Source organism: Fistularia commersonii, chromosome 1, assembly GCF_037954325.1.
Source record: "Fistularia commersonii isolate RoL2024-O1a breed Wild chromosome 1, RoL_Fcom_v1.0, whole genome shotgun sequence".
Lineage (NCBI taxonomy): Eukaryota > Metazoa > Chordata > Actinopteri > Syngnathiformes > Fistulariidae > Fistularia > Fistularia commersonii.
This window is the reverse complement of record NC_141284.1, coordinates 3268699-3384018: the sequence shown is the minus strand read 5'-3', so window position 1 is coordinate 3384018 and position 115320 is coordinate 3268699. Positions and strand designations below refer to the sequence as shown.

At 45.3% G+C, this 115320-nt stretch overlaps 7 protein-coding genes and 1 long non-coding RNA gene across 14 annotated transcripts; 5 read left to right on the top strand and 3 right to left on the bottom strand.

The window, feature by feature from the left end:
• Positions 1–17671: 17671 nt before the first annotated feature.
• On the bottom strand, positions 17672–24026 carry sirt5 (sirtuin 5). Its single transcript, XM_086144496.1, has 9 exons — positions 23889–24026; positions 22312–22420; positions 22104–22237; positions 21457–21686; positions 20043–20126; positions 19804–19857; positions 19440–19563; positions 18787–18902; positions 17672–18179 (listed from the first exon to the last, which is right to left on the bottom strand). The coding sequence occupies exons 1-9, from the start codon at positions 23901–23903 to the stop codon at positions 18107–18109; spliced, it is 939 nt and encodes a 312-aa protein (XP_086000622.1). The 5' UTR covers positions 23904–24026; the 3' UTR covers positions 17672–18106.
• Positions 24027–24868: 842 nt separating this feature from the next.
• phactr1 (phosphatase and actin regulator 1) lies at positions 24869–45184 on the top strand. 3 transcript variants are annotated; one of them, XM_086144469.1, is made up of 13 exons: positions 24871–25103; positions 36739–36903; positions 37316–37396; positions 37780–37893; positions 37966–38166; positions 39430–39694; positions 40709–40935; positions 41019–41175; positions 41928–41983; positions 42147–42208; positions 42465–42605; positions 42709–42785; positions 43928–45184. In XM_086144469.1, exons 1-13 carry the CDS (start codon positions 24986–24988, stop codon positions 43941–43943), a joined length of 1680 nt encoding a protein of 559 aa, XP_086000595.1. In that variant the 5' UTR covers positions 24871–24985; the 3' UTR covers positions 43944–45184. The 3 variants fall into 3 exon arrangements, with proteins under 3 accessions (XP_086000605.1, XP_086000595.1, XP_086000588.1); XM_086144462.1 differs by lacking the exon at positions 24871–25103 and adding an exon at positions 34545–34778; XM_086144479.1 differs by lacking the exons at positions 42709–42785; positions 43928–45184 and having other exon boundaries at positions 24869–25103; positions 42365–42495.
• tbc1d7 (TBC1 domain family, member 7) lies at positions 43485–49109 on the bottom strand. The gene is made up of 8 exons (XM_086144490.1): positions 49021–49109; positions 48037–48177; positions 47736–47816; positions 47452–47642; positions 47067–47204; positions 46513–46658; positions 46014–46143; positions 43485–45936 (listed from the first exon to the last, which is right to left on the bottom strand). Exons 2-8 carry the CDS (start codon positions 48146–48148, stop codon positions 45850–45852), a joined length of 885 nt encoding a protein of 294 aa, XP_086000616.1. The 5' UTR covers positions 48149–48177; positions 49021–49109; the 3' UTR covers positions 43485–45849.
• Positions 49110–49864: 755 nt separating this feature from the next.
• On the top strand, positions 49865–53095 carry c1h8orf82 (chromosome 1 C8orf82 homolog). 3 transcript variants are annotated; one of them, XM_086144428.1, is made up of 4 exons: positions 49865–49906; positions 50030–50196; positions 50335–50383; positions 51215–52763. In XM_086144428.1, the coding sequence occupies exons 2-4, from the start codon at positions 50032–50034 to the stop codon at positions 51679–51681; spliced, it is 681 nt and encodes a 226-aa protein (XP_086000554.1). In that variant the 5' UTR covers positions 49865–49906; positions 50030–50031; the 3' UTR covers positions 51682–52763. The 3 variants fall into 3 exon arrangements, 2 of the variants coding, with proteins under 2 accessions (XP_086000554.1, XP_086000562.1); XR_015105970.1 differs by adding an exon at positions 52959–53095 and having other exon boundaries at positions 49873–50196; positions 51215–51754; XM_086144436.1 differs by having other exon boundaries at positions 49873–49893.
• naprt (nicotinate phosphoribosyltransferase) lies at positions 52967–62469 on the top strand. Its single transcript, XM_086144413.1, has 13 exons — positions 52967–53348; positions 55257–55384; positions 55468–55550; positions 56738–56868; positions 56947–57062; positions 57432–57628; positions 57700–57840; positions 60061–60145; positions 60799–60879; positions 60978–61080; positions 61532–61689; positions 61781–61888; positions 61970–62469. Exons 1-13 carry the CDS (start codon positions 53102–53104, stop codon positions 62054–62056), a joined length of 1665 nt encoding a protein of 554 aa, XP_086000539.1. The 5' UTR covers positions 52967–53101; the 3' UTR covers positions 62057–62469.
• A 328-nt stretch (positions 62470–62797) lies between these two features.
• On the bottom strand, positions 62798–65669 carry LOC147237128 (uncharacterized). 2 transcript variants are annotated; one of them, XR_015105973.1, is made up of 3 exons: positions 65537–65669; positions 65056–65222; positions 62798–63620 (listed from the first exon to the last, which is right to left on the bottom strand). It is a non-coding gene; the product is annotated as an uncharacterized LOC147237128 (long non-coding RNA). The 2 variants fall into 2 exon arrangements; XR_015105972.1 differs by lacking the exon at positions 65537–65669 and having other exon boundaries at positions 65056–65525.
• Positions 65670–65754: 85 nt separating this feature from the next.
• On the top strand, positions 65755–93330 carry LOC147237127 (1-phosphatidylinositol 4,5-bisphosphate phosphodiesterase gamma-1-like). Of its 2 annotated transcripts, XM_086144391.1 has the most exons (31): positions 65755–66385; positions 77331–77480; positions 77568–77661; positions 79643–79690; positions 80827–80911; positions 81135–81215; positions 82127–82161; positions 82975–83047; positions 83222–83317; positions 83405–83523; positions 83629–83714; positions 83788–83908; positions 84006–84174; positions 84682–84801; positions 84896–85003; positions 85224–85408; positions 85490–85690; positions 85776–85895; positions 85965–86148; positions 86381–86458; positions 86530–86633; positions 87364–87460; positions 87532–87598; positions 87676–87842; positions 87928–88024; positions 88113–88337; positions 89077–89337; positions 89428–89589; positions 90119–90207; positions 90736–90920; positions 91002–93330. In XM_086144391.1, the coding sequence occupies exons 1-31, from the start codon at positions 66211–66213 to the stop codon at positions 91060–91062; spliced, it is 3843 nt and encodes a 1280-aa protein (XP_086000517.1). In that variant the 5' UTR covers positions 65755–66210; the 3' UTR covers positions 91063–93330. The 2 variants fall into 2 exon arrangements, with proteins under 2 accessions (XP_086000517.1, XP_086000525.1); XM_086144399.1 differs by lacking the exons at positions 65755–66385; positions 77331–77480; positions 77568–77661; positions 79643–79690 and adding an exon at positions 79733–80007.
• A 1140-nt stretch (positions 93331–94470) lies between these two features.
• LOC147237126 (alanine aminotransferase 2-like) lies at positions 94471–97656 on the top strand. The gene is made up of 12 exons (XM_086165877.1): positions 94471–94499; positions 94564–94594; positions 94677–94766; positions 94838–94946; positions 95019–95152; positions 95244–95487; positions 95574–95653; positions 95733–95869; positions 96348–96522; positions 96607–96762; positions 97194–97306; positions 97385–97656. Exons 1-12 carry the CDS (start codon positions 94471–94473, stop codon positions 97503–97505), a joined length of 1419 nt encoding a protein of 472 aa, XP_086022003.1. The 3' UTR covers positions 97506–97656.
• Positions 97657–115320: the final 17664 nt, after the last annotated feature.

The window sequence follows — 115320 nt, the reverse complement described above, 5'->3', positions numbered from 1 at the left end:
CTTTTGTTTTCCTAATCTTGATTTGTCAGTGAGAAATATATATATGTATATATATATATATATATATATATATATATATATATATATATATATAGCGTAAAGAAAAATATATCGACTGAGTATTTCAGCACAGGACAGAACCACTGCGTCACAAGCGGGGGGGGCTACCCTGTAAGGTGTGTGTTTTCTCTTTGTGGTGTGTGTGTGTGTGTGTGTGTGTGTGTGTGTGTGAGGGAAAGAGAGCGGCAGAGAGTCAAACCCCACCAGAAAACCGAAATGAAGCCTTGTTAAGAAAGCTAGCATGATCCAAATCTTCATTGTTTATATCATCATATTAACAGCCCCCCCGTTCAGGTGATTATGGTACAGTCCTTCACTGACCGCTGCACACAGGTCAAATCACTTCACCCAGAAAAGTAGTTCTGTCCGAATTTAATTAGAAAACGACAACTTCTCGTAACTTTTTCATTTTTTATCCCTCCATGCATGAGTGCATTTCCTGTAAATATGATTGTTTCTGAGTTGCTGGAACGACCTTTGACAGAAGCGGGCTAACAGTTTCCATAGCCTGCCATTCATTGTGCTAAGCTAATTTGCCGCTTGCCCTGTGAAAAGGCTTCTACTCATCTGATGGCCGGTGAAAACTTTGGCCAAAAATTGGTGCTTAGTTTGCCGGGATTTTCCCATCAAATGCCGATGTTGCATCTCTCCTCTGACCAAAAAAACGTTTGTTTGCTTAATCCCCTCGCCGTTTTCCGTCTTGACGACTCAATTCAGACAAATCTGTCCCCCGGCGCCGCGGCTAAATACCCGGTTGGCACATAAAAACCGAGGACAATTTTACCATCTCGCGTCCCTCCAGGCTCGTTCTGCGTGCCTCGCCGTTTTTACCGGTGAAACCGAAGTGAAACGAAGGCCGCCGGTGCCGATCCATCACCTCAGGTAAGCGACGGCAGCACATTTTAGGTTTTTATTACACACACTCACATACATTACCCTGCACCCCCTCCCTGCCTGGATGCCTGAAAGACCACCACCATCCATCCACCCATTCGCCCCACCTCCCTCAGTTTCCATGGCAACAGAGGCGGCGAAGGCTGTGACTGATATGCTGCCGAGGTGTTTCCCCACTCTGACACCGCCGGGCTCCCGTTCTTTTGTTCCCCCCCTCCTGGCTTAACCACTCGACGTGCAAACATGTTTGTTTGTTTTGTTTTTTTTTTCCCACGTCTTGCTCACTGACATTTTGTCCGAACGAAGACTCTGACACAAAGGTGAGCCCGGCCTAACACACACACACATACACACACACAGCAGCGACTTCACACATCTGTGATAATAAACTTTTGAAAATGTCAGGGCCAAGTCTGGCGCCCCTCCCCACAAAATAGGTGATCCTGTAACCTCCTTGCAGTTGGCAGGGAAACACAGGGATGGAGTTGAAAAAAAATGCAAATAAATAAATACATTGTTTTTTTGTTTTTTTTTGTTTTTTAGAAAAGCCTGATTACTGCCATTCACACAAACACAATTAGTGCAGAAGGGGGGGGGGGGGAAGGAAAAAAAAAATGAATAAAAAGAATAAAAGCGCAGGCTCTCCAACATGAATGGTGATGTTCACACAGCCTCTTGAACCTGCATAAAATCGACCCGGCGGCTGGGAAATGAGCCGAGATGAATTATCCATCTTCACATGTGGAAAATGAGCTAAAGCAGGGGAGATGAATCTATTTACAAAAAAAAAAGTATATTTTTTTCAATTAACCCCTTTGCCTCCGCTTGATCTGTGTAATTTTATGAATCATATTGATTTTTTTACTCTCCTTTGCCCATTAACTACAATAGAGTTCAACACAATTGAATTAAATAGATATAAAGGGATTAAAATAAAAGGTGTGTGACCTGACGGTTAAAACATTTTTCTAAAAGCCATAATTCACAAGAAATAAAATAGAGGCTAATCGATGCTACTTGAGCTATCAAGCCTCTCTAATGACTTTTTAAGTCCCACAACAGCAGGGAGGTCGGACGTGCACTCAGAAAAAATAAAAAACAAGATGAGACACAAAGCAAGCGTTGAGCAGTATGTTAAAATGGTTGTGCGTGCGCGCGTCTGTGTGTGTGTGTGCGTGCATGCGTGCATGTGTGTGTGTGTGGGAGTGTTATTGAGAGATATTTTTAATTCTGTGTGTCAGCTCCTCTCATCTCCCTCAGCAAGAGACGTCGGAAGAAAGCTGAAACACACTTCCAGTGCATCTATCATTTAGATACATACACACACACATACACACACGCACGCACGCACGTGTGTGCATGCACGTGTACACACACACACACACACACACACTGACACAACCATAGGAACAAATAAAGTTTGAAAAGTCTTTCATTATGGCACCAGTAGTAAGTTTTGAAAGTTTTTTTTTTTCTGGCTGCCAGATTGTTTGTGTGTGAGTGTGTGTGTGTGTTTGTGCGTGCATGTTGATGAATTTCCGTCCAACTGCTTGTGAGAGAATTTTGTATGATTAGTCGATCACTGCAGCCCCGAGGAATTGAGCAAGTTGCATTTGGAATGACGAAGGAGCCGTGAATGTGCACTGCTACGCTTTTATTTTGAAGTGCCTCTGTTTCTTTTTTGTCCATCTTACTGTTTTATTTTTGAAAAGACTTTTCCAGGGGGCTTTTGTTTTGCTTTGTGTTTCCTGTGACCTCCTTCTGTCCTTTTCTGCAGATTTACATTCGTCCGAATTCCTGTTTTGTTACTTTCTCCCATTGGTTGTACTTCCTGTGTCCGCTCTGCTCTCGTCCAATCAGAGTCCTCCATGCTGTAATGTCCGCACACATCTGTTGTGTTTTTAGTTCTTTGTTAAGAATTATAAAAAAAAATTTGATTAAATGTCGCAAACGTTTGGATTTGGTGGGCGGAGCTTCGGGAGGAAGTAGGTGACGACCCACTTCCTCATTCAGCCTTTGTGGTTCGTGATTGGTTGAGCACAAAAGCATTAGCGAAGTGGCTACATAGAGGCGTGGCTTTTTAGTTGCCAGGTTACGCTGCCCCCCCCTGCTGGCCCGGCATGCACACTGCAGCCTTTTCAAAAGTTTTCTGGGTGCTTCTTCTTCCACTTCGACAAGAAATCTAAATCTAAAACAAAAACTCCAGGTCATACTTAAATCACCCGTCCGGGGCAGCGAGAAACATTAGCGCGCTGAACATCCCCTCTGGGCTGCCGTGATGAAATCATGACCATCTTGGGTTTGGTTTGACGGCGGTGGAAGCGAGGGAAGGAGAAGAAAAAAAAAAAGGAAAAAATAAAAAGCAGGCTTTGAATTCTCCCGACACCCTTAAGCCACTCTGACACAATAATACTCTCGGCGATAATAATTCTCCGCGGAGTCGTCGACCTAATGACTTCTCCGCTGCTTTTAGAGGCGCCCGGACGTCACCGCGGGATTAGGGTCATCCTGGTGGGATACAGCGCAGGATTTCTCTTAAGTAAAAGGTAAATGGATTTCGCCGCCGCTCTGCGCCACGTTCCGCAGGCAGGGGCATCGGCGCCGCCGGGCCACCTTCGCCTCCCTTATTGGTCTCCAAGAAACCACCATCTTCTACGTCATGGTCGTCCTCTTCCTGAGAGGCGGGGCTTAAGCCGGGACGGGTCAGCCGTCAATCAACGGGCAACATTTTACAAACGGCGAGGTTATATTTACTTGTCAATAAAAATAGCACAAAGTCAAAAGGGGACGGAGTCAATGCCAGATGATTCTGGAGGCGGAGTTTAACACGGATCAGTCACCTGTCAATCATCCAACCCCTTCACACTCATTTAAGAGTTTTCAGTGAAACCATGAAGGAGAACATGTAGAGAACTTTTGCAGGGGAACGTGGAGAGAGCCTTTGCTGGACAACATGGTGAGAACAACAAGAGCAGCCCATGCAGGAGCTGGTAGAACACGGGGAAATACCCCATTAACTATTGCTGGATCCGAACCTGGATATTTCATCGTGGTGCTGCAGGAAAAATCCCAACATGAGTAATCTGAACCTAATCCGACTCTGGATTCCTGATGTTCCACTGAACCCTGACTGACATCTCTGCTTCCGGATGGTCAAATCGCTAAAACGCTATGTTTTGTTCTTCCTTTTTTCCTCCGGCTCTATTATGCATCGCTTCCAGCTGAGGGAGCAGTGAGGCGTCGGCGTGCCCAATGGCGAGTCTCTCAGTGAGACGCCCCCCTCTTTCGTCTGGGGGTCGGCTTCACCATCAACCTGACACATCAAATATTCAGCGGCAGGTCAGTGACTCTCTGAAACCACTCACACCGGAGATGGGTGGGATGGGAGGGGTAATTACAAATAATCAACAGGATTTGTGTGTGTGTGTGTGTTGCACAGGCAGCTTCTTGTCCCCCGGCAGATGATGGTCCCACATGGCAAATATTGAAGCGGAGGCTGTGAATTATTGGGTTTGATCAATGTTTGCAGATCAGTGCTCTCGGTGAAAGGAGGCGGAGCCTAAGGCCCCGCCGGCGAGCTCAATTCGCACTCCTGTCCCTTCATCAACGCATGGTAGCAACCTCGTAGCTTCTCCCGAGGGGGCGCGGCTTGATCTGCTGCCGCGCCCCTCCAGGCGCCCACCGTTGTAATTTCATTTCTGCAATTAGCACGTAGCTGTTAGCGTCGCCTCTGTCCACCCGGTGGAGACAGAAGGCCGCACGTGTGGAGTTGGTATCCGTCCCAGGTTTGTGTTACTGTCGCACAAAGCTAACTGGAAAATGCTACAGGTGGTCCGTGCACAGATATGACAATGCAAAGGTAAATTTTATTTAATTACAACGATGGTTATGAATTTTTACTGGAATTTGAGTTCTGGGGTATCGGATTTCTGTCATAGTCACATCCCTGCAGGAAACAGAGGACACGGCCCTGTCCAAACACTGGGTTCTGGCTCACTCACACACACACACAAACACTGGTAGCGCAGCTGCTAGCACCACATTTGATTATGTTATTGACACCGGGCAAGAAACACAAGTGGAAGCGTGTCTTGTTTGTAAACACACACACACACACACACACACACACACACACACACACACACACACACACACCGCAGAGGTTGAGGCTGCATCTTCACACATTAAACTACTTAAGCGTCCCCCCAGCTCCGTCCACAGATCAGCTAACAGGGTTGGGGGCGGGGGCGTTCTTGTGCACGGATGTGTTAAGCATGGCGATTTTTTTCACAGCTCCTACCCCCCCAACTCCCCGCCGCCGCCGCCGCCGCCGCCCCCAGACCCCTCCAGGGGTCCTGAGCTACAACTGATGATTAGCATTTACATAATGAATTAAATGTTAGCTGCCGCCTTAAACTGCTGCCTCTCAGCTGTGGGGACAAGTTGACCTCCACAGGAACAAATGTGTGTGTGGTGTGTGTGTGTGTGTGTGTGTGTGTGTGTGTGTGTGTAGGGGGGGTTCCAGGCACCAAATTTCTGTTTGAAATCTGTACCATGTCCAGAACATAAAGCTATTCCCCAGCAGCAGCCATATTGAGTCTCTCATGTTTGTTGTTGTCTGTTCAAAATAATGCTGTAGGCTAATGCTAACATTATACATCTTTGTAAAAGTATTTGTTTGTCAGCCTGGTGCGGCTCTCTAAAATTTTATTCGAGTTTACTTTAGGAAACTTTCGTTTAGCTTTTTATTGTACTTTTAAATTTGAAGATTACGAGATTTGAAGACAACATTAAAATAAAACCGGTTTCATTTGTTTCATCAATCAAAATACATGGCGTAACTGATGATGTGTGACACCCGCCCAGCTTTGGAGCAAATATCACATTAACCAAGTAAAATTAATACTTCAATTGGCTGCTTAATTTGCAAAATATATATTTTGCAGTGTCCAGTGAAATGATCTTTTTTTTTCTTTCTTTTTTAGTAACCTTTCACCCAGAGCCTTTTTTTTTCAGACTTTAAACGTTTTGTTGCACGCAGAACTAGAATTTCATTTTTTCTGTAGCAGAAAATTAGAATATTGTGATAAAGTTCTTTATCTTCTGTAATGCAATTAAAAAAAAAAAAAACTTTTTCATGATAATCTAACATGTTGAGATAGGATTTTTGAGTTTTCTTAGGATGTAAGCCATGATCAGAAATATTAAAACAATAAAAGGCTTGCAACATTTCAGTTGATTTGTAATGAATCCAGAATGTATGACATTTTTGTTTTTGTAATGGCATTACAGAAGATAAAGAACTTAATCACAATATTCTAATTTTCTGAGACAGTCCTGTAGATACAAATGGCTCTTTGGGTGCTGAAGATTACCAACCCCTGGTCTAAACTCCAATTATATACCCTATTATATTGATAACATACTAAAAAAAGCACTCTATACTATACACCGCACCACCACTTTTTTTACTTATATCATCTATTCACAAAGACATTCTATATAGCATACTGTACTCTATTACACTCCACTGTAGTCTTATAATATAAAAAGGCACAGCATCGTGCCTTCATTTATCCACTTTGCTATGTAACCTTTACTCCCGGTGGCCCTGAGGTCAGGATAAGCTGTATTGATAATAAAACGCAAAGAAACAGAAAAATAGACGTCCTCTAATAGACGTACAGAGCGGCCAATCTGACATCTAAACCTTTTCTGCCACATGGGTCACAACGCATGCACATACAACGCCGCTAAGCGCTGCAAAACTCTCGCAAGCGAGCGAGGTTACCTGGTTATCCTTTTATTTATTTCTCCTATACTTAAGCAAGGGTAAGAAGCCAAAAATGTCTATGAGGAAGAGTTTTTTTTTCTTTTACTATGTCATTCTCAAAGTGCATCCGCCTCATCTGCCAGTCTACCATCGCTATAATGAAAAAAAGGAAAATGTGGAGCGACATTTTCAGACTGTTTTTAAAAACTACGACACACACTTCCCTCAGAAAAGCGAGCCGACGAGGAGAAGGAACTAAAATTGCAATTGTCCACTTATATATGGGTGTCAACCTTTTCCCCACGAACCAAGATCCCCAAGATTATGAGGTCCAAATCCTGTTCTACCATGACTGATGATCCTTTGGAAGCGTGTTTGAGGCTCGCTAGTAGTAGCTTCTAGCCTGACTGGACTCCATTCAATGCAAGTCATCAGAGAATTCATGCAGTAATGCAAGGTACACAGACATATATTGCACATTTAAAAAAAAATCTCAATATATCTATAAATACATGTATATCTTGCATTTTTATAGTAGGCCGATCATTTTGACTTGGACATTTTATAAGTTGCTTGCATTCTGAAAAAGCGTGTGCACCGTTTACTCTAAATGATACTCTATGTGCTCAACTGACACCCTTATTTTTTTAAATCAGCAAAACAAACAAAAGCTAAACTGTGAATTTTCCTGCTCTCACAGTTCCACACCGTGACACACACACACGATCTTCTTGAAAACGCTGTCCCTTCTTCCTCTCCATCGCAATCTGCCCATCGATGACACGCAGACAGCCCCTGCCCGACCGCCTGGATCACACACACACACACTCGGATCTGCTTGTCACCTCGCATATCCTTTTGTCTGTCTTGCTCTCTTTCCTCATAATCTCTCTATCCACCCCCCTCCGACCCAACATCCCTCCTCCAGCCTCTATGTGAGCATGCTAGTCAATAGAGATTTCCCGCTTTTAATTCTTGGGGCTGGAGAAGCGAGGGCGGACCGGGAGGGCACTAAATCTGGAGGGGTGGGGGGGTGGGGGGGTTCTCAATGTAAACAGTGGCACGGAGAGCAGCTTAAAGGGGGCTATAAATAGAGCGATAGAGTGAGAGTGGGAGCAAGACAGAAAGAGAGAGTGAGAAAGCTTTGCTTACGGAAAAAAAAAAAAAAAAAAAATTGCTCCCGACAGTCAGGGATTAGTGCTTCCCTGGAGGATTTTCACTCCAAAAGCCCAATCTGGGGCGATTGGGAAGAGCACCAACCTCAGTCATCTTAATTCAGTTAAACCCTGCCCAACACACACACACACACGCACACACACACATGGAAAAGGTGCAGCAACACAATGTGTGTGTGAAAATGTGGACAGGTCGGAATGGAGATGCGTGTTTTTGGCTGGCCCTGTGTTGAAAAAACACACACACACAAAAGGTGCAGCAACACAATGTGTGTCTGTGTGTGTGTGATGCGTGGACAGGTCAGAATGGAGATGCGTGTTTTTGGCTGGCCCTGTGTTGAACACACACACAACAAACACACACAGACACACACACACACACGGAAAAAGTGCAGCAGCACAATGTGTGTCTGTGTGTGTGTGTGATGCGTGGACAGGTCAGAATGGAGATGCGTGTTTTTGGCTGGCCCTGTGTTGAACACACACACAAACACATACACACACGGAAAAAGTGCAGCAGCACAATGTGTGTCTGTGTGTGTGTGATGCGTGGACCGGTCAGAATGGAGATGCGTGTTTTTGGCTGGCCCTGTGTTGAACACACACACAAACACACACACACGCACACACACACACCAGTGTGAGCCTCATTACCAGCAGATTACTAAGCACCTGATCCTGCTAAGCTTGTTAAACAGAACTATTGTGCAGAACGCACACACACACACACACACACACACACACACACACACACACACACACACGAGCAAAATTGAAGTGCTAAGAATAACTACAAAACAAAGTCACGGAAACATCGTCACTGATGCAGGCTGACACACACACACACACACACACATACATACATACATACACACAGATGCCTTTCATTGAAAACCCACCATCATATTTGATTATGTATGAATTATGTAATGACGTCACCCCCCCCCTTTGGGACACGCCCCCTCCGCCAGACTCCGCTCTTCCTCTTCAAGGATATTTGACGTCACTTGTCACATCCTTTCCACGGCGTCGCCTCCGAGCTACAGGAGGCGCCGCCGAGCCCGTCTGCCTGACTCCAAGCGCATTTGAGAAGCTCCAGATTGAGTGCGATAAAAAGATAAAAACAAAAATCCTGGTCATCAGTTAGTCAATCCAGAAAATTGCCATTTATTTTTTATTATTACCTAACTACTTTCTGTTTTTTTTGGCAGATGGCGTCTCCATCCGTGCAGGATGCTAACATTGTTAGCACGCCCGGTTCTTATTGAGTTCACCAAAAATGGTTTCAACTCAAAAAAAAAAAAAAAAAAAAAAGAGTTGCCTCCTCGAACAATCAGAGCTTCCCTAATTTCCGGATTATTGAGCGCACCTGAATATAAGCCGCACCGGCTAAAAACAAACAAATAAATATATGTGTAGATATACAGGCTGCACATGTCTTTAAGCCACAGGTGTCCACATTGTAACATGAGATATTTACACAGAATTCTTTTTTTTTTAATTTTTAACTAGGCCAGAATTGAACGGCCTCAGAATTTCATGGTAATTTCATCGGCCCGATGTGACGAGGCGAAAGGTTTTAGCGGCGTGAAGCTCGTTAGCCCCCCAAATATCCATAAATTAGCCGCATCGTTGTTTAAGCCGCGGTGTTTAAAAAAGTAGCGTCTGAAAGTCCGGAAATTACAGTAGCTAAACCCGGGGTGGTCGTCACGTCACCGCCGGCCAGGAATCGGACGTGATGGCGATGTGTGTGTGATACACGTCGGCGCGGCTGGCAAGACCCCTGTGCTGTTCGGCAGAGCGTGAGAAATGATGTTTGAGTCGAATGTGTGTGTGTGTGTGTGTGTGTAGAAGAGCTGTGGGCTCCTTTCTGCAGAGACCACACAACCCAGTTCCCACAGCAACACATTAGCACTGAACTCTAGCACGGCCAGTAAACAACATCTGTGTGTGTTTTCACTCACCAAACGTGTGTCTTCGGAAAACTTATATAATAAGGAGAGAGGGTTTTTTTTTATTCCCGAGGGTGTATCGGCGGTCCTTCGGGGGATAGAAGTGGAGAACGGGGGCGAGGAGCCTTAAAAAAAATCTTTTTGTCACTTTTCAAAGAATGCCAAACGACATTATAAGTGGCTTCTTTCTGGATCTAATGGAAAATCCAGGTTATTTTTAAAACCGTAGCACTGTTTCCCCATCTTGAATCATTGATAGTAACACGGCACTGTGACCGTGCACGTATGTCGGGGTTTATTGCCGTTTTCGGCCAAAAGTTTTGCCTCAGGTCCTTCACTCCATCTGCTGTAAGACCGTACCACAACACAAATACATATCTTTTTTTTTTAAATGTAGCAAAATGCTGTGCAATTTTAAACTTTTTTTTTTTTGTCTTTATCTACCAGCTACTCTTTTCCAACACCTTACATGCAGGACTGCACGTGTAACTACGGCTATTTAATCTGCACTCATCCTTGCACCTGCACTTTGTGAGATACACTCAGATATCTTATTTTAGTGCCAACACTGCTCATATTTATAATTATGTTTACACTATCAATATTTCAATAAATGTACTGCGGACAGCAAAGTAAGAATTTCACTGTACAAGGAAACACGTTTCTACACTGTGCATGTGACAATACACCCTAAAAAAAAAACCTGGAAACATCCACCGCCAGGTAACGTCCGATGGATTTTATTCATTTGTCTGGTTTACCTTTTCACACTCCACAAAAGTTGCTCTTTTGTCCCCCACGAATGGCGTCCCCACTAGCATAACAACCCCCCTTGACCTAGTTTCTGCCAATCAACTCATACATTTACATAACAAGCCACCATAACCCAGACCCGCCCGGAATCCTGGCAGTTATACGGGGAAACTCCCCGCAGGTCATTAAAAGTGAAGAAGACTCTTAGATGAGTATCTTCCGAGCCCAGTTGCCATGACGAGAAGATTTCGACAAGAATTCACCATGACCTGAATGACTGAGAACCTCCACACACGTCTTTACCCAGCACTCATCTCTGCAATATTTATGTTTTATTTATACATTCTGCACTTGTTTCACTTTAAGTACCCTCATATCCTACTGTACATGCAATTTCTCTCATGAATATTTTTATTTCTTTTTATATTCTAACTAGGCTTCTGTCTCATTTCTATATATATCCTTTATTTGCATATTCTTTCTATGATTACTATTTGCATGTTTTTCTCCCCTTAAAGCTGCCATGACTATTGAATTTCCCCATCATAGGATCAGTAAATTATCATCTTAAAGTTCCTCGTCGGTTTATAGAATTGGCGTTGTGTGTACTCATTTAGGGGGCGGAGCCTATCCCTGCAGGTGTTGGGGCCGGAGGCGGGGTTTAACCCCAAGCGGGACATCTGTCAATCACAGCGTCATGTATATGGACACCTGACTATTTCAACAGAAGGAGAACACACACACACACACATACACACACACACACACACACACACACGGAACAGCCAGGCAGACACTGGGAGAACGTGGGGAACTCATGCACACACAGACACGGACACAAAAAAGCTAGGAGAACATGCATGTGTGCGCGCGCGCACACACACACACACACACACACACACACACACACACACACACACAACCCAGATAGGAACCAGGAAAACACACACACAGACAGCACTCGCAGGAACCAGGAGAGCAAGAGGAACTCTCTCACTCTCACTCATTCACACACACACACACACACACACACACACACACACACACACACACACACACACACACACACACACCATGCAGCAACAAGGAGAATACAGACACACACGACACACACACACACATAGAAACCAAGCAGAAACCAGGAAAACAGATGCATACACAGAGAGAACCCAAGCAGGAACCAGGGTAACTCACACACGCGCAAGTACACACACACACACACACACACACACACACACACACACACACACACACACACACACACACACACACACACACAAACACAATGCAGGTAGAGAACCCAGGTAGGCGTGGGATTAGAACCAAGAACCTTTATGCAGCGAAGGGAGGGCACCGACCAAGCGTGTTACACATAATGATACTGCACCGTAAAGTACAACAATACTTTGAAGAATGCACACACACACACACACACACACACACACACGCACACGCACACACACTCTCTCCAAGATGAAGAGGCACCAATTTTTTTAACAAGTAAACAAATAAACAAGCCAGCAAGGACAATTTTCAAAGCTATTTCGGAGAAGCGTCCTTAGCAATAGCATTAGCGCATGCTAGACAATGCTAACAGTGACTGGAAATACAGACTCCGCGTGCTTGGGATTACTCTGTGCGTCCACAGGGAACATGATGTCCTCAAATGAGGACATGGGGTGTCAGGTCATAGGTCATGTGTGTTGTGTTAGCACGAATGCTAACATCAGTCTTCATTGCAGAGAATGAAATTACAGTCATGCCCGGAAAGGAAAAAAAAACAGTAAGGTGATTTTCTTCGAGGACATCCGTCAACTTTTCTTTTCCGGCAGTTCGCACTCACGTCGAGAGAAATACGAGAAACACACATTTTCTCTCACGCACTCACTCTTTTATTTCCTCCGGCTAAAAGTTTCAGCTTCTTTCCTCGAGATGGAACACAGGAACAAGTTTTTTTGCGAATTAAAAATCGATAGCAGAGAGAGTCGCGGGCTTCATCGGATGGACCGGCCGAGGCGTCCGCGGCCCGAGTTAATTCGCTCTCGCAGTTCCCCGAAGGAATGAATAAAATATGGCGCTCCGGTTTGAGAGGAATCGGCGAGAGATTCAACTAATTGGAATTTCTGTTGGACGAGCGAACGAGACGAGGTAAGTGGAGCTATCTGCCCAGATCTCCGATCCCCCACAGAGCCCACTTCCTGTGGTGCCGCTGCACCAACATGGCCGCCCGTTGACACCATGACATTGATGGAGATATTTACCCTAACCTCCCGTCGCCGGCCTCGTCTCCGATCTCATCCGGCGCCGTCTCGGGAAGGAAGTCGGACCGGGTTTCCGACGGTGACGGTGACTGATGGACGGGAGGACGGGGGTGGTCATCGTCGTCTGACACTTGATCTCAAGACTGAAAGGTGAACATTCAGAGACACATTCAGTGTCTGTATTCTAGGAAAAAAAAGAAAATAGAAAAATTGGAGCGGGGAGTACCAAATTAGCAGTTGCATTTTGCCCTCTAGGGGGCGCCAGTGAGTATATCTCTACCCAGCTGACGAGCCTGGGAAGCAGAGATAAAGGAAAAATATGACTTGATTTTGTTTTGTTTTTTTTTTAAAAAAGGAATGGTAGCAGGGAGCATTTAATAATGGCATCCCCTGCACGCATCTCAAAAATCAGGAATTGAAAGGGCTAACAGAGAGGCCGTGTGTTGTCCACAAACCAGAAAATGCTGACTGACACTGGGCTACATGCTAACATGCTAACTGTCCCTCACTGTCTTTTTTCTATCCCGTGTTTTGAAAAAGCAAACAACAGACGCTTTGCTTCTGTCGAGAAACAGAGGGGAAGTGTGCAAGTCAGGCGTTACTATGGTAACTGAACTTCTGTAACTTAAAAAGAACATTATATATATATATCTGTACGAAAAGGAAATGGAGCAGCTCCTAAATGAAACAATGTGCCTGACAGACAAACTGAGGGCTGAATCTCAAGGTATTTTAATCCTGCTTAAATACTCCAGCATGTACCTTGATAGTATTTGAGTCAATGCAGAAAGTACCACAGTGGTACAACACGTACTGCAGGTCTGCAGTATGTATAGTGGTGACGTGCAGTCAGGGGAGGCAGGGGAGGCTGTGCCTCACTTGTCAATCTTGGAGAATAAAATGGTTATATATAAGGTTTTTCTCATTTAACTTCACCGGTTTTAGATTGTTTTTTTTTTAATTCAAAATTGCTGGATTTTCACATTATCTGCTCAAATACTAAGAAGAGACATGAGACCGGTGAGGCTGCGGACCGTTGAGCCTCAACCTAGATTGCGCAATGACGGCTTGCCAACATGCTCTGCACTAAGACCGTATGGCTATATCTCTGTTTGTCCCTAATATCATGTTTAAACACTTTTGCTATATGAACTACATTTCCAACGTACAGTGTTTTTTGTCAACAATCGAATATGTTACTACTTTCATGGGCGTAGGGATCATAAAACGGGTGCAAAGAGCCACGAAGTGAGGCACACAGTCCTCCTGCTTCATGGTAGGCGTGCCTCACCAGCCATGAGCCTCACCACACCTCACTGATGTATGGCATGGATATAAGAAGTACTACAGAGGTGAAGTACTACTTGGGTGATATTACAAGAACTACAGAAGGCACCATTGTAAAATGAAAAGTTCTGCAGGAAGTCCCGGGGGCATACCAGAAGTACTACAGTATGTATCATGGTAATCTGAGTGGCCCTGCATTATGTACTATGGGAAACTGAGAGGTACTGCAGTATTTACAATCCCAATAAGCTGTAGTATAATCTGAGAGGTACTGTACTATGTGCGATGTTATTAGAAATACTGTGACACGTACAATGGCGATTTAAGAGATACCGCAGTTTGTACGTGGTGATATGAGAAACCCTGCACCACATACCGTGGCACATGGTCACAAGCGAACCGCAGTAGCGGATGTTCTTCCTGAGGCAGTTTAAAAAGTTCAACCTGCCAAAGACAATGATGGTGCACTTCTACACCTCCATCAGAGTCTATCCTCACCTCCTCCATCACCATCTGGTACACCGCCGCCGCCGCCAGAGACAAGGGCGGACTGCAGTGTATCACCCGCTTTGCAGAGAGGGGGATTGGCCGCAATCTACCTTCTCTACAGGACCTGTACACCCTGTACACCAGGACCTGCAGGCATGCAGGCAAGATCCTGGGTGACCCCTCTCGCCAAGGACATAGACTTTTCAAACCACTCCCCCTCTGGCAGGAGGTTCAAGGATTCAAGACTTTTACTGAAATTTAGAGATAAAAACTGACACAAACCCACCTTAAAAGGCAGGACACAACACAACAATAGCGTCATCTCTGTTTTAGATGATATAAGACAGCGTGCCTCTTCACTATACGCCCCATTGAACACTGTCCCAACCCCTCTATTGCACTACTTTGCACATCTTGCCATTTTGCACAACCAACCACAATCGCCCTGAGTTCCCTTTTGATTTATTTCATGCCAGTTACATGTTGTCTGTTTAGCATCATTAACCAAAGCGAGTTGTGAAATTACTGTGCAGGCAGCGGTTACCACAGCATGAAGGACCGTGGTTGGATTCCAACAAGTTGGACCTTTCAGTGTGGAGTTTGCATGTTCTCCCCGTGTCTGCTTGGGTTTCCTTCCACAGTTCGAAAACATGCAGCAGGTTGATCGGAAAAAAGTGCCGAGTGAGTGAATGGTTGTCCGTTTGTATATGTTAACCCTGCGATTGACTGGCGTCTCAACCGATGCCCTGAATGCAAGATAAGTGGCAGACGATGGCTGGATGTAAAATTACTTACAAAGCGATTCTGGAAATCTGAGCACTGCTGCTTCATGTGTGATAGAAGTACTGCAGAATGTACCGCAGTAATCTGAAGGGTACCGCTGTATGTGCGATGCTCCAGGGAGCGGAGATCAAGAAGTTGGAGGATTTCAAGTACTCGGGGTCAACAGTCCAGAATGTGGAAAGAAACAGACTGGAATGGGTGGAGAAAAGTGTCAGGGGTACCATGAGATAGAAGACGACCAGCCAGAATGAAAGGTGGATAAGACAGCGATGCTGTATGGGCGGGAAACCATGACAGTGGCCAAAAGAGGTCGCAGAGATGAAGATGTTTTTTTGTTCTCTTTGGGAGTCACGAGGACGGGAAGGGAAAAGCCCAAAGGAAAAGACGAAGACTCCAGTATGTATAATGTTAATAGAAGAAACACCGCACAATGACAAATGATTAAAAACATGCTTTTGAATTGTTTCTCTTTGACTTTGGGGGTGCAACAGGTGGGTGGAAGGTGGGGGAGTGGGGTCGCCCCGCTCTGTTGACCCCGGGTGTTCGGGATTATCCTGACATACTCCCCAGGAGGGCGCAGGATGAAGGTTACACCCCGACCTACGTGCACGCCACCACCTCCACCCCCCCCCCCCCCCCGTGCCGCTTCCTCCTCCCGGCTGACAGGCCATGCCGGGCAGCGCGGCTTCCAGATTGGTGTGAAATCGCCACCTAACAGGCGGGAAATTGGCTCTGTTATTTTTGGAGCCGAGTCACGGGGGAACCGGCGGACCGTCATCCTCCCTCTAATGAGCAGGTGATTGAGGCGTAGCTGGGGGACGGCGGCGGCGGCGGCGGTGACGGCGTGGGAGGGGAGATGAAGATGGCGTCTCGCGGAAGCTGAGCGGATGAGGGTGCAGGGACGAGGGAAGGGGTGATGCAAGAGTCGGCCGGTGGAGAGCAAAGGCAGGAAGGGGTGGAGCGGGGGGGGGGGGGGGGGGGCAGAAACCTCCATCAATTTAGAGCCGGATTAATAACCTCTCCTGACCCACCACCCAAAACACACACACACACACACACACACATTCCAGCAAATAACCATGCAGGGGGCGGGGGGAAGAACTCATATGAGCCTCCGCAGTGTGTATGCTGCCATGATGAAAGTCGGGCAGGGCATGTGTGTGTGTGTGTGTGTGTGTGTGTGTGTGTGTGTGTGTGGGTGGGGAGGGTTGGGATTAGAAGGCCAGGCAGCCAAGTGTCAAGCGCAATCTCATCTTTGACCGAAGCAGAACAAAGACTCCGAGGGAGGATCTATACGCCGGAGAGAATGTCCAGTTCAGTGCACGGACTTGGAACGGGGGGGGGGGGGGTTCCTTCGAGAAGAGCATATATTTATATCATACACACACACACACACCCCAATACCCAGCCGTTGTAAGTGGAACTGACTCATGGCCACTGGCAGGCTTCCCACACGGCCTTCATCACACTCCATGCATTCAGACACTGGAGTCTCTCTCTCACACACACACACACACACACACACTGACACACACACACACACACATTTCTCAAACACAGATAATACTGAAAGGACTGACTTCTTCTAATCCCCCATCCTTTATCCAGGATGTTGGAAAACAGAGCAGCTCGACACTGCCCCCTACTGGCAGAGAATTACAGTGTTGTTTTTTTTTAACTGAAGCAGTTTTGTTTGCCACTGTTGTCTGATGCACACGCGCACACACACAGCTGGCCAACACTATCAAACTGCAAGTCACTTTCCTTTAGTTTACCTCAGATCAACACATATCAGAATTTTCAAGGTGCCTAAAATCTTGAGTGTGTGTGTGTGTGTGTGTGTGTGTGTGTGTGTGCTTGCCAATCAATGAGTTTCTTGAACAGACTTGTCATGTTAGGCATAATCCCACTTACTTGAAATTATCCTCAACACCTCCACCAGCTTTTGATTTCCCAGATATCTGTATAGGAACGGGTCCCACAGATGGGGGCTGATTCCATCTTGCGCGTTGGCCAACTTGTTGGCCATCAGGTGGCTTCAGGAGTCTCACACACACACACACACACACTCGAGGTTTGGGCCCGACTGGTCTTTGGAAAATGGCCGAACACCATTGCACTTTGAAAAACCCCAGAGCCGATAGGTGGAGGTTTCCAGGCAATAACGGATTGGAGAAAGGCTTTGTGGGCGGGGCCTGCTGGCTTCAAAAACCAAAACAGAGATGGCCGCACAACAGCATGTCGGGATACGTTTTTTTTAATATAATAAACAGATTTCTTTAGAATTCTTTATTTTTACATCAACAGTAGTTCTTAGGTTGCATTCTCCAATCCTTAGGGTTGCGTTGCCCCTCTTTTGCATGAATTTCAAACGATTATCAAATTCAGGCGAATGACGGGGGTGTGCAAAGTTACAGATAGAAAGAAACGGCCGAGGCGGCCGGCTGGGATTCGTCACATAGATTCACGAGGAGGACGTCACAATGCAACAGTGTAAACACGGAGTAAATTGGGCTTCTTCATTGTTCGCCTTCACAATATTTTTCCCTTAACGAGTTGGACGAGGGCGCGTCATTTCATTGACCCCTTTGACCCCTTTAGTTCTTAGTGTTTTACCCCACTCCCTAACCATCACCATGGAGGTTGTCCAGCGCCAGGACAGTCTGGGCGTGCACGGTGTCACTCGGGCTCAGTGTCATGGCGGCAGAGGGCGGGGGGCAGCGTGGTTCCACAGGGGCCGTGGAAGTGGAACCTAGGGACAAACGCAAAGAGAGCGGACTGAACCAATGCTGTGGCAGGGATTCACAAAGTCAGATCTGCTGAGGAATCAAATAATAATAATAATAACAAAAATAATAATAATAATAATCATCATCACCATCATCATCATCACCAGAGAAATTTTGTTACCGGGGGCCAATTGGAGGATAGCATATCATTCTAGAACAGATCCAATGACTATAAATATCTAAAAATAAATATATGGCATATAGGTCGGTTAAAAATAATATATAAAATAAACATTGATAAAACAAAATAAATATATAAAATTAAGGCAGATAAAACTAAAATGAAAATAAGGTAAAAATAAAATAAAGTGAAGAATAAGGGGTGATGATAATTATAATTATAATAATGATAAAATCAAATGTGCCTCCTCACAGCTCTGAAAGGTGTTTAATTCTTTTTTTTTTATATCATGGATTTGTCCAAACGTCTTTGTTTCTTAAAAATTAATTGATCCTGATTTTCAGACAATTTCTTGATGAAAAATGGCTGGTTAAAAGGCTTTAAGTTTCAGTGTGTTTTATCATTCCTACGAGTGTGAGCTCAGCATAGCTGCGGCCCACGACACGCACCTGAACTGCATGGTAGCCGGCGTGTTCTCCATGTTGAACTCGGCCACCGGCACGCCTCGGGCCGCCACCTGGGGGGCAAACATGGCCGCCGGATACACCACGGAGGAGGTGCCCACCTGCAAGGACGGATTTCGACACGGCGTTCGGTCAGGAGTCGCTCACACTGCGCGTCCAGATCACAGATTGTTAAGGCTGGAGGCGGGGCTTAGGCTGCACGGCTGGCTGTCAATCACAGGGCGTCGTATGGAGACGTCCAACCATTCACACTTAAAGACAATTTAGTCGTCAATGACCCTACTGATTGATTTTGGACTGTGTGAGGAAGACAGAGTCAAAGGGTTTTTTAATGATTCACGTCTAAGATGTGTCCGATTGCGATTTTCTGTAAAAAAAATAATAAAATCCATAACGCGACCGCACAGTTTGACTATAATCAATATGTGATCAATAAACTGTTCTTCATAAAGTGTCCCGGGGTTGCAGAGGTTGGTTAATTATCAGGCCGAGAATCAATTTGGCAGCTGTTAAAGCTGTTGACACCCTTTTCACATTTGACCTCTGTCATATGCGCGCGCCCACGCGCACACACACACACACACACACACACACACACACACACACACACACACACACACACACACACACGTGCTTACCACGAGGCAGAGGTCACAGCTGTCCAGAACTTCCTCCGCGTAGGTGAGAATATCGGAGTCCAGAGTTTCTCCAAACCAAACCACAGCAGGTCTGAGGAGGCCGTGACAGTCGCCCTGCTCGCACCTGCAACACACACACACACACACACATGCACACACACACACACACACACACACACACACACACACACACACACACACACACACACAGATGAAAATAACAGACAGTTTGTTTTCCTACAAATACTCCGCTCATGTCTGCCAGACTGCCTGTTTTAGGTGAATTTTGTGTGTGTGTGTGTGTGTGTGTGTGTGTGTGTGTGTGTGTGTGTGTGTGTGTGTGTGTGTGTGTGTGTGTTCCTACCTGGGCAGGTCCTGGATCGGGATCTGGGCGTCATGCGTGTCGGGGTCAGGAGCTCTGAAGGGGAAAGTTCCATCAGCACGTCAAGGCCCCGTTAACTAACCCCACATCCACGTCGTTGGAGACGCTGACCGATAAGGTTATTGATCAATGAACTGTTTCCGTATTGATCGGCGTCTGACCCGGAGTCGGTGGCACTGTCAGCTGACTGATTTCAGCCGCTGCGGCGGGTTGACACTCACCCTTTGCCTCCCAGGGCGGCGCAGATGGGACTCTTGTAATTGGCAGCTTCGTGGCCACAACTCATGCAGCGTGTTCTGAACAGACTTCCTGGTTAAAAAAAAAGAAAGAGAGAAAAGAGGTGGTCAATTAGTTACTAGGAATTAGTGACTAGAGATACGGATGAGGGCCAGAGTACCTCCTCCGCATCTAAACAAAAGTTTACAAGTACTTGTGACAACATACACATTTTTTTTTTTGCTCAAACTTAAATAATTTCTTGCTGATTTTATTGCAGTGTCCTTCTTACTAGTAAGACATTTCCTACTACAATACCAATGTTATACATAAATATATCATTTTGGTGATTTTTTTTCAAGTGAAACTCAAAAAGAATTCATTTTCCTCAATGTCAAAAGGTGACAGGTCATCTGTGGTGTTTTTTCGTTGCCTTACCAAATAGAAAATAAGTAAATAGCTCTCTCTTTGAAAAATGAAAAATCAGGGAAAAAAGATTAATGTCCTAATCAGTTAATATTGGGATGGTATACAAAGAAAAATAAGCTCTTATTTATAGGATTTGGCTGCTTTTAAAAGTAAAAGTTGCTGATTTTGTTGTACCTATAAACCTTTAGTTGCAATTTTTTTTGGAAATGTATTTATTTTTGGGGGGCATTTGTTTCTTGAATATTTAGTTCATTAACTATCATTATGAACTGAGCTAAAGGTTACTTCCTACTTATTTGTGTGTGTTTTTTTTATTCTACATGAGCCATTTCCTTTCACGACACTATCTGCTCACTCACTGTGGCAGATAGAAGGTCAGGCGACTTAAATAAATGTACAACCTCTACTTTCTTTACCAAATTGAGACACGAAATTACGAAATATATATATATCATCATGTTTTTATTTCATACACCTGAGGATGAGAGCACCTCCTCCAAGTTAACATTTTCTTGTGACAACATATACATTCTTTCTGCTCAATTTAGATAATTTCTTGCTAATTTTACTACTGTGTCTTGGTGACTAATAAGACACATCCTGCTATAATATCCATATTATATATACATATATCATATTGAAGATTTTTTTAAGTGAAGCACATAAAATCTTTATTTTCTTAGTGGCATAAGGTGACAGTGGTATTTCCTAATGATTGTACCAACACTGAAGTTGTCTGCCCGATATAGAAAATAAGTGATTAGCACACTTTACAAAAAAAAAAAAAAAATCAGGGAGAAAGATTATTGTCCTGCTTTAGACTATAAATGCGACATCTTTTAAACATCTAAATGAAATCATTAAAATATAGTTGGTATGTCATTTTTGGAGGATTGGGGGGGGGGTTGAGGAGGAACACATGGGAAGAACCTGGTCGACGACCGGAACAGAACCTCCAAAATAGATCGAGAGGCGAGAACATAAAGATACTCGCCGTGGATTTCCAGGACGTGCTTGGACCCGGCGCGGCGGTGCAGCTCGTCGATGTTCTGCGTGATGACGGTGACCTTCCTCCCCTGTTTGGCCAGCCGCTCCTCGCACTCGGCGATGGCCACGTGGGCCAGGTTGGGGCTCTTGGTCAGCATGACCTCACGGCGGTAGTGGTAAAACTCCCAGACGCGGGACGGGTTTCTTGAAAAAGCCTCCGGGGTAGCGAGTTCCTGACGGGGCGAATGGATATAACATGTTACCATGACAACATACTCTTCCAAGGTAACAGAATTATGCTATTTGGATGCAATTTTTTGGATGCAGAATTATGCCATTAGTTCCTAAAATGCTTATTTTAGAAAGCCAACTTAACATTCTAGCATTAGAATAATTATTTTTATTTTCCAAAAACGAATTAAGCCATTTTTCCAAGGAATCAGTTGATGATCTCAGGTCAGACAGTGTTTCTTTCTAATTCTGGGTTAATATCTGCTCACCTGGAGATAATTTATTCCTTTTTCTAGCTCCTTTGCACCACTTTCAGCAATCTACTTCTAATATTTTTTGAAAAAAAAAAAATCAATCACATCTGCCAAAGTAAAGAAACAAAAAGCGCATTTATCAAAATACATTAAGCAAGTATTTACCTGTGCCTGCCATTTTCTCCAGAAGCCACCTGCTCCCCTGAAGGTGGGCACGCCGCTCTCGGCGCTCACCCCGGCCCCGGTGACGATGGCCACGTTTCTGGCTTTGGCGAAAATCTCCCTGAAGGCCGCCAGGTCTGCACACAGGGTCGGGGTCAGCAGGTGGGCCGGCGGGATCCGCCGGCGACGAGGAAAGGGAAAGAGTGTGTACCTGAACTGGGTCGGGCCATGGTTGGACTGTCCCACGACCTCCTCAGGCAGGCACAGAGGTGGGAGTTTACCGAGCTTCGGCTGGTAAACAGGCGCAGAATCATTGGTGACTGGGGAGGAGAGCGAAAACTACTCACTGGATTATAACAACCGGCATCCCATCTCGCTAACATGGGTCACTAACAGCTTGAAACAAAACCATGAAAGAGACGTAAACACAAATTACATTACCATGTTTTATATTAGCAAGACTTATATACACTCTATCTTAGCTGATGCGTATAATTTTAACATTGATTTTTTTTTTAAGATCAGTTCATGTCAGGAATTAATTCAATAAAAGTCAAGCCCTTGTTTATAGATTTTCGACTGCCTTTAAAAATGAAAGGTGATGTTTTTGTTGTACCTATAAAACTTTGGTTGCAAAATGTTTTTTGCAACTAAATTTATCTATTTTTGGGGAAGCATTTTCTAGAAAAAAAATCCTTTCTTTTGAATTGTTAGTTTATTAACTATCATTTTGAACTGACCAAAAGGTTACTTCCTGCTTATGTGTGTATGTTTTTTTTTATTCTACATGAGTCATTTCTTATCAGGACACTATCTGCCCACTCACTGGCAGAAGATCAGGTTACTTAAATAAATGTACAAGCTCTACTTTTTTTTACCAAATTGAGACACATACCAAATTACTTAACATGTGTATATCATTTTTTATTTTATACAGATTAGAACGAGAGCACCTTCTCTGTATCTAAACAAAACATTACACTTTTTTGTGACAACACACATTTTTTTTGCCTAATTTAAGGTAATTTCTTGCTAATTTTACTGCAGTGTCTTTGTTACTAATAAGACGCATCCTGCTATAATATGTATATTGTTGACATAAGATCAGGTTACTAAAATACATGTACAAGCTCTACTGTTTTGAGCAAATCGAGACATATATGAAATTATGCAACATACATAAAATGCCATGTTTTTATTTTGAATATTTTTAAGATTTGTAGATTGTGTGTGTGTGTGTGTGTGTGTGTATACACGCTATAATTGCTTGCCTATATTAGTGCCAGATATTGGGGCCTCGTTCCATTTAGCTTGGTCAGTTCCTGGTCAAGTGTATTTATGCTAACTAAAATATCAGAAACACTAAATGGAACTGGATCCATAGGTGCGTTAGTTCACGGCCTGGACTGAAAAGGGTTTTTAATATATCAATGTAGAGCTGGATAGAAATGTTATTTGAAAATGGTGCTTTTATTCACAGTGTTTGAGCTACAAAACTTAAGCTAATTACATATGGTTAACTTTCCCCTCCTGGAGGTCGCATCCTAAATCTTCGGAGGTTAGTGGAGTGAATAAATTAGACTATAAAATCACCATTGTGGTGTCTATAGTGATAAAAACGTTGTCGTAACGTTAGAAGACATCATTTCTTTAAAAAATATTTTTTTCTGGTGGGGAGCAGACAAGGAAGTACACAACGCCCTCCCTCTCGGCCTAGCTACGGCGCAGCCTGTTAGCGCAGCCTGTTAGCACGCCAAGCTAGCAGCACGGAAGGCTCAGGCTGGTTACCAGGGTAACGAACATCCGGCGGATGTATCCGCGGTTACACGGCGGTCTGGCGGTTCAAGCCGACGGCAGCGCGACCAACGTGGACGGAGTCGGTGCTCGCTAACGTTCAATACCTGAACCGGATCCTAGACCGTCAGCTGCCGGAAGCCATGAACCCGGAACAGTCGTTGCTGTTTTGGCGTCCGCCGGAGCGGCAGCAGCCTATCAAGAGTGGCGGCGAGGTAAATAAACCCGTTGTTATTAAACGGGCGGCCTGTAGGGGGCGCTATTGCTCCGCGGCCGGGCTTTCAGAGCGTGATGCTGCGGGGCTCTCCTGAAGCTATGGGTGAGGCTACAAGCAGCCACAGATCGGACACCCGTGGGCACAAAAACGACAAAATTGACCCATAAATAGGCAAGAAGTGGCCTACAATGAAGAAGTAAGGACCAAAAAAAAGTAATATAATTGCATTGAAAATCAGCAGGGATGAGCAGAAAATATGGCATTGGTTTACCATGGATGTTGCGATGTATGACATGAAAAATAGAGAAATGTGTGCATATGTTTTTTTCGTCGATTAACACTTAAAAATCCTGCAAATATTTTTACTGTGGGTAGAAGAAGTACATTTTGAATGCATCTAACATCGTTATTTTTCGCACTATTCATTTATGCAAGGATATTTTTGGAGTTCAATTAGAGTAACGTAAGGCAACACTGAAAAAGCTTGTCTGCACAATTTAGTCCTTCTATTTGTCATTTTTGCATTAGACATTTGCACGAAATCAGCAGGAAAAGTTGTAAAAAAACGGCAAAAATGCAAAACTTGATGATTTACTGTCAATTACAATGGATTTATGACCAATATCAGTGAAAAAAAGACAGTGAAGAGGCGATGGTTGCTCCCCTGCACGGAGAGGAAACAGATCTTCATCCTCCTCTCTCTCTCTCCTCCCTCCCATCAGCATGACAATCCCCCCTCTCTTCTTCTTCCCCCTCCTCCCTCCCACACCGTCTGCCCAGGCGGGTGCACGAGTGGCTGCTGCTGCTGCCGCTGCGGCGCCGAGTGTCTCGCAGTCACGCCGGTCGCCTGTGGACGCTGCCCGGCTGGCCGAAGATGGCGGCGGCGGCCCCGGAGGAGGAGGAGGTCGACCGCAGGCCGATCCGCAGGGTCCGGTCCAAGAGCGACACGCCGTACATCAACGAGGCGCGGATCTCCCTGCACCTGGAGACAGGTGAGGCTTGCGGTAGCTTTCAACGCTCCTGCGGGTGACAGCTCGCGCACGCGCATCACGCACGCACACACACACACACACACACACACACACCGGCGTGTCGGTATCCACGGCGCTCCGCCGGTTGCGCCTTGCGTGACGGCACCGTTACTCACACACGTGACGGTGGGTTTGTTCTTCTTCCACCCCCCACCCCCCCCCCTTTTTTTTCATTTTGTGACATTGCGTGCGGTGCGTGTGCGGGACGGGCTCCCGCCGTGGATTCTTGGGGAGAAATGGCGTGGAAGGCGAGTCTCCTCCGCACAGAGCCGCCCGGCGGATATATAACTTAACTGTTTCCTTTGTTGCCATGGTCACGATGCTGCGCCGCTACAAATCCGAGACGCGCCGCTGCGTCTTTAGCACGCATTATTTGCGCATTTTTTCGTTTTTTTTTTTTTTTTTTTTTTTTTCGGGAGGGGAAGGAGGGCATCCATGTTAACCCCCACCCCCCGCCCCTTTCCCCAGAGAGGCCCAGCTTTAATAACACATCAGCAGCGCGGAGCTGTCCGCGGCCCCTCCGGTGCTGAAGCAGTCTCCAAGCAGGGGAGGTGGATTCCTCCACCGCCGTCCAGCCGTATATACATCTAAAGAAGGTGGCTTTCTGCAGCTTGTTTCTTTTAATAAGCCCCTCAGTAGCTTATACAGACACCTGACGTGGCAAATCCTCATCACATGGTACCTACAGCCCCTCAGACAGATGCCAACTCTGGAAGAATCTTAACCCTCCACCACCACCCTGCCAGCGTTTATCCAGCACCCCTTAAAAAAATCCAGTTTCTCAAATAAAATGGATGATGTATATCTTGCTGTCCATCTTGGTCTTAAGAAGGGAAACCCCTCCGTGAGTCTCCACGGGACCTGGACTGTAACTCTTAGGAACACGCCTGCTTCATCCCGCTCAGACCTTTATGACTCATGTTGTACGGACCCACATACTCATAATCCTTGTCAGCTGCCCTCTCGCCGGCCCCCCGACAATCTTCCTCTCCATTTTGTAAAAACGGCGGCGGCGATGCCGGGGACAGCGGCACCTCCTCGTAGATTAAGCAGAGCCCCTTTTTCCAATGTGACTTGAAGCTTTGTGTCGGGCTTTTCCATCAAGCATGGAGAGGAGGACGATGAGGAATGTGTGTGTGTGTGTGTGTGTGTGTGTGTGTGTGTGTGGAGGGGGGTGTTGCTAACAGTGTTGCTACCGGCTATTAGCTGAAAACAAAGCAGCTGCATGACGCTGGCATCACCCAGCACTCAGAGGGCACTGCCAATGTTTCCCGCTCTGTGGTGGCTTTTTTTGGATCCTTCTCCTTCCTGTGAAATTGACTGGGTTTAATCTCGTTTTATATTTTTCCTGTCACCAGCAAAACCATCTGCACACCTACTCCCTCCGTGCACATTCACGTCCCGTCTGTGTGTTTAGCTGTTGTTGTTTTGCATAAATCCAGCCCACTCCTCTCTTTGATGTGTGTCACCAGTATCAGCGCCGTTGCCAGCAGGTGTGTGTGTGTGTATGTTTTGCAAACAGGAGTTGATCAGTGTGTAAGGATGCACTGCAGCAAAATTGCAGTTTGAAGGGAAAAAAGTGAGGCCATCTGCATCGTGGAAGCTGAAAAAATGTGTTAAAATCAGGTCTGTAAAATGTGGAGCACTCCAGTACACAAGGGGGCGCTGGAGGTTTTGTGTAAATTGTGTCTTATTTTGTGAAAACATGTTGAAAAAAATACAATGTGGTCCAATCTAAGGCCTGGGGCTGCACCCTCAGGGTTTGGGCCTCATAAATAAAGCTGATTTTACTCTGGCCGGGAATTACTCTGAAAAATGAGTTTCAGCCAATGAGTAAATCTGTAAAAAAAAAAAAAAAAAAAAAACAGTATTATTCGGAAAAACAAGGCTCATTTTTCTGGATGTGATCATTTAATTCATAGAAAGGAGACAAAAGGTTGCATGGTGAAGACAGAAGATCTCAGTTGTCTTTATCTCGATTCCTCGCTCGCCGTCACTTCCTGTTCAGAAGCCGTCACTGCGTCACACAAGGCTGGAAGACGTAGCTTTGTTTTACTGCAGTTCAGCAACTTCTTCCCATCATGAGACTTTTCCTTCTGTGTCCGTCGTTTGCCATTACTATCGTACAGTATTTGCATACATATCAGCCATTTGTACTATTTGTGCTATTTTACCTTCTCTTAAATGTTTATTTTTGAATATAGGCCAATTCTAAGCGTGGGTAAGCGCGTACAATACGTACTCAATCACAACTCCTTTGCCAGTGCATTCCGCGCGAATTTTAATATTAGCGTAAAGCCCGTCGTTAACAGAGTACAGTGTTCAGTGAGGATCACCTGCACTGTCTTTTTTTAGGTATTTTTCTTGCAAATTCTTTATTAATTTTAAGCTCACCGCTTGTTTATTCCCAAGAGCCGGTTCACTGATTTTTAAAAGTGACAAACTCCATTAACGTGCTACTGTGATTTTTGACAACAAAATTAAGAATGGGGCAGTTTAAATATCACAGACAGTGCTTGTTAAAGCCCAATCATTCAGTGGTAACCAGATTTAAAATCTTTTTTTGATTTTATCCTGCCTTTACTACCATGTTTGTTTTTCTGCTTCTATTTACAGCAGCCTTTTTAGGAGTCAACACTTAACATGTGTTGTTTATTTATCAATAATACACAATGAAGTTTCTTTAAACAGTCACAGCACCGGATACTTTGTTTTTTTTTGGGTCATGTTTTCCATAATTCTTCAAATAATTTGCTCATTTTTTTGCAAACTCTCAGGGGAAATCCTTTAAGTGAATAAGAAACAAACGCAGGTTCGGAAAGCTAACAAGGACTTTTCATGAAACGTAGCAAGATACCTCAGAAGTTAGTAGCGATAAAAATATTTTCAAAAATCAGGAAATTTGGGAGAAAGAAAATTCTAAAAACTGCCAAAGAAAACATTTCTTCTCAATTCTATTTATAATCCAAGCCTCTTACACTCTCTGAAAACTCCTCATTTTATAATCGTATTATATCACGGACTGTAGTTTTCAAACTTCATTCCTTTCGGAAAGGCTTTTTATTTCGGGCTTCCTTCGTTCCTCCCAGTAAAACAAACCGTCCTCTTCTTCAGCAGCACAAATCCAGGTCAGCCAGATTGGACGTGGTCCATCTACCCAAAGAGCCAGACGTGAATGAGGACTGAGACAGAGGAAGTGTGTGTGTGTGTGTGTGTGGGGGTGAGTGTGTATTGAGACGTCGTCTCGCTCAGGGACGAGGAGGGTTATGTCTGGCTGGTGGGAACGCCGTCTCAGACCACGTCCCATGCTAATCAACATGCCCCAAGCGCAGAGATGGGACTTCGTTATTTATTTTCTATCAGAAACTGTGATGCACGCCATCAAACACATCATTTTCTAATAAGTGATTCATTATTTATGACTTGGTGGCGCTGCGGCGGCGGTTGTTTACAAAACGCTGAGAAAATACCGCGAGGAAACCGGTGACCGCGCGGCCTCTTTCGAGATAAGACATGAACACCAGAATTAGGAGGAAGTGGCGAAGAGGTGTGAAATTGTTAGGAGATGGTATTTTTAACATTTTTGTGCATTTTTGTGCACCGGCAGCCGCTGAGTCACCGCAGCGGGTGATGAGTTGCTTGGGTTTTTATTTTTCTCGGAGTGACGTTTCAGAGCTGGCTCTCCGAAGCTTTAAAACATAAACTGATAAATCAAATCATCTTAAGTAATGATGAATTCAAGAGCCGAAATGGCAAAAAATTAGTTAGTTTGTGTTAGTAACCCAACTAGTGCTATTGGTCTTATGTGTTGTTGATCTGACTGATATTTGAGCAGTGTTGATTCCGATATGTGATGGTCTTCGATGGTTTGGAACGACCTCAGGAAGACGCTGGTTCAGCGTGAGAAAGACTTCATGCAGATGTTTTTGCATCCAGCTGTTTGTTGGACGCTGCATTCTGGTTGGTCGATAACCTTAAAACAACCCAGCGTCGAGGTCAGCTGGTCACCAGGGTCTGAATCAGACATCTGGACAGCAAAATCACAACCTACTGCTGGGAACAGAGAGACGTCAAGCCAATCAGATCTTTGATCGACAAGTTATTGATCATATACTGATATGGGTTTAAACACTTGGCTGAACCGCAGACAAATGTTCTTGAACTTTGGTTTTTTTTTCCAGCTGTTTGATTATTGCCTGCTGCACCTGATCAAACTGATACCCTCTATTATTCAGTGTGATTGTGACGGAGTGGTGTCTCCAAGCGGTCGCCATGCCAACAATCCCAGGTGTGTGTTGTGTGAGTGTCAGGGTGTCTGATTCTCGACCTGTGGATTCTACCCTCCATCTTTACTGCAGGCATGTAGTGCCAGAGGTGGAGCAGGGAATTTATAACACACATCATATTTTCATATTATTTTACTTTTGGCCCCCGGTGACTCTTCAAAATACAGTTTTTTACTTTCCAAAAATTGCCTGAAAAATAAAAATTAAACATTTTTTTTTTTAGATCATCAGAGCTATCAAGGAGTTATTTAAATACAGTTGTAGAAAATGAGAAGATAAGATTTACCAAGAAAATGAGAAAAAAAAAATGACAAAATTGTCAACAAAAAAACTACATGATGTAAAATTTGAAATAAAATCACTGAGACAACAGGCCAGTATTCCTGATATTTATTGATTGATATGGAAAAGTGTCTCCAGGCTCTGAACCCCCCAACACACACACACAAACACACACATACACACACACACACACGACAGGCTTGTTTACAGGGCCCACATATGATTCATGCAAGGGTTTTGTAAACACAAGAAGGTCCAGAGAGACATCATCAACAACACATCGCACGCTTTGTTTAACTGTGTGTGCGTGTGCGCGCGTGCGCACACGTGTGTGTTCGTGTGTTATCGATTAAGGCCACCTTTCAAAACAGATGAGCCATGCACTGCCGCCAGAGAGAGCAGGACTACTTATATTCCTGTGACACACCGACTCTCGCCTTCACACGTTTGCAGGGACGCAGAAACACACACACACACACACACACACATGTGCACACAAAGACACGCACGCACAGAATCGCGCTCCCACAGGCTCTGCTGTCGTGTCACTTTGCATTAATCCAGCACACAGCGGGTCTGGTTGGTGGAGTGTGAGGGGTCTGAGCAGCTCAAGAGATGTAAATAAAACTGTTTGATGGAGAGGAAAAAAAAACACTGAACTTTTCGTTCGCTACCTGCAACTCTGACAGACGTCTGCTGTCTGTCCTTGTCAAGTCACATGGAGAAACGGGACAATAACAAAAAAAAACAATAGGCAAACAGCTGAAAGCTTCACAGCATCAAAATTGAAAATAGAAAGATTTAATATAGTTATTTTTCCCCACTGAAATTATTAGCAAAGAAAAAACAGGAAGCGAGACAAATGAAATATTGCCGTGGTTGGACTGAAAAATAAATCAATAAATTAAATTGACGGGGTCAATGACAACTGATTCCAAGTAAGAAATGTTTTGAATATAAACAGAAAGGGGATAATTAAATTAAAAAAGTGAAAAATAGAAAACCGAATGTTGGATGTTTTAGTTGTGTTGCCAAAATATTAAAAAAGAAAAATTACGATATTAAAATTAAGATATCATCTCCAAAAATTTTCAAAAAAATGTTTCGAAAAAATAAATCTGAAAAAAACTTACAACAAAAGATCGATATAATGTTTCCCTGGAATCAAAAATAAAGATGAGCATTTCGGAGAAAATTAGGTACAAACTAAAAAAAAAAAAAAAAACAGGATTATGTATTTCAATAATCCAGCCTGTTCTTTTACAACTGTGCAGTCTCAAACCCGGGAGGTGACAGGTGGAGAAGCAGAGGCTGTCGAGGAAGAGGAGTCGTCTCCAGGCCCGGGGCGGCCGGAGGTATGTCTCCTCCTGGGTGACCAAGCCAGGCGTTCACTTTACAGACTAAATCTCTAAGAGCGTCTTTCTAGGGGCCCGAATTAGCAGCGGCACCCTTGAGGACAGAGGATGATTAATGCTCATAGCCTGATAAGAGGAGGTGACGGCGCGGTGACGAGACTAACAGGGTCACGGGTCCCGGGGGGGGTTTGGAGGAGGGAGGTCATTATATAAACAATGTTGTAAACCAACATGGACGCCGTACCCTAAAGTGACTGACAGAAACATAAGAATCTTCCTCAGCTGTAAAAACAGAAAAAAACAAAAACTGAACATGAAATCAAGCTAATTGTGACCCTCTGGGACACTTGGGGATGCTGTAGGGGGGTTGATCGGGGGAAAACGCCTGTGGATTTTCTCAGTCATCCAGCTCATGGTCAATTCTTGTCAAAATCCTCTTATCGTAGCAACTTGAATGATTTTCGTCCCTTGAAGGTGTTTCACCTCTCATCTGAGAAGCTTCTTCGGTTTTAATGGACATAAGGACCAAGGTTGGGGGGCCGGTCTATATAACGATGGCTGGTTATGCAAATGACGCGTTGTTGTGTAGAAACTAGGTCGATGTCGTTAGGTGGGAACAAAGGTACACCCTCTGGGGGACAAATCTGGATTGAAATTTGGAGAGTTGGAGCTAAAATTGTCAGAACGAAAGAAAGATACACCTTTATTGTCACATTCAGTTATACATAGAGCACAACATCAACAAAATTTGACCACTGCATTTAACCCGTGGGTGAACCATGAGCAGAAGGCAGCTGAGGAGCAGAGCAGTCAAGGGTTCAATGTCTCGCTCAACAACACTTTGACTGGCTAGGAAGAGGGCAGGAATCGAACCAGGAACAAGAGCCCTATCGGATCACATGGACTGAGGCTCAGTTGGTCCGTTGGGCCTTTCCAGGTGGTTTGAAGGGTGCGATCAGGCTCGGTCTGTGTAAACTAATCTGTCTAGGGATGGATCCCAATACGGCATTGCATGTAGGGGAGAAGTTGTGCCTATGACCCCTCCCTCTGTTCAGAGATGGTTTTTCCGTGTTGACAAAAAATGGCGTCTCTCTCGAGCCACCTGTCTTCTTCAGCTAGAATGCTGACATTTTTGTATCCAAAGGAGTGGCCCTTGTCCTTCAGGTGTAGATGGACTGCGGAGTCCTGTCCTGAAATGTTGGCTTTCCTGTGTTAGAAGTTGTTGTGTATCTCTAGTGGAGACGTCATCAAAATCTTCAGTGCAAGTGACAGCAGCATCATTTGCCTACGGGTATTGTGAGGTTTGAATTGTCTTGGTATTCGGTGTCTATTGAGAACCCTTCTGAGTTTTTCCGAATTGCAGCAACATACAGCAACATATGTTTATCCTCCTCCTGGGTCTGGTGGTTTCAGATTTGGCAAAGCTCTATTAAAGGCTGTTGAAGTTCTGATAACACCAAGCCTGATCAGTATGCGTTAGTTTCAGGTAAATCTTGATTTTCAGGCTTCTGTCCTGTTGAATATGAACGCAACAGCCCAAGAAAGGGAGTTCGTGATCCGTGACATCTTTCCTAGTGAAACCTTGGCAAACTCCTCACAGTCCAGAACAGAAGAAACCTCTCGGATAAGGGGTGTTGTTATCAAGCAAAGAAAATCAATTCCAGCGATAAGAAGATTTTGACATGAATTGGGGGTAAATCTTCCTTTACTGGGAGGTTGGGCTTCCTCCTGATTCTTCTCCTGGACTTGTACACCATTCCTGGCTTTTGTTCAGGTGCCCTTTTCCCATTTCTTGCCAGCTTGAAGCTGATATTCAACAGACTTCTCGCCCTCCTGTGGTCAATACCATCAGGAGACGGCTCATTTCGGAGTCGTTTTTATCCTAAAACATTTTCCCCACTTGTCCTCAGGTGACCTCTCCCCTGTTTGTAGGAAGTTTTTGGATGATTTTGGGGTAGTTTCTTGCTCAAGTTTATCTTCAAGGTAGTTTCTCTTGAATCATTCAGTCCTATTTATATGTATTCTTAACTTCAACCTGATTCTTTTAAATTCTATTTCTCATTAATTTCTTCTGATTCCTCTCATTTTTAGCTGCAGTGAAGTAGATAATGAGGTCAATTCTTATTTTGGGGGAGGAGTTTCTGGCAGCATTCTTCAAAGTGTATTTGAAGTACATTCTACTTATTTTTTTTCATATATTTTCCTCCATACCCCTTTCTGTTTTTCAAATGTTTCAACTCATTTCAAAAGATAATTCTGAAAAGCGTCTGGTGTTCTGATACTTCGTGACTCATCGTTTCCGTCAGTCAGACAGGAGAAGGATGGCTTGCGTGCGCGCGCACACACACACACACACACACACACACACACACACACTCCAGTGTAGGCTGTCAGTAATTAGGAGATCAGAGACTCTGTCTCACACCTTTTTTTTTCACCAGATTCATGCATTTCGACTACATTTCTTCCAAACCGGGTCCCCCTATTGGCAATCACTTGTAACTGCAGACGATGACCTTCACTGGCCTCCAGGTAGCAACAGGAGGTGAAAATTGAAAATTATAATGTTAGAAAATTATATGTAAACAAGTGAATATATACAGATTAACAAATAATTTGATTTAATATAAATATATATTCATAAAGAGATACAATTCAAACACTGTTGGAAAATCAATGTAAGCAAATAAAAAAACAAAACAAATTAAAAAAAATGAAAATGAATGAATGAAAGCATGTTTAGAATAATTATGTCATAAGATCCTAACAAATTTCAAAATTTGATGATGATGACTTTTCTTAATGTGAAAATTATATATATTATTCATCTTTATTAATATAAAAAAGAATTGACCGCATTTTTACAAACTATTTTTGATTATAAATTGTGTAGTGATCTTATTTTCTTTCCAATTTTAAGAACATCGGCTCTTTTTATTATGATTTTATATATAACAAAAAACAATAATAAACACACCGTTGCCACGTCCTCTCATCCCACTGTCAGATGTCCCTATTCGGTCATTCGAGTTCTAAATCTCCCGGCGCTTGAAGCTGATTGGCTCCAGTTACTCCCCACCTTCCGTGAAAGCGTGTCACAATTGGTCGACTCTGATGGGTGGGCGGGGCCTCGTCAAGACCTCGCCGGAACATGTGAAGTGATACCGGAAAAAGGGGATCGTTATTTTCAAAATAAAATGTAAAAGAACTGAAATTTTAAAGACACTGGCTGTGATACGGGCTAAAAGGGAGGGATTATTAGAGTTACTAGAAAGGATTTTTTTTAATTCCAGATGAAAAAAAAAATGCTACCAGGTTAAAGTGAAACATCCAAACACAGTTTGTGGCTGTGGCTCCGTTTCCATAAAGCTAATTTTCCACAGAGCTTTTATTTTGAAGGCGTTTACCGGATGTGGATGTGAAATCCTGCCGGAGCTGCTCAGAGGGCAGAAGGTCCGAACCCCCGCGGTCCTGCCAGAGCATGGCGGGCAGCAGAGGCGACGTGTTGCGTTCAGGGTCCGGATCGGGACCCGCTACCCGGCCTGTTCCGTCCGCGGAACGGGAACCGAGGAAGCGGAGGAGAGCGTTCCGCCTGGCCGGAGCGAATCCCCCCGCCAATAACAACAACAATACTCCAATCGGGCTCCGTTGCCCGCTCGGGAAGGAGACCAAGCACGTCTGCAGCGACTGCCGTGGAGCCGCGCCTCCGGACGGTGAGACCAGCCGCTCCCCTCCCCGGGCTCCGGGTGTTATTTACCGCAAGAAGTTGGTGGTGCGTTTATGTCCCCCGCAATCTGATCGGTTCCTGAGTGCGTCTGCCCCGGTTAAAGGGTCAATGGATCAGAACCAGGCCGGGGGAAGGGGGCTTTATTAGGGGCTAGATTTCCCGGGAGACACCGTACCCAAGCCCGCATGTTGTTTATTATTTATATAGTATTTCTCCTTTTTTTCCCACCCATAATTTGGTTATTTTCTGCTTTTTTGCAGGAAATGTAAGAAAAAATGTTTTTTTTTCACATCTAAAGTTCACTCTTGTGTGTTTTCATCCAATTTATTTGTAGTGTGTGTGTGTGTGTGTGTGTGTGTGTGTGTGTGTGTGTGTGTGTGTGTGTGTGCTTGCACTAAGATTTCCAGATAATTCAACCAAAATGCAGTTAGTTGTTTCTTGGCAACATCACATCTTATGCTGTGGCCCTGATGGGTTTAGTGTGTGTGTGTATGCAAGTGTGTGTGTGTGTGTGTGTGTGAAACTGAAAGAATGTCACCCTGCAGTGTGAATCTCAGCCCCCCTGACTCGCTCCTGGGGGACCCAGAGGTGTAGGGGAGGCGTTGTCTGTGACTTATTGATTACTGATCAAACACACAACCTGATCTGTCTGCGTCCCATAAAACCTACCAGGAATTGTTTCATTTATGAATCATACGATTTATTTTTTTTTTGGGGGGGGGGGGGGGGGGGGGCTTTTTCCACATCAGTGGTCATGACAACCCCCCCCCCCCCCAAAAAAAAAGGCAGTAAATTAATCAGGAATATCCAATTCACTGCAGATAAAGGTGTGATTGATCCGGAGATCCCTATGCAGTGTGACTGTTGCTGCTGCTCGCTGCCGTCCATGTGATGCCAGCGTGTTTATTTTAGCTCCTGTTTTTTTTTTTTTAACAAGTTTGTTTGTTTTATAACATCTGCCCTAAGAGCCCGTCAGAGTCTGATGCTACCAGAGAAGAAGGAAGCGTTGCCAGAGAGAAATCCACAAGGAAATGATCTTGAAAAACAAAAACAGGGGAAAAAATGGTTGAGGATTATGCAGAGCTTTCTCCAAATTTCCCTTAAAAAACAAATTAGAGTTTCAGAGATGGTAAACAAGTTGAACCGGAAGTGACCTGTGTTTCTTCCAGAGCGAAGATGGAATTGGGAAATAAATGACCCGGCAATTGAAAGTGAAGTTACTCTTAAATAACCAATACGATGATGTACAGCATATAACGTTTGTAGGCGGAGACCTGGTGTGTGTTCAGTGATCGAGGTCAGAGGTCAATTTGACGGACATTCTGGCTCAATGGTGCATTTGTCGGATGAGGTCCGTGTTGTTGCTGTATCAGCGTTGGTGTGTAAATGTGTGTGTGTGTGTGTGTGTGTGTGCGTGTGTGTCTTGGACTGGAACACAGTGTTTCAGACGCGGAATGACCTCAGGTGACCCCGGCCCTGCTTTGACGTCTCTTGGTATCACAGCAAACCTGGAAAACTTGAAAGAAAACCATTAAAATCCCCGTTATCATTTACTTTAAACCAACTACTATTTAAGTTTTATTTTCATGTTGTTTCTTGTTGGTTTTTTTTTCTCCAAATTTCTGAAGTTGATAAATCCCTGCTCTCACACCTTTGGCCTCAAAAAGCACTAGCCACTGGATTACATTGACACACACACACACACACACTTAACGGCCGCTGGTTTAAAGTTTTTTCCACCTAAATGTAGTTAATTTCTTTGCGACATCACATTTTATTATGCTAGCCTGATGCATTTGTGTGTGTGTATGTGTGTGTGTGAGCCGGGAAATGAACCGCCAACCTGTTCCATTATACCGGTGCTGTTCTACCAACTGAGCCACCACCATCTATAATAAATCATCTGATTAGCTGGTGATAATTAGCTGGTGTTGCTGTTTTTTTAGCGGAGGAAGTGGAGCGGTTGGCAGCCATGCGTTCCGATTCGCTGGTGCCTGGGACGCACACGCCGCCCATCCGGCGGCGGAGCAAGTTCGCCACCTTGGGTCGTCTCTTCAAACCCTGGAAATGGAGGAAGAAGAAGAGTGAGAAGTTCAAGCAGACCTCGGCGGGTGAGGCTCGAAACGCGGGAAATAACACGGTATAACTTCCGTTATATCGGATTATTAAACCATTAAGTCTCATGGAGAATCCAAGAGTTGACAACAGCGCCCCCTAGTGGCCTTTAATTTCAGCTAACTCCATGATGCCTAGCTTCACTTTGCCTTCACTCGTGGGTTCCTCTGGAAAACAAAACAGCATTTGATGCGACAGATGAAGATGTAACAGATACTGATGGCATTTACAGATTATCTATCGCCGCGAGGGTTAACTCCAAACCGATAGGTCGTGGATTATTCTTCCAGGAATGCGAGAACAACGCGATTGAGATCAGCCTGCAACCAACAGTCGAGTCACAAGATTATTACCGTGCGGGATAACACTTTGTGTGTGTGTGTGTTTGTGTGTGTGTGTCTTCCTCAGTGCTGGAGAGGAAGATGTCAATGCGGCAGAGCAGAGAGGAGCTTATCAAGAAGGGTGTGTTGAAGGAGGTGTATGAGAAGGGTGAGTATCCCTCTCTGCGTTTAGACAGATCCCTTTTTTTTTTAATTTTCTTGAGTTTGTGTCATTTCTCACCATTTTGCGATCACTTCCTGTTTTCCTTTTTGCTTTCTTTGCTTTTTTTTTTATAAAATGTTTTGCACTTTTTAAAGAACATCTGGATCCTCCCTTCATCAATATCCTCATGTCTGTTTCGTTTCCCCGCTAACAAGCTAGGCTAATAACGTTGCTCATTAGCTTAGCTAATATTCAGGTGATTTCCTGTAAAACTGAAGATTCTTGCAGTCTGAACTTTTATTTTAAATTGATTTCTAGCTTGTTTTACGTCAGATTATATTGATTTTAAGATGACGTTTTTTTGTTTTTTTTACTCTTATGCCGTGCAGACGGCGCCCCTCCGTCGCTGCGGGAGGAGTCCAGGAGCGAGAACGGACGGCCTCTGGTGACAGAGTGCGACGGAGCCGAGATGATGGAGGGAGCGACGGCGACGCCAGCGCTCGGTAGGCGTCGCGTCCTCGCCACCATCTTTCCATCGCCTCCTCGCGGGCTTCTCATCATCCTCCCCTCCGCAGGCTCGCTGGAGTTTCACCTGCCAGAGGGGGCGTGTCCGCAGGACCACGCCCAGAAATCCATCCAGGCTCCGCCCACAAAGAAACCCTCGGTGTACCCGGGCGACGCCGCCGAATCTCCGCTTTCCAGACCTCCGACGCTACACAAGCAACCTCCCGCGCTTCCGCCCAAACCCTTCAGCAGGCTACCAAACCACATCACCGGTACGACACGCCACGCCAGCACAGCCGTTCGGCGAGATTTCCTTCAGGAAACCCAAAGAGCCAAATACCGACACAAACGTAATAAACGTGCCCATCAGATTTTTTTTCAGCTTGTCTGATAATTATGGCAATTTAGTCTATTTTTACTCACTGAAAAAAAAAAAACACGTTATTTTTAATTGGTTATTCATATTTTCTCTTGTCATTTTTTGCATACGGTTAGTTAATTAATTCAGCTTGATTAATCAGTTACTTGTAGGATTATTTATGTGATTGATTTCTTCATTATTGTTGTTGTGATCCTTTGCTAATTGCAATTCACTTTTCCCCGGATATTTGAATCCATTTATCTATTATAGATTGATTAACAATAATTTTACTTCCAATTTCCTGTACATTAATTGATCGATTAATTGATTAATTGATTCATTTCTGTCGTTGATGATCCATTGCGAGTTTCGATTCATTTTTTACCACATTCTTTGTTGATTTCTCGATAATCGATCATCATAACAAGAGCAGTTTCCTGAACATTTTAATGAATTATTAATTAATAAACTGATGGTGGTGAGCTGTGGTCAATTTAAATTAATATTGTTTCCACAATTTTAAATAACTGCTCTATAATTGATTATCAACAATTTCAGCTGCACTTTCCGAATATTTTCAATTGATTTATTCATTAATTGGTCGATTTATTCATTTTCTGTTGTCCTGATCTGTTGTGAATTTACTGTCTTTTTTTCCAGACTTCTGTTAATGTCTTTATTTTTGAGTGATTATCAATCATTTCAGTTGTAATTCCAGGAATATTTACTATTGATTCATCAATTGGTCGATTGTTTCATCTTTCATTGTCATGATCTGGTATAATATCAATTAACTATTTTCCTGATTTTTTTTCTTTCTTTTTTTATTGTTTGATTCTCAATAATTAATTCATAATAACCAATTAATTGATTGGTTGATTGATGATCAATTTATTCATATTTTCATTGTTGCTGATCCGTTGCAAATTAAATTTTTCATTTTTTTTCATCATAAATTTCCCACTCAGTTGAGTTCCATAGCGATCGTCGATCAATGTGCTTCACCCCTCCTTTCTTTGCTTTATCGATCTATCGATCACCAGTCGGAACCCGGGATAGTCTCTGCGTTCGGCGGTTTGGGCGCGACGCGTTTGAACCGCGCTCCAACAGGAAGTGCGGTTTGGGCGCGACGCGTTTGAACCGCGCTCCAACAGGAAGTGGGTTGTCGTTGCAGACGGCGCCCCCGTGAAGCTGCCATGCATGGCGGCGAAGCTGTCCCCTCCTCTACCTCCCAAGAAGCTCCTGATCTCCGTGGCGGCGGGGAGCCCGGAGCCCTCGCCGCTCGCCTTCCAGAAGTGCCCGCCCCCCGCTGCCGCCGCCGCCGCCGCCGCCAGCCACGCCCTCCAGTACGGCGCCGTCCCCGTCGCCCTGCATCCGCCCAGCCGCATCATCGAGGAGCTCAACAAGACCCTGGCCCTCACCATGCAGAGGTTCGAGAGGTGGGTGCGCATCTGCAGATAAACTGATATATTGATAAGCGGTGACGAACTTCCGCGTCAGTGGATGGACCAAAATTGATTGATACCGATCGATATCTATAGATATCGTAGTGATATATATTGATGGATAGACATTGGTACATATTCATATTTACAGACACTGATTGGTTCACACATGCTGATATTGATAATGTAGATGGTGGTGTATACTTAAAGATATTGATTGATAGTGGTCTTGGTATATACTGATTGATATTGACGCGTAGATTGGATGTATCGATATATGCATTGGTGTACACAGAAAGATATTGATTGATGTTGACATGCTGATGGATATATTGATATATGCATTGGTATACACTGATAGATATTGCTGATATTGACATGTTGATAGATCTAGACAGTGGTATATACTGAAATATATTGATTGAAGTAGACAAATAGACATGGCATACACGAAAGGACATTGATTGATATTGACATGTTGACGATATAGAGAATGGTATGGATTGAAAGATATGGATTGATGTAGAGATGGAGATAGATAATATACATTAGTATACAATGAACGATACTGATATTAACGTTTTGATTATATAGATAGTGGTATATGCTGATCAATACCAACAGTGGTATATACTGAAATTTTTTGATTGATATTGACATGTTGATAGATTTAGACACTGATATACACAGAAAGGTCTTGATCAGAAAGGTATTGACAGTGATATATACTGAGGGATATTGATCGATTTGCCGTTTTGATGGATGTAGATAGTGGTATATGCTGAAAGATATTGATCGATTTAGACATGTATATACATACAGACACTAATTGGTTTGACGAATGGATTGATAATTGATATTGGCATGTATTGATAGATGCTCAACAGATTGTTGCGGCTGCGCTGGCCTTGTTTTGAGTGTCAGGGCCTCTTGTTATTTCACACCTTAAACACACTTTCGCGCCTCAGTGAGCGTCACCCGCCCGCGACCCCTGACCTTTTCCCACAGCTCCATGATGCACGCCGTTCCCACGGTGATGATCGAGTGCGACGACGACAAGGAGAACCTGCCCAACGAGGCCGACTACGAGGAGCTGCCCGGCATGTACAGGGACGAGGAAGAGGAGGAGGAAGAGGAGGAAGAAGAAGAAGACGACGACGACGAGGAAGAGGAAGAAGACGACGAGGAGGAAGAGGAGGAGGAGGAAGAAGACGATGATGATACATTGTTTACAAGTAGGTTTCTCTTGCTTTCCACGGATTTTTGGCTTGTTTTATGAAGGTGGATGTCTCAGGTGTGTGTCTTGAACCTCCTGCAGGCACGCTCGCCATGAAGGTGCTGAGGAAGGACTCGCTGGCCATCAAGCTCAGCAACCGCCCGTCCAAGAGGGAGCTGGAGGAGAAGAACATCCTGCCGCTGCAGTCGGACCAGGAGAGACTGGAGTCCCGCCAGCAGACGGCCACTAAGCTCACCAGGTGACGTAACCCCCCCGCGCGCACACACACACACACACACACACACTGACACACACACACTCACGCCTCAGCATCGACCTCGCCCAGTCACGTGACCCATTGGTGCTGGAGGTGGCAAGAAGTGCATAAGGAGGAGGAGATGCAAAAACTCACTCCTGTTAAGAACGCTGGCACCGTCTCCTAGCAACAACAGCTGAAAATAGCCTTCCCAAATAATGTGACAGGTTTTTTAATTTTTTTTATTTTATATATAAATTTTATAAAAACAAATAATGTTGCTAATTTTCAAATCATTTTGTTTTGGCAAGTTTAATATTCTTTCATTTTATGTTTTTAAATAAAAATAGCATGCATACATTTATATGAATAATATGAATTTATGAATTTAGATTTTATTTATATGAATTCATATGAATTTTATGTTGTAAACATACAGGAGAATGAAAAACAAAACAGGTTCAAAGAAAAGCTTTCAGGAAAGTAACACAGAATTGATGTTTATATTGAATTCTAAAATATTTTCTGCACATAAAATAAACAGGCAAAATCGACAGCCTTTGGTTTAGAAGTACTTTTTTGTAGTTTACTGGAGTGACCGCTGCTTTCCTGGACATCCTCCTCCACCTTCCCACTCTCTTCCCTTCACCAGTGGGTCTGCGTGGGACCGCACACTTTGCTTTATTTAAAAAAGGAAAATGGATAAAAAAATAAAAAGCGATGAGATCAAACCAGACGATTGTTTCCTGTTTCAGACGGTTGAGTCAGCGGCCGACAGCAGAGGAGCTGGAACAGAGGAACATCCTGAAACGTGAGGGGGTGGTGTGTGTGTGTGTGTGTGTGTGTGTGAGAGGGAGATTGATTGATCGTGTGAATGTGCTGTGGTGTGAGATTGTGCGTGTGCCCGCGCATTTGCACGTGCATGTGTGTGTGAGACATTTTCCGATGATCCCCGGCTGTTTTTCCCCCTGCAGCTCGCAACGACCAGGAGGAGCAGGAGGAGAAGAGGGAGATCAAGAGACACCTGTCCAAGAAGGTGAGACAGATGGACGGGCAGGTTCGGTCCATGATCTGCTGGAGCTGCAACACTGTTGCCATGGCGACCTGCCCCGCTGCTTTTTGAAATCATGATGATATTAACGCTTACATCATCCTCTCAGGTTCACTGTGTGTGTGTGTGTGTGTTTTACAGTCCCACCATTCAGGCTGACCCTTTAGCCTCCCAGTTCACTTCAGTTATATATAGATGGAGAACGAGTCTCAGCCTCCTCCTTCTCTTCCTCGTCTTCCAGCTGAGCCAGAGGCCCACGGTGGAGGAGCTGAGGGAGGCCAAGATCCTCATCCGCTTCAGCGACTATGTGGAGGTGGCCGAGGCCCAGGACTACGACCGAAGGGCTGACAAGCCCTGGACCCGGCTCACCGCCGCAGACAAGGTGGGGCATAATACGCCCCCGTGTGGCCAAAGGCTGTCATTACATCTTGATTTGATTTATTTATTCGTGTGTGTGTGTTTGTGTGTGTGTGTGTGTCACTTAGGCTGCCATCAGGAAGGAGCTGAATGAGTTTAAAAGCACAGAGATGGAGGTGCACGAGTCCAGTCGTCACCTGACCAGGTACAAAGACAACACACACACACCCACACACACACTCCGTATTCTCCGTATGTGCAATAGTTCCAATGTCTTCTGTGCAATAAATGTTTTACTGTACAACAACCCCCACTTATACACATAATTACTACATGTCATCATATACATGTACTTGTAAATACACACACACACACATATACATATACATACACACACACACATATATATGTATATATATATATATATATATATATATATATATATACACTGCTCAAAAAAATAAAGGGAACACTTAAAAAACACATCCTAGATCTAAATGAATGAAATATTGTTATGTAATACTTTGGTCTTTACACAGTTGAATGTGCTGACAACAAAATCACGCAAAAATGATCAATGGAAATCAATTGTATCAACCCACGGAGGTCTGATTAGGAATCACACTTAAAATTAAAGTGTAAAAACAAACTCCAGGCTGATCCAACTTTGATGTAATGTCCTTAAAACAAGTCAAAATGAATCTGTGTTGCTTCCTGAGTGGACACTATGATTTCACACAAGTGTGATTGACTTGGAGTTACATTGTGTTGTTCAAGTGTTCCCTTTATTTTTTTGAGCAGTATATATATATATATATATATATATATATATATATATATATATATATATATATATACACACACATATATATATATATATATATATATATGTGTGTGTGTGTGTATATATATATATATATATATACACACACGCACGTCACATATATTGTTAAATTCCTTTAAGGACTCCCTTGTAAAAGAGGTTTTTAATCTCAACTGGACTTTTTTTCCTGGTTAAATAAAAAAATAAACTTACTTTTATTATTTATTTTGTTTTTTTATGGATCTTTTTATTTCATTTTTTTAAGTATTCTGATTCTGATATGACACACACACACACAACCTGAAGCTATACTTACAGCGGAATCAGAAGGAGATTATCTTCTGTCACTCTGAATAATATGAATGTTTTGGAATAAAACACTTTTAAAAATCCAGTATAGGCCCAGAAAATTGCAAGAAATCCTGTGAAAATTCTCGAAAATTATTTTCCAATATTTTGTCAGTTATTTTCCTTTTCATCCTAAGTTGAAACGCTCTTCACCCCACCATGTTCTCACCCTGCAGGTTCCACAGGCCATAAACCCCAGTCAGACCTCGGCCACGTGTTTGTATTATTTTTTATTATGATTATGATTATTCCTCCACCTCAAGTGTTGGCATGGCGACGGGCTCGCCAAGGTCGCGACCCCCTCCCCGGGCTTCTTCCACTTCCGCGGGGGGAAAACGGGATCGAAACACTCGGAGGGCTGAATCTCGGCTCGGCCGGAGGAACCGCAGACGACGGGATATTGGAAGAATTTTTTTTTTTTAATGAATAAGACGGAGAAACGTTGGACCTTTTCTTTCCACTGAAGGTCAAAACACAGGATCCGTGCCAAGTCTTACGCCAGACTCTTCTCGATTTCTTATTCACGTCGTCCCTCCCCGCTCCGCCGGATGCACAATTTCAAATTTCACCACGTCAACATTCGGCAGCTCCAACTTCAGGCCAAATCCTGGAACGGCTGGAGGAAGAGGAGGGCAGAGTCCTCCCGAATGACCTTGGAAGTTCAGAACGGGATACTGGAATCACGGAACGGGTCCCGGTGGACGTGGGGTCTCGCTGGCCGTCCTGGATGTGGACTCTTGGCAAGGGGAGGGGATGCGGTTCTGCAGCGTCTGACGAATGAGCTCAGAGTTGGAACTCTGGACTGTTGCTAGGATACCTGCCCCCCCCCCCCCAAATCACACAGCGTCAACCGAGCAATAACTCCGGTTCCTCTCAGACGTCACATCTTCCATCTCTAAAAAATTAAAATAAAATCAAAGAAAATAAACAAAAAAGAACTTTGACTGGAGACGATCTCGAAAGGCTATCACTGTGGCCAAGGCGCCGTTTACAGGGATTTAAAAAAAAAAAAAAAAAAAAAAAAAAAAAGCCAAATCATGTCGTTTTATCCGAGGACTCGGTAAAACGCTGCTGAACTCAGCGGTTCCGTGAAGAAAAGATGCTCTTTTTATAAAAAAAAAAAAAAAGTCATTTATTGTCCAAGACAAACCTTTGAAATGGTACAATATATGGAAACCCTGCCATGTTTTTATATTGTTTACAGTCCACATTAGGTTCATTGGTCACCAGATTACTCGGGTGTATGTGTGTGTGTGCGTGTGCGTGAAATGTCCAGAGAGGAAAATATTCTCAGAGTTCAAAGAGATGTACATACAAAGAACGTAAGTGACTTTTTGAATTTTTTTTTTTTGTTTGTTTGTAAAGCATGTGTGTATTAATTTATTGTGAGTCTGTGACGTAAGAAGGTTTGTAAAGAAACAAACAAACCAAAACCGTCGCCGCCTGCTGGTCTTGCTTTTGTGTGTATTCTCCTCTTCCACGGCTTCCACTACATCCTTTTCTTCCTTCCCCTCCAGATTAAGGCAGGAAGTGGCACTTCGCTTCTCGTCGTCGCCGTTATGAAGGTGAAATTGTGTATTTGGTTCACGGTTCAAAGCCCATTCACAGTTCTAAACACAAGAGGGCGCCACCAGGCTGTTTAGCTGTTGAATTCAAACGCTTATTTTTACATCCAGAAAAAGAAGAATATTCTTCCATCCAGAAACTTGAAGATTGAAAAAAAGGTTGTTGTCAAAGATTTACCTTGGTTTCTCTCAAAATGTCTGGAGAGAAAAAAAAAAACCTGAAAATTAAGGGCGAAAGTGATCGACTTAAAAGATTTAAAGTTATTTTTGAGAAATTCTTCATCATCTTCTCCTTTAGGCTTTTTCCTTCAGGGGTCACCACAGTGAATCAACCTTCTCCATCTAACTTTATTCCCAGTCTTCTTCTAGACCTCCTGCCTTGCTAAATTTGTAGAAAAACCGGAGAGTAGTTCCAAACTGTTCTTGTCTTTTTCATTCTTCATGAAAAATGATGGAGATAGGTGTCGAGTCGCCTGTGGAACCCAGAGCCGTCAAGGTGCAGGCTGGGATGGGATCTCCTCCGCTGAGCGGGACTACACGGCGTGCATCGGCGTGCCGCAGTATTTGTGCCACAGGTCGATGGCTTTGGTGACGATGGCGTCCGTGTTCTCCTGGGGTATCTGGACAGGACAAAGACGGGGTGAGGTCTGCCGGGCGACCGAGGCTCTGCAGAGGCGGCGGCGGCCGGCAGACTCACGTTGCATAGGAAGCGGACGATGACCTCGGGCTGGCTCATGCCCAGCAGGACGATCTTGTAGCTCAGCAGGATCTCCAGGGCGACGAAGACCAGGATCTTACAGGAGCCGCTGATCACCTTGTCCCAAACCCTGGAAACAAACACACTCTCTGAAGGGCCGGACACAGAGGCATTAAAAGAATACACAGATAAATGTATCTTGACCTTCCATCCTGAGTCCCTTGCATTGATTTCTTTTACATGTTGTTAATCACTAATTCTCCACTAATTTTTGCTGATTTTTAGCCACTTGCTAAATATCAGGGGATTTCAGGTAATCACTTCTCAGTCTCAAATTTCTCATGGATTTTGGATTCAGTTTAAGATTGGAGAAAAAAAAAAAAAAGTAAAATGTTATGGTGCAGAAAGACTATCCTAATCGAATAAAAAAATAGTAATAATTGTAAAGGCAGCAAAAATTTCCAGCTCATCTTCTGTGGGAAACTGCGGTTATGCTGACCTCTGCAGGCTGGACTCGGGGAGGCAGCCGGCGAAGCAGCGGCGGAACCAGAGGCCGTGGGGCAGCCGGGCCAGAGCCCCCGTGGCCACCAGGTGGTTCAGCAGCCGCGGCTCCTCCTGGCTCAGGTAGTGCTCCAGGCTCTTGGGCTGCGGGGCGGTACAGATCATGTGACCCTGCCTCACAACACTTTCCTTTAGAATTAGAAAAGTTTCATAAAGATTTGCTCAACTTCCTCTTTAGGCAGACTTCCAGTTCAAGTTTTATTTGTTGATTAGCTTTTTTGAATGATGACAGTTTCTTTTAAGCATTAACCTGTCTATTTTCAGTTTCATTCACTTGTCTTGCTGGGTTTTTTTTGTTTTTTTTTTGTTTTAATGTGATAATTTGGAGGAATTTGAAGTGTTTTTTTTTCTTCTAATTTTTCAGTTTGCAGTTTCTTGGCTGTCTTAAGAGTTTTCATTTTGCAGATTATAGGTTCCTTTCTGATTTTTTTTTTTTTTTTTTTTTTTCCCTGTTATCATACTCTCGTCCGAGTGCCGGGGGCTCGGACTCACCAGATGGGGCACGGAGTCTCCAAACCTGGACTGGAACTGACTGACGAAACACTTGACCAGCCAATAGCAGTCGATGGGATCGTCCACGATCTCCTCCATGGCCCGACTGATGAACAGGAAGTCCTCGTTCTCGTCGTCCTGGAGACAATAGCACATTTGAGTGTGAACTACAGAAATGGTCTTCGTTGGCATCAGCTTCACCTCTGATACTTTCATGAGAATGTTGTCTCAAAAGAACAAATCAGCTGTTTAACAAACAATAACTAAAGAAAAACTCAGGTTGTCGTCGGATAGTTTGACTCAGAATCGACAGTCGACTGCCATTTCCACCTGCTTCATTACTTCAGAGTTAAAGTCAAGTTAAAAAAGACATGGCTGCCCTTACCGGGGGTGAGGTCTCGGAGCAGCGTGGCAGCACCTGGGTCTCCAGCTGGAACATGCGCAGGTAGACATGCGTGGACGGCGTGGATGAATTGATATACCTCATCACCTCCAGGGCCTCCAGCAGGTCCTGGTACTGCTGCTTCCTGTAGCTGCTCACCAGGGTCTGGGAGTCGCTGTGAGGGGGCAGGATGCCTAAAGATGGGTAAAGAGGAAGGAAATAGAAACATTGATTTCTTGATCCAAAAGATAGTAACACACATTTGTGTGTGTGTGTGTGTGTCTCACCTAACAGAACCTTCCAGACATGGATCCTGTACATGGAGGGAAGGGGGAACCTCTGACTGAAGGTGCTCAACTTCTCTAGATCTGAAAGCAGATAGGAGGAGGAATAAGCTGTTGAAGTAACAACATTCAGGAAATAAGTATTCCCCCCCTTTAAATCCAGATCAGTGAAACCAAAGATCAACAACAGACCATCAAACCTACAGCCTCCCCCATGTCCTCGGGGAGTCACAGTTTAACAGACCCAAGGTTGCAAAATATATTTTTTTCAGCTCGAGGTGGCGGTGAAGTGCTGGTTACCCACCCAGGGGATTGTCCTTCAGCAAGATCTCCAGGGATTTCTTCTCCTCCACCCCCCTGAAGCCCACCTTCTCATAGTAAGCAGATCGGAAGTTCCTCTGCGGATCATCGGCCATGATGCTGCCCGGCCGCCGAACCAGCACTCCTTTATTCCAGACACAGAGAATGATCAGATTTTAAATAAATAGGCAGGTTAGTGTCAAACATGGATGATGATGTTGTAGTTCAATGACTATTCACTTAGCTGCTACTTTTCTGGATCTTAGTTTATCTCATTTTGAGAGATAATAATTGTAAGGAGAGGAGGGGGCGAATATTAAAAATGAAATGCTGTTAATAGTAATGCAAATAGATATGTTAAAACTACTGGGATTCTAAAAGGGGGCTTAATAGTATAAATAAATTAGTTAAATATACGAGAAATCCTTGAAAATCAAATTATAAATTGGCCCATACCAACAGTAAGTCAATAAAATAAAGGAAAAATTATCCTGAACATTTATAACAATGTAAAAAAATATATATATATATACACATATATATGTATATAAAAACTAATATGATTTGAATTATTCTGAAAGCAACACTTTCGCCTAAAAAAGTTCAGTGCTCTCCAATATATATATTAAATTTCCTCCGGTTCCTCGGCGCCGACTGGCCCGGCTGGTTAAACATTACTGTCAACCTTTCACCTCGCTTCGAAGAAAGCTACAGAAGTGACTCTAACGTAAAACATTTTCTGTTTTTAAAAACTCTCCGCCACTGTTTCTGAAACACCAGGCGAGTTTAACCGCGGAGGGAATATTTAGAAAACCCGTAGCACCTGCTTCTTCCACACGGCAGTGGAACTTGGAGTCCCTTAGCAGCTAGCGGCTAGCCGGCAACCGGACTAGCTTAATCTAATATGCTCTAGCTTGTATAACAAGCTGTTTAACGTTAGCAACCGAGGCTAGAGTTAGCAGCTAGCTCCTAACTAGCATGCTATTACCTGTGTGCGTTCGGCTTTGCCGTTACGACTCCCGGGGCAGCTCGTTTGTGGCACAACACGGAACCAATGCTAGTCCTGTCATTTTCACGTCGGCCGTGATATGACGTAACACGACGCCGGTCTTGTGACGTAAACTGAAAACGCCCCCCCCCAAAACAAAACATTTTATTTATTTTTTCCAGATCCAGTGTTCATTGTTAAATGCAAAGTATGGGAACGTGTTTCTCTGTAAAATATGTTTCTTCTTTGCCTTTCACTGTAAATTCTAGATAGTGCCATACAAGAACGGTATAAAAATAGTATTAAAAAAAACCGTATCACAGTATCCGAGCTGTGCAAAGTGAATCTGGTTGTGCAAGGGTATTTCAAGGCTTTAAGCTCCTGTACCCTAACCCTGTTCATGTAGAAAATAAATGAATTAATTAAAAAGCCATGCAACATGCAATTAAAACTAGATTATGGTAAGTTTTAAACTTATAAGAAAATTATTGTTTTTTCACATGAATGACTTCAAAGCAATTTACGGGAATAATAACAATTCAATCTTATTATTTCTTCATACAGCTTTTCAAATACAGGGCCACGGTGGAGATCCGTTTTTTTATTCAGTATTTTAACGATCAACTATTTAATAGCGTCTGACATTTAAAATGCCTCATCGGGTCAGAATTCTAAATTTAAACACAGATCCAGCCACAGTGTACGATAAAGATAATTTATTTGTTTGTTTATTTTTACATGGATTTCCTTTTTTTTAATGTTTGGCTTTTGTGTTTCTAGTCGGGACCAATTGGCGGTAGCACTTTAAAACTACTTCCGTTGTATCAGGTAAACACTTCCGGGTCCTGCCGTTTCAAAACAAACACCGTGACGGTGTGTTATTGAGGTTGTTCGTCGTCTTACAGCAAAAAAAAAAAAAAAATGGGCGAATGTGTCATTTAAACCATCTTCGATTTTGTTTTCGTGTTCAATTCACACGAAATACGTTTTTTTAAATCGCTTTCCCCAGTCATGTCGCTGCTTCGGACGGCGGCGCTCAGCGGCGGAGTGCTGACCGCGCTACACCGTTTGGCCGGCGGACTCTTTCTCTCCAGAACCGCCGCCACCTACATCCAGGGCCAGAGCCCTGAGCCACGAATCAGGGAGTATTTCTACTACATCGACCACCAGGGACAGGCGAGTGTTGTTTTTTTTTTTTTTTTTTTTTTTTTTTCAACGTGTTTAAATGTTTGAATGGCTTGTTTCTCTTTTTTAATGTCAATGAAAAGTAAAGATGATATAAACGTCTGGACCTGGTTTGTGCTCGGCTTGCAGCTTTTCCTGGATGATACCAAAGTCAAGAACTTCGTGACCTGTTTCAAAGGTAAAAACCAATCCAACTTATAGTGTATATATAATAATGCCAATCTGATTATCTAAAATGATAACATGATAATAATAAAAAGTAACAATATATTGTAATTCAAGAAAATAACGAGAATAACATACATGTCTTCTTTCACCACCACAGACCAGTTTATTCTGAATCATCGATTCAGCGATTACATCGATCCTAATTCCTTAATTTGATTATCGCGGAATCGAATTAAACAATCTGCTCTTGTCAGTTATGATCTTGGAGATTCTCAGTCATCCAAGTCATGGTGAATTCTTGTCGAAATCTTGTCGTGGCAAGCGGACTTGAATTTCTTCAATTCTAATCTAGGTGCCATGATGAGAAGATTTCAACAACAATCTGATCATTCATTTATCCGTTCATCCATTATCTATACTGGTTTTCCCGCACACAGGGTCTGCGGGGTTCACCTTGGAACGGACAGACAATTGACATTGACAATTCATTCAGTAATTGACGTCATTTAGAGACATAGAAGGATTCATTCACTCGCACATACACACACACACACACACACACGTCTTGTTTTAGATAGAGAGAAAGAAATCCCATTATTTTGTCACGTTCACTTCTTCCTGTCCTCTTTATCAAAAAAAACTTATCTGCCAACTTAGATCAGTGTTATGAAAACACACCATTATGTGTGGTTACAGGGACTTGTGATTTACAGGCCACAGATGATGCAGACTAAACTAAACCGGATGATAATCAGCTGTTCAAACTGTTAATCCCCTTTAAAATAGTCTTGATGTTTCTCCTGATGGTGGATTTATCTGCTCCGTGCTTCTGTCCTCGCAGATAAACACTTCCTGGTTTTCTTCTTCTCTCGCCTGCGTGTGAACCAGAGCGGTCGCTACGAGGAGGAATTCCCCTTCCTGTCTCTGTGCGGCAGGGAGAGGAACTTCCTCCGCTGTGACGACCGGCCCGTCGTCTTCACCCACGTGCTGTCGGGCGTCGACGGGGCGCTGCTGTCGTTCTGCGGGGGAGCCGAGAAGCTGACGGCGCCGTTCCGCCCGGAAGCCCTCTATATGCATCCGGTCAGCGGACGGGTTTACCACCCCTGCTCGGAGCGCGCGGGCAGCGTCGGCCTGGTCAGGTCGGCCCTCGCCATCGAGCTCAGCCCGTTTTTCGTCTACGCCCCAGAGCGCGACCAATCGGCGGAGCCCACGCACTTCCTGTGGGCGGGACAGCAGCACACGCTGACCAATGAGCTGGCGGGAGCCTTCCCCTCGGAGGACGAGAGCGGCGGGATGCAGGGGGGCTGACCTCCGCGGGAGGTCGAAGGTCAACCGAACTCGAATGCTGTGAAAGGAATTTACCACGAACCATGTGATCCCGGTGATTATTGATTTCATGATTGACAGGCGACTCATTAAAGGACCAGTGTTGAGAAATGATCAGATCTGATAGGAAAGTATTGATTGGACGTCAAATAACGACCCGGGGATTTGAAACGGGATTATAAAGAGACCTTGAAGGGAACAGGAAAGGTTTTGTTTGGCTGAACACACACACACACACACACACACATCACATTCAAGAGTAATCAGATTATACACAGCAGTTATGTTAATCACTCATTTGTGATTTGATTGTGTGCGGGAGGCGGCATTTAACCCGAACCTGTCAATCACATATACACGACTCTTACCAGCTTATAGTTTTTGTTTTTTCGTTTTTTAAAATATAATCACAAACACTCCTTCTATTCAACAGCTCAGAGCTGAAGATGCAAATCCAAGTTATTCGCCCCCACACCCCAGGTCGTCTCGTCCCCACCGTCAAATCAGATTACCGCCCTTTTCCCTTAATTATGTTGGATGCAGCCACAGAATGTTCAGTTCCAAAGGGCTTGAGTTCTTCGTCTAATGGTTTAATTACATAGTGTGTGTGAGGCGAAGTGTGTGTGAAGCAAAGTAAGGCGTTACGGCAGTTTTATTAAACACGCTAGCAACGTTAACAAGCCCCGCTGATGTATTTTAATGCAAGGCTGGAATCTGATCAACTTCCCAGACCGGCTCAGTCGCCCTGACACCTCTTAGTGTCCGCACCTCGCTACTCTTTTTATTCGACTTCCTGTCCTGGCAGCTCTCCAGTGGCCTCCTGCTAAAAAACAACTGAGATGGCAAGTTTGCCTACATATAAAAAAATCAAAACGTAAAAACTAACCAGAGCTGCTAGGATGGGATCCCCTTTCTGCCCATTACAAACGGTGACATAACAGTAGAAACTTGTTTCCCTGTACAGTGAATACCTCGCTGTCTGCAGTGCATTTGAATATGTGCCGATAGGAAGAGTGTAAATATTATCATATATGATTCTAGATATATATACTGAACCCCCTAACTGCAGAGGAAGAATTCCCCCACGGGGATTTATACATTTTATTATCATTGAGAACAGGTTGTCAGGCTGCGTGATTTAAAACCAGCAGTAAAGTCCTTCAAAGGGCAGAAGTATTTACGGAATGTGTGTGTGTGTGTGTGTGTGTGTGTGTGTGTGTGTGTGTGTGTGTGTGTGTGTGTGTGTGTGTGTCGCCCAGGTCTCACAGCTCCCAGTTAGCCACAGAAGGCGAAGCAGCAGCAGCAGCAGAAGTTGTTGGAGGGGCGACAGAAAAAAAAAAAAACACAAAAAAACTACAAATCCCAGAGGTCTCGGCTGCAAAGCGCCGGACGGCCAGCAAACATGGCCGCGCCGATGTGCGACACGCTCGGATCCCCGGCGCGCTCCATCCGTGCGTGGGCCCCGCCGCTGCTCACCGACCTGTACCAGTTCACCATGGCCTACGCCTACTGGCGTGCGGGGCGGCACCGCGAACCCGCAGTTTTCGAGCTGTTCTTTCGGGAGAATCCGTTCGGCGGCGGGTTCTCGCTGCTTGCGGGACTTCACGACTGCCTGCACTTCCTGCGAGACTTTCGACTCACGGACGAAGGTGAGCGTGGACGCGCCGTGACAGCTTCACGGGTGGGATTTAAAAACTTGCGGGGAGGGGGGGGAAAAAGTAAGGGAAACTCATATTTATATTTGAGTTTTTTTTTTCTTCTTGCATCACAGAAGCGTGATATTGGTTGTGCAATCACGACCCCCCCCACGCGCACACACACACACACACACACACACACACACACACACAAAGGAATTCCAGCGTCTGCGGGGATTCGAAGTCCAACTTAGTGCATGTAGAGAAGTGGCGACTGTGTGTGTGCGCGGGCGTGTGTGTGTGCATGCGTGTCAGTTTGCGTGAAAGCGTGCGTTCGTCCGGGTGTGAGGCGGCAATGTGCGTGTCCGTGTGTGCGTTGATGCGCGCATCTGTGTGTGTGCGCTTGTCGGTTTGCGTGAAAGCGTATACTCGTCCGTGTGTGGGGGGGGGGTGTATGCACGCATCTGTGTGCGTGCGCGTTCGTACGTGTGTGTGTTGATGCGCGCGTCACTGTGCGCGGGGGGGTCCTTGTGCGCATCTGTGGGTGCGCGTGCACGCGTCAGTGTGTGTGAGTTATTACGTCTGTGTGTTCGTCCATGTGTGTTCATGTGCGCATCAGTGTGCGTGCGTGTTCGTACGTGTGAGCGCTGATGCGCGCGACAATTTGTGTGTGGGGCGTCATTCTGCGCATCTGTGTGTGCGCGTGCTCGCGTCCGAGTGTATCGATGCGTGTGTGTGAGAGAGAGTTATGTCTGTGAGTGTGTGTTCGTCACCGTGTGTCTATGTGCGTATCTGTGTGTGTGCGCGTCTGTGCGTGCGTCAGATTGTGTGCGGGGGTGTGTTCGTCCGTGTGTGCGTGTTGGGCGTCATTGTGCGCATCTGTGTGTGCGCTTGTGCACGCGCCTGCATTGAGTGAAAGTTATTTCTGTGAGTGTGTGTGTGTGTGTTTATGTGCAGGTTATCATGTGAGTGTGTGTGTTCGTCCGTATGCATGTTCATGTACACGCGCGTCGGTTTGTTTGACAGCGTTTGTATGTGGGGGGATAACGAGCGCATTTTTGTGCGTGTGCGCGTCTGTGTGAGCATCAGTGTATGTACACCAATATATTTGTGTGTTCCAGTCATTTTTTTCTGTATGTGTGTGTGTGTGCGTGTGTGTGTGCACGCGCCTCTGAGTGTGTACACGCCTTTCAGTTTGTATGTGTGCGCATGATTGTGTGTGTCTGTGTGAGTGTGTGTGTGTGTGTGTTTGCATGGAGTCATAACATAACATTGTGTTTTCTTATCCGTGTGCATGTGTGTGTGTTATCCATCTCTATCTGTCATGATAATTATAATAAAAATGAAATACCTCTGAAAATTCTGCACTAATCCGAAAAATATTGAGAATCCTCTGAAAACCATGGGAGGAAAGGAATGACTATAAATAAAATCTAAGAATAAGAAATGAAAGCTTAAAAGAAATAAAAAAAAAAAAAATCCAAAAAAAAAGAAAGAAGACAAAATGAAACAGCAGCTTCTCCAAACTTTACAAGAAATTCCAGAAAGAAAAATATACAAAATCAGAATTGTCACCAATTTTAGGCCTTTTAAAAAAAAAAAATAGAAATAATAACGTACTCAAATGCACCGTTCTCATAAGGAATACCAAAAAAAGCTGAATTTAATGTTAAATTTCTCAGGATTTCCACAGTTGCAGTTCTCGTCTGACCAGGTTCGCAGTCCATCTTCAGAGCTCCATTCCATAGATCAGATTAGCTGTCGCCTGAGGATCTTACTCCATTATTGTAGAAATGTGAGCAAAATGTGAAGGGCGCGGCGCCGACGAAGCCTGACTGACACAGTAATGACTCACGAATAACTTTGAGGAAACATTAAAAAAAAAAGTTTCATCCGGCGGTTAATGTGTTCTCGCCGCAGACGTAGCGTTCCTGCGCTCGGTGCTGCCCGCCACCACCGACCCCGCCTTCTTCGGTTTCCTGCGGGGCCTGGACTGCTCCGGCGTGACGCTGCGCTCCGTCCCTGAAGGCACCGCCGTCTTTGCCAGGGTGAGAGCCGGGGGTCAAAGGTCACGGGTCGTTCGCGAAGGTGTTTTAATGGCGTGTAATCTGAAGGGGCGCATCGTCCGCAGGTGCCCCTGATGGAGGTGGAGGGTCCTCTAGCCGTGGTTCAGCTGCTGGAGACCAGTTTGCTGTGTCTGGTCAACTACGCCAGGTAGCGCGCGCACACACACACACACACACACACACACAGTGTAAGAACACACCCCTTCCGGCAGCTGTGATGTCACCTGTTTATCTACCAGGTATAAAGATTCGTGGGTTTCCAAATTATAGAGGCTTCGCTGTCCATCTATCCATCCCATAATACCCCCCCAGAATCAAATAATTAAGAAAAAAGATAATTGTTTAATCTTGTTTTTGTTCATCTTCTTCTTCTTTTGGCTTCTTCTTTCAGGGTCGCCACATTATGTTCATAATCGTCAATAACACAATTTTTTAAAATTTTTATTTAAATTATAAATAACTAAAAATGTAGGGTTGACACTTTATTATTTTAAAATATATACTATTATAAAATATAAATTTTTTATTATATATTTTTTTTAATAAGAAAATAAGTGCTCAAAAAAATAAAGTTCTTGAAGCAGTTGCTTTTATCTGTTTTCACCAGATTCACTCCTCCAGATTATACTTTGCAGATAATCCTCTTTAGATTAACACCCTCTCCAATCTGGATTATGCAACAATGCAGTTTACAGAAGAAACAGATTGAACAGATTCTGTTTGAATGTTTTTTTTTCTCTCAGGTTGGTTTTGCACAGTTACAGTAAAACCCATCATGTTGCTACTGTACTATAAACTATATACTTTTTATGTCTTTAAATCCACTTCATTTTGCACCATTTTTGAACTAAACTGTACAAAAAAGCACTGTTGCTGCTCTATATTCAAATTCAAATGACATATATTTGTACATTTCAGTTTGTTTTTTTAACTCGATTTTTATTTCGTTTTTCTCTACGTCAATATGACAGGTGTATGATGACATATAATGAGATGACATGATCACTGATAAATAAGCTGGAAATAATAGCAGAAATATAGCGGGGAGAAAAAAAAGGGGTCGGAGTGGAAGAAAAATAATAAAAATCCTCTCTATATAGGTAATCTAAAAGGATACAATGCTTTATTTCCGGTGCCGGTCCAAAACTCCTTGAGTCCAACCTTATTTTATTAGTAAAAACATGACAGGTGTCCATTGTTAAGTCAAAATAGGCTTCTGAAGTCTTAAATGATATGTCATTTTCGCCATCTGTTAAATGTCCGATACTTTTTTCCCCAAACCTGACTTTGATTTTGAAACAAAGTTAAATTAGTTTCCTCTTCCTCTCCGACCAGCCTCGTGTGCAGCAACGCCGCCCGGTTCCGTCTGGCGGCAGGACCCCGGAGGAAGCTGCTGGAGATGGGCCTCCGCCGGGCTCAGGGGCCGGACGGCGGCCTGACCGCCTCCCGCTACACGCACATCGGAGGTGAGCGTCACGCCGCGGTCACGTGATGTCGGCGAGTACCTTGGCCGTCTTATTTTGATCTGGATTCTATCCCTCAAGGGTTCGATCTCACCAGCAACGTCCAGGCGGGCTTCCTGTTCGGGATCCCCGTGGCGGGCACCATGGCGCACTCCTACGTCACATCCTTCACCTCCCTGGAGGAGGTGCAGCCTCGGGTGAGCGGGTCCACTTTGCTCCTTCTTCCTGGCTGAACCCTCTACCCACCCCAAGTGGTCTGAATTCTGGTGTCCTTGCACAAGGACTCCATGTCCCTAGAGGTGGAGCTGGAGTTGTACCTTCACCCGGACCATTGCTTTTCGCAGACAAACTAGCAGGGCTCTGGCAGCTGACCAGAAGTGAAATGGATCTGTTGCTGAGTGTCTTCGCTAACTGTTAGCTGTCTGTTAGCTTGTTCCTCCCCCTGGTGGCTGCATGTGGCGCTGTTGCTGCCGCTGAGCACCACCCTACCTCCAGCAGCATGACGTGCTAACCTGACAAACGGTAGCGGAACACGTGGGTTACACTTCATAATTATCTCCGTCCAGACCCTGGTGGCGGCGAGCGGCGACCCCGACCCGGTTGACTTCCTTTTGCTGGCCAAGAGCTGCCTGGGCTGCGTGTGCGAGCTCCTGGGGGTGGATCCCGGGAAGGTCCGCGAAGGCGAGCTGGCCGCCTTCCTGTCATACGCCGTGGCGTACCCCTGCAACTTCCTCCCGGTGATCGACAGCTACAGCGTCAGCAGGTAACCCTCCCGCCTCCGCCTTCTGGGAACCACTGAGCTTCTCCTGACGCCCGTGTCCTCTTGACCTACAGCAGTGGACTGCCCAACTTCTGCGCCGTAGCCCTGGCGCTAAGCGAGCTAGGCTACAGGCCCGTTGGTGTGCGCCTGGACAGCGGGGACCTCTGCAGGCAGTCAGTCGACGTCCGCCGGGTCTTCAGGCTCTGCGGCGAGCGGTGAGGGAGGCTCCGCCCATTTTTGGTACCACTTTTTTTCAAGGCAGAAAGCTGGAGTTTGACTTGATTGTCCTGGAGATTGTGAGATGATGTCATCACTGAATCTGATCTGCCTGACAACCGTCAAGAATGTGATCTTCTTCTCCTCTGGGCTGCTCCCTTCAGGGGTCACCACAGCCAATCATCCGCATCCATCTAACCAACGGCCAATCGTCTGCCTTCATCTGACCCTCAGCCAGTCGTCTGCATCAATTGAACCCACGGCCAATCACCTGCCTCCATCTAACCCTCTCCTCTGCATCCTCTTCTCTCACACCAACTAACTTCTTGTCCCCTTTCCCTGCACCCATAAGCCTGGCAGTTCCATCTCCAGCATCCTTCCTCCCAGATCTTCACCATCACCCCTCTGTCCATGTTCCAACCATCTTAGCCTGACTCTTTCATCACACCCGCCACTCTTTTCTGCATGCCCACGTTTCTCCAACTCTTCTCCATGTTGCTCTGGACAGTGGACCCTAGGTAATTAAATCTTACACTTTCTTCATCTCCACTCCATGGAGCATTCCACTTGGGTCCCTCTTACTCGTGTCTTGGTGTATACGCCCTTTCTAGAGGATACCGCCACCTCTCCAGATGTTCCTCCGCCTTCTCCCTGCTCTCACTAGAGCAGTGGTTCTTAACCTGGGTTCGATCGAACCCCAGGGGTTCGGTGAGTCAGTCTCAGGGGTTCGGCGGAGGTCAAGACACACATTGGTGATGACATCACTGGCTGCAGGCGATCACGCTACATAGCTTGGCCTATCCGTGCTGCAGGGATTTTGGCGCGCTCAGTTGCAGTTACTTGTGACTGTCGTGATGATACGTCATGTGATTTCGTACTTGATATTTTAATCCCTTCATACTAATTATGTCGGGTAAAAAAAGAAAGCGGTCGGAAGAATACGTACAATACGGATTCACATGTATGACGGAACGTGATTGGAATCGATGTCCTAACCGCATGATTTGCAAAGACAAGATGAGCAATTCTAGTCCAGCACCGGCAAAACTAAGGGAAGGCTTCCTTCAGCTACGTGGAGATTGGAACTACAAGAACGTAGCGCTTGCTGAATTCAAGGTGAAGGGAGCCAGATTCGATGAAAAGGCTACTCTGCCTGTTCTTTGTACCCATCAACGAAACGATCCTCGATCCAATAAAGAAGGGTTCGGTGAATGCGCATGTAAAACAGGTGGGGTTCAGTACCTCCAACAAGGTTAAGAACCACTGCACTGGAGGTTCAAGATGTTTGTTGGCCTTTGCTGTCCACAGTGCGTCTAGAAACGTATTATAAATAATGGGCATACCCTAGCAAAAGTGAAGGGAAATGCAAGCCGTGAAGGGAACTGGACATGTACACAGGAATGTAAACAGTTTTGGTCGATGTACAAGTTAAAAGGGGTGGACATGAGTAGATCCCACTGTCATCTGCAAACATGTCAGCATGTCCGTCACCTTAGCCAACAAGAAATGTCCCTGAATTTCAGCATAACTATGATCTGGGTTTGGGTTCATGCTAGCGCTAAAGGAACCCTTGTGCTTCTCGGGATGGTCCGGTCCATGATCCACAAAATGGACCGTGCCAGGTGTTGCCCTTGTGTGAGGACTCTGGGTTTCAAGAGGCGGCGCAGGTTGGAGTAGATGATGGAGTTGTACCTTCACCTGGTCTGAAGTTGACTTGCGCTTGCACCTTCCCACAGACAAACTGGGAAGCACCAGGGTTCCTTCAGGTTCGAAAGCTACGTATCGCTCCATATCCAAGAGGAGCCTTTTACCGACCCCTAGTGGTCTGAAATCAGGCACACTGAAGTCAAGAGGTGTCCAACGGGTTTGAAGAGGTGGGGCGGGTTGGAGTAGCTGATGGAGTTCTATCTTCACCCAGAATGAACTTGACTTTCCCCTGCTGAGTCCAAAGAGCAGCTTTCAACGGAAAAACTAGGAAGCACCAGGGTTTCTTCAAAGGAGCTTCCCTTCCTACTTCTATCAAATAGAGCAACAGTTCTCCTCTTTGTTGTCTTGGTTAGTTTTCATTGGTGATCCTGCTGGAAGAGGCCATTGTCTCAAACTCATGATATTGTTGGGATGGTTTGGTCCATTGGACAAAGTGAACCAGACGGAGAGTCCACGTTCTGTTAGAGCTACATTCTAAAAATCCATATTTTTATTACTTTTATTTCCTGCAGTTTCTCCATCACCGCCTTCGACTCGCTGATCATTGTCGGCACCAATAACATCTCGGAGCAAGCCATGGTGGAGCTCAACAACAAGGTAACATCACAACCTGTCATGGTTCCGGGGAGTTCTAACTCAGCTGGAGAACCTGGAAGAACTTCCATTAACCGTCTTAAAAAACTTCTTAAAAACGGAATATGGTGTGCTGATCGGGTTCCAGGTTCTAATCTGGTTCTCCATGTTCTCCTGCCTCAGTTCTCTCCAGTTTCTTCTTCCTGGGTTCAAATAGGTCCATTGAAAACTCTAAAATTGTCTGTAGGTATGAATTAGAGGGTTAATAGTTGGATGCCTGTTTCTCTATATTAGTGTGTGCATCTACATACATGATAATAATTTTAAAAATGAATAGTTAAAAAAAAAAATTACATTAAATTATTTTGCTGCTTTTTTTTTGTTTTGTTTTGTTTTTTGTTTTGTGCTTTTAAAATTAATTTAAGATAATGTTTTATGTCAAAAAAATGCCAAAAAGAGGTCAATAAAAATCATGTAATTGTTCTGAAAAGACCAAAAAATGTTCCACACTAGATTTCATGTTAAACTGTTCAAAGCAATATATATATATATATGTATATATATATAATATAAGTCAGAACAGTGGAAACCGTATTAAACGTGGATATACTTTTGAGTAAAATATAAGTATTGACTGGCTGATATAAACTTGATATAAACTTTGTCTGGCTCCTCAGGAGAACGAGATCGATGCGGTGGGCGTGGGGACGCACCTGGTCACCTGCACCAGACAGCCGTCGCTCGGCTGTGTGTACAAGGTCACACCTCCGACACACACACACACACACACACACACATTGACGGCGGTCCACCCTGACTGGTGCATTGACTTCCTGTCACGTCGTCCGCACATCAGCTGGTGGAGGTGAGCGGGAGGCCCAGGATGAAGATCAGCGAGGACTCTGAGAAGAGCACCGTCCCCGGGAGGAAGGCCGTCTACAGGCTGGAGGATGAGGAGGGTGAGGACGACGTCATGGCAGGATTTTTTTTTTTTTTTTAAAGCTTTTATTTTGAAAGGTATGATAGACTCTGTGGCTAACACAATTTTATGATTTTACTTTATTTTAATGCATTTTATTTTGTCTGTCGAGGTTCTCAGTCATTCGGGTCACGGTGAAATCTTCTTGTCATGGGATCTAGACTTAAAATTCTTCACTTGAAGACATGCTACCCCGCTTCTTCGGTTCATTTAATTAAATTATTATTTTTTTAATTTTTAGATTATTTAATTTTATTTTACTTGATTTAATTTAGTTTTATTTTATTTCTACTTAAATTAGTTTTATTTCATTTTTACTTTATTCTTATTTCATTCATTCCTTTAACGTCTGTATCGATTCGGTCAGAGTCAATTTATTTATTTTTTTTTAATTTTTTCTATGGGTCGGTCATTTCCATGTCATTGTGCAGGTCACCCCTTCCTGGATGTGGTGTGTCTGGCCCTGGAGGCCCCTCCCGAGGCCGGACTCCCCCTAAGCTGCTACCCGCTGGGCTGCGACAGACCGGCGCTACAGGTGACCCCGGCCCGGGTCGTCCGGCTGCGGCGGGAGGTTTTCGTTAGAGGGCAGGTGAGGAGAACGTGCAGCGGAAAACCGCCCAGGATCGACAGAGGCAGGAAGTGAGCGTTTTCTCATGAGCGCGTTTCCCGCGACCTTCCAGGTGGGGGAGCCGCTGTGCAGCACAGCGGAGAGCAGAGCCAAGGTCCAGGCATCCCTGCAGGCCCTCCACCCTCGACACAAGAGGCTGCAGGACCCGGAGCCCTACACAGTGAGTGCCTCAAACCTCCTCCCCGAAGAAATCATGTCGACATCCTGATCTCTTTCCTGTTTTTCCTCCCCCCACCACCAGGTGGCGCTGTCGGAGAAACTCCACAACTTGGCCGCAGAAATACGGAAAGGCAGCTCCGGCAACGGCGACTTTCTCCCGGCCAACTGAGGAGGAGGAGAGTCCAATCGGTTGCCAGATGGCGGCGGCGGCGGCGGCCCCGCCCGCAAGCACACAGGAAGAGAGAGCCACGTCGCTGCGCAGATTTTAAAGCCCCGTCGTCAAACTGGTTGCACCGCCTCAGGAAACTGCAGCAGCCGGGACTCGGCCCCGGGCAAATAACAGGAAGACAAAACGTGACACAGTAACATGTCCAATGGACTCCGTGGGTTAACTTTGACCTCGCCTGACATTCACAGGTGAACCAGCCTGACGGTCATCCAGCACTACGTCTGCTGATGACTTAGACTTTTTTTTTTTTCTTGACTCGCGGAAGGCAACCTGAACAAATACACTTTCAACTGATTTTTCTTTTTTGTTTTTTCTACAGAGAAACAGTGTGTAGAATAAAACGGCTATAAGAGTTATGATGCTGTTGTTTTATAAGTCACTAGAGCAGTTCGAGCCGAATGCTAATTGCAGGTGATCGCTGACCACACGTCATCAAGCGCCAAGCCGAGGTGACGGCAAGTCACCTGAACCGACAACAATACACACAACCCGATGAAACGTCGTTAGCATTGTAACTCGACCACCAGTCTTTCACAGGCAATTTGCTAGCTGCTACAGTGTGTTTATATACTGACTTGAGGGACAGGAAAACAACCTTGGTCGAGTCTTTCCTGCGTTTTGTGCATCGGCATGATAATAAAGGCGGGATTTTTAAAAAATAACAAACACATTTGAAGAAAATTGGACCGGGCCCATCACTGACCTAGTTTATTGATGCAGTGAGAGACAAAAATAACAATTTTTCTTTTGTTCAAATGAATAGCTGGCATGATCTATTGACCATGTTGAGAAACTTGTGTGAATTTAATTTTAAGTTTAATTCTCGTATGCAAATGTTTTTATTTAACCTTTTTAGTTTAAAAGATATAAATAATTTCATGTTCCTCCACAAAGTTGATATTTTCAAAAGAAATAAAACAACCAAAAGGCTAATAAAATGCCTCCATACTGCACGTCTGGAAAAGCATGCATTTCTGCATTAGCTACTTAGCTTGTTGTCCATTACTTTTAGAGGCTTGATTACATGCAAGAGATGTTAATTTTTTTTTCTCTTAGATTAATATATTTATCTTTCTTTTGTAGCTTTGTTCACTCCGCTGGAAACGAGGTTCAGTTCCATCGTATTCCATAAGGGGGGGAACAACATCAACGCGGTGGATGTTTTTCTTTTTCGGATGACATGTCCGTTTAAATAGAAAAAAAAATGGCATTACTCATTTATCTGAGGAACCTCCTCTGAACCCCTTCAGGCACTTTTGGGGTCCCGGGGCCCTACTTTAAGTCCCCTCGCTTGAAACGAACCCGGGATGAGGTCATCATCGTTCCGTTCCAACTCGATGTTTCTAATTCAAGGCTTCATTGTTCGCTGGCTTCAGTTGGAGTGTAAAAGCGGCGTCGGGAGACAAAACACGCTGATTGCGTCTCGTCACCGCTGATTGTTTTCGTCCTGTTCAACTCAGGAATCACGATCCGGCAACGGGAATGGACTCGGATCCCCCTGGATCTGGAAACAAAAAAAAAAAAAAGAGGAAGAAGAAGAAGAGCTGCAACTAAAAACCTCTGCCTCCCCCCGCATTCTGCTCCGGGACATGTGAGAGGTGTTTCGCCGCGCTCTGATTGGCTGGCTGACGGCCGGCGGTAGCAGCGGCTCACATGTGCACATGTGGAGCTGATTAGACACGGAGGGGGCCGAAGCTGCGGCGGCGGACCGACGGCGCTCGGGGTGAATCTTGCACGCTGCGGCCCTCCGTCCTCCGCAGATGTGGATCCTGAGACGACTCACTTTGACCGAACACACTCCTAAATGTGTTTACAAAGAAAGCTACGGTGTTAGCAAGGTTAGCTGTATGTGTGTGTGCGTGCGTGCTAGTATCGTTCAAACTCACAAATTGAAATTGCTCTTAAGGGCTGAAGTCAGATGAGGAAAATTACATTTTCAATTGAAATAACATTTTTAAAAACAAAAAAAATCAACAGCGCTCCAATGTGTCCTGTATGAAATAAGAATTAAGGTGGCCCCACTATTGATCCCTGAGATACTCCACAGTTCATTGGCATACTGGGACTAAAACCTATTTTTTTATATTCTTATACTGTATGGAAGGTGAATTTAAATACTTCTATTCGGACATTCTATCTGCATCAACCACCGCAGCTGCTTGAAGGTATGAAATACTGTAAATCATTTTAGAGAGATAAAAAGCTCTGAGCCGTTCCAAGCGGCCCATCGGCAGTACAGAACGTTCTTACACCAGATGTGCTCCAGACACATCAGGTGCACGTTTTTTTAATTTTCAACTTTTTTTTAATTTTTATAACACACCACTTCAACCAGAATGTTTGCTGCACAGCTGAAGCTGCAGGCTCCTGGCTGACCCTTGAAGGTTCCATAAAATGTGGAATTTATATTTTTATTTGAATTTTAAAAAGAATAGAATTTCAGATTTCTATTTAGATAGGGAGGATACAGTTTAACATAGTGTCATAAGAAACACTGCAAATGATGCCGTGTACACAGAAGTAATAGCTTTTTTTAATTCTTGTTGACTTTTTTTTTTTAAATGATTAACTTTGACAGGCTTCATTATCGGGTATGTGTGTGCTAGCTTGATAAAAAAAATACATACACAAAAAAACATAGGAAACGATGGAAACCAATATAATTGAATTATAAGACTGATAAAAATAATTAAAAAATGTGTTCTATAATACAGTCAGAAACACAAGTATATATGTGTGTATGCGTGTCTTCCCCTGCCACACATACACACACACATATCACACACACACACACACATATATATATATATGTATATATTTGTCACACATCACAATAATTGCGATGATGATGATAATACTAAAGGTAATGACACACCTATAATAATGCATATGTTTGTTGACAAATGGAAACACCTGTGGGCACCGGAAGTCGGGCACACCTGCACTTCCTGCTTTTTCTAGACTCTCCGGTTCCCGGCGGAGACTCCGATGTTCCTCCGCGGCGGCTGCACGTCCGCCGGCGGCCCGCGGGTGTCGCTCTGCCGCCTCCCCGGCTCTCCTTCCCCCGCTGCCCGCCACGACTCTCCCGCCGCTCCCCTCATCTTCCCTCGGATACGGAGAAAAAGAGAGAGAGCTTAGGAAGAGGGAGGGAAGGAGAAGAAAAAAGAAAAACGGATCTTTTCCGGTCTGCTGGCCCTAATTTCCTCTCCGGGACCAATCCCGGCCGCGGAAGCCGAGCGGACGGAGCGGGATCCCGGCCAGAGGAGAACCGAGAACCCCCGCACGCCCCTTCGCGGTTAGAACCCGGCGGAGGGATACAGCATCCCGCCGGGGGAGCGGGGCGGTGAGGGGCGGGCGGTACCAAGCGGTTGTGAAGGGGCTGGGGGAGAGCAGAATGGTCCGGCGGCCGGGAACGCTCACGGTTCTCGCCGCGGCCGCCCGTCGCTCCACGTCCGCGGAGCCGCCCCGCGGCGGCCGCCGGTGCCTCGCCGCCGCCCCGCACCCCGCTGCCGCGTTACATAACCCGGCGTCCGTCGCCTCGGTTCCTCGACCGCTCAAGTTGTTAGGTCTCCGGTGTGAGTGAGTGAGTGAGTGAGTGAGTGAGTGAGTGAGTGAGTGAGTGTGTGTGTGTGTGTGTGTGTGTGTGTCGTGGGTTCCGGCGGGAGGACACGTCCCGGGTGGAAACCTGAATCCAACCGGCGGGGATGAGAACTCGCCCCGGAGTGGATTTCGCTGGTCCGTCGCCAGAAGCATCTGGAACGGATAAGGGAAGGAGTCCAGCCGCGGCGGATCCGTGGAGCCTCTTCACCTCCTGGGCGTCTGAGCTCCAAGCTGCTGCTGACTGATTTTTTTTTTTCTTTCCTTTTTTTTTTTTAAATTTTAAATTTTCTTTTTAAACATTTTGAAGTTTTTATTTTTCATTTTTTAGTGTGACTCATTTGAACACATACACAAGCTCATTGGTGGTTTGGACATGCTGGATAAGAGGGGACCCAGGAGCCTCCAGTAGGTGGTCACCACCACCACCACCAGCTACAAGAGGAGGCCCGAACGGCTGCTCCAAGGAGGCCGGGGCCGACGGTCTGACCTCCAGGATGGCGGACCGGATGGAGGCAGACCCCCGCATCCTGCACAGCTTGGAGATGGGCACGGTGATGACCATCTTCTATCAGAAGAAGTCCCAGCGCCCGGAGCGGAGAACCCTCCAGGTCAAGCAGGACACCAGGCAGATCGTGTGGAGCCGGAACCCGGACAAAGTGGAAGGGGAGAGTGAGTGTTAATGTCCGAGGGAACAACAAAACGGTCGGTGTTGTCGCGAGATATTGCTGAGATAATATCATTATACTTTGGCCACTGAGTGATATTATCAGAATACGATGCAATCTTGATACTGTCACTCATGTGTACAATATTATCAAGGTTTACCACGATACTTATTCATCAATGCAATATTATCACACGCAATTATACAATGTGTCATAAGACTTAAGCTCCGATCCCGATTTCGGTGGATTAGCGATACAATGTTATTTGCGATACTTAAGTCTCAATATGTCATCGCAGTATGTGAGCCTCGATAGAAGGGTATCGCGATACATCATCCCTGATGTGATGGTATCGCGATACTCAAAGCCTCATGGTATTGTCAAGGTGCTTCGAGATCACGATGCAATGTAATCATGATACTCGCAGTCTCTATATTTTATCGTGATACCATATCTTCAGGATACGATGTATACTTGATACTGTCGGGCATGTTTCTGATTGTCTCTATATTTTGTCACAATACTGAACCACCAATACGATGTTGTCCATCGGCCTCAGCCCCGATTCGATAGTGTCACAGTGCATCAGCCACAATGTGAGTTTATCGTAATATTGTCTTAAATCACAATATGTTGTCGCAATACTTGAGCCTCGATAGAATGCTGATACTGTCGGACATTTCCGATATTGTCCGATATACTTCAATCTCATATACATGATATATCCTCAAGATACATTATGATATGGAAGTCCTTTTGTGATATAATCGCACTACCTCTGCAGCAATTCAATATTATTGTGATAATACAGTTGCGATTTGATAACACATTGACTTAGCTGCAGTGGTCTCACTTTTTGCCTCAAATTGCGAGCAGTTTCTCTTCCCCAAGGAGAAGAGAGTTGATTTGGTGTGTGTCTGTGTATGTATGTATGTGTGTGTGTGTGTGTGTGTGTGTGTGTGTGTGTGTGTGTGTGTGTGTGTGTGTGTGTGTGTGTGTGTGTGTGTGTGACATACTCTTCAGTATTGTATCCTTGTCATGCTTCCCTTCAAGATGCAGTGATACCATGATTTTTTTTTTCCCTTCACCCAAAAAATAAGAGCACCCCGACCCATCGCCATGCCAGTGTTACGGTTGAAAGGCTATTATTCCCAATAAATAGTTCATCGATCACAGAGCTGATCAGTTTACGCTTCCATCTGGACATCCAGCTTGGTTGGCTTGTTTGTAAACATCAGCCTCGGGGTTTTAGGTCAAACTCATGTGTCGTTAGTGCTGGTGACGATCGGACGTCCCCATATGAGGACAGCATTGCTTGCCTGCAGCTGTGGAGAATTCCTGCTTAACAGTGAAATCAATACCAATCAATCACTTTATTGGCCGAGGTTCAGACAGCTGGACGGACGTAAGAACGTAAGAGCCCGTCCTGTATCAGGGACAATGATAGTTGTCTGGTGATAATCAGCGGTTTGACAATTCTTACCTAAGGTAGTTCTTATTTTTGTTTGCTTTTCCCTAATTTTGTTCCACAGGAAATTCAATGTTTTTTATAAATGATTTATTTTACTATTATTGTTATCATTTTTTTCAAACAATTTTTTTAGAACTTTTATTTTTTTATTGAAAGAAGCTATGAATAAAATGACAAAAAAAAAACAACCAACATTAAAATTGCTTAAAAATGAGCTGAAAATGAGCCTGAAATTTGCAGAGAATTAGCTTGAAATTAGCCAAATATTAACCTGAATTTAGCCGAATGTTAGCTTAAAGTTAGCCAGAAATTAGCCTGTAATTCGCCTAAAATTGGCTGAACATCAGCCTGAAAAATTAGGATTTTTTTTTTGAGAGACCTTAACTATATCCAGACAATCAAACACCAGAAATCTGCAGTTATTAACCGGACTCTTGAAATCGTTCTCAGACCTTTAACACTCAAGATGAAGAGGAGTAGCTCTGAAATCAATTTTCCATTTTTTATTTCACGGATTTGAGGGATCCCCTTTTACAGGTAGTTTTTTTTTCCTGCTGTAGCTGCGATTACCGCTCCCTCCCGTCGCCTCCGTCTCCAGCGACGGATGGCGACCCCCCCCCCCCCCCCCGTGACCCCCCTGTGACCCCCCCGTGACCCCGCCGCTTTCTCCCCCGTCGGGAAAGAGGAGGAGGAGGGTGACGTGAAGCAGTAGGTTGTTGTTGTGCTGAAGAGGAGCAGACAAAGGCGATCGACCCAGTGGAGGATGATCCAACACATCCGTCGATGCAGGTGTTTTTTTTTAAATTCCACTCACCGTCTACTGTCATGGTGTTGGATGTTTTTTTTTTTTCCCTTTTTTTCACCAACTTGTTTCAGATATTTGGGCAATTTATTGTCCAATTATTGGGCTAATTCTTGCCTATATTTTGGAAATTTCTTGTTGATTTTTCAGCTTTTTTTTTGTGATCAATTAGCAATATGTTTTTTCACATTTTCAGCAATTTCCCCGTTTTCAGCAATTTGTTTCAGGACTCTGACAAATTGGGCCCAATTTTTGGCAGTTTATTTCCCATGTTTTGGCAATTTGTTTCAGGATTTTTGACAAATTCTGTTCTATTTTCGTAAATTTGTTTCAGGATTTTAGACAAAATGGGCCAAATTTTAGGCAATTTGTTTCAAGATTTTGAACAAATTCTTGTATTTTTTTTCTGCAATTTTTCTCTATTGTTCAGTCATTTGTTTCCATTTTGGACAAAGTCTTGTATATTTTTTCTGCAATTTGTTGCCTATTTTTCACCAAATTGTTTCAGATCTTTGGGCAATTGGTTTCAGGATTTTGGACAAATTCTTTCCTGTTTTTCAGCAATTTGGTTCCTGTTTTTCAGCAATTTGGTTCCTGTTTTTCAGCAATTTGGTTCCTGTTTTTCAACAGTTAGTTTCAGGATTTTAGACAAAGTCTCACTAATTCAGGGCTATTTATTTTCCTTGTTTTGGCAATTTCTTTCAGGATTGTGGATTAATCTGGCCTATTTTTGTAATATTGTTATTTTCTTTTTTTTTTTCGCAATTAGTCTCCCTTATTTTTCACCAAATTGTTTCCAATCTTTGGGCAATTGGTTTCAGGATTTTGGACAAATTCTTGTCTGCTTCTTGTCTTGTCTGCATTACTTTCAGGATTTGAGTCAAATCGGGCCCAGTTTTGGGCTATTTACTTCCCTTTTTTTGGCAATTGGTTTCAGGATTTTAGGCAAATTCTCACCTATTTTTTGGCAATTTTTTTGGAAATCCAATTTTTGGGTAATTTGTTTTTTCTGATCTTTAAAGTTTTTTTTCCTTAATTTTTTTTCTACTTCCTGCTGATATGTACAACTCTTACTTACAATAATCATAAGGCTGCAGTGGGTGGCGCCCTGGAAGGGAAACTACCATGAGAATTTTTTTGGGGGGTTTGTTTTAGTCACTGACAGAATCCCTTACAACCCTCGCTGGCAGCCGGCCGTCCATCACCTGTGGATCGCGCAAAAAAATAGTCCGTCCGCCGGGACGGACGTCACTTATGCATCCGCGGTCTTGATCGGCGTCGACAGCGGTTTCTCCTCATCTGGGCTCCGACTTGCGCCCCGAGACATTTCACACGTGCACACGTGTTCTCGCTCAACCCCTGCGGGGAACCCACCCCCCTCCCCGTCCCCGCCTCCACCCACCTCCCACACTCCCCGGACGCCGCCAAGGCATTCCTGGAACCGTTTTTATCTCCCGCCGTCCTATGGAGAATCCCGTTCTCCTCCGTTTCGGTGTTTTCCCTCCAGCTGTCCTTCCTTCATTTCCTCCTCTTCCTCCTTCCTCCCCGACACCCCAAACTCACACAGATACATATTCCTCTCCAACCGCTCATCTTTCAACGTCTCGACTCTGTTTTCTTTCACTTTCTCTTTGAATTTCAAGGTTATTCAGGCGACGGTTTGTTCTGGGATAGTATTTATCCAACGGACCACTTCTGCCCTCCAGCCCTTGTCTATCTTGTTTTTGTAACTTGATCTTTTTTTTTTTTTTTTTGGGGGGGGGGTATTTACTTTCAAATCAACCCCCCCCCGCCCCCAACTTTGCTGCACACGCGAGTCAAATAGGTGTTTTTCTTTGTGATGGGCTCTTTGGCAAACACCGGAGGTATTAGAAATCCCGGGGCGCAGGAAGCGCGGGGTTATCAGGGAGTGTCCAACTTCCTGTCTCGGACTGAAGGACTCGCTCGCAAGAAAACAAAAGGGCCCGACGGCGTTCTCGGCAGGAAGCGGGGACACGCGGCGGCTCTCCGGGATTAAATCCGAGGTCGTTCGCGCCCCCCGACTGCGCAGTTAGTTTTAATAGCCCAGTTTATTTTAAATTGCTTTAACTGCGGCGGGAAGGGAAGGCCTGCGCTGGCGTTTTCACAAAGCAAAATCGGCGCCGGCCGTCAGACCCCTCGCTGTCGAGGTCCAGCGGCCCTGAAATACCAGATCGGTATCAATTCACTGGAAGTTTTTGTGCAAAGTTGTTTTTTTTTTTTTCCCTCTGCTAATTTAGCCTCTTTTTTTTTTTTTTTTCCCACATATTTCCAACCCAAACCTAGCTCGCCGCACATTGACCTCATTATGTTCACAATCGTGGCAGAAAGCGCAAAATGTGAACTGCGGCGTTATTATCTTAAATCGTCTGCACGGGGAAATAAAAACTCCAAAACAAGTCAGAGCAGGAAGTAAAAATACGCCGATTGGATGTTGACCCAGAACAGACTTTCAAAGTATAAGTGTGTTCACTCATCCTCGTCGTCTACAAAAACAAAACAAAAAAAAAAAAGAACAAAGCTTGGAATGCGCTGGAAAATAAACCCGTCCGCCGACATCGCCCACGCTCGCCATCTCCAAGGTGACCATGTGATTGACAGCTTTTGAGCCGCATAGAGATTGAATGAATGAATGCATTAATAAATCCTGTTTTTTTTCTTTTTCTTTTCCTAATAACCCCAACGCTCAGCACTGCCCCGTCATGGATAGTAGCGGTACTGCGATCCTTTTGTCCATAGTTTTGCGTACGACGACGACAATCGAATTTCTTCTCCTGTTTTTCTCGGAATTCGTCGTTTATCGTCGGTACCAGGAAAGAGCCAAACCCCGCAGAGTGCTTTTTTTTTTTTAACCCCGGGTGTCTTTTAAATGCGAAAATGTGTTGTTTGTTTTTTTTTTGTTTTGTTTTTTTTCGCGGATTTCGGCGTAGCCTTCGACCATCTGGTCATTCGAGGGGGGCGGCGCTGATGTCACTGTTTTTTTCCAGGATCAGATTGTTTCTCTGTAAAATAAACTGCAATTATCAACGGCTGGTGGTCGGTCGTGGTGAACTTTTCATTCAGCCCGTGCAGATTTATGACCTTCTCCTCCAGCCGCCGCCACCGGGGCAACTGACAGGATTTTACACGGTGGCATGTCCACCTCCGCCCCGCCCTCCTCCGCTTTCCTGTTGCCTTCAAGGCTTCTTGTTTGTGGTGTGTTTACATCCGAGAGGACATGGTGTGTGTGTGTTGTTGTTGTTGTTATCATTATTATTATTATTATCGTTATCAAACTTTTTATTTTGAACATTATAAATATATGAGATAAATAGTTCTATAGTTTTTTGTTTTTTTTTAAGTAAAGAAAGAATAATAAAATAATATGAATATGAATCAATGCTTTGGAAACTAAAAAGAGACTAGCTGAAAATTAGAAAGTAATTGGCTGGAGATGAACCCGAATTTAACAGAGAATTAGCCTGAAATTAGCTGAAAATTAGTCTGAAATCACTTAAAAAATTTGGAAATATACAATGAAAGGCGTCTGATAGTGTTTTATATGATGGTGTTCCAGCCTTCCTCCGCTTTCCTGCTACTTTCAAGACTTTTTCTGCTTGTGATGTGTTTACATCCCATCCTTGATTAGAAGCCATTCTGTGTGTGTGTGTATGTGTGTGTCATCACTAATATTATTATTAGCATAATAAAATCAACCTTTATTTTGGACCTCATATATATAAATTTATATATTCTTTTTAAAAATAAACGAATAAGCAGCAGAAATACCTTGAAAATTCTCTAAAAATGACCAAGAGATAAGCTGGTAAAAGTAGCTAAAAATCAACCTGTAATTGGTGAAAATAAGCCAGAATTTAGCAGAGAATTAGTAAAAAATCAGCCTGTAAGTAGCTGAATATTAGCTTGAAATCACTTAAAAATTGGGAAAAATGTTTTCATAAAGATGTCTAACAGTGTCATACATGGTGACCTGGCCACCTCCTCTTGGCCTCCTCCGCTTTCCTGTTGCCTTCAAGACGTTTTCTGTTTGTGATGTGTTTACATCCTGGTCCTGGATTAGAGGCCGCAGTGTGTTTGTGTGTGTGTGTGTGTGTGTGTGTGTGGAGGGGTTGTTATTGTACATTCCTGCGCGTGTCCTCCCCGCATCTTTAACGCCTTGTTACACAAGGCGTCCTCGTCCAGGAAGCAATAAAAGCTGCTGTTTGGAGAGGAAATTTAAAAAAAAAAAAAAAAAAAAAAAAAAGGCCTGCTGGGATTTATAGTCCTTTAAAATTCACCGTTCATTAAAAGTCTTATAAACGGCATCCAATTGTTGTTTATTGGGGCGTCCATCATGTGATGGCAGCGCCGATAAATGGAAAGGCGTGTCACTTTTATGGATGAATCAAAGGTCAAAAAGCAAAGTGCGGTTTTTATTTATAACACTTTTTAACACAACTTGTGTTTCTAACGCCCCTTTCGTGCAACTGCCCCCCCCCCCCCCCCCCCGTTACCTTCTGGTAGCACCTGCGAGGTCGACGCTAAAGACGCTCTTTGTCGAACGTAACAAAATGTACGCGGATATTAGAAAGTATTTTGTACCGTCTCATACTTAAAAATAGGAGTATCACAACACTGCCATTGCAGTATTGTGATACTTCCCGGTAGATCCTCGCTAATCCGCTAACTTTCGACGAATGTGCAGGCTAAATGTAACAAATCAGGTGACAATTAGCTTAAAATGATGCCGCCTCTCCTTCTTTTTTCTGTTTCTCCTTCTATTCCTCTCCTCCCCAACCTTTCACTCCTTCCTCACTGTTCTTTGTCCATGTCTGCAAACGTTACTATGCAAACCAGGAAGTAAACCCCCCCCCCCCACCATCACCACCACGCCGCTGTAATTATGGCAGCCACACGACCGCTGAAGGTGACGTTATGCTAACATGTGGCAGCCTGTGTTTTAAACATCACAATATGAAAAAGACCACAAGCTAATGTAGCTAACGTGACACATGGAAACTGTGTGTGCGCGTATCTGCGCGAGTGTGTGTGTGTGTGTGTGTGTGTGTGTGTGTGTGTGTGTGTGTGTGTGTGTGTGTGTGTGTGTGTAACCTCGCTAATGTTAGCTTGCAGACAGATTGAGCTTAATGAATGAAAATATCAAACTTTGTATTAGCATTTTGGAGGATTTGATATTGAGATGTATTTTGGGTTTGTGCACATAGTGTGTGTGTGTGTGTGTGTGTGTGTGTATAACCTCGCTAATGTTAGCTTGCAGACAGTTTGAGATAATTGAATGAAAATATCAAACTTTGTATTAGCATTTTGGAGGATTTAATATTGAGATATATTTTGGGTTTGTGCACATAGTGTGTGTGTGTGTGTGTGTTAGCGAGAGTTTGTGTGTTTATGCATTGGTGCCTGTGTGTGTGTTTGTGTGTGTGTGTGTTTATGTGAGATTTTTATTTGTGTGTGTGTGAGTGTGACAGAGAGAGGGTTTGTGTGTGTATGTGCATGTGCATTGGTGCATGTGTGTGTTTATGTGAGATTTTTTATGTGTGGTACTAGGTCTGTGCTCATTGTGTATATAACGAAGCATCTCCAAGTTTGCTGTGTGTGTGTGTGTGTGTTAGAGAGTTTTTGTGTTTATGCATTAGTGCATGTGTGCGTGTGTGTGTGTTTATGTGAGATTTTTATGTGTGTGTGTGTGAGAGAGAGAGAGACCGTGTCTGTATGAGTATGTCTGTATCGGTATATGTGTGTGATCTGTGTGGGCGTTACTAGATCCTTGCTTAATGTGTACATGCAGAAGCATCTCCAAGTGCTGTGTGTGTGTGTGTGCATGCGTGTGTGCATGTGTGTTTTTCTGTGTTACTAGGTCTTAACACGTGCTTTGCCAAACATCTTCAATTGCAGTGTTTGTGCGTGCGTCTATTTGTGTGTGTGTGTGTGTGTTTTCAGTGCGTGCATTGCAGAGCATTTTCAAGTGCAGCGCGTGTGTGTATGACTATGTGTGTTGTGTACATAGCGAAGCATCTCCAAGTGTGTGTGTGTGTGAGGGAGAGACTGACTGTATGTGTCTATATCAGTGTGTGTGTGTGTGTGTATGTGTGTGTTACTATGTTCTATTCAGTTGGGAACATAGCGAAGCATCTCCAAGTGTCTGTGTGTGTGTGTGTGTGTGTGTTTATGTGCGCGTGTTACTCTGTCCTGTTCTGTTGTGCATATAGTGAAGCATCTCCAAGTGTGTGTGTGTGAGTGTGTGTGTGTGTGTGTGTGTGTGTGTGTGTGTGTGTGTGTGTGTGTGTGTGTGTGTGTGTGTGTGCGTGTGTATTCACATTTGCGTGTGGTACTATGTCCTATTCTGTTGTGTAGATAGCGGAGCGTCTCTAAGTGTGTGTGTGTGTGTGTGTGTGTCAGTATATTTGTGTGTGTGTTACTATGTACTATTTCGTTGAGTAGATAGCGAAGCATCTTCAAGTGTGTGCGTGCGTGCGTGCGTGCGTGCGTGCGTGCGTGCGTGCGTGCGTGCGTGCGTGCGTGTGTGTGTGAGAGAGAGAGAGAGAGAGAGAGAGAGAGACTGGCTGTGTGTGTTACTATGTCCTATTCAGTTGTGTACATAGCGAAGCATCTCCAAGTGTGTGTGTGTGTGTGTTGTGCAGGACATCTGCTATGTCAATAAGTGTGTGTCTGGCTCGGAGGGTGTGTCCACGGCTCTGAGTGTCAGAGTCCACCGTTTACCTCACACTGCCGTTAACCCTTCATGTGCAGGCCGGGCCTCCTCGCCACCTCAGGTTTTCAAGTTCCCCTCTACGTATACACACACACACACACACACACACACACACACACACACGGCGTCACTGGGATTTTTTTTGTACAAAAAGATTCTTTGTGAAAAATATGAAGCGGTTTTCGAGACATTTCGTCGCGTAAAACCCAAACCCCTACTTAGCTTCTGAAGCTGAGGCTAGAAAAATAAGAGAGAGGGTATTTTTAGAAAGCTATGTTCTGACCGTTCTTACCGGCTCGGGGCGCAAAATGTCAGTCTTAACAGGGCTGGAAGAAAAATGAAAAAATAAAACGGATTTTATCAGGGATCCCCGATTAGAAACCTGTTTTTACTCCAAGAAAATGCTCAGGGAGGCTTTTATTTTGAAAAGTTAGCGCCTCAGTAATTGTTTCACGGTACACCATGGCTTCATGCTTTTAAGTATGATATATTTTGTGTGTGTGTGTGTGTGTGTGTGTGTGTGTGTGTGTGTCGGTTCCAGGTTCCCCGTCTCTCTCCCACTGAAAACTGTCTGTGTGTGAATGGGAGGGTGAATGTTGGGATACCTCTATATGTTGACCTGTGATTGACAGAAGATTGATGGGTGATTGACAGGTGATTGATACAGATTGACAGATTGATATTTTGTATCCGGATACTCAATTACACAGTAATATGTCAGAGCTTATCTATTAAAACATGTAGCGGCTTTAACACACAAGCTAGAAACAAGAGGTGTGATTTATCCCAGGGAAGTTTGTTCAGTGGTGTTAAAACACACACACACACACACACACACACACAGACACACCATGGAGATGCTTCACTATTAACTCAACTGAATAGGACAAGTAACACACACACACACCCTGATACAGACACATACACACACACACACACACACACACACACACACACACACAGACACACTATGGAGATGCTTCACTATTAACTCAACTGAATAGGACAAGTAACACACACACACACCCTGATACAGACACATACACACACACACACACAAACAGACTTTGTCTGTCTCTCTTACACACACACATAGGGAGATGCTTCACTATGAACACAATTGAATAGGACAAGTAACACACACATGCTGATACAGAGATACACACACACACATAGTTAGTCTCTCTCGCTCTCTCTTACACACAGACACATGCTTTAAGATGGTTCACTATGTACACAACTCAATAGGACATAATAACACACACACACACATATGCCGATATAGACACACACACACACACATACACTTAAACTGTCTGCCTCTCTCTCTCTCAAATACACACACACACACACACACTTTACCTGTCTCTCTCTCACACACACACACACAGACGGAGATGCTTCACTATGAACACATTGAATAGGACAAGTAACACACACATGCTGATACACAGATACACACACACACACATAGTTAGTCTCTCTCCCTCTGTCTCACACACACACACACACACACACCTTGAGATGCTTCACTATGTACACAACTGAATAGGACATAGTAACACACACACACCAATACGCTGATACAGACACACACACTCAGTCTCTCTCTTTCACACACACAGACACACTTGAAGATGCTCGCACACAACCGAATAGAACATAATAACACACACCTACACTAATACAGACACACACACGCACACAGTCAGCCTCTCTCACTCCCTCTCTCTCTCTGACACACACACACACACACGGAAGGAGTCAAAGTGAACCCTGCACAGAGGGTTTACTGTGTGTCCACGCCGGGGCATCCCACTTCCGACGGCTTGAAATATTCTCCCGTTCCCTCTCCGTCGGCGGGAGCCGAGCAGCGAGTCGCAGTGTGATTTATGGATGTGCATATTTGCGTTCATGCAACTCAACCCTTCCTCCTCCTCCTGCAGTCGACCTGCGAGAGATCCGGGAGTTGCGGTTGGGAAAAAGCTCCCGGGACTTCGAGCGCTACCCGGAGGAGGCTCGGAAGGTCGACGCCGCCCTCTGCTTCATCGTGCTCTACGGCTTGGAGTTCCGCCTCAGGACTCTCAGCGTCGCTGGTGAGCGCACACACGTGTGTGTGTGTGTGTGTGTGTGTTTTAGGAACTCCACCCACCCAAGAACTCACTCTTGCTTCCCTCCCGCAGCCTTCAGCGAGGAGGAGGTGAACATGTGGATCAGCGGCCTCACCTGGTTGGTGACGGACAGCCAGAGGGCGCCGGCGCCGCTGCAGACAGACAGGTGTGTGTGTGTGTGTGTGTGTGTGTGTGTGTGTGTGTCGCTTGAGGTCCGTCCCCTACAAAATAAAAGATCCACAGATTCTCAACCCCCTCTAACCCATCTTAAAATCAACTTGTTCTTAATATTGTTCAACTTTTTTTTTTTTAATGTTTTTTTTAAATAATCTTTGGCCATTTTCTATTTCGTTTATTTATTTTGTTTCCATATTGCAGAATAATTGCTTATTTGTGCAAAATGAAAGAGCTGTCATGAGACGTTTACCTGGATGAAGGCGGGGAAAACTGATTTTAAAAATTAAAAAAAATATATTTTCTTGGGTCATTATTTATTTTACTTTTAATTTTTTTCAGTTTCCATTCTCAAGAATATTTCCACATTTTGCACAAAAACATTGCAAAGCAAAAGAGCTATTTAGGGATCATCACAAGATATTTACAAAGAAGAAGGCGGAAAAAATCAATTGTAATTTGTTTTAAAAAAAAAAACAGATATTTTCTTCTGTCATTTTGTATTTTATTTTTATTTTATTTTTTCCAGTCACCATTTTCTGAGTAATCGAATATTTTAAATAAAATAATTGCAAAGTAAAGGGGCTGTCACAAGAAAAAAAAAAACCGAGATGTTTCCCATTGTTTTATTTTTATTTTATTTCTTCAGCAGTCAGGACAAAAAATATCACGAGAGGATAACCTGGAGGGAACAATTGTGATTCAAGAATAAAAAAAAAAAAATGCTGGGTGGAGGGAGTTGAGACCGCCTGCCGGAGGAGAGCGAACAAATATTTGTTTTTGGGATAAAAATATTTATCCCGACACGAATATGCGGAGGCAGCCTGTTGGCTTTGGTGGCGCGGGAAAGAACAGAGCCCGGCTGTCAGGGTATGGTTGTGTGTGTGTGTGTGCGTGCGTGTGTGCGTGCGTGTGTGTGTGTGTGTGTGTGTGTGTGTGTGTGTGTGTGTGTGTGTGTGTGTGTGTGTGTGTGTGTGTGTGTGTGTGTGTGTGTCGAGACAGTCAGAACCACCATCACTGTTCACGTGGAAATTTTGCATTTCGACACCCATGTTTTTTTACAGATGCCATTTTTAAAGAAAAACCCTGGTTGTCACAGAAACTGGTCAAGGATGCCATTTTAATTTTAATTTTTTTAATTTTTTATGAAACATGTTATTCAGTTTTGATGACAGCGGGTGGACGTTTGTTACAAATGAGGTAGAAGACAGAGGAGTAGCCAGTGTTAAATGCTACCCTGTGATTGACAGCTGAACCGTCCAAGTTTAACCCCGCCCCCTCTCCTCTCTGATTGGCCAAATGTCCAATTTAGTGAAAAAAATGGACAACTTTGTCTATGACATATTCATAGTAATGGATGCAAGCAATATGTCATTTCCTCTTTTACAGAGAACATAATAATAAAAGTAATTATTAAAAATAGAAATAATAGTAGAAATCATGTAATAGTTAAAAAAAAAAGGTTGGTGCTCTGTATATCTATGCATCTAATGCTTTGATACCGCAAGTCACTTCCTGGAGGTTTAATTGTCAATTTTTTTTTTTTTTATTAATTTTTTTTTTTTAACAGCTTTTATTTTATTTTTCCTTTCTCTGATAAATCCAGCAACAGCTGATTCATCAGATTCTGTGATTATTTTAAACATTTAAAAAAGTTCTTCATTGACTGCCAGATTTGTACCGGCTCATTAGCACGTCCCGCTGGCCGATCAGAGCAAAACCTCCCCGGGTTAGTTCAGGTGCTTTTGAGTTTTGGAGGGAAAAAAAAAAGAGCATTTGACACTTTTTTTGGGGGGATTTGTGTTTAAATTGTGGTTTGAGTTGCAGCGCCCCCTAGTGGCCGCGGTCGTAACCCTCCGCCGGTTTCCAGTTAATGTTTGCGGTTTGTCGCGTGAGAGCAATCACCATCATCGTCATCGTTAATGACGCTATTATTTTTCTCACAACCCCGATTTCCCTCCGATTCCCTCCAGATGGCTGAGGAAGCAGTTCGAGGTCATGGACAGGAGCCACGAGGGCAGGTGAGTGACAGCTGGCGCCCCCTCCTGGACGGTTTTGCAACCCCAACCCCCCCGACGGCGTTGATGGACACGGCAGGTGGTGCGTGAAGGCGAAACCAGATGTCATCTAAGAGCTTACCCGACCCCCGACCTCTGACCCGCACACACACCCGCGCACGTGCTTGCACGAACGCGTCCGGGTGCTTCTGTTTGGGGTGGAAGGCGCTCCCGGACAAACAGCCTGCCGCCGCCTGATAAGGAGGGGGAAGTAATGCGTCAGGACCGGGAGGAGTCCACTTCCTGCCTCCTGTGGAAATAGTAACAGTAGCAGGGTGGAGGTAGTGTGTGTGTGTGTGTGTGTGTGTGTGTGTGTGTCCAGGTTTGTAAATAAATCCACAAATTGTGGGTGGGTAAAAAAAAAAAAAAGTCTATGTGACTAATTCTGTGACTGGGAGTGAGCCAGTGAATATTTTTATTAAAAAAGATTAATGAATGAATAATGATAATAACGACTAAAAGAAAGGAATAAATCTGTGAGCTGCTCAAAAACCCTCCTAGCGCCCTCTACTGGTGAGAGGAGGAACTGCATCATCTGTTGGTTTTTATGGGGACGAATCCTTGCCAAAGTTTTGTTTAGATTATTTTCATGTCACGTTCGGTACATCTTCAGTCCCCGTCAGTTGTTTTGTATTGAATTCCATTATTGTCAAATATATGTATATATTTTTTTGGTTTGTTTTTGTTTTTCCTGACTGCTTTTAACATTTTCAGTGATTTCAAATTAATGTTCACATTTTTCCTTTTTAAGTGGTCAAATTCATGTTCTACCTGTTTATAATCTTTATTTCAAAGAATTGCTTTCATCTTGTTTCTTTCTGTATTCTCAGATTTTTTTTTCTTTTTTTTTTTTTCCAGGGTATTTTAGTCTAATTTTTGTTCATTAATTTCAAAATTTTCAATCCAGTCATTATTTCTGTATAATATTTTTTAGAGTACTATTGTTCTGCTGTACTTTTAAAATGTCCTCACTTTTTATCACGTTACTGCCAGTTTTTTTTTTTTTTGTTTTTTTTTTTTGCTGCAGTCCTGTTTTCCAGATTTTGTTCAGACTATCACTACATCTTTATCGCCATAGTAACCCCCCCATCCCTCCGCAGTATCACGGTGAAGGACGTGAAGACTCTGCTGCCTCAGATCAACTTCCGAGTCCCCAACATGCGCTTCCTGAAAGACAAGCTTCAGGTCAGAGCGAGGTCATGTAGCGACACCGATCAATGATCGATCAGGATCTTTGATTGACAGATTATTGATCAGTCATTGTTCGCGTGCTGACACTGATTCTGGCCTGTGAGAGACTGGGGTTGGCGCTAAAAGTCATGTGACTTCACAGTGTTTGTTTCCCTTTCTGTTACCGGCTGTGTGTGTGTGTGTGTGTGTGTGTGTGTGTGTGTGTGTGCGCACGTAGGAGGTGGAGGCCAGGAGCGACCTGTCCTACCCCAACTTCTCTCAGCTCTACAGGACGCTAATGTTTGATGCTCAGCGGGCCGTGAGTGGCTCACACACACACACACACACAGTTTTTATCAACACCTAGTGGATAAATGAAATTGAACTCTAAAGGATATTATTGTTTAATTAACTTATGTTTACATCATATATATATACATATAGTTCTAACAATTTAGATGAAATTAAATCTTAAACATCAACTTTAATATTTTCTCCTTATTTCTAGATCTTTTTTGGTATGGTTTTTATTCATCTATTTTGTGGCATTTTTGTGATTGAAAGTTTTTAACAAATGAATTAAAAAAATAGAATCTGTTGGACAAAAATATTGTACATTTTTAAATGAATATCACATATCATACATACACATATATATATGTATTTGTGTATATATATATATTTATGTAAACACACACACACACCCAGACTGTAATATAAAATCTTATTGTCAAAAATGGTGTGATAAAATGCCTGCACCAAAAATATTGTACATTTTAAAATGAATATCACATATCACACATACACATATACATATATATACACACACACACACACAATGTAATATAAAAATCTTAATATAAAAAAAGTTGTAATAAAATGTCTGCAGCACCGTATTTGCTTCTCAGAAGAAAACAATTATGCTATTCAACTGAAAATGATTTAGTTTGAGTTATTATTCATTGTTTGAGCCAATCGCCGTAATGACGATGATATCCTTGAACTGATCCAGCTGTTTTATAAGCATTTTAACCAAATCCAATGTGTTTATTTACAATTTCAGTTAAGAGAGCTTCACTTCCTCTTTGACCTTTGCACTTTTGACCTTCACCGTTCTCACCCTGACCTCCACCGCCCCCCCCCCCTTGTCTGTCACCCTCACTTCCCTCACCCCCCCACCCCAACCTCTTTAAAAAAACAAAACAAAAAAAAAACCCCTGTCGTTCTCAGATTATTGAGCAGCTGGAGCTCTCCTTCCCCCTGCGGTGAGTCTCTCCCGCCCCCCAACCCACCTTCACCCACGCCTCATTTCAAAAGCGACGCTACGTCCCCGAAAACTTCAACCAGCTTCAACTTCAATCCTTTTCGTTGAAATCGAGAAATCGGGGGAAAGATTCTGAGGGCCCGCCTGCTTTTTGCCGCTATTTTAAGTTCCCTCCTGATAATATAAAAATATATCATAATATTTCAGTTGTTTTTTTGTAATATTTTAACACCTTTCTGTCATTTTAGATAATTTGGATTATTTCTAAAATGCATTTCATGTTTTGATTTTTTTTTCATATATATATTTAAAATAGTTTCTGTTCTGTCATTTTAGATAATTTGGATTATTTCTAAAATGCATTTCATGTTTTGATTTTTTTTTTTATATATATTTTTTAAAATAGTTTCTGTTCTGTCATTTTAGATAATTTGGATTATTTCTAAAATGCATTTCATGTTTTGATTTTTCATTTTTTTTATATATTTTTTTTAAATAGTTTCTGTTCTGTCATTTTAGATAATTTGGATTATTTCTAAAATGCATTTCATGTTTTGATTTTTCATTTTTTTTTATATATATTTTTTAAATAGTTTCTGTTCTGTCATTTTAGATAATTTGGATTATTTCTAAAATGCATTTCATGTTTTGATTTTTCATTTTTTTTGTTTTTTTAATTTTCTAAAATAATTTCTGTTCTGTTTGAGCTCATTTTGATTGACAGGTGTTTACTTACGTTCCCGTTTCTGTCGTTCCCTTTTTACTTTTTTTTTAATCAGCTGTGTTAATAACTAATAATAATTCGCCTCACCAGGAACGTGGACAGGCCGGAGCTCTGTCAGGTCTCCCTATACGACTTCCAGAAGTTCCTGCAGATGGACCAGAAGGTAGGAAGGAGAATTAAAAAACATGTAGCGGTTTCTGCAGAGACCCTTTCCGATCTTGTCCGGGTCCAAGTTTTGCTGGTTGGTTGTAAAAATCAGTTTGGAGGCGCTCCTGGGACCTCAATCCAGCAACTCCCCGCTCCAGATCTCGTTTCTTGTGTCCTTCCCCTTTCGCAGGAGCCGTGGGCGTCCGACTTGAGCCGCGTGCGGGACTTCCTGTCCGGGTACCTGAGGGGCGCAGCTCAGGCGGACCCCGCGCTCCAGCTGGACGAGGTGAACACGCCGCCCTCGCACGAGGAGCCCCAGACCCCCCCCCTCGCTTCCCGTGTCACATTTCCCCATCTTGTCTTCCTCGCCCAGTTCCTGACCTTCCTCTTCTCCAGAGAGAACTCGGTTTGCGACCCGAGAGTCTCGCCCGTCGCCCCCGAGGACATGAAGCGGCCGCTGTCGCAGTACTGGATCTCCTCGTCGCACAACACGTACATCTCGCCGCTCCTCGTTTCCCCGGTTTTCTCCCCTGCCGTCGAAGTAGCTTCTCCGAAGGCACCGTCACGCATCGGCTTTTTGTCTCGCTGATTTTGTAGCTACCTGACAGGGGACCAGTTCTCCAGCGAGTCGTCCCTGGAGGCCTACGCCCGCTGCCTGAGGATGGGCTGCCGCTGCATCGAACGTAAGCGCTAGCGTTTTTCGTCGACGAGTTTCCCGGCGGGGAAAGCTAACGGGGTTACCGTTGTGTACCGCAGTGGACTGCTGGGACGGACCCGACGACCTGCCCATCATCTACCACGGACACACCCTCACCTCCAAGATCAAGTTCCTGGACGTGCTGCACACCATCAAGGAGCACGCCTTCGTCACGTCGGAGTAAGAGGACCGGCGGCTTTTTAAGCGACCCCGATCTCACGGATCGGCGACATCCCACAGGGCGCCTTCACCGGTCCTAAGGCTGCGTTGCGTTCAGGTACCCCGTCGTCCTGTCCATCGAGGACCACTGCAGCGTGGTGCAGCAGAGGAACATGGCCACCCACTTCAAGAAGGTGTTCGGGGACCTGCTGCTCACCAAGCCTGTGGACGCTAACGCCGAGGAGCTGCCATCGCCCCACCAGCTCCGCAGGAAGATCCTCATCAAGGTGGGTAAGCGGATGTTTCCCCGCTAGCTTGATTATTCCGGCATTGGATAATGACTTCGGATACTGTCGATCGATACATTTATCAGCGATGGAAAGATCAAATATGCTAACGCTAGCCTTTAGCATTCGTTATAGGGCAGGCCAGTGCAAAGCCCTAGAAATGACTACCGTAATTAAGACTACCGATGCGGCTAATATATGGACTTTTTTTTGGGGGGGGGGGGGGGCTAACGAGCTTCACGCCGCTAAAACATTTATCCTCGTCCCATCGGACCGATGAAATGACCGGGAAATTCTGAGTCCGTTCAGCTCCGACACCGAAGAAGACGACTTTGACGGTTTTAGCGCGCAGGAGGAAGCCCGAGATAGCGACCGGCTAGCCGGTGCGGCTTATATTGAGGTGCGCTCAATAGTCCGGAAATTACGGTATTAGCTTCGGCTAGATCGGGGCAAAAGTAAACAGTTCAGTGGCGTTGCCGTGACGATGGAACCGCCGATGTGTCGCAGCACAAGAAACTGGTGGAGGGAACGCTGTACGAGGAGGTGACGTCGGCCAGCTACTCGGAGAACGACATCAGCAACTCGCTGAAGAACGGCATCCTGTTCCTGGAGGACCCCATCGACCACGTGAGTGTGTGTGTGTGCGTGCGCGCGTGTGTGTGTGTGTGTGTGCACAGTCTCGGACCCCGTGTGACCGCAGTGTGTCCGTCTCGACCCGCAGACGTGGACGCCGCATTACTTCGTCCTGACCAGCAATAAGATCTACTACTCGGAGGAGACGTCCCGCTACCAGACGGCTGACGAAGAGGAGGATGACGAGGGGAAGGAGGTGACCTGGGCGGGTTCGAACCAATTAGGCCGGAGAAAAAAAAAAACATCAGCGTCAATTCCAGCCAGATGTCAAGATGGGACGCTCGATCGGTCGATATTGATCAGTCGAAGCACTTCGTTAAAATCGGTTGCCTGACGCTCAGACCTTCCTCCTGTTGAGTAGCCACCAAAGAAGTGTAGTAAACCAGTTGACGGGGTTCTCTCGGTTCTGGTGCCAGGAGTGCAACAACAACGAGCAGCACTGCGCCGAGCGCTGGTTCCACGGGAAGCTAGGCGGAGGTCGAGACGGGCGGCAAGTGGCGGAGAAGCTCTTGCAGGAGTACTGCGAGGGCGGCGCCAAAGACGGTACCTTCCTGGTCCGGGAGAGCGAGACCTTCGTGGGAGACTACACCCTGTCTTTCTGGTCCGTTCCCGGGAGGTGGCCAAATTTTTTTCCCGGGGTCGTAAAGAAGCGCAAAAACGACGTCCTCCTTCGCCCCCTCAGGCGCTCCGGACGGGTGCAGCACTGCCGCATCCACTCCCGCCAGGAGTCGGGCTCCACTCGCTTCTACTTGACCGACAACCTGGTCTTCGACAGCCTCTACCGCCTCATCTGCCACTACCGGGACACGCCGCTGCGCTGCAACGAGTTCGAGATGCGCCTCGGTAGCCCGGTGCCGCAGCCCAACGCCCACGAGAGCCGCGAGTGAGCGCCGCGATTCAAGCTTTCCGGGAAACCCGCGGGAAGAGGGCGAGGTTAATCTGCTGTTTTACCTACCCTCGCCGTCTAGGTGGTACCACTCCAGCCTGTCCCGAGTCCAGGCGGAGCACATGCTGATGCGGGTGCCCAGGGACGGCGCCTTCCTTGTTCGGAAACGCAGCGAGCACAACTCCTACGCCATCTCCTTCAGGTATGTAGAGGTGCGCGCCGCCGCCGTCGACACCCGACCTCCAGGGTGACACCTCCGTCTTTGCTTCAGGGCGGAGGGCAAGATCAAGCACTGTCGCATCCAGCAGGAGGGGCGGCTCTTCATGCTGGGAAGCTCGGCGGAGTTCGAGAGCCTGGTGGACCTGGTCAGCTACTACGAGAAGCACCCGCTGTACCGCAAGATGCGGCTTCGCTACCCCATCAACGAGGACACGCTGGACCGCATGGGCACCACGGTCAGTCCCGGCGCCCCCTAGTGGCCAAAGTCGGAAGCGCGCGGGTGATTTTCACCAAACATCCGCGGCCGGTTTGGGGTTCGCACCTGCGGACGGGTACCGTCGATGACCTTTTGGGGTCACGTGAGCCAAAGAACCAGGAACCAAGGAGCGGCTAATATGAGTTAGCTCCTCGCGGTTCTGGGCTTAGCCTTTAGCACCTGCTTCCCCCATCTTCCACCCCCCTCCCCAGGAGCTGGATTACGGGGCTCTGTACGAGGTCCGCACCCCGCACTTCTACGTGGAGGCCAATAAGATGCCGACGGCTCGGGTGGGTGGCACCGCCAGCGGTTTCTCATTTTAAGTATCGCTTGTTTCTGAGGCCAACCTGCTGCCTTTCAGTGCACGGTGAAGGCCCTGTACGACTACCGGGCCCAGAGGGAGGACGAACTGTGCTTTCCCAAGCAGGCGCTCATCGCCAACGTGGACAAGCAGGAGGGCGGCTGGTGAGTCGGGGCGGGCGGAGCCGACGTCCAGGCAGGAACAGTCGATTCAGAGCGCCATCGTTCACGCCGGACTCAACCCTTGCGTTGACTTGCGGGTCAAAAGTGACCCACTACCATGTTTAGCTGTAGAAAAAACACCTTAACCTATTTTTTTCCAACTTGGAATTTTATGACTTTTCCTAAAGAGACCCCGAAATTAGAAAAAGTGACACATCTTTTTTATTTATGTTTCCATGTGGGCTGTGCACCACTAGGGTACAAAGATTGTCTTACGGGTCATTTTTGACCCGTAAGACAAGGGGAGATAACACAATTTTAAGATCGCACAAGGGTTAAGCTGATTCTTCTCTGTTCGTACTCCATGTTTTTCCACTTGGGTTCCCTTGCATGTTCTTCCCATGTTCTCCTCCCTGGGTTCCCTGTGTTCTCCCCATCACCGTCTGGGTTTCTGTGTTTTCTCCACGTTCTCCTGCCTGGGTCCTTTCCCGCTTCTCCGTCTATCTTCCCACAATCCAGAGACAGTCAGCGGGTTCGTTGAAAACAAAATGTCTGTCGGCCAACCGTCTCATTATTTGGCCCCGGGTGATTGACAGGTCCAGGTTAAGCCCCGCCCCTCTCACCCCAACAGTAGCTCTGATTGGCTCCATGAGCGTTAGAAACCGCGAATTGCAGAAATTCAACAAAAAACTTTGAACGTTCCACCGATAGCGGGACTTTTTTGCCGTATCAGGTGGCGAGGAGACTACGGCGGGAAGAAGCAGCTGTGGTTCCCCGCCAACTACGTGGAGGAAGTTCCCAGCTCCCCGACCAGGGAGCTCGACGAGGCCGTAAGTTCCCGCCGTCACCGACCGCCGTCTCGCCGTCTCCCCGGGACGTCTCCTTGATTCCGGCCTATCAGTCCGCAGAGAACAGCCCGCTGGGAACGTTCCTGAAGGGCTTCATCGACGTCCCCACCTGCCACGTCGGTGAGTCCGGACAGCCTCGGCGACGCCCCTCCCGCAGCGAGCGGAACGTTGACGCCGTTTTTCATGGCTCCCCTCAGTGGTGCACAAGGACGGGAAGAACTCGCGTCCCTTCGTCTTCACCATCCACTCCCAGCACGTCTCCTCGCAGCCCGTCCAGACGCTGGACGTGGCGGCCGACAGCGCCGAGGACCTGGCCGGCTGGGTGGCCAGGATACGGGAGGCCACGCAGAACGCCGACGCTCGGGTCGGTGGCCCGGTCGGGCCCTCTTTAGCGCCGCCCTCTTTTGACGAGCGGCGACGTCATCTCTCCTGTGTCGTCGCGGCAACAGATGCAGGAGGAGAAGCAGATGGAGCGGAGGAAGAAGATCGCGGTGGAGCTGTCGGAGCTGGTGGTGTACTGCCGCCCCGTCCCCTTCAACGAGGACAGTAAGGCTCGCGCTTTTTTCCCCCGACCTTCCTTTTTTTTTTTTCTTTTTCGTTGCGCTCTTCCTCGCCTCCCCGTCCTCGTCCTCAGAGATCGGGACGGAGCGGGTCTGCTACCGGGACATGTCCTCCTTCCCGGAGACCAAGGCGGAGAAGTTCGCCACGCGAGCACGGGGAAAGCGCTTCCTGCAGTACAACCGGCGGCAGCTGTCCCGGGTTTACCCCCGCGGCCAGCGGCTGGACTCCTCCAACTACGACCCGCTGCCCATGTGGCTCTGCGGCTCCCAGCTGGTGGCCCTCAACTTCCAGACGCCAGGTCAGTGGCCCCGAGGAGGGGATGGGTGGAATTTTTTTTTTTTTTTTTTTTTTTAAATCAACTTTTTGTAGATTTCTCTCTTTTAATTTCCTTGTAGTTTATTTTTTTTTAAGTGTAAAGTAATTCTTATAGCAGTGGTCCCTATTTTTATTTTATTTATCTATTTTTTTTTTCTAATTACCTATTTTTTGCAGATTTTTTTTTTTGTTTGTGGCCTTCTTAAAAATCTAAAAACTGTTTTTTTTATGTTTTTTTAAATTTCTCCATTTTTTTATTACTTTTCTAATTTTTGCAGATTTTTCTAAATATTCCCTTATAAACTTTCATATCATATTAGCATTTATTTATTCATCCATTTTTATCTATGTATTTCTGTAGCGTAATTGATATCTTGCTGAAATACTTATGATTTTGTGTGACTTGTGTGAAGTTCCCTTATTTTTATAAATGTTCTCATCTTTTCATATTTTTCTAAATATTCTTTTCTAATTTGTCATATTTAATCAGCATTTATTTATTAATTTTATCCTTTTTTATCTCTATGTATTTATCTAGGTTTCAGCCATTTAATCATGACTTTTTTTTTCACGATGTTTAAAAAAACAGGAAGGGAATCAGATTTAAAAAAAAAAAAGTCCATAATTGTAATTTCACTTAAAAATAAAAAAAAAGGGGGGGACGTTGTCACGCGTGGCTCCTGCCTTCCGCCTTCATTCATCCATCCGTCCTGCTTTCCCAGACAAACCCATGCAGCTGAACCAGGCCTTGTTCCTGCTGGGCGGCGGCAGCGGCTACGTCCCCCAGCCCGACATCATGAGGGACGACGCCTTCGACCCCTTCGACAAAGACACTCTGCGCGTGGAGCCCATCACCGTCCAGTTACAGGTTCTGGGAGCGCGACATCTTCCCAAGAACGGCCGGAGCATCGTGTGCCCCTTCGTGGAGGTGGAGATCTGCGGGGCCGACTACGACTGCTGCAAGTGCAAGACGGACGTCGTCGGTAAGAGAGAGACGCCGTTCGTCCGTCACCTTGGCGACTCCCGCCGGCAGGATCTGATATCGTGCGTGTGAATCGCTTCCCCTCCCGCAGCCGATAACGGCCTGAATCCGGTCTGGGTTCAGAAACAGTTCGTGTTCGACATCCACAACCCCACCTTCGCCTTCGTGCGCTTCACCGTCTACGAGGAGGACATGTTCAGCGACCCCAATTTCCTGGCTCAGGCCACCTACCCGGTCAGGCTGCTGCGCACTGGTGAGCGAGCACCGGCTAGCTTGGCTAGCGAGCATGAACGCCGTGCACCGCTGGCGAGCTCGGCTGGCGAGCACGCCTAGCTAGCTTGGCTAGCGGGCATGAGCGCGGAGCACAGCTGGCGAGCTCGGCTGGCGAGCACGCCTAGCTAGCGAGTACTAGCGAGTATGAACGCCATGCACAGCTGGCTAGCTAGGCTGGCGAGCACGTGTGGCTATGTTCACAATGTTTAAATAAACATAAATCAAGGGAAGAAATTAAAAAAATGAAGCCCATAATTACTATCTTCTGGGTTTTTTGTGTGTGAAAATGTCCTTCATTTTTTATACATTTTCCAGTTTTTGCAAATTTTTCTGAATAATCCTTTATGATTTATTATATTTTATTAGTATTTATTTATTTATCAGTTATTATCCATGTAATTATCGTGCCAGCTAGCGAGGGCACGGCTAGCTTGTTTCATGCACCCTAGGCCGGTAGTCTTTTTCACGACCACATCGCTTGGCAACCGTTGTGTCTGGTCCCCCTCCAGGCTACAGGAGCGTCCCCTTGAAGAACAGCTACAGTGAGGAGATGGAGCTGGCTTCGCTTCTGGTCCACATCGAAATCGTCAACGCCAAGGTACCAAATGCCGAACACCCGCTCGAGCCACAGTTTAGAGGGCAAAAAAACATGGAGGACCAACCGTGGAGGTTCTCAGTCATCCAGGTCACGTAGAATTCTTCGAAATTTGTCCGCGCAAGTGGACTTGATTTTCTTCACTTGAAGATGTTTCACCCCTCGTCCAAGAGGCTTCTTCAGTTGAAGGTGAAATTCAAGTCCAGTTGGAGGACGAACGTCTCACTGTCGTTAGCGCTATCCGCTCTTTCCTCCATCGCTGCAGTCCACGTCGGGTTCGTCGGCCCTCCTCCCTCCGTCTCGCTAATTGCCGTCTTCCTCGTCTTTGGTTTCATTTCCCGAGTCCCGTCTCTTCGGTTTCATTGCCGGCCCGAAAACTCCGGAAACAAATTGACGGCAACAACTAGCCCCGCCCACTTTTGGCGGTACTACTAGCCTGGCCTTGTAGTATGTCGTGTAAGAAAAAAAACGAAAGTATCCTCAAACATCTTCCAAATCACTATCCTGACTTTTTTTTTTTTTTTCGGAAAGGAGGAAGACGACGAGAACTTGTACACGTCCATCCAGCGGCTGCGCGACCGGACAAGCGAACTCTCCACTCAGGTGTCGCTGCTGGAGCGCTCGGGCTCGGCCGACCTCGGCTACCAGCAGAGCCTGGAAGAGCTGCGCGCCGCCCAGGATCAGCTGAGCGAGCTGGTGGAGGCTCGCAACCGCAGGTACCGATCCAGAAGCGGCGGCCTGAACAACTGTCACCAAAATTATCATTTTTTTAAGAAAAAATACGGTCTCCTTTCTAGGCTGGTGGAGAAAAAGCGACGAGAGAAGCTCAGGCAGCAGGTGGCGACAAAGCGCAGCTAATCCTCCCGTCTACCAGGAGTTGTCGGCGGTGGAGAACTCCCGACTCCGGCCTGACGATCGAGGTCACCGGGGGAAACGCAACAGACAGCAGCGACTTGCAATCTTACAACTGGAAAAAGTAACATTTGCGACAAAATGGGACGTTTTACTGCACAAGAGCAGGGGACTGAACTGGAGCAGCTCGCGGACGAACAGAAGCACACGACGCTAAGCTGTAAAAACAATCACCGTCTTGTGGCTGAAATTCGTTAAGGGCAAACTGGAGCTTCATCTGACTGACATATCAACGGAGACAGACCGGGTTAGCGAGCTGTGAGCTAAGCTATCAGGCTCTGGGAGTGAAAGCGCCTTGAAGGTATAGCCATGCATTACCTGGAGTTGTTTAGCAGGGTTAGCGCACTTCTACGAGCGTCAGAACCCACCAGGTCGTAGCATAGGCCCCTTGCTCTGTTCGCCGTAGCTGCTACTTCTTCGGGAAGCTAATTCAGCACACACACACACACACACACACACACACACACACAAGGCCGTGAAGCTAGAGGTGTTAGCGTACTCTAAAGTAGTGCCCCCCCCTCTTTAGTCCGCGAACTTCATCCCTGGCACTACTTTTCAGTTAGCTAGGTGGTCGGGATTTTAGCTAATCTCGAATATCCATTTCTATTGACTATGATTCCCTGGAAATCTAATGAGCGTCTTTGCTAATTTGCGCTTGATGCTAAAACTCTGCTCTTACTGTTTTGTTTTGTTTTTCCCAGCCTTTATAATAAGAAAACAGGGGGGGGAGGGGGGGGAAACTCAGGTCATTTAAAAGAATACAATGGATGGAAGATAAAATACGCATGGATGAAACGTAGCAAAAAAAGGAAATATCATGACCGTGCCTTCGAACGCCTGGAAAACCGGAGGCTTTTAGAGCGATTTAAGGACCGAAGCTGTCGCTCCTGATAAGAGACAGATTCTTTTTTTTTTTTTACTGCCTGCAAGAGCACAAACTGGGAAAAATGAATCCTCGCCAGATCCACAGGAGAAAATTTTCCCTCAAAAGGGCTCTAGAGATATATATCTGAATAAATACTACCTTGGGACGAGGCGCGGGGCATGGCGCCCCCTGGAGGCCAGGCGGGGTCGGAGCGTGTTCAACACGGTTTGGACGCTAGCGCTAACAAACAAGGGCTATCAGAACTCAGAGCAGCGCAACAGTTCGGGCTTCCTGTTGCGTCGTAGAATAGCCGGTAGAATAACCGCTTGGAGTCTTAACTAGTTTGATGGCTCAGAGAAGATGCGGGAAGGATACAGGAGGCAGGAGCAAGAAGCTGATTGGTTGTCACTAGCATTTTTTTTTTTTTTTCATGAGTGTTTGCCTTGGCGCAACAAAAGCCCCTTTTTTTGGACTCATTTCAGATTTTTAACTTTAACATCGTGTTTTTTTTTATCCCGTTTTCGTTCTCATACATGTTGTGGTTTCGCCCAAAGAGCAAAAAAAAAAAAACGAAAGGGCAAACGCTACCTTTTTTTTTTTTAAAATATGAGCAACAAAAGCCTCTTTCTTGGCATCCTTTCACATTCTCAACCTTCCGTTTTCATTTTTCTCTTACATGTCGCACTTTCGTCCAAACGGCAAAAAAAACCCAAGGGGCGACTTCGGGCACTTCGGTTCCACTTTTATATTTGAACATCAATGAAATGAAAGAAACAAACAAAAACAACTACTTACATAATTAGAAAAATACTCATCTTCTAGGGTGCTGGGTGACCGTTCGTCATCGATCAGGCGGTTAGAGGGGCGGTAAAATACTGAGCTCTCCCGCCGCCATCATTGGGTCTAATCGACCGACGCAAGTTAGCTGCTAGCCAGCTAACCGGTCCCACCCGTTGCACGGCTCTGTAGCTAACTCTCCACCTTAACCCCGCCCGCTGTATATAACCTCTATTTATCCGACAGGTTTAGTCACAGGACGCAGGAGGACGACCTTCAAATTGAAGACGCTGTAACTTTCACGTAGAAACGGATTACGTGTAACCTGGAGTTCCCTTTAAATGTCCGCCCCCCCCCTCGCCGCCGCAGCGGCGCCGGGACTCCTATGCAAAAGGCCGACCTCTCAGCCTGTAGCCATCGTGTATTAAGACACATTTGACTAAACTTGTGTTTACTCTGCGTATCTATGGTAACGGTAGAGTATCATTATTATTATTGTTGTTATTATTATTATTACCCGCAACATTACAGACCATGTGAAAGTTCCCATTTAATAAAGCTCTTTCATGTTACTCCTTTCCGTTCTTTTTTAGTTATTTCTAACCGCCCTTAACAACTGGACCGACGCATGAGCGAAGGCGGGAAACGTCAAATCATTGGCCAGCCCTTTTCTTGCAGCCTCTCCGTGAAGCTCCGCTCGCGTGAACTTCGGACAGTCCAGAGGTCGAAGGGCTCGTTCAGTCGTTAGAGTTCAGTCGCGTATTTAAGACATCTGTGCTCGACTGTTGACTGACAGCACGGCATCTTAAATGTACGGGACGGTTCACTCTTGTCATGTTTCTGGGAAAAACTGTCGCTCCACGTCTGGATGGGTCAAAGGTCACCCAGTTGACGAGGGCAGTTGAAAACAACGTTTTCGTCCCATCAGAAGTAGCATCAGAAGTCCCAAAAATGTTCCTTCACATTCTCTATGCAGAGTTTGTTCCTCCGCTGCTTCATCCTTTACTTTTTATCAGTGAAGAAGATGTTGAAAATAAGTAGCAATCGAGCTACCAAGGAAATTAGCGATGGAACCAGAATAGCATGCTGCGGCTACTTATTAGCAAAGTCCTGCGAGCAATCAGTTCCTGAGATAATGCTTCCAAACTTTTTTGACATTTTGACTTTGCTTTGCCTCTGATTTTCTGGTAAAATTGTGGCCAGTGGAAGCGACACCGCCGCCTAGCCTAGCACAAACCTAGCATCTGAGCCTCTTCCTTTCTAGGATTTGAAATGAAGCTTTACCATCCCCTCAACTCCAGAGACATTGGACCATCTTTGTAGTCCATGAAGTCGTAGATGGACTACAATCCCCGTGTAATTCATTTATTTCTGAAACCGTCTAGGAAATTAAAAGTTCTCACTCATTTTGGAGAACGGTGTTTTTGTCATCATCCTGTTCCATGTCCTCCAGATCTGGGGTTTTTGACCGTTAATCATTCCTCAACCGTCATGGCGGCTGGCTGATGTTCCACCAAGCTGGAACCCTGGTCAGATATTAAGTCCCCTGCCGGTGGAGCGAAGACCGCGGGGAACCTGGACGAGAGCCGGAGAGCCTCACGATGACTTCCCTGCGGCAGGTGAATCCCTTGGTGAGGTCGATCCGGACCTTGACGGCGAGCATCACGCGGGACATGAGTCAGGTGAGGAGGTTCCACTTCGCCTGGATCTTGATGAGAATCGGCACAGGACTCGGACGAAGGTACCGTGGAGGTCGTTTTGGGGAAAAAGGTCGTGGAAAGCGTCTCCTGAAAACCGGTTGTTAGGCGCCAAAGACAAGAGTCGGAAGAGACACGAGTACAATTAATGGATCACGATTTTATTTTCTTACTTTATGGCTTGGACTGTTTCACTGGCACTTACCAGCCGTCTCCTGTAGGGGGCGCAGCACCGCTTCCAGGAGACACTGGACGTCAGCTCCGGGGATCCGCAGGGTGCAGGGCTCGTACCCATCACCTTTGTTCGGCAGGTGCGTTATTTTAAATCAACCGGTTTCCCTGTCGTGCTGCTCCCTGCCCCCCTTGTCTTGTGTCCCCTCAGGTGTTGGCGGTGTGTCTTTACCCTCAGCTGCTGCAGGACCCGCGGCTTCCCCCAGATGTTGGGCTGAGGGCCCGCCGCCTCCTGGCCGGCTGTGAAGGGGGAAGCGTGGGTTAGAGGCTTTTTGTCAGATATTTGTAGCGAAGGATCTCTGAGGGAGGGTGGTCTAATCAGTGACTCCTAGGCTCCTACTCCGAGTCCTCGGGCATACCGGTCATCAGGCGGAGCGTCGTCGAGTTCATCTCCAGACGAGACGGCGGAGTGCCTTCGTATATAGAGGACATCTTCATCTCCTGTGGCTCTCAGATCGGCCTGATGGTATGAAAACATTGTTCCCACATGTCCTTTTATGGCCGAGGAGCCGCCGCCCCCGGGTCAAGCCCTAGATCCCGATGGTATTTTTGGTCAGCTGATGATGAAGCTCCTGGCTAGTGGAGATGACGAAGTGCCGACCGGTGTGCTGACACCCCTGCCCTGCCCCCAAACCCTGCACATGTTGCTGGACATCACTGGGGTCACGGCGGTCCCCTACCAACTCAGAGAGGGCCTGGGATGGGCTGTGGAGCCGGAGGAGCTGGGGCGGGTTTTGGAGGCCGCTAGGGGACGCTGCCGACCTCGGGCCATTTACATCAGCAACCCCGGAAACCCCACAGGTGACGCTCTGCGGAATCTCAACGGGAGGTGGCTAGAAATGTCACACCCGTACCGACGCCCAGGTGTTGCTGTTCCGTCTCTGCAGGTCACGTCCAGGACAGGAAGTCCATCGAGGCGATTATTCGGTTCGCCGCGGCTCGGGGGTTGTTGCTGCTGGTTGACGAGGTGATGAACCTTTCAAAAGTGCTCAGCTCTCGTGAACTCTGACACCGATACCTTACGATGGACTCCCTGTGATTTCCAGGTCTACCAGGACAGCGTGCACGGACCGGGCATAGAGTTTGTCTCTTACAAGAGAGTCCTCTTTGAGATGGGCGAGGGGTTCTCCGAGAAGGTGGAGATGGTCTCCTTCCACTCCATGTCCAACTCTACGATAGGCGAGTGAGTTCCGTCTCGTTCCGTCTCGTTCCGTCTCGTTCTGTCTCCTAATGTTTGGGGGGCAGTGACAGAAGCAAGATCTTCCATCGCAAAACTGTATGCCCAAACTGTAGGCCTTGTTAAATCTCAGGAAATTGGTCACAGACCAGATGAATCAGAACATCGTCGGCGTATAAATGGAGAATGATACCATACATGTGCATCGCACCGCCAAGAGGGGATGCGTAAATGGGAAAAGGACGGGACCCGGTGCGGAACCTTGAGGTTCTCCGCTGACCCGACATGTTTCACCAACAGAACAGCCTGATCTGTATGCTTCAGATTCTTCATATTTGAAAAAACTACATGTACTAGTACTACAAGTAACAACGCACAATATAATACCCCAAAGTTTCCACACTACAGTAACACACTACTTCAGAAACCTGTAGCAAACTCAGGGCAACGGGTATTTTCACCAGCATCTGCCTTCTTTGTCCAGATGTGGTCTGAGGGCCGGATACATGGAGGCCGTCAACATGGACCCCCATGTGAAGCAGTGTTTGGACACCATGCTGTGCACCGATATCAGCACCCCTGTCATCGGGCAGCTCGCTCTGGACGTCATGGTGGACCCGCCCAGACCAGGAGACCCGTCCTTTGAGGCCTACACGCAGGTGATACCGTGAAGATCCTGTAAGAACCTGTCGGTGTTCTCGACTGGGTGTTTTCAATGTTATCATTGTTTTTGTTTTTGGAAGGAGGTCGCCCTCAGGCGGACCACGTTGTCCCAGAATGCTCGGCGGGCCCAGGAGGTCCTGGACAGTCTGCCGGGGATCAGCTGTCGTCCCACCGAGGGGGGAATTTACCTTTTCCCCCGTCTGCAGTTACCGGCTGAGATCCTGGAACAGGCTAAGGTGGGAACCGGAACATCTACGCCCGCGGCAGCGGCAATCACAGAGGGAGGCGGGGCTAAATGTTGGGTCAACGGCGCGATTAGCGTTAGCCGAGTTGTTTGTCGCAGGCCTACAGGACAACGAGTGTCAATCATCACGCGCTTTTTTCGCGTCACTTCCTGCGGTACCAGTCCAATGAGTATATGGACGACAAATGAAGAGCGTCTTGTAACTTTGAGGGGGGGGTTGGCTTCTGTGATGTCACTTCCTGTGTTTACTAACTTCAACACTCCCAACTCCTGTGAGTCTGAACATTTGTACTCCAGTCCCGCTGCCCTCTGCCATTCTCGCTGTGTAATGGCGGGTTAGCTAGGCTACACACACACGCACATACCTGAAAGTTGGTTGTTAGCCGCTACGCCATTAGCTTAGCATGAGTCTCCACGCTCCAGATCCAGGAGGTGGCTGCTGATGTGCTGTACTGCCGGAGGCTTCTGGAGGAGGAGGGGGTTCTGGTGGGAGCGGGATGTGAACACGGGGAGATACCTGGAAGATTCCATCTCAGGTAACCGATGGGGGGGTCAAAGGTCAGACGCTCCTCCTGCGGGTTTCTGTAAAAAAAACTCCCGTTTCCTTTTCTCAGGTTCTGCGTCCTCGTTCCCGCAGGAACCCTGGAGGAAGCTCTGACCCGCCTCGGGGCCTTTCAGAACCGTCTCCACCAACCTCGTTCTACCGGACCTACAAGACTGACTGACTGTAACTGATTACAGTTACTCCACTGGTAACCAATCACATGGATGGGACGGGAAAAAAATACTTAAATATTGTTACTTTATCCGTACACTAGCCGAGTAGAAGTACACACAATATCATATACTCCAGGAAGGATGTGGAAAAAAATAAATGAATACAAATTGAGGTGGATTGGACCGCTGTTGTTGCATCACATTCATTCGTTCATCCATCGCGTTGTTTAATCCGTCAATCACATTCAAACATTCACACACAAGGAACATCTCGTCTTCACTGGACCTGATGGGAGGAATACGGAGAACCTGGAGAACCCAGGGGGACAGGAAGTGGGGAAACAGGAAGTAGGAAGTGAAAACTGTAGACGTCAGCAGGAAGGGGCTACATGCACATATTTACACATATTTACACGTATTTCTTAATTGTTAAAATATAACGATACAAAAAATATGGTGTACTTCCACATTTTGGTCACTAGATGTCAGTGTTTGCAGGGGAAAGCCTCCAGAAGTGAAGGACAGACCCACTCACACACACACACGCACACACACACACACACACACGAACACACTCACACACACGACCCTTGACCCTTTTATTCTTTCTGAAAAAGTCACAGACATCCGAAGCCAAATCAGAAAAGTATATTATCGATATGTATTGATGACACTTTATTTATGTCTTTTGCTGTCGAAACATTATCATTTTTATTAATATTATTGTTATCATTTGATCCTATTTTAGGAATTTTTACTTTTTAAAAATTACATGATAGTGGTTTGAATGGTTTGAATACATGATTATTCCTTCTCTTCATATTTTACAAACATCACAATATTCCCATGATAGTACTTAGTTTTTATTTCTATTTAATTGTTACTTCAGTTTGATTTTTTCATTCCTATATTTATTTGTCTTTTCTCTTCCTTTTTTCTTTCTTTCATCTGTTTTTTCTCGCGGTCGCCATCGATAAACCACTGATGTTGTAATTGAATCAGGTGTCGTTAACTTTTAATTAAACAGAAACTTCTTCGGTCCAGTCCTCGCGTTCGTCTAACCTCCGCGTTGCCATGGTAACCCAACCTTTGTCCGGACGCCGCTTTCCATTTTTAATCCCCCCCCCGTCCAACACTGAACACACCCACACATACACACACACACAGATGCTTTTCACACATACACCTGACTTCTTTGGCCATCTGCCTGCACGCTCACACACACACACACACACACACACACACACACACACACTTACACACACACTGTTCTGCCACCCCCGCCTCCCTCGGCTGCTCTTCATCCTCCTGTTGCCTAAACAGCAAACTCACCTCTGAAAGAATCGCAAAACCATTTGTAATCAATCAGGTTTAATATTCATGCTCATCACGTGCACGTGCAAGACTTCCCGTTCCCCCGTTGACGCGTAAACAAAGTCCCACTGACTTGACCGCCCACCCTGGGACGAGCCGAGCGCCCCTGAATCCCTGGCGGGGATTTCACGCTCACCGTTGCCATGGAAACCCCATCCGAAGTAACCGCCGCGCCGCCTCCTCGGGGTCGTTTGACTTCGGTGACGTCTCAACTCCGGACCAGAATTTTTTTATTATTGTTTTTACAGTGTTCTACTGCAAAGTGTGCAACAACGCAGTACTCCGTCATTGCACTGAGTACTCGAGTACTTTTACGAGTACAGTTATGAGTTCTGTCCGCGTTCTCCAGCCCGGGATCTCACGAGGTTCTGCATCTTCCCCGCCGCAGTCCGAAACTAGCTGTTAGCTTCATGACACACTCTTAAGTGGATGTGAATGTCTCCACACTTGGCCCTGTGATTGACAGCCAGGAGGGTTAAGTCCCGCCTCTTGCTCCAGGTCTGGCTTTTGATTGGTTCCCGTTGGTGGGACCCAGTGAGCAGATCCAGAGTTACACATAATGAAGAAATGAGATTATGGATTTCAGGTTATTTGATTGGATATTTAGGGAATTCTTAAGCCCCGCCCCCCTGCCTGGTTCATCCAATGAGCTGCCTGGTGATCACCTGGCGTTTCCGTCTGACTCCGCCTTCTTTCATTCTTCCTTTCTCCCTCACTCATACCTTCCGATTAATTTCCTGAAACGTCTGTGTGTATCTTATTTTAGTCCAAGATGACCACACACACACACACACACACACAACAAGCCGCAGCTACTTCGGTGCACGAGATACAAACTACCTCTGCTCTTTTTTTCTCCCTCATATTTTCTGTAACCAGGCAACCGAGTGCGGACCATCCGCAGCTTGTTTTTTTTTTTTTTTTTTCTTTCTTTTTTTTTTTTTTTTTGTCTTTTCACACCGGGGCGTGCACATGCACAGCCTCGTGACAGCGCTGGTTGATTCCAACGGGAACGGAAGTGTTTTACCCTTTTTCAATTGAAATAGTCATTTTGTTAATGATTTTAGAAAATAAGAATATTTGTCTTATTTTATATTTTTTATATATATTTTTTGCATTTTTATGTTTTCAAATTTGTTGCATTTAACTGTTTTAGATTATAATAATAATAATAACAACAACAATAATAACAATAATTTATTACTATTACTAATATCAATTACAATAATTATACATTCTTTATTATTATTTATTACTTTTTTTTTTTTAATGTTTTTTGTCCACGTCCATTTGAAGGTTCAGCATTCATTTCTTCAAGGGTTCAAGGTGCTTTTTTGAGCAATATCTTAAGAATATTAAAGCTAATTTCATAATTTTTCGGCTTTTATTTTTTGTGTGAATTTCCAGGTGTTAAATGTATAATAAAAGAATAAAGAAGAAAAAAAATTATAATGTTTTAATGAATATTAATAATAATCAGTGGTAATGCTATGATTGAATAATACTATTACCACTGATAATATAATGAATATTAACAAGAATAAGAAAGAAATAGTGTAACTTTCACTCTTCTGTGCATCTTGTTGAAGTCGTCTCTGCATGTGTGTGTGTGTGTGTGTGTGTGTGTGTGTGTGTGTCCCGAGAGGCTTCTCCACCCCACCGAAGTGGTGTCTGTTTCACATAATATCTCCCCTGGGATGTTTTTGGCTTCATACATTTCCACATCATTTAGTTTGCCAGCCGCGGGACCTGCAGACCGTTTAAGTGTGCGTGTAAGTGTGTGTGTGTGTGTGTGTGTGTGTGTTAGTGCGCAGTTGTTGTGGTTTAAAAAAAAAAAAAAGAAAAAAAGAAAGACCCTCCCTGGGGGGCGAAGGGGGGAACACTAGTTGTGTCTAATGTAGAGATGATGTCTCAGGGTGTAAACACACACACACACACACACACACACACACACACACACACAGTACGGGCAGTGCAGACATATGAGTGGGGGGGAAATCCAATTTCGGTGTCTCCCGACCCTTTGGAGACAAAACGACCCGGGGTCACGACAGACTTGTAGCCTCCTCGCCACCTCGGGCGCCATCTTGTGAGGATTGTTGTCTCGTCGGCGAACAGCCGGGGTTTTAGTATTTATGTATTTTAATATTTATGTATATTTATGTTAACACTGCCGGCTCACTCTGCCTTCCTCGCGGCTGCCGTCGATCGCGCGGGTGTGAATGACCGCGCTTTTTCCGCCACGTCGCCATGTCGACCAGCACGCGATCTTCGGGATCGGCGCGTACTTTTCTTTTCGTAAGTGGACGTGATGGTGAGGCAACGGTGCGGCGCCGAGAGCCAACTCTGAACATGAAGAACTGGAGCAACATGGTTGCCATAGTGATTAGCTGAGCAGAGGTGCTGCAGGGGACAGCGTGTTCGAGGCGTGTGTGTGTGTGTGTGAGTGTGTGTGACACCCATACAATCTGAACTTGTTCCAGAAATTCTCAGCAGATTCATTGAAGGCTGATTTGTCCACAGCTGGGAATGATAGACCTGTGATTGACAGCTGACTTTGTGATTGACAGCTGACTTTGTGATTGACAGCTGACTTTGTGATTGACAGCTGACTCGTCCGGGTTAAACCTGGCCTCGGGCAGCAGTGAGCGCTGCCATTGGATCCACGGAGGAGAAGGTAGTCGGGAGGGTTTAAGGGTCAAGAGGGTTTCAAAAGTTCAGTCGCTTCTTGAAGGGTGGACTATGTCCATAAATCTTCTCTTTGGTCTTCCTCTAGACCTCCTGCCTGGCAGCTCCAACTTGAAATCCTTGACATCTTGATCTCCACTTCCTGCAGCCTCATCGTTCCCCCCGGGTTCCTCTCATTCACACATATATATTCTGTCTTGCCTTCATTCCTCTCCTCTCCAGCGCAAACCTGCATCTCTCTAGATTTTCCTCAACCTGTTCCCTGCTCTCACTACACATCACAATGTCATCTGCAAACATCATGGTCCATGGAGATTCCTGTCTAACCTGATCCGTCAGCCTGTCCAGAAGGGGCTCAGAGCTGATCCCTGATGAAGCCGCACCTCCATCTTGAACTTCTCTGTTACACCTACAGCACACCACACCAACGTCTCACAGCAAGCATACATGTCCTGCACCAGTCTAACATACTCCTCTGCCTCTCCCCAATTACCATTATCCCTGGGTATATTTTGCTTTTGCACTTTGGTTTTATAAAAATTAAATGAATGATAATACAAAATTAAAAAAACACAGTAATGAAATCATTAATGTAATTGAAATAATATTTTTACTCATCATTAATAATAATTAGTAATGCTATGATTAACTAAGCTAACTAAGACACTTTATAGTTTCACTGAAACACTTTATAGTTTATAGTTTATTTTTATTTCTAATTCTGCCTTTCTTTTATTATTTATTACTGTTTTATATTCTGTAACTCTGGCACTGCAATTTCCTTCGGGATTAATAAAGTTGTTCTTATTCTTATTCTTATTCTTATGATTAAATAATACTAATACTAGAACACATGCGACAAGTCATTTATTGTTCATGTTAATCCCATTTGTCTTACAAATAAAAACAAAATCACTGTAATATTTCAAAAACGCGTCACACCGTTTAATCCTGAGTGGTTTGTCCTGTCCGGAGTGGAAAAATGGTTCCTTCCGGTACTTTCTGTAGGTTGCGGAGACCCGATGTGAGCGGCGGCGTTCCTCAGGGAACCCACTGGGGTCCCCGGCCGAGACGTCACGTTGAGCATTTCGGAGCGGCGCCGATGCGACCTCGGTGTGATGTCAGACCTCGGAGTCCCTAGCAACCAATGGGTGCGAAGTTGGGGGCGGAGCCTGGTGCAGGATGACATCACCCAGAACAGGCCTGACTCTATCAAACTGCATTTTCCAGTCATTCCCTGTTGCCAAAGTTGCATAACCGTGCTTTAGGGACCCCCCCCCCCCCAAACTGCCCCGTCCAACAAGCTTCTGCCCCCCTGAACCCCAGTTACCCCCCCGACCCCCTCCTCGCCGTTTGCAGCCGCGCACGTGATCTGAATTTCAACATGTCCGCCTGTCTGCCATTCAGACTCTGCGATGTCGCTGCACGGATTTCTGCACCCCCCCCCCAAAAAAAAATCCTCCGCAGCGGTTACATCACACACACACACACACACACACCCCAACCCCCCCCCCAAAAAAACGCCTTGACAGAGCTGATCGATGTCTCACCAGCCTGTGATTCTGCATGGAGTTAATCGGCTGCTGTCATGGCAACCGCAGTCTGGAGCGCTCCTCGAATGCAGCCTGTTCTCGCGGCTTACGCACACACAAGGGAAGGGGGGGCCTAAATTTACTCAGAGGTTTCTTTACCGGAGATTACAGATTACCGACACAACTTAAACCCTCGTTGGTTCGAAGCGAAAAATATATATAAAAAATAGTATTATTTTTATATTTATATTATATCATATTATTACATATTAATTGTTTTAGAACAGGTGTTCTGTGATTTTTTTTTTTTTTTGGGGTGGACGGGGTGACTCCAGTGTTAATCTGGTAATCAGGATTTTAATTAATTAAATCTCTAATGCTAATGTTTTGATATCCAATATTTTAATCTTTTGTTTGTTTTCTATTGTTCACTCTATTTCATTTCTATAAAATATTTTTTTTCAATTTTTTTTAAATTTCATATGTATTTCATATATTTGACTTACTGAAATGTATTTAATTTTTTTATTAATTTTTTTTTATATTTCAAACCTCAAGCATTTTTTTCGATGCTGGGAATGGAACCAGGCAGCTTTTAAATTACTATCTAATTATTTTATTCAAATTATTTGCATAAAAAATGCTTTACTTTTAATAGGCAATCCAACTATATGATAGGTCCATGCCACCTTGTTAGCTCAACATCACAGATCACATATTGTATCAGCAAGCTGAAGATGCTAATGTAGCTTAGCAGACATGCTAATTGTATTGAAGCAAATATCAAATATTCAAAATAGATTATCCACGTTAAACGATGCAACCCATATTCAACCGAGGACCGATTTTAACTCAACGTCCCCGTGTCAGGTGGGAACAGCAAATAATCGATAGCGGATTTTTGAGAAAATTTAAAGATTTTAAGTGCGCCTTATCGTGCTTAAAATGTGGAATGCTAACACAGGATTAGCTAATTCAATCTAACTCTACGATGTTCCGCTCAAACTAAGCAATTTTTTTTTCTAATCCGAGTTTTATGCAAAACAAAAATCATAGTTTTCTTTCTTTTTTGCACAACTAATTTATGATTGTGGTGTAATCTTCTTTTTATTGTCGCCATAGTTACCAAAAACATTGCAGAAGGTCAGCCGTGCAATTTGGCAAAACTTCAGTTATTACTATATTATTACTACTCTATATCCAATTTATTACACATGGTTTATGACAACACGTCCCTTTCAAACCACTCCATCGATGACTAGAAGGCAGGTTTTTATTTTGATCCGATCTTGGAGTGACGTCACGCAGCTCCAACCCTCTCCCGTCCACGTCCACGTGTTACTAAACGCTCGTCTCCTGTCCGATTTCCATCCCTCCTCGAGAGGATCCGGCGCCGTGACACCTACCGTCGGCCCGGAAGGGATCCGAAATCATCCAATTACCGAAACAAACCCGCCGCCCCCCTCGTCTGCCAATTACACCCCCTCGTTTGCACGAGTGCGCGCACGTTGTAATCACGGCTAACGTCATTAGCGCCGGATTTCACCGAGCCATCGAGGACGGGATGTTTCGGAGGGCGTCCGACAGACTGCAATTATTACGATTATGTTATTACACCCCGTAGGGACCCTCGGGAAGATGTAAAACTACACACACACACACACACACACACACGGTAGGGCTTGTTTTATTAAAATCTGCAGCGAGTTAACATGCATTGCCTGACATTTCCTCGTGGGGTCATAGCGGGCGTCGTCTTTCTCAGACCGAAAACGGCAGTAGGTCCAACCATTGCCTAATCCTGCTGAAACCAGGAGCCGTAATGGCCGCCTGGTTAGAAAAAGTACTTCCTATTTTAAGAAAAAAAAAAAAAAAAAAATCTAAGAAGCTCTGTGGAAATATCATTTAATGAGATTGATGAGATGAGATGATAAATTCAATATTCATCTGGGACCAGGAGCCAATCACAGCTGTCGGGGGGGTTAATCTGGACAGGTCAGCTGTCAATCATGTGGCTATGCTAAGCATTTTCCATTTTCAGCTGTGCTAACGTTAGCGATTAGCATCGATCGTAGCATTTTTTTTTTTTCCCCTGTCCCCAAAATGCTAATGGCGTCCGCCGGCGGCGAGGTTACCAGACATCCAATCGAACGCCTCGAAGTGCATGGCTCGCTTTTTTAGCCTTTGGTCTCCGGGATGCGGTCCCCATGGCAACCGTAAGTGGGATAAATTAAGCTTCCCTATGATACACACACACACACACGAATAGACACACAGGCATCGGTATGTGGCGCGCTTGCAGAGGGTGCGCTAATTTTTTTAGCCCATTACAGCTGGAAATGAGACCCGGCCCTCACCCATCATTACCGTAATTGGCGCCGCCGCCGCCGCCACTGTATCACTCCACACCTGCTGCCCGGATATTGCACAAACGGGAAAGCAAAAAAAAAAAAAAACAATCACAGCACCACCAAAAGGAATACGAAGGTTGACGTCATCCTCCCGCTACTATTATTCCGGAAGGTCGGGTCACCGCGTCATCTTCAGTTGCTGCCATTTTGGCGAATTGACTTGGATTGATTGGCGGTCCGGCCACCAGGGGGCGCCGCATGTTCCACATGACCTTGCCTCTTGATCCAGCCAATCAAATGCCGTTTCCTGTTGTTTTTTTTTTTTCTTACCCCCCCTCCCCCGTTTGATTGACAGCGTCCACGCCAGGATACTCCCCTTAAGCCCCGCCCCCTTTTTTTGTTTTTTGTTTTTTTTCTTCACGACGTCACCCCATGATTTCCCCTCAGACTTCCGATCCTGGGGGACAGTTACGGCTGTTCCGACGGTTTGAGAAGATCACTGTCTCCATGGCGACGGATATCCAGAAATCTCAACCCCCGCCTCCCAAATAACCCCAAAAACCCGACAATTCCCTGACATGAATGTTTAAAACAAAGCACGCCTGAGAGGGCGGCAAATTAGCCTGACGCGCTAAATCACACAGCAAAGCACGCTAACACACACACACACACACACACTTCTCCTCCCATTTGAAGGGCCTCTGCTCACGCCGCGGCATCTTTGCGTCAGTCACGATGCTAACCGTTCTCTGCGGACGGGCCTGACGTGCAGGTCGGAAGCCGCCGGTGATTCGGAGCTGTAATAACATGGTAATAAACGCTGTTTTCGAGGAGCGTTCGGGAACGGACGGCAAGACGTGGCGGGGTGCGAAGGAGCACCGAGCCGGCGCCTTCGGGTCTAGTCTAATGATCTCACCGGTTGCCATGGTGACTGTGCTGTGTGTTTTTCTAATTTTTTTTATTTTTTTTTTAAATCATCATACCGTGATGAAAGAGCGCAGCAGGAAACCCAGGAGGGGGAAAGTTGATATTGAGACAAAAAACAGGAATGTGTGTGTGTGTGTGTGTGTGTGTGTGTGTGTGTGACAATATTCAGTTTATGTCACCACAAGCTCATGGCACAACAAAAAAAAAAACAACTAATTTCCGTTCATTCATTTGTTCATTCATTCATTCAGTTGTTCCTTCATTCCTTCATTCATTCATCCATATTATTATACATTCATTCAGCTATATGTTCATTTGTTCATTCTTTTGCTAATATATTTATTCATTCATTAATTCTTTTACTCATGCATTCATTTGTTCATTCATTCAAAAATTCAATTGCTCGTTTGTTTTTTCATTTTTCTTTTGCTGATTCATCCATTCATTCATTCATTCATTCATCCATTTGTTCATTTGTTCATTCTTTTACTCATTTATTTATTACTTAATTCTTTTATTTGTCTCTTGATTTATTCATACCTGTGTTCAATTGTTTGCTTATCATTCATTTCATTCATTCATAAATGTTTTCATTCATTCAAGTGTTCCTTCCTTCATTCATTTGTTCATCCATTTGTTCATTTGTTAATTAGTTTATTAATTCATTTGTGTTATTCATTCATTCATCTATAACTTCATCTGTTCATTCTTTAACTCATTCATTTGTTCATTCATCTATTCGTTCATTTGGTTGTTTGGTCCTTCATTCATTCATACATTTTTTCATTTGTTTATTTGTTTTTTCATTCATTTATTCATCCACTCTTTTGCTGATTCATCCATTCATTCATACATTCATTTGGTCATTTGTTGATTTATTCATTTGTTTGTTCGCTTGTTGACTAATTCATTCGTTTTGTTCATTCATTTATTCATTTGTTCACTCATTGATTCATCTTGTCAGGTGCTACGTCTTAGCAGGCTAAGCTTTGCTCCCCCGATGACGAAGCTACTCTTCGCTGCCACTTTGCTTCCTGCTTCTTCGGGTCATGTGACTTGCAGCTCATCACCAAAGACCTCCTTCTCCTCCTGCTGCTGCTTCTGGACGTCCTCCTCGGCCGTCCACGTCCACCGACTGCTGACCTTCAAACCACAGCTCCAATCGGACGTCACGTCTACAAGAATCATAATGCGTGAATATACCATTTTAATTCTTATTTTTACAAAAAGGGGATTTCCTTGCTGCTTTTCCAGGATGTGGGAAGATAAGATCTTTGACGGCAAACATCATCTCAGAGCTTCTTGCGTCATGAAATCATGAGCTGGGGGTTTAAAGTCCCATTTACTGCCTTCCGACACCTAAATTTGGGCTTTTTAATCGCTTTAAACAGATGAATCCAACCTGAAAACTGCCATCTGGAGCCACGACGGTCGTTTGTGACAGCGGAAAGTGGGGGACTCGAGGGTGACGGCACAATAACAGTGATTACCTTCCGATAGAGGCAGTAATTCGGTAGTGGACCGGCAGGAACCAGATCCAGATGTCCCGATGTGAAGGCTGGTTCCAGCAGCAGAAGCTGGCAGGGGGTCGGGGTTGGGTCATAAATTTATTATCTGGTAAAGTTTGCTCTGCCAAGCAAACTTCTTTTTTTTTCCTTTTAAGCTAAAAAAAAAAGAGATAGAAGACGGAGTTGCCAGCTTTTCTCGCAAATTCCTGGAACTCCAGTGGGGGCAACCCCGAAGTTCTCACATCCCTCGGAGGCCGAAGCGAACGATATTTCACAGGACGCAGGAATGTCCTCACACGCCCCTGGAGGACAAGCCCAGGGTCGGTACGACGACCCAAAAAAGCCTGGGTAGATGGAAAGGTGGACTAGAAGTTCCAAGCTGAGGTCAAATGTACCTTTAGGTTGGTGGCAGAAGTTGGACGGTGAGGACGTCGACCTGCTAACCAGGTTGATGCTGCTTCAAACCTTACGCAAAAGACCTGGCGGGGTCTGTTGCTACATCTGGATTGTGGGTTACAGTAGCCTGAGCCAATGCTAAGCTAAGAGTCTGACGCTTCCTGCCACTCAGCCAAAGCTTGCACCAATCCAGAGGTCAACTGAGTTCCCTTGGTTGTACCTTCTCTTAGGTTGTCCATGTATTCCAGCCTGAGTTCTCTCCATGTACTCATACTTGGGTTCTCCATGTCCTCTTTGGGTTCTCCACGTTCTCCTCCTTGTGTTCCTCATGTCCTACTCGGGTTCTCCATGTTCTTCTCTTTTGGTTCTCCATGTCCTCCTTAGTTTCTCCACATTCTTGGGTTCCCCATGTTCTCCTCCTTGGATTCCTCATGTCCTCCTACTTGGGTTTTCCATGTCCTCTTTGGGTTCTCCACGTTCTCCTCCTTGTGTTCCTCGTGTCCTACTTGGTTTCTCCATGTTCTTCTCTTTTGGTTCTCAATGTCCTCCTTAGTTTCTCTACGTTCTTGTGTTCCCCATGTTCTCCTTGGATTCTTCATGTTCTCCTCCTTTGGTTCCCCATGTCCTCCTTTGGTTCTTCACGATCTCCTCCTTGGGTTCCTCAAGTCCTCCTACTTGGGTTCTCCATGTTCTCCTCTTTGGGTTTTCCTCCTTCTCCTCCTTTGGTTCCCCATGTCCTCCTTGGGTTCTCCACGATCTCCTCCTTTGGTTCTCCCCTGGTTCCCCATCCTCCTCCCACAGTCCATAATCAAGTCCTCCAGGTCCATTGAGGACTCTTAAACCGTCTGCTGTGATTGACAGCTGAAACCCCACCCCCTTGGCCAATGGCAGCTGTGATTGGCTCCTTGCTTGCGACCCCGAGTGCAGGATTTCCGATGCGGAAAGTGAAAGAATGAATGAATAAACATCTCAGCTGGGGAGCCGCATGCGACCTTGAGAAGAAAATCAACACGCTAAGCATAAAGGTTAGAGGTCATGGACTCCAATCCCGGGTCCGTCAAGGAGGCGACGCTATTGGTCGAAAAGCAGAACCAACTGTGATGAACGACCTGACGGGGGCGTCCGAGGTCGGCCCGGCGTCTATTTTGATTTCGTTAAAATGGCGAGGACACGGCGGCGGCGGCGGCGGCGATGTGCGACGCAGCGTAATTGGTTTTAGAGGAAAACGGCGTCCGAGCGTCACGGTCGCCGGCAGGCGGGTCGGAATAATCCGCCACCTCCGCCGCAAATCCTGATTGATCGACAGCTTGACGTTTTCCCTCCGGCAGAAATGCTAGCGCTATATTGACAGAGAGGGGAGGAGGTAATAGCTTTGGGTTCCTGACAACCACAAAAAAAAGAGAAAAACTAATGTTTATAACCTCCGTCCTTTGAGAATTAGAAAAATTACCCTGCCGTGGGAAGACGGATCCAGCACACACACACACACACACACACACACACAGTGCACCAGCTGGTGTTTTTTTTTTTTTTTTTTTTTATTCCTCACCCAGCTACGTCAAGCCTCCGCGGCGCTAATGGAGACGCGAGATGTTTTATTTATACAAAGGGGAAGTTGCTTGGCTGCCATTGTTCGAAATGCTCCCACTCCCACTCCCACTCCCACTCGTCTCCATTTCACACCAAACGTCGGTTGAAGGTCCTTCTCACCTGTGATTGACAGGTGGCCCCGCCTCCTCCTCTCGATCCATTTCAGTCACCTGCGTCATCGGAGATCTTCTCAGCGTGTGACCTCCGGGAAGCGCCGGCGGAGGCCCACCTCGCCGCCGTCTCCATGGTGATAGCGGAGCGAGGAGGAAGCGTGTGCTCGCGGGGCCGCTTGTGAAGGACCCATGTGGAGAACCTCCATTGATCTGGAGGCCATCTGGAGAGGATGATTCACCGCTTCCACAAAGGACCGGGCCGGGAGGAGCGGGCGGTTCAGAGGGCTCCTCTCCAGAGGACGGCGCTGATCGTTAGGTCGCCGCTTTAAATCACGGCCTCGTAATCAGACGCCACGGGGGTGGGGATTAATCACGCCGCCGCCGCCGCCATGTCTGCTTCCTTCGCTTTCATGGCCGAACATCCTCTGATGGGGCTTCAGTGGAGCGCCGTTGGCAGCTCCCGGCCACCGTGTCTCCGACAAGTATCAGTCGCGACCCCCTCTTCCCCCCCCCAGCCCTGGAAGCCGTTGGCCGGGAAACCTAGACGGAGGAGACACGCCGGTGGGATACAAGGACGGGACGGAATAGGACTGACTTTAGTGATACCACGGATGGGGAAGTTTTTGGAAAGTCCAAAAATAACAGAAACAGAGACCGCGTACAATATGTAAAGTCTTGTCCGAGATTTAACAGACATATGGAAAAAAACAGAGCTGTCTTGAATAGGTCTAACGATGACTTCCTCATGGAGTACCGTAGTTCCTCTTTTGGCCCCCAGTTGTATGCTTTTTCCAGATCGGCAAAGGAAATGCAGTACCGTCTGACCTTCTCTGTGCTTCCCTTCCGGCTGTCTTAAGGCAAATACTGCATCTGTAGTACTCTTTCTAGCCATGAATCCATACTGCTGCTCATCCATGCTGACCTCTCCTCTCAGTCTACTTCCAACTACTCTTTCCTATCACTTCGTCGTATGGCTCGTCAACTGTATTCCCCTTTGGTTACCGCAATTCTGCCGGACCAACCGTGATGCTAGGTTCCCCGTGAGCGTCCCTAATTAGGTAGACTACGGCCGATGGATGGCGTGGAAATATTTTCTTCGCTTCTGGGGAACAAAAAGAAAGAAATACCGAGACAGGCTGAAGTAGACGGAGGTGTCACGGAGGGAGGATTGATGTCGGCGCCGCCGTCTTTAACGCCCGCCATCCTTTTTCCCCTCTGACGTGCAGCGGCCGGCGTTGTAAATGTTCTCCCCCCCCGGACTTCCATAAATCATCGCCCCCTCCCGAGTTATGAGCGTCTACGGCGCCTCCTTCCCCCTCCCTCCGCAGCCTCGCTCTCAGGTAAAGGAACTCTGTTGCCATGGTGATCTGCGTCGCCGTGCCGAGGAGGGCTCGCAACCGCCCCCTCCCCGATGTTCACGCCGGCCTCCGAGGGCAGCGTTTATCTCCCCGCCGCCCGTCAGTTCTTGCGTTCAGCATCCGTCACGGCTCCGGACAGAAGGAGGAAGTGATGTCAGGGAATTTGAGCACCTGACTCTTGACCTATGTGACGGTAGATAATTATGTGAACACCGAATTGATTATCAAGCCGGATTTCGGCGAGGAGTTCATGTTTTCACGCGGTACTATGGTATCACAGTATCACAGTATGCTGCGATGCCGTAGTGCGGTGCAGTACTTCAGTGCAGTACTACAGTACAGTAATTCATTGGGCTGCAATCCTGCACGTTATCTCCTTGGAACTCCTCGAACGGCTCCCTTTCGTTGACGTTTCATGACGTTGTAATTACATAGTAATAACACCGTAATAGACTTGTACCAGGTAATAAGCTTCGGTGCACACCCGTGGTTCTCAAACCAGGGTGCTATGATGACAGGGGTAGGTGAAATCCTTGAAAATGTAAAAAAAAAAATTACGAAAAGAAAAGCAATTGATGCTATAACACGAGACGATCGCCTACGAGCTAAACTGCAGCGCCTTTTGGATAAACAGTTCTAGCAATTTAGCAGTGTTTGGTTTTAGGGATTCCAGAAACCCAGTGGAACATCCCAGGCAGGGGTCAGTTTCCCACAGAAAAACAAAACACAGAGAGCCACAAAACCCTTTTGACATCTAAAATAAAGATAAAGCTGCTTGAATTTTCCTTTTTTTCCCCCTCTCATGCCATGTAAGAAATAAACCAAGATATCATGCGCCGCAGTTATGAGATTGGTGAGGCGCTGCAGAGAAACCAAACAAAATTCTATTTCTGCTTGCGACAAAAAAAAATTCAGACTGTGAAAAAAAACAAGGTTACATTTGAATAAAATGGCAAAATTATCTCGAACAGAAAATCCAAAAATCCACATTATCAAAGTGCTGCAAAGTATATATTTGCAAATTAAAAAAACAATTAAAATATTTATTTACCTGAATTGTTTCAGTGCAAAGTCTTGCAGTTTTTATTCTATTCATTTAAAATCACCATCATTTTCAGAATTACGCAAGAAAAAAATCGAATTAATTCAAATTAAAAGCTAATTTATATTTTCCCACAGCAGATGGAGAAACACTGGAGTTCCTCCATCTTTGGTCCTCAAATGCACCATCGTGTCCCAGCAGAACCCAACTCCACCTGGATGGAGCTCCTGCACCTTCTGGAGGACACCATGAGGTGATGTGTGTGTGTGTGTGTGTGTGTGTGTGTGTGTGTGTGTGTGTGTGTGTGTGGAGGGGGAGTGGGGTCATTTTACCATTGATTCAACAGGGATTGGTAGTTTGGAGGGTTTGGTCGTAGCTGCTGAGCGTTAGCCTCCGTGCGCCCGCACACACACACACACACACACACACACACACGCACACACACATACACGCACTGCTGCTCGGGAGATTTGCGATTGATCCCAGGCTCAGTCGCTCTAATCCCACATCAGCCAGATTACCCCGGTGTCGACAGACAAGGGTTTTTGTGTGTGAGATTTGGCTCCGCCCCTTTTATGATCTTTTTTTTTTTTCCAGCGTGATGGATTGGTGTGTGCGTGTATATATGTGTGTGTGTGTGTGTGGTTCTGAGCTGCTTTGAGAACCACTTCTTTGTCAGGGGAGGTTCAAAGGATGCAGCATCTGAATGTGTTTTTGTTCATGCAACAGACACACACACACACACACACACACACACACACACACACCATCAAACACCAACCACCCCCCCATTTGCATCACAACCCGCCCCCCCCGCCTCCCCACAACAATTTCCAGCAGTATTCCACATCCCGTTGCATTGAAACAGGCCAGTTGCCATGGCAACCCCATACAGCAGCATATCAGCCCCCCGTCCTCAGAATTCAAAGGAGGATCAATTAGCGATGATGTCAGAGCATCAAGGCAACAACTCAAATCCACATCATGATTCCTTTAGAGCAGCACGTGTGTGTGTGTGTGTCTGTGTGTGTGTGTGTGTGTGTGTCAGTGTTGTTTGTGTGTGCACACAGCACACGTTTAGGTGTTCTGGAGATCAGATATGGTTTGGACAGAGGAGGGATGGTGAAGATCTGGGTAGAAGAATGGAGGCAGGTGATTGGTGGAAGAAGATATTGCAATCCCAAATTCTCCACCAACCAGAGCAAGGAGGGACTGACCAATCAGAGCCCCTGCACAGGAACCGGCAACCAATCAGGGCAAGGATCAGGCTGGGGAACCTCTCACTACTACATAGTACTGCAGATACTTCGTAGTACTTTCCAGCTGAGTACACATGTATTTGCAGTACAAAGTACAGTACAGACATGAGTACACCACAGGGGTGTCCTCAGTTGTCATTGGCCGGTTCTGACGTTGAGCCCGCCCCCAGCGACCCCTGATTGGTCCGCGACCCCGCCCACACCAGCCTCTTCTCTGATTGGAAAATAAATAACAGTAAATGCGCCGATGTTGCGTTCGCGTCCCGCCACCTTTAGCATTTGGAGGACGAGGGAGTGAAAAAAAATAAAATAGGATGAAATCGTTGATGATTGACCTGTGACCTTATCAGGAGACATCGGAGAGTGTAAAAAATAAAGAAATTTCTAACTATTGAGCACACCTGAATATAAGCAACAAAAAAATAAATTACATATGTATAAATAATATTATATATATAATAAATGTATAAATTGATAAATGTGTACATATATGTATGGGCCGAAATTGTTGATATAAACATGTGTTTTAACTTGTAATTACATACATATTGATAACATCTGTGTCTGAATTGAATTTCACCGTAATTTAAAATAAGAAAATACATCATTGATCTCCAAAGGGGAAATTCTTTTATGACAGCAGTGCAAAAATGACAGTATCAATAAATAAAGGAATAAATATAAATAGACAAGACAATTAAAAGATAGCAAAAGACATCCATAAATAAATAGACGGGAGAGTGAAACAAAAATAAGGATAAGAATAGACACGATAGGGTAAAAAAAAAAGTCAGCAAATTCATCGGTCCGATGTGATGCTAAATGTTTTAGCCCCAAAAAAAACATGAATTAACTGCATCATTATTTGAGTTTAATTTAATGATGGTATTTTTAAACGAGCCTGTGCACTTTGCATGTATGAGATTAGTTATACACGCAGTATTTTCACTCAGGCTGTACACGCAGTACTTTGGGGTCAGGATATGCATGCAGTATTTCTGTGTAACGTGCAGGAGCGTCATTTCCGAACGATAAAATGCTGCTTTTTTCACACACTTTGAACGCTGCGGATCAAACAATGATGCGGAAATTTTTTTGGGCTAATGAGCTTTATGCCATCTAAACATTTAGCCTCATCACATTGGACTGTGGAAATTACACACACACACACACACACACACACGCATGCACACACAAACATGCGCATAGATGCAAACACCACAGATACAAACAGACAAACACTGCGATACCTGAATACACACACACACACACACACACACACACACACACCTGCACATGCAAACACACACTCATATAGACACACAGATGGACATACAAATACACACTCACACACACACACGCACACATTCAAAGATCCATGCATACAAAGACACACACAACTCACACACAATCTCAGATACATACACAAAGATACTGAGATGCCTTAGCACACACGTTCACACAACACACACACACACACACACGCAAATAGGCGCAAACACTGCAGACACAAACGCTGAGATACCTGAATACACACACAAACAGACCTGCACATGCAAACACACACGCACACACTCATGAGGACTGACACACACACACACACACATACAGGCACGCAGGCACACACTCAAAGACCCATGCATACAAAGACACACACACGTACAAAGTCAAACACACAGACACTGAGATGCCTGA

Excerpts from the sequence above, each read along its gene's own strand:
- LOC147237127 (XM_086144391.1), top strand. The coding sequence starts at position 66,211 with ATGGCGGACCGGATGGAGGCAGACCCCCGCATCCTGCACAGCTTGGAG. Across the intron at positions 77,481-77,567 it reads CAGGACTCTCAGCGTCGCTG|CCTTCAGCGAGGAGGAGGTG; the intron begins GTGAGCGCACAC and ends TCCCTCCCGCAG. Across the intron at positions 83,909-84,005 it reads CACGCCTTCGTCACGTCGGA|GTACCCCGTCGTCCTGTCCA; the intron begins GTAAGAGGACCG and ends CGTTGCGTTCAG.
- phactr1 (XM_086144462.1), top strand. The coding sequence starts at position 34,547 with ATGGCGGGCAGCAGAGGCGACGTGTTGCGTTCAGGGTCCGGATCGGGA. Across the intron at positions 34,779-36,738 it reads TGGAGCCGCGCCTCCGGACG|CGGAGGAAGTGGAGCGGTTG; the intron begins GTGAGACCAGCC and ends CTGTTTTTTTAG. Across the intron at positions 37,397-37,779 it reads GAAGGAGGTGTATGAGAAGG|ACGGCGCCCCTCCGTCGCTG; the intron begins GTGAGTATCCCT and ends TATGCCGTGCAG.
- sirt5 (XM_086144496.1), bottom strand. Across the intron at positions 20,127-21,456 it reads GTCCTGGAAATCCACGGCGA|TCTGTTCAGAACACGCTGCA; the intron begins GTATCTTTATGT and ends TTAACCAGGAAG. Across the intron at positions 19,858-20,042 it reads GCCGCCCTGGGAGGCAAAGG|AGCTCCTGACCCCGACACGC; the intron begins GTGAGTGTCAAC and ends TTTCCCCTTCAG.
- LOC147237126 (XM_086165877.1), top strand. The coding sequence starts at position 94,471 with ATGAGAATCGGCACAGGACTCGGACGAAG. Across the intron at positions 94,500-94,563 it reads GGCACAGGACTCGGACGAAG|GCGCCAAAGACAAGAGTCGG; the intron begins GTACCGTGGAGG and ends ACCGGTTGTTAG. Across the intron at positions 96,763-97,193 it reads AGATCCTGGAACAGGCTAAG|ATCCAGGAGGTGGCTGCTGA; the intron begins GTGGGAACCGGA and ends TCCACGCTCCAG.
- naprt (XM_086144413.1), top strand. The coding sequence starts at position 53,102 with ATGGCCGCGCCGATGTGCGACACGCTCGGATCCCCGGCGCGCTCCATC. Across the intron at positions 55,385-55,467 it reads GCACCGCCGTCTTTGCCAGG|GTGCCCCTGATGGAGGTGGA; the intron begins GTGAGAGCCGGG and ends CATCGTCCGCAG. Across the intron at positions 55,551-56,737 it reads TGTCTGGTCAACTACGCCAG|CCTCGTGTGCAGCAACGCCG; the intron begins GTAGCGCGCGCA and ends CTCTCCGACCAG.
- c1h8orf82 (XM_086144428.1), top strand. The coding sequence starts at position 50,032 with ATGTCGCTGCTTCGGACGGCGGCGCTCAGCGGCGGAGTGCTGACCGCG. Across the intron at positions 50,197-50,334 it reads ACATCGACCACCAGGGACAG|CTTTTCCTGGATGATACCAA; the intron begins GCGAGTGTTGTT and ends CTCGGCTTGCAG. Across the intron at positions 50,384-51,214 it reads CTTCGTGACCTGTTTCAAAG|ATAAACACTTCCTGGTTTTC; the intron begins GTAAAAACCAAT and ends CTGTCCTCGCAG.
- tbc1d7 (XM_086144490.1), bottom strand. The coding sequence starts at position 48,148 with ATGGCCGATGATCCGCAGAGGAACTTCCGATCTGCTTACTATGAGAAG. Across the intron at positions 46,144-46,512 it reads CCCGAGTCCAGCCTGCAGAG|GGTTTGGGACAAGGTGATCA; the intron begins GTCAGCATAACC and ends GTTTGTTTCCAG. Across the intron at positions 45,937-46,013 it reads TCGTCCGCTTCCTATGCAAC|ATACCCCAGGAGAACACGGA; the intron begins GTGAGTCTGCCG and ends TGTCCTGTCCAG.